Genomic DNA, 141,545 nt, shown 5'->3' on the forward strand with positions numbered 1-141,545 from the left:
GCTCCGCAGGAATGTTTTCTAATGCTATTTTCGTGTCTCTCTCCCCCGGCACCAGGGGATTATTTTGGGCAGCGTGCTGTTCCCGCTCCGCTTGGTTGTTGTTGTCCTGTTATTCCTGCTCATGTGGCCGATAGCACTGCTGCGAACGGCCGGCCTGTCCGAGGAGGAGCTGTCGCGACCCATCCGTGGCTGGCGATGCTGGCTGCTCCACGCGATGATGTTGAGCATCAACCGGGTCATGTTCTTCACCCTGGGCTTCGTGTGGATCGAGGTGAAGGGTCGGCGCGCTGACGTAAAAGAGGCCCCAGCGCTCGTGGTGGCGCCCCACAGCTCTTTCCTGGACATGGTGATCCTGATGCCCACCCAGCTGGCCACCGTGGTGTCCCGCTCAGAGAACGTCAACCTGCCCGTCATCGGAGGTAAGGCGACGGGTCTCGTTTGGGTTTGGGGTGGGCTCTGTCATTTCTTTGGGTCTAGGTTTGGTTTGGGTCTGCTCAGGCTATTGGTCTGGTCTTCTTCTGGTCACGACCTAGTCTGATTCTGGACTGGTCCAAGTCATGGTCTTCGAGACTCAAACAGGGTTGCTTTGCCCCACTCAGGTGGACCACCTTTGATGCTTGAAAACTCAAGCATACAAAAGTTCGAAAAGTTCTGAATGGGGAAGATGGAGCTAGATATTGGGATGGTTAGCTGAGGGGGCGGGTTGCAGCAGCATTGCATCCTTGACCTCATCCCCAGATTAGTTAATCTAGCTGCACCTTTATTGAGTCACCATTTAATGGTGGCGTGTTGATTGGGCAACTTGACAGCAGGCGGAAAGGGTTACACAGGGCAGGTCAGTGGTTCACAGCAGGAACCGAGAACCCAAGAGCAGGAATTTCTTGTTTTGGAGAGGAAATGCTCTGTATAGGAGTTGTAATTGGGACTGTCCCCTGTTCAGTCTCGTCTAGTGACTGGTGGGACTCCCAGTTGGAGAGTGTGGGATTCAATCCCCAAATATCTACCGCTAGGCATCACAGAGCAAGATGACCCCTACCTTAGGGAGAAAAGGATTATTCATGAAGAGTTATGCATGTGTGCAAATATGCATGCCTCAACACAAACACACCAGCATAAACAGACACACACACACACACAATTCCTCTGGGGCAAATCTGTCCACACAGCTGAAGGGAGAAAAACTTAAACATGCAAAGTACGCTGAAGTTAAACATTCTCTCTCACGCTCTGCCTAACTTCTTCACTTCCCCTCTCAGTGCCCCTTTCTATCTCCCCTCTCTCTCCCCCAGTCTCTCTCCCCTCTCTCTCCCCCAGTCTCTCTCCCCTCTCTCTCTCTCTCTCTCTCTCTCTCTCTCCCCCAGTCTCTCTCTCTCTCTCTCGCTCTCGCTCTCTCTCTTCCCCCCCCCCCCCCCCCCCCCCCCCCAGCCTCTCTCCCCCTCTCCCAGTCGTCCCGGGCTGGTCTCTCCCTGTGGTTTACTAAACGTGTTGCGTAACGTGTGTTGTTGTGTTCCCAGCCCTCCTGGGGTTCAACCAGTCTGTGGTGGTCAGCCGTAAGGACCCAGAGTCCAGGAGGAAGGCTGTGACCCAGATCAAGGAGAGGCTCACCTCCAACGGATACTGGCCTCAGGTGAGCACCCGTCTGTCTGTCTCTACTGCCTGTCTGTCTCTACTGCCTGTCTGTCTCTACTGCCTGTCTGTCTCTACTACCCGTCTGTCTGTCTCTACTACCCGTCTGTCTGTCTCTACTACCCGTCTGTCTGTCTCTACTGCCCGTCTGTCTCTACTGCCTGTCTGTCTCTACTGCCTGTCTGTCTCCACTACCCGTCTGTGTCTACTACCCTTCTGTCTCTACTTCCCGTCTGTCTCTACTGCCTGTCTGTCTCTACTACCTGTCTGTCTCTACTGCCCGTCTGTCTCTACTGCCCGTCTGTCTCTACTGCCCGTCTGTCTCTACTGCCCGTCTGTCTCTACTGCCCGTCTGTCTCTACTGCCCGTCTGTCTCCGCTGCATGTCTGTCTCTACTATCTGTCTTCAATGCCTGTCTATCTGTCTCTCTACCACCTGTTTTTCTCTACTCTATTACCTGTCTCCCCCCAGCAACTGTCTGTCTCTACTCTACCTGTCTGCTGTAGTCCTGTCTAGTTGGTTAGTCGTCGTGGATCCATGGGATCTTTTGTGGTCACCTTTAGAGACCTTCATCTTATCTTGGCGATCCGCTTGGTGTTTTTGTTTGTTGTTCCTCATTGACCTCTTTGGCCTGAGTTTTGTTTGTGAAACAAATAGTTCTAAACTGCCAGGGTTTTGTGGTCGATTCGTACCGGGGCCAGGCCAAGAATTATATGCACTCATGCTGTTTAACACTTGGATTAGAGTGTCATTCAACTAGCCTCTTTATTCTTTGGCTTTTAGTTGTTGTGGGTGGGGTTTTCAGGTGTGTCTGCTGTGTTTGTGTGTGTTAATGATGATGTGGGTTGTGTTCTTTAGATGCTGATATTCCCAGAGGGCACCACCACCAACGGGACAGTGCTCATGAAGTTCAAACCCGGTACGTTGGATCGCTTTGGTCTCTGTCCGTCTCTCTACCGGATTCTCCTTGTCTCCCTGTTGCTCTCTCTCCCTCTCACCTTGTCTCTGTCTCTCGCCCCTCTCTTTCCAGCCAATCAGATCTCTCTGACTGATCTTTTCTGTCTTTTTGTCTCTCTGAAATCCCTCCCCGTCCGTCTCACTAACTCATCTGGTTCCAGGTGCTTTTCTTGCGGGAGGTCCAGTCCAGCCGGTGCTGCTGTCCTACCCCAACAAGCTGGTGAGAGTTCACACTCACAAAACACACACACGCCCCCTCACAACGCCTGCACCGTCACCCACCTCACACAAGATATCAGACGGGTATCACTCATACTGCAGCAACTATCACTTGAACGACTGAAAAAACGGTTGGACATTTGAACGGGTGTAAAGAACAAACTCCAATCGTTTGTTGTACCAAAAAACAAATTAAAAATTAAAAATCTTCTTGCCCCTGCTCCCGGTTAAGGACTTTGACATTGGGGAATCGTTATAATGTGTTTGCTTTTTAAGGCGAGGTCTGTTTGTCTGTCCCCTCGTGGTGGTTGCATGTAGGTCATTGATTTATTATGGCCACACACACGCCGGTGGAACTTCCTGTTCGCTGCTTAATCAAGCCATCTCTGTGTTGTTGCTAGGATACCATGCGCTGGACTTACAAGGGGACCACTTGGTGAGTCCCGACTATTTGTTTCTTGTTTTCAACTTCATTTGCACAGCCTTTAAGTTGGTCTCAACGGGTTTCCACTTTAGACTGTAGGGTGTTATGATGGACACTGTTCAAGGGCCCCTATTTTACCACCAGGTATGATTTTGATTAACCAAGTTCACTATGTACCAACTGGTAGGCTGATCAATCCATCAGGCAAAATGGTGGAAACTCCCCACTTGATGTCACAATGGTAGATTTGATTATGGCCTCACCTGGTTGGGAGGAGCTCTTTAAGTTGTCTTAATGAATATAAAGACTACACGCCCTTTTGAGTAACGACTGTAAATTAAGATATTAGACCAGAAATATTAGCATGGGCCTGTGATTGGATGTACTACACTGACCCACCCTAGAACCTAACCAATCGGAACACCTTCTAAGGCTCCTCCCACCAGTGATTGGCCCCATTGCAGTTCGGTGTTGACTGTCTGGTTAACTCGGTGTATTATTGTCTGTCTGCTCATCAGGGTGGAAGCCCTGTGGCACACCATGTCCCAGTTCTACACCCGGGTCACAGTCGAGGTAAGACCACACACCGTTAGATCCCTCATGGCACGAGATCTCATTCAGAACGAGATCTCCTTCAGAACGAGTTCTCGCCAGAGAGGAAAATAAGTCTGCGTTTCCACTGCAGGGTGCGGAACGGATCGCTCCGCGAAGGTGCGGTACGGGTTGCGCTTCCACCGGCAAAAGTGGGCGTGACCCGGACTTGGCTGTACCCGTTTTGGCCTCGTTTTCAGGACTCCTCCGTTGGGGTACTGAAAACGAGACGAGACGCCTGAAAGGGTCCCGGGAAAATTCTAGCTACACACCCCCTCTGTTGATTGGTCGACAGAATCATCACTTCCGGGCGACGTGGGGATAAAAACAAACAAACAGTAGCCTCGAGGTATTATTCTTTACAATTAACATGTCGCGTAAAACGCTTGCTTGGGCGAACAAGGAGGTGGAGACGTTCGTCTGCATTCTTGGGGAGGTAGACGTTGTTTACGATGTTTACGTAGCTGCCGCGGCGATCGACATCCGGCCTACCTTAAAGGGTACTGTCGGCGGTGGAAACTCGACCTCGGAACTGAGCTGGGCTATACCGGCCCCTCCCTACCGCACCTTTGCGAACTGAACCGTTCCGTACCCTGCATTGGAAACGCGGCATAAGAAGTCGTTTTTTTTTGGACGTGGTCTGAGTGTGTGCGTCGTTGTTTTCCAGTACCTTCCGGTGTACAGTCCCTCCCAGGAGGAAAAGGACGACCCGAACCTCTACGCCAACAACGTCCAGAAACTTATGGCCAGGTAAGACATGCCACCTTTTATGACCCGAATGTGAGTCAAGTCATTGTTCATCGACTCGTACTTAATTGACTCCCTGCTGTTGAATCAGCGGAAGCCATGTATTTATATTTGAGACGATGAATATGGATCGTTGTATTTTTCTAATTTCGAAAATATTGTATTTGTCTGGTTTGTTGCCATGTGCGAAAAAGGTGGGTGGCTAAAAGGGATGGAAATTTACTTTTTTCGGATGTTGACAGTAATGGTTGTGGAACTGTGCTGCGCCGTATGACGACTGTATTGAATATGCAAATTTGATCGGACCTGACTGGAAAGTATTACCCGACACAGTGGCGGATGAAGTGACACGATTCACCCGCCACCCTACAAATTCACCCGCAAATGGCGTGTGGCGGGTGTTAATTTCCATCCCTGGTGGCGAATCACCCTCTTCTTGTAGTAGTCTGAACAATGCTAGACAGAGGCGGAGTTACAAAACCCCTAATTGTACCACTCTGCAGTTGTCTGGGGCTCCCGGCTACAGACTACGTGATGGAGGGCCGGGTGCCGGTCAGGAAGCTGGGGGGTCTCTCCCTCCCGGTGGAGCCCCCTGCCAAGGCTGCCCTGTCCCTGCTTCGACGCGATGGGTGAGTGGGTGTGGGGCTAGAGGCAGAGTTCAGTTAAATGGGGGAGGAGTTGTCAGTTCCTGGTGTCCTCACCGGCTGGCCGAGGATTTCAAAGAATGTAAACACTCGAAGGTGTTTCCCTTTTTGGATGCAAGCGGTCAAAATGGCGCATCAGCGTTGATGTCATATCCTGCGTGCACTGGGTGTTCCAAACGCCCTTTAAACCCTTCCCTTCCTCCCGCCCTCAGCGTGTGCGTGGCCGAGGCCCTGGCGGCGCTGCGTGGCGTGCTGGACGCGCGTCTCTCGGGCGCCCTGGGCCTGAAGGCGGGGCCCGAGGAGCTGGCGGCCATGTTGTGTCTGGAGCAGCCGCTGACCGCCGGGCAGATCTGCGCCCTCTACACTAAGGTAAGGGGTGCTCCCGAGGGCCAGCCACGGGCCTCGAGGCCTGCCCGCTGCTTGAAGACGGTACGGGGTCCCCCTCAGGGTCATCGAGTGGCCCCCAGCCCTTGTGGGCCCCCAGCACTGCCCGCTGCCTAATGAAGCGTGTTTGGGGACAGAACTGATCAGTGTGTCATTTTTGGATGAAATTGCTTCGTGTACTTTTATGTTTTATCTCTTGTTTTAAATACGTTTGAAGGTCCTACTGGGCGCCAGTGGGACCCCTGTGTCCTAGAGATGTTTGGTTGCACAGCACTGGACATGTTCAGGAGTTGTTCTTCTTTATAGATTGATGTGTGGGTCTTTAAACGCCTAGGAACGACTGGTTATATGTTGTGCTCTGTTTAATTTCAGGACAACACGGTGGACCTCAGACACCTATACCTCAGCCTCTCCACGGCCTCGGGCTTCACGGCGTTCAAATCCATCCTGCATGTGGCGTTCAACGTATGTCCCTCAACTCCTCTTGGTTGTTGTCCCCTAGATTTCCGAAACCTTTTATGCACACAAACCCAATGAAATGTTTAAATAGTGATATGACTGAAATGTTTGTGTGAAAATCATGTCACCTTTCTCTGGTGCTGTTGAAAGTCAGCTCAAGTTTCAACAAATAGTAGAAAAAAAGATGTTCCCAAACTAAGTCCTTTCACAACCTGCATGTTTGTATATGTTTTAATATACGCTACTATGCCAATAAAAACATGATGATAAAAAAAACTTGGTGCACTTTGCACTAATTTGATTTATCCATGTGACAGACGCGTTGTTGGAGCCTGTTTTTGTTGAACGCATCCCAACTTGTCTTGCAGATGTACGACCCAGAGTGCCGAGGCCACCTGCCTGCAGAGGCGCTGTCTGGCCTCATGGGGGCACTGTTGGGCGCTGCACAGCGCGACACGGCTCAGCTCTATGCCGCTGCATCCAGGGATGACCAGCTTACTGAAGGTGGGTGGACCGGTTATATTCAATGTAATAAAAATAACGGTTGACTTTGAAGTTGATGAATTATCATGTGAAATGACCCAATCCATCTGTTTTCTTTTGAATATTGCATTAATCATATTTCTTTAGTTTAGTTTATGTTTCCCAACACTGGCAGATTTAAATATAAATGTATCCTACATCATATGGGCATAAATAATATAAACAAATAATACATTTTGGGCATTTCCATATATAAACTTGTTAAAAAAATGTCATGGACCGTTTCGGTCATCTCAAATAAAACCGGTGATTAGAGACTAACAGTTGTTGTGTCTTCATATCCCTTTCAGAGGATCTGCTGAGAGTGCTCACAACCCACCCGACCTATCAGGTGGTGGTAAACCAATACCTGAAGCCTGAGGAGGCGGGCTCTCCGCCACCCTGCTCCTCCTCCACCAATGGGAAGGTGGTCAACAACAACAGAAACATGTCCAACGGCAACACGACTCCCTCGTCCAATAAGAAGACAGACTGAGGCGTGTGTGTTCGGGGCATCTTGCGAGTGCCTTTTGTGATCAGTTTTTCGTGGCAGGCAATAGGCCTGTTGCTAGGCGAGTCCTGTGACTTCCTACGGTACATTCTGCTCAAACACAACTCTGGGCTTGGTAGAAATAGTTTATTTTCTCCTAAAGTGCAATAATGTTTCAGCAAAGCTGTGAAGGAGTTATGCAGATTTATTTTAAATCTTTTGTTAATACATAGAACTATTTTTATGTTGGAAGGAATCTGACTTTTTAATGAAAAGCCATAAAGTCTGTTTACTAAATGCTCCGATCATAAGCTGATGTATATTCATTGACTTCCACAGGGCCAAAAAGGGAAACATTGTGTCGCTATGGTGTAAATCATTTTTATATTTTCTTTACCTCCTTGGCGGCTTGCCTGCATGTGTGTGTTGAATCCATTGTTGTTTGAAACTGTTTTATGTACAATAAGTGTTTTTTGTATGCATATTAATATATTTTTACATTCAACCTATTAAACTGTGAATCTTAAATTATATCCACACGTCTAGCGGTCTCATTTTATTGGCGTTACAAAAATGTCTCAAAAGTGCATCTCATATAAAGGCAGGCATACCCACACCATCCTTCGCTCTAAGCACCACCCTTATGATCTACTGCCTTCTTAACCCTCCAATGTCTCCTCCCAACCGATGACCTCGGCTTACCCCAGATGAGAAATCTTCCACCTCGTTGAGTAACTTCGGCTGCACCTTCTCATTTCCCATCTTGGGAATCTGTTACGCTCCCTGGCTGTTCCCTCCCGTCCCGCGGCTACTGTTACACGTTGCTTGCTGCGCTTTTCCCGGTCAGGATTCGGTTTCCTCGAGCCCCCTCGGTCTTCCTCCCCATCGACCCTTCCCCTTCTTGATCTTTTTGTCGGACTCGGGATCTTTTCCTTTTCGTCTTCGTCATACATTCGACACTTCCTTCGTTCCCTCACGGGACTCTGGAGCGGGACGATGTCGCCGTTCTCTTTCACTGCAAGTCCCCTTGACCTTTTCCTCGGACTTGACATCCTTTCCTCATTCTCGTCTTCTTTCCTCTTGTCGTCCGTCGGACCATTCCTTAGTTCACCCGCGGGACTTGGTGGGGGACTGCCGGGGGCGTCCTGATTCGCCGGATCTCTTTTCAACCGCCTCGTTGGCCTCGGTGTGTGCAGACCTGGCGTGTCGGACAACGCAGTTATCTCTCTGGGCCCGGACCCTACTTTCCCCAGAGCGGTGGTCCTCCGTCGGGGCAGCCTCAGGGGGCTCTGCGTTTTGCTACGGTTCCTCAGCCTGGGGCTGGTCCTGGGAGCCTTCTTGGACGTCATTGCCATCTCCCTCTCCTCTGTTTTACTCTTATTCGAATTTTCCATTCTCTGTTTGGGCGTTAAACCTGATTTTTCAGTCAATAGAGTTTTAGCCCTTAAATCTCTGAGTGTGAAATTGTAAATTGCCCTTTCCTTCTCTTTCTCTGTCGGGAGTTTATGTCTCTTCATTCTGGTCAGATGGACTGACCCTGGATTAACACAAGGGATTGCCATGGGACATAATTCGGGGCCTGAGAAAAGCACCTTCCTCGGCCTCCCTCGCAGGGATTTATCTGGGGTTTTGTGGCTGCTTTCCTCTCCTGGAGTTCGTGCGTTTTCTAGTCTTTGCTTGTAGTCTTCCAGAAGAAGACTTGCAGTCCCGTTTTTGCCTGAGGATGATGATGATCTTATTGTCTTGAACTGCAGAGTCCACCTTGGACTACATCTTCTATTAGTACTGCAGGTGTTGGATGTCTGACAATTCTGATGGATTTTAAGGTCACTAGGTCTGGTCACGGTCTCTAACGTTCCTCCCTCGTCTAGTGGCCAAAGCCTTCTGCTTATTTTCCGTAACGATTTACCTCTTTTTATTGGGCTGGAAATCTTGATTTGGTCCTCCTTCTTTCGACTTTCGTTTCCCTCTCTCACGGAACGCGATGGGGACAGGATGGGACTGTCCTCCCAAGCGGCTGCCTCATGTGCTTCACATGCCTGTGGACTTGCATATGTGTCACCTGCGAAAGTTTCTTTCTCTGCTCCCACCTCCTCTCTACCTTCAGAACTGGCTCCTGTCAGGGGTCCAGAAGGGAAGCCGCCTGGGATCATGTCGAGGTCGAGGGGCGTGGCCCGTTCCCCCAGTGAGGGAGGTGAAGCCCCCGGCGCCTGCTGGTTTTCTGGATGCACAATGCCATGTTCAGAAGTCAATGTGCTAACGGCTGGTGGTCGTTGCGTATACATTGTTGCCCTACACCCCTCCGCGGGTCCGGTAGAATCTGTGGACGCAGGTCGACTCTCGAGGTAGCCTGGGCATGACGAGGCGGCTTCATGCACTTCTTCACTGCGAACCACAAGAACGGCTTTGTCTTCAGGTTGCACCAGCTCGCGATCTGCAGACGCATATTCTGCGTTATCAGCAATGTCTAATGGGGGGAGGCCGGTGTCATCAACCTGAAAATCTAATTCAAGAAAGGCTTTGGATGCGTTCACACTCATGTTCTCTAATAGGGCGTAAGTTCCAGCATCCACAAGCAGAGCGGCCATGCCTCTTGCGCCATCTGAATATCGATCCTTGGATGAGGCAGTGCTCTGAGCAAGATCCCATGGTTCCCCGTCTCTCCAGCTGGGCAACTTGTCATGTGTGACGCCCAGCAACCCTTCCTCGGACGGAGCAGGTCGCAACTCGCCGCCGTCCAACGCGCCTCCCTCGTCCTCTTCCTGCGTCTCGTTCTCTGGATCTTCTCTCCTCTTTGGTTCTGCTGAGATGCTGATCAACGGGTCACCGACGTGACCACCTGAAAGGGGAGAAGGTACCCTGGCACTGGGACTGCTGGGGGACACCAGCGGGCTGAGTGAGCGGAGGATGGCGAGGTTGGGGGGAGAAGGGAACGGGTATTTGTACGCTAAGGTGGCCATTGTTGGAAGTACTTCGTCATCACACTTCGAGTCGTCAAGTGACAACTCACCCGTGATGGAGGCGTCAAAGTGCTCCCAACGAAATTCAAAAGCCCCTTCGGTCCCCGGGCTTGGGCTCTCAATCTCGACCGTCCCCAGGGAGAAGACTTCTGAGCAGAACGGCTCGAGGCCCGTGCCTTGGTCGTCGGGGGAATCCTTTGGGTGAGGTGCTTCGACCTCCCCATCGTTCATGGGGATGGGAGGATCACAAAGTAGGGCTGTAAGAGGTTGAGCCATAGACTTTAACCAACTCTCCCAGACATCCTCCGATCCGGGTTGATCACTGCCGTCATGAGACGGTGCCGGTGCGACCGACGGTGACTCTGGAGCCCAGGAAGGAGTCCAGCCGGCGGTCTGTGGTGGAGTATTGGTGTGATGACTGTTAAGGACAACCACAGCCAGGGAACCTGTGCTGTCGGACTCAGAGATGGCACCGTCGTCACCAAAAGACCCCCCATCTTGTGTCTGCTGAATATCTGCTTGAAACGTCTGGAGAACGGAAACAAACGATTCCACATTTGGTGGTGGTTATCTTTTGTCTTATGCTCTGTATGTTCCCCACAGGCATCTTGGCCTATTCCTTAAGGGCTACTGGGAACTGCAAACAGTGGTATTGAAAACCAAGTTCTTACTGGTTGAACTCAATTCAATCTTATTTGTGTAGCCCTTTATCACAGGTACAGTCTCAAAGGTCTTAACAGGCCATATATTTATGACACTAACTCTCTATAGATTACTGGTAATCTATTTAGCGCTGGCAGCCAACCACGGGGCAACGGTGACAATCAAACAAAGTGCAAATGACATCACCTCTCCGTGCTCTGGTCCAATCAGCTCCGTCGGCTCTGGGGTCTCCAGGAACGCCATGTCCAGTATGGAGCCCACCTTCGGCCAACACAAACGGTTCATTTCAGTACCATCAGACCCACCTGACAATGTAAACAACGGGCTTCATCACATCAAATTGTTGTTTGGAATAACGGGGGGCCGGTTAGGGAGGGGGCGTTGGACTTTGTGATCACACTTTAAGAATACGGCAGACTGTTAATGGTCATGTGTTAAAACATAACTGTTTTCATTTTTTCATTGAGTTTACCGCGATTCCCGGTGCTAATACAGGGGGTAAACCTGGGGGATCTAGGGGTTAATGTCGAAAGCTAACAGATGAGCCTGATAAAGTGTTGTCAGGAGAGTGTCAAAGTGACATACAAGGACCCGAATGACCCTGAGGCTCTCAAAAATTAAAAGCAAAGCTGCCTTGTTAATGAAAAAATGCTCATTATTTGAGTTATGGAGTGGTAATGTGATGCAAGTGATCTGCTTTGGTGGAAGTCTACCGTTGAGACAAAGTCCTCATCCTTGACCAACTCGTCAAGGTACTCCATGAACCTGCGAGTCCATGTCTCCTCCTCGGGTTCCTCTTCTTCATCATCATCCTCGCTGAACCAGTCCCCACCCAGGGTCTCTGATCCATGATCTGGGATCTACACAAATGGATTCAAGAAACGTACAATGTGAAACTCCATCCCTTATTACTCTTACTACACTTCAAAAAAGGCCTGTTGTTCCCATGGCAACCAGACCTGATGGACGAAAACAGGGTCCAGTATCTCAATTTGGCCAAGGTCCTGGGGGGAACGCCAGGGGTAGGACCCCCGGTTTCTCCTCCTCGGTGGGTCCAAGCCGGCCCCCTCCAGCAATCCACGGTCATCTCCTGTGGACGTCCTTGCTATTTGGTCGTTCGCTGTGTGTGACGTCAGGCAAGAGAAGAACAAGCCAAAGATGTTTGTAATTAATGAACTGGGATTGTAGGAGCCGGGGTTATTTATCCTATTAGAACCTACTGATGACTATATGAATGAATTACCCCCCCAGGACATCAATAAAGTGCATATATCATTATTAAGGATTATTCTGAAGGGCTAAGAATGTGGGATGCAGGAGATAAGGTGTCAAATATGTATTTAAATAAAGGGTAGTTTGTGTGTGTGTGTGTGTGTGTGTGTGTGTGTGTGTGTGTGTGTGTGTGTGTGTGTGTGTGTGTGTGTGTGTGTGTGTGTGTGTGTGTGTATGCGTGTATGTAAGGTGCAAGGTCAAATACATGCACTTTTAAATGCGACACACCGACCCTGACCATTGGACCCTGATTGAGCTGCGCTCGGTTCCCCCTCCGTTTCTGCAGGGTACTCCTTATGACCTCTGACCTGACCCTGAGAACCTTAGCAGACTCACCTGAGGTCTGGCCGAAGTCTGGCTGAAGGCTCAAATTATAGCTGGTTGCGAAGATTGGTCCAATCAGACTGAGATCAGAATCTGGTTCCTCAGCCAACCAGTGATTAGAACCACCTCTGCAGCTACGGTCATGGGAGGACGGAACAGACCGGGTTCCTTCGTCGGTTCTGGACCAGGAGGTCCAAGGGGAGAGGGCTCGTGAGGCGAAGGGCGGTTGGTTGATGACTGTGGGCGTGAAGGGGCCACTGACATCAGGCTGAGGAGTCAACAGGGCTGGAGTCTGTGGGCATGGTAACAGTCGTAGACAGGCTCTCTGGGAAGCTTCTGCATGACGGACCTGCTCTCGGTGGGGCGGGTTGTATGTTGCTGCTCTAGGGAGTGCCATCTTCATGTTGACCTGGTAGGAGGAGAAGGGTGGTGGTGGGGGTGGTACTAGGGCGAACCGAGATGAGTACTCCATCTGTGCTGCAATCGCCGGAGAATGGGAGGAATATGGCGACAGGAACATGGCAGTCGGTGGTCCGGACTCCAAAGGCCAGGACCAGAGACCAGAACCTTGACTAGGAGGTTCCCCAGACCAGGGATGTCGAAGAGCACCAGGGAAATACATTGGTCGTTGACTCTCCGGTAACTCACCCACAGGAGCCCCGCTGAGGGTCCGATACTCCCCCGGACGTAGAGCTGGAGTCCAGGGCCGTGGGTATTCGGTTGGTTGTGATGATGTTAGGCTAAGGGACCACCAGGGGCGTACACAGGGCATCCTTGGGAACCATTCAGGTGACCAGTCCAATCTCTGTGGTGACCATAACAGAGATGGTTCTGATCCGGTACTTGTATAGCCTGGATCAGTCCATGTGGGGGCTGGACGCAGGTGCCATCCAGGACAATGTGCTTGTGGTTCTCGTAGTGGGTCTGGTTCTCCCATGTCCATCTAGTGAGGTGTGTTGGCTGCTTGGAGACTCATTGTAAATGTCTTCTGTTGCTTTTGTCTCTGTTTGAAGAGAATTTGAGTTGAATAGACTGCATTTGTTTCATCAGTTGTTTAAAATAATGTTGTTCTTTAACACAAAACCAAACATCAAACAAAACAATCAGAAACCTCATATACTGTACATACATCACAAGATAACAAAACTCACAGGACATTACAAAACAATGAACAATACAACAGAGGGGGGGGGGGGGGGGGTGCAAATCCATAATATTCAATAAATTCATTTAAATGCCCAGTTTCTCAAATACAGTCTTATAAAGTCTTATAAAAATCGATGGACCTTCTTCCCCACGGTCAAGATCATTGAGGAACGAGGTTGACGTTCCATTGACAGGAAATCCATAAAGACTTTTAACCAATTGTCAGTATTCAAGCAATTTGGTTTTTGTACTTTCCAATTAATCATAATGATTCGTTTAACCGACAAAAAGGCTTAAGCTATATAGCTTAAGCTTTTAATTGTACATATAGAATGCAAAAAAGTCGACATCTTTTAAATCATATAGTGTTTTTAAGACATTAAAGGGTACCATATAACCATCTATCTCTATCGGACCCACTTGGTTTATACTTCTATGTTGCCATGATTTGTTTGTTAATGTTTTTCCACCCGCTTTTAATACGGGGCTACTCCATATAGGGCATGAAGATATGCTCCATTGAAAGGGAGACGCTTCTGTATAATTTGTATTACCTCACAGGAAAATTTAATAAGAGGATTTACTATTTTCAAATTGGTTATGGGGTAATACCATAAAGCGGTTAGTGAGAAAGATTTGTCTTGGTTGGCTAAAATTGTTTCCTCAACCCATTTCCAACTCCCTAACTAACTCTGGCCTGTATAGGCCCACAACAATGGAAAAGCATTATAAGCAAGATAATAAGAACTGAAATCTGGGACTCCCAATCCACCTCTTTTCCTCGATCTGGATAATCTTTTGTAGCTGATTCTTGGGTTTTCTATTACTCCACAAAAATCTGAGAATAATTTATTAATTTCTTTGAACCAGTAAAGAGGGAATTTAAAAGGAATTACTGATATAAGAAACATATTCATTTTCAGCACTTCTGCTCTGCCCCATAAAATGGGAAGAACTGTCCATCTCTTAATGTCCTCCCTAATTGTTTTAAGGAGTAGAGGGACATTTAAATCAAATATGTCCTCTATGGGAGTCTTAATGTTGATTCCTAGATATCTCAGACCTTGTGGCTTCCATTGAATGGGGGCTGAACCAAGGTGTGAAGAGTAGGGCATAGGATTTAATGGGATGGCTTCACTCTTATTAAAATTCACCTTATACCCTGAAAACTTCCCAAAAAACGAAATGAATGTCACTTGCGGGATTGACTTATGTGGTTGTGATAAAGTTAATAACAAATCCTTAGCAAATAGATTAGCTTTAAAATCATGACCCCCAATCTAGATACCAGTGATTTTCCTCTCTGCTCAGATAGATCTTAGGTGTTGGAAAGGTTCGGATATTGTTCCATTAGTTTTAATTGAAGCACTAGGTTTATTATAGAGGGCCTTCACCCAGCTAATAATAACTTTTCAAATTGAATGCCACTCTCTACCCTGTCCAAGGCTTTCTCAGCGTCCAGACACATGGCTATGGCTGGATGCTGTAGAGTACTGGCTGTCGCCATTACCTGGAAGAGTCTTCTCATATTGTTGGAAGCAAGTCGACCTTTAATAATTCCTGCTTGATCAAGATTTGTCAATGAGGAAATGCGGCTGTCTCCATGCGCATAGCAAGAATTTTAGCAAACAGCTTATAATCGTTATTTAGCATACTTATAGGTCGGAAATTGGTCATTTGAGAATGATCTTTACCGGGCTTAGGTAACGGCGAGATAGTTGCTTGGCACATAGTCGGTGGCATTGAGTGGTCAGTTAATATATTGTTGAATAGTAAAGTGAGAAGTTTTATTTGCATTTCTTGATTACTTTCATTTTATTTCGTTTTTAACCAGTGATTTTTTCGCTTGTAATTTTCTTAATAGTAGGCCTACAAAAACACAACATTAAATATATTCCAATAAACTAAGAGAATGCTGACTTATACCATTAAAATAAATCAAAATCTCTTACCTTTGCGAATGTACATTCAACAATAATCATGAATGAATGTTTTGCATCATTTATCAATGTTTCAAATATAAACTTATTGACTCCTCTGTGTGCGTCATTACTCAACATTCTAACCGGAGGCGAGTATTGTATAAATCACAAAATAAATTGTGGTGATACTCTTTACTTGACAAAATCGCTTAACAAGAACAAGTTATTTTCTATATACATTAGAATTAAAAAATATATTATAATACTTTATATACATTTTCATTCGTTGTTCGTATTCGGCGTCACATCATCCCGGATATCCGGTTGCTGGGTCTGTGCTCCACGTGTTTTGCAAAGACGATCGTCGCCAGTTTATACACCGATAATTCGAGCTGTTGAAGTTGCACTTTGTGTAAACTTTGTTCCTCCCAAGATGTTCCTGCAGTTTTATCTGAATGAAAGCGGCACCAGAGTCTACACTCTGAAGGTAAATGAGTTAATTTATTACCTGCTACTACTAATGAAACGGTTAGACCACAATCTGCTAGTACACATGTACACAACATTAGCCTTGGGGTTCTGTGTGCACACTGCTTGTGATATATTCGGTGTTTCAGGGCATATATCCTCATTCAGCTTGCAGGATTGGTCCCTCAATCCAAAAGTTTGAACGTTATTCATGAAATTTAAAAATGGCAATTGAGAAATCTAAATTGTAAATGCCGTCTAGACCATGTGGATGAAACTGTAAATACAAAGCGTTTCAAAACGTTTTTTTTATGAAAGGGTTATGGATATGATGTATTTTTTGGAAAGTACCGATGCAAGAAAATTTGAGTCAATGGTTTTGAAATGGTTGTTTACGTCTTTCCTAGAAAATGGACCTTTTGGGCAAGCCCACCAGCTCTGCCCACCCGGCCCGCTTCTCGCCGGACGACAAGTTCTCCAGGCACCGTGTGACCGTGAAGAAACGTTTCGGCCTGCTGCTCACCCAGCAGCCGCGACCCATCCTGTAAACCACGGCTGACAACGGAGAGGGGCCCCATTCTTGTTACCCCAAGCTGGCGACCGAGAGGGGCCCTCGGAGGCGACTGGAGGACATCATCATAAAGGACATTGTTGACTTTGACCGCAGAAGATGCATTTACTGGAGGCGTCCCACAAGATCTTTCCTCGATTGTTGACCAATCTTTAGCTAACGTTACTTTGTGATTTTACTGTTTTTTTTATTTCTCAACAAGTTGGACTATTCCAATCCAGTTGACTCCAGTGATTGTTCTATTTTGTGTGCCTTGCCCACAACTCAAATCCAAAGTACAAATTTAAATTTTGTTTGTTCATAGGGATGGTGAATTTTGGAAAGAGTTCAGCCGTTTTATTTTTGGTTGTTTTTTACTTTCATCTGTGTTAGACATTCAAATGTTGGACAGTTTAACTCTGTAACATCCCTCTTGTGTAAATAAAGTATTATGTATGGTCAACGTACACACGTAAACGTCCAGTGTTTAAATATAACCTTAATTACCCTATACCGTCGATTTAGTTTGGACTACTTTACGTCTTTTGTTGTACGGAATTACAACTTTTACCGAACATCGCACCAATACATTTCATATGAAAAAAAAAAATACTGTAATCACTTCTGACTCGCGCCCCCGAGGGACGGCCATGACGCATGCGTAGCGAGGAAACAGGAAGTGTGTTACGCGCCGCTCGCCCCGCTCTGTTATGCTGGACACAAAAAGTGCCGACTATCTGGGTGTCAAGCCAGTCTTTCCCAGATGTGACCCACCAGGCCAACAATGACAGATGTCTGCATAAATACGAACTTCAGGTATGTGTTATCAACATGGGGGTTGCGGGCGGCCATGCGGCGCATGTATATTTAGTGTCTGCTGTCAGTGGAAGCTCAGTGGAGGGGAGCACGCTAGCCTAGCCGCACAATGCACCGCTGCTGGAAGTCTCCGTGGACTGTTGTAATCCAATATCTGCGTATGACATGAATGGGAAAGCGGACTGTGTCCAGTTTGGCTCTGTGATTGTGTTTTAAACCACAGCGGCTGTGAGCGAAGCATGCCGGCGTGGACGGATAATAAGGCGACGTTGACGCGCATGCCGCAGGTCTTTGTGTCAGAAAACAGCATCTTTCCTCTTACCACAACACCACCTCGCTTTATCTTGATATCAGGAGTTTGGTGTGTTGCGTAAACACAGCTTCCTTAATTGGCTTATGATGGATCGCTTGTAAGCCAAGAAGCATTAACGTTAAACATAAATTATGTAATATGTCTGGGACCACTAGTACAATCAAATCGTCAGTATGTATATCTTGTAGAACTATAGTCTGTATTGACGAAAGCGCCATCGCACTTGGCGATCTCCTCCAGATCGATATGGACCGATCGCAGATATTGACCAGCAGTCCAGCTGTCACACGGTTCAGTACATTACTTATGATTATTTGTTAGGAGCGTCGGATTGCTTACTCCTGGCCAACCGGTATACGAACTGCACGTATCCATAGATAAACCAGTTCAAGAGTCGTTGGCGTGAGAAGAAAAGCCCACTGGTGTGTATGAACGGTGCGTTGTTTTTGCGCTTCTGCAAACAGACGCACGCCCCTGCGCCCTCATGAAGGGACACCCTGGGGTGAGGGGATGAAAGGCGACTCCCGTCTAAACCTCCGTGTATTTATCCACTGCCCGCTTCTGACCGAGGAGCAGTTTGTGTGAGAACAGGATTGAGCTGCCTCGCCTCCGCAACTATAGCTGCCCAACCGGTTGGAACCGCTCTAAAATAATAATTAAATTATGAACTCCACCAAAGAAAGACAAAAAATAAATAAATCTCCAGTTCTCGTTCGGGGTCAATATCCCACATGGTTAACGTTCATCGTTATACATGGGCATAAAAATAATGGACACAAGCTGTTATTGTTTTACAGCCATGACGAATTTTGGTAAAAATATGCGGGGAATGCGCTCCGTTGGCTTGTGCTGCTGACGTAGTATTTATCCACGTGTGTGAGAACTGGATGCACCGATGCACCTCCCTTGTCTGGATGAAACGTATTAGACGAATCGGATCATGAAACGTGTCATTGGGAAAGGGTGAAGTGGTGGATCATTAGTGCAATCTTCTACTGCTGAACAATTCAAAACAGATTAGATCATTTAAACAGGATTCTGTCTTGAGAGCTGAGTTAGAATGAGGGCTTGTGAACAGTAACATGCAGCTTATCTCCAGCTTTGAATTTAAAAGACGGACTCTGCTCTGTTTTGTGTCCTTTTGTCCCATTTCTTTTCTGTTTCTTTTCTTTAATTCCCCATCTTTTGTCCTCTTGACTGTATTGTACCATGCTGATCCTCTGTGTCGGGCCTTTGTGCTTCCCGTATCCTTGGTTAGAGAGTGGCTAGCGTTAACCACGTACAGTACAGTCCGTACCCAGGAGGCCTTTGCCCATCCGACACTGAAACCAGTGTATCTAGTGGTCTAGCCAAAGTCCGGTATGTAATAGGCATTGCTTCACTTTCCACCAGATTGATACCTAAACCTTATGTCCAAGTAAATTGTGATCAGTGCACACATAAATCATTGACTTGTAATTCCAATCACACATAGGAAAGCGGTTTAACCTACGTCATCAAAACACACAACATCGCCACAAAGTTAGTACACCAAACACCTGTGACAGTGCAGCGTGTACCTAGTACAGGGATCAGTTACCAAGGTGTAGAACGCATTCCACGTTGGTAACCCGGGTGTATAGCTAGCGATGGCCATCCACACCTGGTGAGAAACGAGACGGCATCTTCGATGAGGATGAGGCCGTTCCAGGGTAGAACCTTCCAGGACACGTCATAACATCATGACGTTTACCCGGGAGATAGACTAACGACCTAGACTATCGTACAATAGGCTAGCCCTCCCAGCGTAGCCTGGCTTCAGCCGTGGGCTAACCGGGCTTAGCTTGGCCTCCCTGAGTGTAGCCTAGCCCTATAGCCCCCCCCCCCCAGTCCCCACCCTTCTGCACTGTCCCTGAACCCCCTCCTCTGCAACAGCCCACCGCCGGCGCCGCCGCCGCCGCGCTCGCCCTCCTACACCCCCGAGCGCGTCGCCATGGCGTCGGTGCGCTTCACGGTGACGCCCACCAAGGCGGAGGACCTGCCGGACGCCTCGCCCGACCTCAGCGCCCGCTCCGCCGGCCACGTGCGCTTCGGCTCCCGGGAGAGCGTGAGCCGCAGCGAGCCCATCAGCGACTGCTCCGGGGGGCCCGCCTCCGGCAACCTGCCCGGGGCGGGGGGCGGGGAGACCCCCGACAGCAGCACCGCCGACCAAGGTGAGTGCGGCACGCAAGGGGGGGGGGGCGTCTGGACCGGGGGGTGATTGGGCTACTGAGACGTCGCCGTTGTCACTGGGGGGCTTCTCGTCGTCGTTGTTGTTGTTGTTGTTGCTGTTGCTGTTGATAATATGTATCGCTCATCCCATTTCTGAGGGACGGTTGTGCACTGAATGTAATCAGTGTAGAAGCACTGAAGGAGAGGATTGGGAGAGACGAGGCTTTGCTCATCCCACCCTCTTGCACGTATGCCTCGGTCAAACTAGTGTGTTTCTCCAGCAGAAGTACTGGAAACGAGTGCCTTATGTCACTCCCCTGGTGTTCACCCACATTCCATCAGCCCAAAACCTCCCAACCGTGACGAGCACAATTCCAATTCGCTCCCTCTCAAAACCATTCAGCCATTGGCCAGGAGAAGGTTGTTTATACTTGTGTCCATTGTCTGAATGCAGTCATGTCCATTGCATTAGACCCGGGCAAGTCTCAGCACCTCAGTTGCCACTGCCTTTGAGTTTTCAGGACTTGGAATGCTTGCTCCAATCTCCGCTAACTGTTGTGTGGCATTGCATTGGCGGGGCTAGCACCAGCGTAGCATAGCTAGCTAACTGATCCACCTTAAGCTGTTGTATTGTAGTGACTGGTAAAGGATGTGTCATGGGTTTGTAAGTAGTAAGCTTCCATTTATAGACATCTGGCTGAGTAATCCTATTGGACACTGCATAATGGGACAGCGATTTAGGGAGGGGGGAGAAGAATAGGGGAGGAGAGAGGGAGAGAGAAAGAGAGGTAGCGGGAGAGAGCGGGAAGAGATGCAGAGATTGCTCGGAAGAGAGAAAGAGGGGGGGAGACATGAAGGGAAGAGGGATGAAGAGAGCGAAATATATTAACTGTGGGATATAGAGAGATACAAAGATACATAGAGACATATAGCTACATATGGGGAGAGAGACAGAGACACATATAGAAAAACAAAGAGAGGGAATATGTCTTTCTGCATCAATCCATCGCCATCTTTCTGTTTTTATGGTCCGTTAATATTGATTTTCTCCAGCAGACAGAATATGATTCTGTGAGAAGATGAATAGTTGTTGTTTGAGTGTGTATGGCAGGGTCAGACCAGGTGTCGTTTGAGCAATAGGTCAAGCACACACACACAGAAGCTTGTTCTTCTTTGTTGGTGTGTGTGTGTGTGTATATATATATATATATATATATATATCAATTTATATTTTGTGTGCTGCGTCGGAGTCAACTAAGCTGTCAGATGTGAAGTCCTGATACTGCAGACAGACAGACAGACAAACAGACCCCACCGCACCCCACCCTTCTTGAGAGGATGCAACGTGAATCCTCTCTGGTGAAACAGCTGAGCTGTTGTTGCAGGGTGGAGCAACAGCGCTGATCGTATTGACCATATGGGATGTCACCACCCCATTAGTGACATCACATGTGGGCGTGTCAACCCAGATCTACCGTGTGAGGGTTGATCACCAGCCCCCCCACTTGTGCAGTGAACTTCTACTGGGTAGGCTTTTATCCATCTGCTGTTTGCCACTTGATGTCACAATGGGGTTTTCTCAAAACGGTTCGTAATGAGTAATCGACATCCCCCCGTGGTGGTCCAATAGGGGTCCTTTTTAAAAACCTGAGCTTCTCTGCAAATTATTGTCCGGATCACCGACACAGGCTGGGAACCATGTTACACATCAACCATAAGATAAGCAGAAGCGGCTACCATGTCGCTGGTAAGAATCCCGTTTGAGGTGGTCAGGATAGTGGGTGTGGAGGTTGGCTGGCAATGACTCTGCACATTGAGCGGGGAAGTTGATTGGGATTCACTCTCATAGATAGCTAGATAGAAAGGAACTTTATTTATCCCTCGGGAAGGTTCCCGCAGGAAATTGCACTTCAAGCAGCAGCAAACCCCATGTTACAAATAGAATAAGAGTCAAAAACAAGTATAAATGTGCAAAAGTAAAAAACGCAAAATGCAAAAAGAATATATACAGGGAATACTATGCAAGCAAATATTTACGTGAGTGCGTAAACAGTGCAAGAAAACAGTTAGTAAAAGGTGCTTCATTTACATATAGCCATTTGGCTGTTGACACCATCAGTTCATAGCGACTTATATATTATAATTGGGGCGGAGAACATTCAAAGCAGTGGGTTGTCATGTTCTGCAGTGCCTAGAGGCCTGTTCATTAGTGCGCCTGTGCTTTTCCGCCTAAAGCCACTACAAGCAATCTCATGTTTCTAATTTGTTTTTGAGAGATTCACTGCTTGAGTGTGTGTGTGTGTGTGTGTGTGTGTGTGCAGTGTTCACAATGCTGTGTGTGTGACTTAGGGTTTCTGCTAGTGTGTTGAAAGAACCTAAGCTCCCGGTACGGTCTCAAACCTGACATTTTGTCTTTAAGAACACGTGTCGTATATCTGGGCCTTCACCATTACATTATCCATTAACCCCCCCCCGCACACAAACTCACGCACACACACTCGCACAGGCATGCATGCACTCACACACACACCCAAACACAGGCAGAGAACAAAGCTTGGTCACAACCCCAAGACAGGAAGTCATGCAGTCCTCAAACCCGTCATCATCAAACACAATGTCCCTTCTCTAACCGGCCAGACAGGCTCTACTTGTGCTCCACATGGGAGACATACCACTACATGTGGCCCTCAGGTATAATTAATAGATGCAACTTTTCTTTACTTTCGCGAATGAATACACCAACGTGACGAAATAAACAGATAGATGGTTTGTGTGTAAACATGTTCTTGTGTGTCCTATTTAAGAGTTTCATTGACTGTCTGGGTGTACTTCATCTGTTTGTGTTTGTTGAAACTTGCCCCAAATATTGAAATAACTCAATTCCGCCCCCCTCCGCCCATCGATCAGGGATCCCCCGGCGTTAGCCCTGCAGATATCGCTGCAGTTGTGTTTTTTTTTATCTGCTGTCGTATTCTCTGGCTCCATGAATGTGACTTTTCTTTGAATATATTTTAATTTTTGAGTGTGTGTGTGTGTGTGTCTGTGTGTGTGTGTGTGAGTCATGCGTCTGAGTCATGCGTGTGAAGGCTCTGTCTTGTGCGGCGGGTTTCGGCAGTGTGTGTCTCAACACCTGTCCAGGTTCCCATCGCCAAGACGATGGGCACCACTGAGTCAGCATGCCGGGCCGAGGGTGTGCGGGTGTGTTCCAGAGTGCACGACGTGCGCACGGTTGTGCGTGCATGTGTGTGCACCGTTTAACAGAAGTGAGACGGCTGACTCGGGGTCTGGAGATGTTCTGCTTACTTGTGCGTGCGTGTGTGTGTGTGTGTGTGTGTGTGTGTCATGTCTGAACTGCAATACTTGGCAAAAAATAGAAGAACTGTGTAGTGGAGAAGGGGAGAGAGAGATCGTTCCCCATGCCAACAAAGCACTCTAGAGTTCTCTCTCTGGGGGGGGGGGGGGAGGGAGAGAGGGAGAGAGGGAGAGAGGGAGAGGGAGACTTGATTAGTCATTGCACAGGGTCTACTGACCCCCTCCCTGGGTACAAACCCCAGACCTTCCTGCTGTGAGGCATGAAGGAGCTAAAATTAGCACATTTATTTATTTATTGTAGATTTAGTTGGCTTGTACACATCAACCAGGCTAATTTAAGTCTTTAGCCTGGGACGGTTCCCTTTCTCAACAAAGGGCCGTTTCACCACAGCCAGGTCATTGCAATTGTAATTAATAACATTATTATTGACCTTGTTTTGATGGCCCTCTTCCATTGAGGCTGGCCAGGGACCTGATGTTGTGGGGTGTCTGTGACATACCACGCAGAACGGAGCCGTAATTCAATGGTTGGAACGTTTTTGCAATATTCGCCATCAAATGCTTTGGCATTCATGAATACACATGTTTGGAAGACCTGGTGGCAAGGTGGCTTTGGGATGGTGGTCAGAGGTTGCCAGATCGAATCCCTTTCACGCCTATCTTCACCAAAGGAACAGAGCTCGAGTCAGTGTCCGTTCTGTTGTGTTGCGTTTGCGTGCAGGCGATGGGAACTCCAAGATGTCCAGCGTCTACATCAACAACTCCCACGCGGTGGACGACGATGACTTCTACGACAGGAACCTGGCGCTGTTCGAGGTATGGGCCCCTGAGAGCCTCTCCTGTACCCCCCCCTCCCCCCCACCCCCATTATGGTCTTTCCCATTATTTTTCTTCCTGTTGTGTGGTTGGACGGCAACCAAATGGGGACAAAAAGGCTAATATAGCGTTCCCAGGCCTAAAGTGGGACCAAGACTCAATCAATAATACTATTATATAAATAACAACAGAGAAGGCCAGCGCTATACCCAGAAGCCCTTTGGGTTTCATTGCTCTGAGATAAAGATGTGTGTGCGTTGAGGCCGTTGTGGTTCTCCCCTAGCGTCTCTTCACTCCGCTCCCTGTGGGCTGTCCCCTGTAGGAGGAGATGGACACCAGGCCAAAGGTCTCCTCCCTGCTCAACCGCCTGGCCAACTACACCAACCTGACCCAGGGAGCCAAGGAGCACGAGGAGGCCGAGAGCAACGGGGAGAAGAGGAAGGCCAGCAAGGTATGGCCGCCGCTCGCCCCGTCACCCCGGGCCCCTAGAGTGGGCTGAGGCTAGAACCAACTGACGCCAGCAAAGGGTGGCTGAAACCGACTGGAGACGGACGGGAGCTGGCGGAATGCTAAGGCTAGACTGCCGGAAACCAGTTGAAACTGTCTGATACTGGTTTAAACTGGTCGAAACTGGCTAATGGAATGAGGCTGTTTGAGACAAACTTCAATTGTCTGGAACAGGTTGTGATGGAATGAGACTGGTTGTAACTTCCTGAAACCAAATGACTGAAATCAACTGAAGGCTTGTGGCTTTGAGTGAGCTCAACTTTGAGTTGGAACCACTGCTTTATGGTGAACTGAAACAACAACAACAACACACACACACACACACACACACACACACACACACACACACACACACACACACACACACACACACACACACACACACACACACACACACACACACACACACACACACACACACACACACACACACACACACACACACACACACCCCTTTAATCTATAAAACTAGGACTTTGGTCAACATGTATAACATTATTTTATTGACCTCACTCAATCTTATAGCCTTCATGACCTACAAATGGGGTCAAAGGTGAGAACCAATGAGTAAATAGTGTGTTCTTGTGTGTGGGTGTGTGTGTGTGTGCTCCAGGCCCCCCAGATGGGGACCTTCATGGGGGTGTACCTCCCGTGCCTCCAGAACATCTTCGGGGTGATCCTGTTCCTGCGGCTCACCTGGGTGGTGGGGGCCGGGGGGGTGCTGCAGGCGCTCTGCATCGTCCTCGTCTGCTGCTGCTGCGTGAGCACACACACACACTCACTCACTCACTCACTCACTCACTCACTCACTCACTCACTCACTCACTCACTCACTCACTCACTCACTCACTCACTCACTCACTCACTCACTCACTCACTCACTCACTCACTCACTCACTCACTCACTCACTCACTCACTCACTCACTCACATTAACTCACTCACATTAACCCACTCACTCACATTAACTCACTCACATTAACTCACTCACATTAACTCACTCACTCACTCACTCACTCACTCACTCACTCACTCACTCACTCACTCACTCACTCACTCACTCACTCACTCACTCACATTAACTCACTCAATCACACTAACTCACTCAATCTCACAAACTAACTATCTCACTCTCTCTCACGCACATCACTCATACACTCACTCACACTCACTCACTCAATCACTCACTCACTCACACGCACAGACACACACTACCTTACTCACTCACTCACACATATGGCACACGCGTATGCACACACACTCGTACACACAAATGATAATCACAAGTCAATCTTTATGTTCATCTCTCTTTCTCTCTCTGTGTCTCTCTGTCTCTGTCTCTCTCTCTGTCTCTATGTCTCTGTCTCTCTCTCTGTCTCTATGTCTCTATGTCTCTGTCTCTCTCTCTGTCTCTATGTCTCTGTCTCTGTCTCTCTCTCTCTCTCTCTCTCTCTCTCTCTCTCTCTCTCTCTGTCTCTATGTCTCTATGTCTGTCTCTCTGTCTCTGTCTCTATGTCTCTGTCTCTCTCTGTCTCTCTCTCTCTCTGTCTCTATGTCTCTATGTCTGTCTGTCTCTCTCTGTCTCTTTGTCTCTGTCTCTCTCTCTCTATGTCTCTGTCTCTCTCTCTCTCTCTCTGTCTCTATGTGTCTGTCTCTCTCTCTGTCTCTATGTCTCTGTCTCTCTGTCTCTGTCTCTCTCTCTGTCTCTCTCTCTATGTCTGTCTCTCTCTATTTCTCTGTCTCTATGTCTCTGTCTCTCTCTGTCTCTATGTCTCTGTCTCTCTCTCTGTCTGTCTCTGTCTCTCTCTCTGTCTCTATGTCTTTGTCTCTCTCTCTGTCTCTCTGCCTCTCTCTCTCTCTCTCTCTCTCTCTCTCTCTCTCTCTCTGTCTCTGTCTCTGTCTCTGTCTCTGTCTCTGTCTCTGTCTCTGTCTCTGTCTCTGTGTCTCTGTCTCTCTCCCTCCAGACCATGTTAACAGCAATATCTATGAGTGCCATCGCTACCAATGGAGTCGTCCCAGGTAACCTCCCAACCCTAGCCAGAGACTGAATGTGTTAACATGACCTCACAGTCTGGTGTTTCCGTGTGTATGTGTGTCTGCACAGTACGCCTATGAGTAGATTTCTGTGTGTGTGTGTGTTTTATTTGACTGTTTGTGTGTATGTATATATCTTTGTATAAGTTTGTTTTATTCATGTCTAATACGTGTTATTTTTGTTTGCCCTGCCCCTCTCTGTTATCCCCCTCTGCTTCTCCGTCTCGCTGAACGTTAAAAACCTTTAGTGGTTTTTTAACTCGGACCGTCACTGGAAACCTCATAGACGTTTTTGTAATCCATAACTTCCACTAACTCATCAAGATAACTTCAACAGTGATTTACTTTAACAGACGTCCTTCCTCAGTTCACTTTTCAGTCATGAAGTCTTCAGGTTCTCTGTGCCGGTCCTGGTTTGGTTTAAACTTCCTCGGTTTCCATTCTAACTCCTTGAAGACCATTGTACAATGCTGGGTTTTCAGAATAAAAGTCCCCTCATTGATCTTATCTTGAGCGCGTACAGAAGTGACAACCATGGAAGATCGCTATAACGGTTTTCCATCGCTCTTATTCCTCACAGAGACTAGCTCTTATTTATGTCAGCCGTCTCCATCGTAATTTTACTAATACATACATCCTTCTCTCCCTCTCTCCATTCATCATCCCATCATCCACTTTCTCTTCTATCCGTTCACGAACTCCCTATCTTTTTTCATTATCGTCGGGACTGTGTATTCCTTTATCTCCTCGCCCTTCTCTCCTTCTGTCGCTCTGTTGATATCGATCTCTTGTTTCTCTTGTCCTCTCTCTATCTCCTTCTTTTCTTTCGGTCGTTCTTCCTTCTCGTGGTCCGTCTCCTTTCTGTCATTCGTTCTGTCTCTCACTCACAAACCGTTTTCGTCTTTATTTTCCATCCTACCATCTATTTATCTCTTTGCTTTTCTTTCACCTTTGTCAAATTTCTCGCCTCTTCTACTGCATGCTCTCTCTCTCTCTCTCTCTCTCTCTCTCTCTCTCTCTCTCTCTCTCTCTCTCTCTCTCTCTCTCTCCTACATATTCTTTCTCTCTTATTTCTTACTACTTTTCCATCTCTCTCCACCTCTCTCTCTTTCTGAACTCTGCCCCTGGGTGTGTCTCGCCATTATGCTTCTCTCTCTCTCTGTCTCTGTCTCTGTCTCTCCTCTCTGCTCCTATGTCTCTCTCTCTCTCTCTCTCTCTCTCTCTCTCTCTCTCTCTCTCTCTCTCTCTCTCTCTCTCTCTCTCTCTCTCTCTCTCTCTCTCTCTCTCTCTCTCTCTCTCTCTCTCTCTCTGCTCCTATGTCTCTCTCTCTCTCTCTCTGCTCCTATGTCTCTCTCTCTCTCTCTCTGCTCCTATGTCTCTCTCTCTCTCTCTCTGCTCCTATGTCTCTCTCCCCAGCGGGGGGGTCTTACTTCATGATCAGCAGGTCTCTGGGCCCAGAGTTCGGGGGGGCTGTGGGGCTCTGCTTCTACCTGGGGACCACCTTCGCCGGGGCCATGTACATCCTTGGGGCCATCGAGATCCTACTGGTATGTTTCAAGGCCCCAGTGGTTCCCAACCACTGGCACGGGGCCCTATTTGGGCTTGCTTGATTTGTATGTTAGGATTGTCGAGGGACATTGCTGACTTGAGAGCTCTTACAACAGATATTCGACAATAATTAATGATTTAATAGGTTTGAAAGGTCCACATATGACAAAACAAAACTTAAGATATGGCTTGTAATGACCCACCTGTCTTTAAAATGGCCGCCCTTTCTGTCCACCTACCTTGGTTGCATCTCCTCCTCCCTCTCCCCCTGCAGATGTACATCGCTCCGCAGGCGGCCATCTTCATCTCCAGCGCGGCGGAGGGCGAGGGCGCGGCCCTGCTCAACAACATGCGGGTGTACGGCTCCATCTGCCTCCTGCTCATGTCCCTGCTGGTGTTTGTGGGCGTGAAGTACGTCAACAAGCTGGCGTCCGTCTTCCTGGCGTGCGTCATCGTCTCCATCCTCTCCATCTACATCGGGGCGCTGGTCTCCGCCTTCATCCCGCCGGACTTCTCGTGAGTTCACTCAAAATGTTTAAAGACCTACCTTCTACTTCAGCTGGACTTCGGGTGTCATTGCTGTTGATTATTTCAAACACGGAGCGAAAAGCTGTTTGATAAGAAGTGTTGTAGGAAGTGACTCGTAGAATTTGAAAAGTGTGTTGTATCCGAATTCCCCCTAATTCGCTTTGGGTAAAACTGTGTGCTTGGTGACTAAATTGTCTGCCTTGACCCCCTGTAGTTCCGGCTGATGCTGGGATTGGTTCTGCTTTGTTGTGTAGTAGCCCTTTACTGTCCTCTAGTGGCCAGAAACAAATGAATGCTTCTTTAATTGGCATAACCAAAGTAACTTACATTGTGTTGAGTTTACATTCGGTTGACCATAAGTAGGACTTGCAACTTAACTGACCAATGGCGTGGATCATCACCCTCCCCACTGACCAATGGGATTCCTCTATCTCGCCCATAGGGTGTGTATGCTGGGGAACCGCACCGTCAATGGGCATGCTCTCCCTGACAACCAATGTGCCAAGACAGTGTTGGGGCAATCCACAGAGTCAATGGACCAAGGGGACGGGAACCTCACCTTCATGGCCGGTGGGTGAACCCACCAGCAACACATACAGTCTTACTTGGAGAAATCTGATAGAGAATGGTGCTTTAGTAAAATGCTTGCAAAAAATGTGTAAGAAAACAGATTGGAACAAATACAAATGGATCAAATACATTTTGGCTGAAATTCAGCTTTGATCAGATAAAATATGAAAGAGATACGCTTAGGAATCCCCAAAAAATTTACTGATTCGTAATGCTACAAAATATTGAATAACCCTTGATTACTTATTTTGATCCAAAAAAATGATTGAATGACGTGAACTTCATCCTGACATAGAGAACTCCACCGCCTTCCCGCCCTCCGCGACCTCCCTGACCCCCAGCGCCGTAACCACGGAGGAGACCACGGCGATATGGAAACATTTCTGCGACAGCTCGGAGCTCAACGCCACCTGCGACGACTTCTTCACCCACAGCAAGTTCACCACCATCCAGGGGATCCCCGGCCTGGCCAGCGGCATCATCACAGGTGTGTGTGTGTGTTTGCATGTGCATTTGTGTGTCTGCGTGTCTGCTTTCACATGTACATGTGCGACAGATTGCCATCCGAGTTCATCAAAGCGTGGGAAAAAATTGCACAAAATATTTGGTGAATTGCATTGGTTGAAACGAAAATTAAGTGTTTCGATGTTAATCCACCGTTTTGTTGACACACCCATATTCTTGTCCTCAACCATAATTATAATTTCTTGGCGTATTTTGTTTGAGTCGTACACGTATTGAATTGCGTTGAGTAAGAAAGGAGTTCTCATGTCTTGACTGATTGGTCGACAGAGAACCTGTGGAGCACGTACCTCACCAGGGGGGACGTCCTGGAGAAGCCGTCCCTCCCCTCCACTCACGTGTCAGCCCCAGCCACCAATCAGAGGCCCTATGTGTTCGCTGACATCACCACCTCCTTCACGCTATTGGTCGGCATCTTCTTCCCATCGGTCACAGGTATGGACCTCCTGTCTTGTGGTCTGCTTTTGGAGGTTCACTCACTGTGTTATTTTTTTTTATCATCTGCGCCTCCTGCTGTTGTTGCTGTTTATATCTGCTTTTATTTTGAAGTGATGAAATGCTTGGTTTGGGGGGCGGTTTTACTAAGTAGCAAGACAGTCCTTCAAAACCTCAAGCGGGATAATCCAGTGTTTGATAAAGTGTGACCTTATCTTATCTTAAATCTGTTGCGGACGCCTGCGGTAATCTGTGCACCTGAGAAAGGCGTGCTGTGCTTGAACAGACACTTGACACTGACCGGCAGGCTGACAGAGTGAGGAGGGGTGTGTTGGAGGGAACAGTGGGCTCATTGTGTGAGGTCCCCTCCCCCCCTCCCCCCCTGCCCCCCAACAGGAATCATGGCCGGTTCTAACCGGTCGGGGGACCTGAAGGACGCCCAGCGATCCATCCCCATAGGAACCATCCTGGCCATCCTCACCACCTCCCTGGTCTGTATCCTTTCAATCAGGGGGCTCTGATGTCATCGCCCCGCCGGCCAATCAGGAGGCTGCCTTCTCTGATGCCCTCACCCCGCCGGCCAATCAGGACGCTCACTTCTCTGATTGCGTCACCCCGTGCAATTGTGTTAGGTGGATGGCTTACAATTTAGTTTAGATGAAGAGCAACGACTCTTCATTAGAAATGACTTGGTTTGAACTGAGAAGCGGTTTAAGCTGGTTGTTGTCCTGAGTGTTCCCCCCCTCCAGACCTGAGCAGCGTGGTTCTGTTCGGCTGCTGCATCGACGGGGTGCTCCTCCGAGACAAGTCAGTACGACCCTCCTCAAAGTCACGCTGATTTAATAATGGCAATGTTTGAGGTAGTAGGATCTGGATTTGTACCTCAACATTCCCTGATCTAAATCAATGTATCTATACATCCCATCGCTGAGTACGATCCATTGGACGCAGATGGATTGACCAGTTTTCTCGACGTCGCCAACAAAGCTTCGCCGTAGATGCGGTTGTCGTGGATACGCAGCGTTTGACCCCCTCGGTGTGACCCGGCAGGTTCGGCGACTCGGTGAAGGGGATCCTGGTGGTGGGCACACTGGCCTGGCCCTCCTCCTGGGTCATCGTGATTGGCTCGTTCTTGTCCACGTGCGGCGCGGGCCTCCAATCGCTGACGGGCGCGCCCCGCCTCCTCCAGGCCATCGCCAAGGACAACATCATCCCGTTCCTCAGGGTAGGGCTCCTGATCCCCTCCCTCCGAGTACGACGGCGTCAGGCGTCAGGTCTTCTGACAGCACAGGGGGGCTGCAGACAGGTGGAGGAAAGGGGCGGAGCCGGGTGGAAAGGGGCGGAGCCGGATGGGAAGGGTACCCCTGACCCGGGTAGGGATGTTAAGGCCGGGCTCCAACAGATGAGGTAGACGGGACCTCCTAGAACAGACCGTTGTGTCTTCATTAGGACATAAGGAGCTAGACAGGAACTCCTAGAACAGACTGTTGTGTAGTCATTAAGACATAAGGAGCTAGACAGGACCTCCTAGAACAGACTGTTATGTAGTCATTAGCACTAGATAACTGCAGAGTAAAAAGGCAACATAGACGAGGCAAACGCGTATCGGAAATGAGAAAACACTGTGTGTGGATTTATTAAATGACTTTCTCTCAATGGAGCTGTGTGTGTGTGTCTGTGTCTGTTTGTGTGTGTCTGTGTGCGTGCGTGTGTGTGGGTGTGTGTGTGTGTCCGTGTGTGTCCGTGTGTGTGTGCGTGTGTGTGTGTGTGTGTGTGCGTGCGTATGTGTGTGTCTGTGTGTGTGCGTGCAGGTGTTTGGCCACGGTAAGGCCAACGGGGAGCCCACCTGGGCCCTGCTGCTGACGGCCTGCATCGCTGAGCTGGGCATCCTCATCGCCTCCCTGGACCTCGTGGCCCCCATCCTCTCCATGTGAGACCTTTGACCTTATAAGAACCCTGACCTTTAACCCTCTAAGACCTGTGACCTTTAACCCTGTAAGATCCGTGACCTTTCACCTTTAACCCTGTAAGAACCCTGACCTTTGCATATAAGGTCCATCCACGGTGTGTAGGCCTGTGTCTTTCCCTCTGTAAGGTTGTTTGACCGAACAGGTGGCAGTCAAGGTGTGAAAGATGCATTTAAGTTAGGGTAGGCAATTCGGAGCAAGCAGCCTGAGGGTGAACTAGATTTAGTACTATCTGAAACTGAAAAATACCAGCCTTACGTGGTGGGTAGCTAGGCCAGCCAATCATTTCTTCGTGGGCTGAATGAAATGATTGAAGGGCTTATTTCATGCCTGTGACATCCACTGATACCAGATTATTAAATTGTTCTTGTCAGGGCTTTCATTTTCTTGATTGCGGTTGGGTGTAAAGAGAATTTTAATACAAATTCTCTCTCTTTCGCTCTTATCTTGACCTCTCTCCTTTCTTTGATTTCTCTCTCTTTCAATCTTTTCTTGGCCTCTCTCCTTTCTTTGATTTCTCTCTCTCTCTCTCTCTCTCTCTCTCTCTCTCTCTCTCTCTCTCTCTCTCTCTCTCTCTCTCTCTCTCTCTCTTTCCCCCCTCCAGGTTCTTCCTGATGTGCTACCTCTTTGTGAACCTGGCCTGTGCTCTGCAAACGCTCCTCAGGACCCCCAACTGGAGACCCCGCTTCTCCTACTACCACTGGTACACACACACATGCTTCCCCCACTAGTTTGTACACACACACGCCACCAGTATCTGATGGCAGTGTGTCTTTGTGTGTGTAGGTCCCTGTCATTCTTGGGGATGACCATCTGCCTGGCACTCATGTTCATCTCCTCCTGGTACTACGCTATCGTTGCCATGGTGATCGCCGGCATGATCTACAAATACATTGAGTATCACGGGTACGTCTCCATGGAAATGCAATGCCCCTAGTGTGTGTGTGTGTGCGTGTGTGGGTTATGTGTAATGTGTGTGTATCAGTGGAGGCTTCTCCAGTGAGGAGAGGGAGGAAGATCCTCCTTTACATTGTTGAGAATAAAAAATGTAGATTGTCCAGACTACTGTAATCAATGAATCCCCTTAAATATGACTACTTCAATGCCTTTGTATCTGTAATGTTCGTTTTCCTCGGTAAAGGGACATTAGCACCCCCTATCGCCTATTGACAATTACTTCATGGAGGACGTTTCTCCCTCAGCCTCCATTGACTCCCATTAATTTCCCCGTTTTGGCGGCCGGTGAATAACATGAGGTTCAATGGGAGAGAGGAGGAAAGTCCTCCTCTGAGTGGGTGCGACTAGCTAAGGGATCTGGAACCCTACATCTCACAAATTCAAGAACAGGCTTGAGCCCTGGCTGCGCTATGAACCAATGAGCAGGAGCCCAGGCTGTGGAGCAGCCCGGAGGGAGAGAACCAACGAACCCGCTCAGTCGTATGCCTCGTTCCCGGTGCTCTACTGTTCGTTGCGGTACAGTGCAGCTATGTTCGCTTATATTGACGAACAGAGCAACGTTTCCGTTGCCCGCGGCCGAGCCGCTAAGCCCGCGAGGAGGATTGACTTGGTCTATAAATGAAGTCCCTCAATCTTACTTTGCTTAACACCATGACCCACATTCTGAAACACCCATTAACATCCACCTTTGCCTAAAACAATGGGAGATGTAGATTGTCCAGACTACTGTGCAAATAGTTGTGAAATAATGTTCTTGTTCTTTGAATTGTTTGTTACTCTGACCGTTCTGTTTGCTATTACAATTACAATTCGGGCATTTAGCGCTCGAATTTTATCCAAAGCGACTTACATCGGTTAATACACACATTGACACACCGATGGCAGAGTCAACCATGCAAGGAGGCAGCCAGCTCGTCAGGAGCATGATGCATTTTAAATGGCATCACTTTTGGTTTTGTGTCTTCATTTTTCTTAAAACAATTGTAGCTGAATATAAACATAGCCAAATTACAACCAATAGCTTCAGTCATTGAGGGCTAAAATAGGTCCAATGAAAGGCCCACATTTTTTTATTTAGTTTTACAAATCAAAAGCAGGCCTGATTTGACTAATTGGCTTTGCATCCTTTCCTTCTGCCCTTGAAGTCCAAGATATGCTGACCAGCTTTCATAGTACAATGCTGCCACTGGTGGATTTGTATCAATTCACATAATTATCCCTCCCTGCTATTTTGTAGTTCACACAAACACCCTGAAACAACTCGAGTCTCGCATAGTTCTGCCACCCTACGCCACTATCAGTGCAAGCAGGCCAATGGCAACCAAGCACGCAGTCCTTCCTCCCTCACTTTAAAACCACCAGCCGCCACTGGTGTGTATGTATGTGTGTGTAACATGTGTGTCCTATTTGTGTGTGTTTCAGAGCAGAGAAAGAGTGGGGTGACGGTATCCGTGGTCTGTCTCTCAGCGCTGCTCGCTACGCCCTCCTGAGGCTTGAGGAGGGACCGCCCCACACCAAGAACTGGAGGTAGAGACCCTCCATAACCCACACATCGTTCGGTTCAACACAGCTTCATTGGCATTGGGGCAGGAATACTTACATGGCCATAGCAGTTACATAGCAGTTCATCTTCTACTTCATATTCTACTACACGGCGTAGAGTAGGGCTGTCTAAATCACAATGAGTCACTTCCTGAAGAGCAACTAACCGCATGAATACATGACAGATAATCGACGCTCTCACTCTGAATAATGCATCCCTTCACCTGCTCATGTTTTATTCACTTATGAATATTTGACGTCTCCATTACTTATGGAACTCTTTAGTGGGGTGTTTTCATCAAGTCAAATGAGACAAAACCCTACACATCCTGAAGACAGACACACACACACACACACACACACACACACACACACACACACACCCACACACACACACACACACACACACACACACACACACACACACACACACACAGAAACACACACCTAAGGGTACTTAGCAAGCAGGAAGTTATGCCTGAAAGGCTATTAATGTGTGTGTGTGTGTGTGCGTGTGTGTGTGTTGGCGCCTGTGTGTGTGTGTGTGTGTGTGTGTGTGTGTGTGTTGTATGTCTGTGGGTTTTCCCTTGTATTTGTGTGTGTGTGTGTGTGTGTGTGTGTTTGCCCTGTGTGTGTGTGTGTGTGTGTGTGTGTTTGCGCCTTTGTGTCTTCGTGTGTGTGTGTATGTGTTTGCCCCCGTGTGTGTGTGTGTGTGTGTGTGTGTGTGTGTGTGTGTGTGTGTGTGTGTGTTTGCGCCTTTGTGTCTTCGTGTGTGTGTGTATGTGTTTGCCCGTGTGTGTGTGTGTGTGTGTGTGTGTGTGCCCGTGTGTGTGTGTGTGTGCGTGTGCGTGTGCGTGTGTGCGTGTGCGTGCGTAGGCCTCAGCTGCTGGTGCTCCTGAAGCTGGATGAGGACGCCCACGTCAAGTCTCCAGGCCTGCTGACCTTCGCCAGCCAGCTGAAGGCCGGGAAGGGGCTGACCATCGTGGGCACCGTGCTGAGCGGCAACTTCCTCCACAGCTACGGAGAGGCCCTGGCCGCGGAGCAGGTGGGCTGCACGCAACTCTGCTGATATGCATGTCTGAGGGCGATTCCCACTGCCTTGTTTGGTTCGAACCAAACCAAAAAAATGACTGCTGCGGACCTTTTGGGCTGGTGTGAATACAAACCATCAAACTCTGGTGCAGACCGCGCTCGGTCCGACCCAGTTCTAAAAGTGATATGCCTTTTTGGAATGTTGCCAACAGGCAACATTTAATACATTCAGTACAAGGATGGGGGAGAAGGCGTTTCAGCGGTCCGCGGATAGCATCACATCATAAAATCGACGTTGTGCCAAACGCCTCTGATGCTCCAAAAGTACTGCAAATGTTTGTAACTGTATGAAACCAATCCGTATAAGCACAACGAGGCCAGCACGCTGAATCTCCATAATCTCCATAGTTTGTTTTCTGTTTACTTTTTTTTTATGCGTTACCCCGCGTTACCTCGCCCCCAAACGTCTTGTCCAATGATTGAGCGATCTATGCAAACACGTGCGTTGTTGACAAATTCTCGGACTGTTTTGCAATGTGAAAAGGACCCGCACCAAACCAAAAAATAAACATTGCGTTTTGGTCCGGACCATAGAGATTGAACTAAGGACTTCCTGGTGTGAACACGCCCTAAGGCTGTCTGGCCTGTGTGTCCGACCGTCTGAATATCAGTCTATATATAGTTTGTTGGTCAGTCTGTGACTCTCTCTGTGAGTCAGCATTTGGATCCGTATGTTGATGTGTCCGCCTGCCGGTTCTTCAGTCTGTTGGTCTGACTGTTTTCCGGCCTGCCTTTTGGTGTTTGTGACCGTCTGTCTGACTCTCTGTTTACGTCTGCCTAATCATAAAGCATTGTCGTTGATGTCGTTAACTCTACGCTTAGTTTCACTTTGTTAATGTTTTGACGTACTTGGTTTTTATGTTCCTATCTCACTTTGATTTGTCTTTGGTTAACTGTTACTGCGTGTTGTTAACAGATGATACCTCCGTCTCCCTCCGTCTCCCTCGTTCCCCACTCCTCTCTCTACCTCCCCCCCCCCCCTTGATACTTAAACACCCCATTATGCTCTGTCACTTTAGCACCCCTGCACTTTATAATACATTCCAGTGCTTTATTCAATTATTAAATTATTTGATTGTTGCTATTGTCGATATATTGTGTATATTTTGCTTTTTTCGTTTTTTGCTTTACTACGCAGTTGTCGCTTGCCTTGAATTTCACTGGGCAGTATAACCCTGTGTTGCACTTTACATTAGAGAAATAAAACATATTGACTCCTGTCTCTCTCCCTTCTCTCCCACCCCTTCTGTCTCTCTCCCTTCTCTCCCCCCCTTCTGTCTCTCCCTTCTCTCTCCCCCCTTCTCTCCCCCTTCTCTCTCTCTCCCTTCTCTCCCTCCCCTTCTGTCTCTCTCCCTTCTCTCTCCCCCCTTCTCTGCCCCCTTCTGTCTCTCCCTTCTCTCTCCCCACTTCTCTCCCCCCCTTCTGTCTCTCCCTTCTCTCTCCCCCCTTCTCTACCCCTTCTCTCTCTCTCCCTTCTCTCCCCCCCCCTTCTCTCTCTCTCCCTCCCCCCCCCCCCCCCACCTCCAGACCCTGAAGCACCTGATGGACAAAGAGCGCGTGAAGGGCTTCTGCCAGTGCATCGTGGCCCACAAGCCGCGCGACGGCATCAGCCACATGATCCAGTCCAGCGGCCTGGGGGGCATGAACCCCAACACGGTGGTGATGGGCTGGCCGCAGGCCTGGAGGCAGAGTGAAGACCCCCAGTCCTGGAAGACCTTCATCAGTGAGTCACCCAGGAGGAGGAGGAGGAGGAAGGAGAGAGGAGAGAGGTGGAGGAGGAGGAGGAGGAGGATGATGATGGAGGAAGGAGAGAGGAGGAGGAGGAGGAGGAGGAGGAAGGAGAGAGGTGGAGGATGATGATGATGATGATGATTATGGAGGAGAGGAGGAAGGAGAGAGGTGGAGGATGATGATGATGATGATGAGGGAGAGAGGAGGAGGAGGTTGGAGGGGGAGAGACAGACAGATGGAGGAGAGACAGGTAGACAGACTACTCGGCAGACAGATGGAGAGGTGGACGGACAGACAGACAAAAAGACAGACTTGCTAACACTCAAACAGACAGTTTGAGCCACCGTTATCTGAGAGATGTAAAAAGGTTGCCCGCCCAGCCGTAGGACGACGGGTGGCTCAGCCTCCCAGTTGGCCCGGTCCTCTTGGGGGCGGGGTCTCCGAGGGTCCGCCGGAGCCGGTCTCAGCCGCCGCCGGCCGCCCTCCCCTGATCTAACGGCGCCCCCCCCCCCCGGTCTCCCCCCCCCCCCCCCCCAGACACGGTGCGCATCACCACGGCGGCCCACCTGGCCCTGCTGGTGCCCAAGAACATCTCCCTGTTCCCCTGCAACAGCGAGCCGTGCTCCGAGGGCTACATCGACGTGTGGTGGATCGTGCACGACGGCGGCATGCTCATGCTGCTGCCCTTCCTGCTGCGCCAGCACAAGGTGAGCGGCCCCCCGGGGGGGCCGGCGTGGTCTGAATGGTGGTACGAGACGGGGTCTTTCCCTCCGTGCTGCTAGCTTCTTAGACCAATGGCTTGTTTTGATCAGCGTTGATTAGCTCGGTAGTTCCTGAGGTATAAACAACGTTGTTCCCTCTTGCTCCTCGCCTCCTCCTTCCCCTCTTTCACCTCACCCCGTCCTCGTCCTCTTCCTCCCATCACTTCTCCACCCCCTCTTCTCTTCCTCCTTATCCTCCACCTCCTTTTCAACTCCATCCCCCAATCCTGTTCCTCCTCCTCCTCGTCCTTCACCTTCCTCCTCCTCCTCCTCCTTCAACCTCCTCCTTCACCTTCCTCCTCCCACTCGTCCCGTTCCTGCTCCACCTCCTCCTCCTCTTCCTCCTACTCCTTCTCCACCACCTCCTCCTGCTCCTCCTCCTCCTTCACCTTCCTCCTCCTCCTTCACCTTCAACCTCCTCCTCCTCCTTCACCTTCCTCGTCCCACTCGTCCTGTTCCTGCTCCACCTCCTCCTCCCGCTCCTCATCTTCCTCCTCCTGCTCCTTTATACCTTCCTCCTCCTCCTCCCCCTCCTCCACCTGCTCCTCATCTTCCTCCTCCTCCTCCTCCTCCTCCTCCTCCTCCTCCTCCTCATCATCATCATCATCATCATCATCATCTTCCTCCTCCTCCTCCTCTTCCTCCCAGGTGTGGCGAAAGTGTGGGATGCGTATCTTCACGGTGGCGCAGATGGAGGACAACTCCATCCAGATGAAGAAGGACCTGGCCACCTTCCTGTACCACCTGCGCATCGAGGCCGAGGTGGAGGTGGTCGAGATGGTAAGCTGGGGGCACACCGGAGGACGATAACCACCACGATGGATACACAGACACGTTGAGCCACAACCTCTCTGTGAAGATTCATCATTTGTCATCATGATGGTCGGCTCTAGCCTGGCTATTGCCAGACCAAGCTCGTTCGAGCTTGGTCTGGCAATAGCCAGGCTAGAGCCGACCATCATGATGACAAATGACGAATTGGTCTGGGGAGGCTGCCGTCCTTTTCTTCAGTGATCATCGGGCGTAGTTCGAATGACTCTGTCTGTACGCAATTGGCTGCTTGCCGTCGCTTCCCTGTCGTCATTGTGTTAAACCAGCCAATAGCGCGCCAGGGGGGAAAAAGCCAGCTCTGTGATTGGCTCCAGTAAAATCGGATCGGAAACAGGAAGAAATGTATTTCTCCTCTCTAGCCGCTTGCTGCAGGGCGAATTCAAATCGCAGGCAGAACGGGCTGGGGGGGTACCCAGTCTAGGTCAGCACACCTCTTGGTGTGTCTTTGGGTTTTTTCCGAGGACCTTATGTGTTTTTTTTTTTCCTCCCAGCACGACAGTGACATCAGCGCCTACACCTACGAGAGGACCCTGATGATGGAGCAGCGGTCTCAGATGCTCCGCCAGATGAGGCTCTCCAAGTCGGACCGCGAGAGGGAGGTGAGCTATCGATGGCCGTGGCCACGCCCCCACCCCCCCCCCCCCCCCCCCCCGCTAACGCCCCAGCTAAGCTAAGCGTAGGCAGTTCTAGAGCCCAGTCCCTCCCGATTCACCGCCGCGCTCCCAATGCTACACATGTCGTCCTCTCTCTGTTTCTTTCCAACCGTTCTCCTGTCTCATTCACGGTCTGGTAGGCAGAGCGGGTTGGCTGGGAGCCGCAAGGTTGCCAGTTCGATCCCCGGCTCCTCCTAGCTGAGTGTAGAGGCGTCCCTGAGCCAGACACCTCATCCTAACTGCTCCTGACGAGCTGGCTGTCGCCGTGCGTGAATGATTACATGACTGGATCAATGTCAGCCAATATTGTAAAGCGCTTTGGATGAAAGAGCGTTATAAATGCAGTCCATTTACCATTCACATCCATACGTTTTTATTTTATTTACATAATATGTACGAATGCAAACGATACTATATTTACTATACTGACAAGTAAGCAATATATTGCTGTTTGAGATACCTTTTGAGGGAGGCGTATTTTCACTTGTGACTCGTGATATAGTTTTGGGGTCACGTAACTTAACCTGTCTTCCTTCCTGGTTTGGCTTAATTTGACCCCTGACCTCTTCCCCTTGACCGCGTAGCGAGGCCGCTGGAGCTTCGATGACGTAAGTCCTCTGCTTTTGCTCAGGAGCTGATAGAGTTCCCCTAGTGTAGGCACCAGGGTGCTTTAGAAGACCCACACAGCTTGGACCCCTGCTGGGAGACGCAGAAAGTGCATTGAAAGAAAATGAAAACAAACCCCAAAAAGATTATTTTTGCGAAAGGTACTCCTGGAATGGCTTGCTGTCTGTATACCTGCCCCATGTGCTGAACCCTTGGCTGTGTGTTAAGAAAATGTTAATCTACAGCTCTCTCTTTAAAGGCCGTAGACTGATTCACTTAGAAAAGTGAATCAGTTGTCTCAAATGCACCATGCTGTCTCAAATGCATAGGTGTTGTAAACCAGGACACAATGTACAATTGTCAAAGCTGTCAAAACAAAAGCCCCTCGACAATTTGCGTTGTGTCAGTAAAGCTTTATCTTTGGAAGGGTTCTAAGCCTCTGGTCCCCCACCCTTTATACATAATTTAGAACTGACATGTGTGTTTCAGTTATACTGTGGCCCAGTTGTCATGGTAGAATGTTGGAGATCATTCTCTTGGGTCAGGTATTGTAGTAGAAGTAGAGAGTGTGGTGGCTGGTGACAGTGGCCCGGTGCTGTGTGTAGCTGTATCCAGAGCCGGCGCTGGCCGTTTCGGCGCCCTAGGCGACTCGACATTAACTTGCGCCCTGGACAGGTCTTCCTGCGCATCTCCGTTTGTTTCGTATATTTTAATTGACTAATTAAGGGCGCCACCAGAGGGCGCCCCCAACGCATTTGCAGCCCTAGGCGATCGTCTAGGTCGCCTATGCCGAGTTCCGGCCCTGGCCGAATCTGTCCCCCAGGTTCCCTCAGACTACATCAGGCTCCTCCTCAAACAACAGCAGCAACCTGCAGACAGGTTCAATCAGACAGGACAGAAATGTCCCAAAGAGAGACGGATAGAAGGGTACACTTGGATCTGTGTCTTGCAGTCTCTACAAATATAATATACCTTCAATACATACTCCTGAAGCATCTGTAACCACCTGCTTGTATTTATTTTCATTCATTCATTCATTCATTCATTCATTCATTCATTCATTCATTCGTTCATTCATACATTTAATTGTAAGACGCACATAGTTGCAAAGTGTTGTTCCCAATCCACACAGAGCCTTCTAACTAGCCAATCAAATGTGCAGTATGTAGCGAGGTTCCGGTTGGCAGGTGTAACAGGGTACAGCTGTGTTGACATGAAGACATTGCTCCAGCCACTTTATCCTTCTGTGGCCATTCAGAGGCCATAGGAGGCTTCAGAGTTCATGCATGAGCCAACACGTACGCACGCATGTGGTACTCTTCTTAGCTGTCCTATTTACTGTTGTGTGTGTGAGTGCGTGTTTGTGTGTGTGCGTTGGTTTTTTGCCTATACATTCATCTGCATGTTAGCTCTTTGATTATTTGTGTGTGTGTGTGTGTGTGTGTGTGTGTGTGTGTGTGTGTGTGTGTGTGTGTGTGTGTGTGTGTGTGTGTGTGTGTGTGTGTGTGTGTGTGTGTTGCTTTTTTGCCTTTACATTCATCTGCCAGCTCTTTGATTATTTGTATGTGTGTGTCTGACCCCTGTCGTGTGTGTGTGTGTGTGTGTGTGTGTGTGTGTGTGTGTGTGTGTGTGTGTGTGTGTGTGTGTGTGTGTGTGTGTGTGTGTGTGTGTGTGTGTGTGTGTGTGTGTGTGTGTGTGCAGGCCCAGGCGGTGAAGGACCGTACCTCCATGCTGCGTCTGACCAGCATCGGCTCGGACGACGAGGACGACACGGACGGCGCGGGAGAGAGGGGCGAGCGAGGGGGCGAGAGGGGCGAGAGAGAGCGGCCCCCCAGCAGCGGCGGCGGGGCGGCGGCCGGGGGGGGGGGAGGAGGAGCGGGGAACGCGGGGAACGCGGGATCCTCAGAGCACCACCGCCGGGTCCAGATGACCTGGACCAAGGAGAGGAGCCTGCAGTACCGGGCCAGCCACTCAGGGTGCTCCACGCCCGAGGGCTTCAGGGACATGCTCAGCATCAGGCCGTAGGAACACGCACGCACAGACACACGCATGGACGCACACCACACCTGCAGCGCACTCTCACTTATTCTTAGTTTCCCCTTTCGCGGCATCTCACTTTCGATTCACTTTTTTTGGCTTCCCTCAGGTCAAATTGTTATTTCATTCAGTTGTATTATAACTACATTTGATCTCTACACTTCCTTCAGTTAACCAGTCGATTCAGCTTTGGTTCTTTTACTTTAACTCTCATTTGACATTTATTGTTTACCGTTTTAATCCAATTGAATTTAACGCTTCGTCTTTGGTAAAGATTGAACTAATCGTGAGACCACTGAAATAACTCAAGAGCTCTCACTTCACTTTGTCTCTCTCTCTCTCTCTCTCTCTCTCTCTCTCTCTCTCTCTCTCTCAGGGACCACTCCAACGTCCGGCGGATGCACACGGCGGTCAAGCTGAATGAGGTGATCGTCAACAAGTCCCATGATGCTCGGCTGGTGCTGCTGAACATGCCTGGACCGCCCCGCAACCCACAGGGAGATGAGAACTGTATCCTTGGAAACGCAACTGTGACCTCACCGACTGTCACTATGACAGTCTCTAGAGCTTTATTGGCACAGGGGAACATTACCAAAAATGTATGCTAGCAGGCCTTTACTGGCCATGGAGCATGTAGGGGCTAGACTGTACAGAGACAGGTCATTAAAGAGCAGGTAGGGGTTAGACAGTACAGAGACGGGTCATTAAGGAGCAGGTAGGGGTTAGACAGTGAATACAGAGACAGGTCATTAAGGAGAAGGTAGGGGTTAGACAGTGAATACAGAGACAGGTCATTAAGGAGCAGGTAGGGGTTAGACAGTACAGAGACAGGTCATTAAGGAGCAGGTAGGGGTTAGACAGTACAGAGACAGGTCATTAAGGAGCAGGTAGGGGTTAGACAGTACAGAGACAGGTCATTAAGGAGCAGGTAGGGGTTAGACAGTACAGAGACAGGTCATTAAGGAGCAGGTAGAGGTTAGACAGTACAGACAGGTCATTAAGGAGGAGGTAGGGGTTAGACAGTACAGAGACAGGTTATTAAGGAGCAGCTAGGGGAAAGTAGGACATCTTGCTCAGGGAAGCTTACTAAAAGTGGAGTCCGGGGGTTAACTGCCAAACTATCCTGTTAGAAAATTGGTGAACTAACTTTTTGGGTTTGAGAGAAAGGTTCTTGACTGGTGACCAGATATGGAGTTCCTGGAGGTCCTGACGGAGGGCCTAGAGCGCGTCCTATTGGTCAGAGGTGGAGGGAGCGAGGTCATCACCATATACTCCTGATTGGACAGCGGGAGGAGGCTCTGGGGAGAATGAACAGGGCCACCAATGGGAACAGCCCCTCAGCCCTGGGGGTGGTGTGGCCTGTCCGTTCACCCAGTAAAAGACAGACTGCCACTGTTGCTGCGTTGATCGACCCCCCCCCCCCCCCCTTTTGTATTAGCCACTGTCATAATAAGGATCTTTTCCACTAATGTCATGCCACAAGAATGCCAACACAATCCTTCAATAACAAACAGGTGAAAGTATTTGTGTGGGTGTGTACGCTGTACAAACGTGTGTGTGAGTGAGTGTGCGTCGATGTTTGTTCATGCACGTGCACACTTGGCACGTGTGGCACTGGGACAGTAGTGTCGTGGGGTTTGAATAAGGGGCCAGTCTGGTGCAGTGATTGGGTCAACGGGTGCCCGAGTGGCAGGGCGGTGGACCAATGACAAGCCAGAAGACACTGCCAGTGTTCTAGAGCTCTTGTCAGTGTTCTAGCGGCCGGTGTTCCACAGATGTGACTCAGGGTTCTGTTGTGCAGAGAATGTATATTGGAGGCAGCCATGTGTTCCGTGAGTGTGTTCCGTGGATGGGATCCAGTTTCTTTGCTAAAGACGCGCACAAGCCATCCTAAGAAAAAAAAATAAATGAGAAGGACACGGTAGTCGTAGTATCCGGTTTTGAAACAGGTTTCTGTATGCTTACTTGAAAGTGTTATTCAGTTGTCCTCTGAGGGACGGGGAAGGAAGAATTTACTGACAAAAGTTCACCAGAGTGTAGCTTTCACCTCATCCCTCAACTCCACCTCTCAAACCTTTCTCCTCTTCCCACCCACCACTGTACATTACTGCTTTTGAACGTTTTAAATGGTTTGACCCAACATGGAAGATTCCCATACAATTACACTACTTTTAATAAGTTGCCAAATCATCATCTCTCCACGGACAATATTATGGAAAGTGTTGTAAAAGAGCTAGTACACCATAGCTCCCTTAAGTGTATTTTGGCCACGTGTGGGGTCCAATTTTGTTTGTCAAATGGATGTTGATTTGGATGTGACTCCAGATTCACCTGGAAACAGGGGAATTACAGTATTGTGTGTGTGTGTGTGTGTGTGTGTGTGTGTGTGTGCGTGCGTGCCTGGATGTTATTAATGTGTAATTAGTGTGTGGGTCTATTTGGCGCCATGGCCTGCTGCCATTTCCTCAAGCTAATAGTTTGTCCCGACACAGTGGTCTGTGGGCAGCTCTCCCACCACAACGCGTTTTCCTGCTCTCCACTAACCAATTAAAAGGCCCCTGTTTAACCACCAGGTGGCGCATTGACGAGCCAAATATCGACCCCTTTTGTGATAGGATTGGTGGACTGTCTACTGGCCAGGTTGGAGTCGATCTGCCCAGCCTGCATGCCACTTGTGATGTCACAAAGGGATGGGTTTTGGCATGGTGTGCGCACGCTCAAGAACGTGATTTTACATCTCCAACTCTTAGTTATGTGTAGGGATGTTTGTTTTATTTTATTTTGTATGATTTGTTTCTTGTTCGCTTGGCATTGATTTTTGTTTTGTTGTTTAGCTGACAGCTTGTACATAAAGACAAATCTGAACTTTTATCATTTTTAATGACATTAATATAAAATAGGAATATGACGGTGCTTGAAATATACGGAAGCAAATAAACCAATTTTGAAATAAATCACCGCTTCAGAAGTATTATTTCATTAATCAAATCGTCTACTTCCTTGTTTTCTTTATTTGGAACGTAAACGTGTCCCCGACGTGATGATGTCATTTCCACTCACGCACGTCGCGAAGTCCCGACGCAGGTGCCATGTTGTGAAGTGATGTTTTGAGGAAATCCAATCCGGGCGAAATCCACTAAGTGGGATCAAAAAACACAATCGGGGTGACAATGGAGGTAAGACGGAGAGTAGATAGCTTATCACCCGATCTGCGTATTTGATCACCTACCGACCAGCATAACCTTTGATTGTCACCAACACAATGATGGGTCGACACCGACCATCTGATTCTTTCATGATCTCCTCCACACGTATACAATGATTTACTTTTCCAGCTGTTTATCAAACCCCCTTCTATCAATTACATAATCAATCAATCATGAATAACTCCCCCTCCCCCCCGATTCATGGCCCATGTATTCATTGAACAGTTTGTGGTACTAGAGAGGAACTTTGTTGGTTCATTAGATATAGAAGCTACATAGCTAAACTCACACATCTTTATTTAAGTAAATCAAGGATGTCAGTTTCTTTGGCCAACCTTTAAAATCAACCCACCCTCTTTCTACGCTTTATAATCCAAATCCTGAACCTTGATGCGATCGATAGCTCTGGATCCACTGAGTAGCCTGGGCCACTGAGCAGGCAGCTCAGTGGATCCAGAGCCAAGGATCACGGTTCAGGCACCAGGAACGGAGAGAAAATCGGGGACGTGTTTATTTTCTGGAGTCATATAGCAGTCTTCCAAGCCCGGAATCCCCCGCTCACCTCCGCGGTAGTTGGTCTCCTCTCCGGCTCAGCAGTGTGGGGGTGTCGTGGTGGTTGTCCCTGCGGGCGGTAGCAGACCCCGACCCGGACGGATCCAGGCGGGGTTGTAAACTAGTACCGCAGCCTTGCGTCAAACACACGCCGACTAAACCCCCTAGTAGGACAGTCAGCACTTACGATAGCCACGTTAGCTCCACAGCAAGCCGACTCGGTGGTTATTTTTGGGTGTTGTCGGCGGTATGTGTTCATGTGCCTAGTGGCACGCAAGCCACAGCATCCGTGCCGTAAACCTTGTCCACTGTTCAGGGTGGGCTTTGCAGAGAGGAGGGTTCTTGCTGTCAGGGCATTGTTTTGGTGGTGTGTCACAAGTGGAGACTATTAACACATTGCGCCCCGTGGCTTCGAAGATATTTCACATGAAGGCCGACTCACTATGGACCTCAATTTTTATTCGGATTTGACGGACGAGACGGGACAGCATGTCGATACGGAGTTTCTGGACCCGCAGGCTTTCAATGGATTTGACTCTGTCGGCAAGGTGACCCGCCGTGCATAGGAAGGAAGATTCAAAGTTGACCATTTTGGCAGACCTTATCTTCACTCATCTTCACTTATCATTTGTGCTCCGTGATGTGTACAAATTAAGGTTTTCCTTCATGGCTGCATTTAGCTCCATAACTTACAGTATTTACATGTTATGTTGCATAGCCTACTGACAGTTATGAAAACGCAATTTTTTTTTATTGTTGATGCACTTTACTATGCTGAGCCTGTGAATAAACTGGTTCCGACATGTGTACTTGGCTTGTTTGAATACTGCAAGCTGCTGGTTCTGAATTTGATTCATCAAATATGTGCGGACGTTTCTTTGCGTGTTGTCGCATGTAGTCATGCCTTTTAAACCCCTCAAAAATCTATTACTCTATTTGCCGATAACTTTAAAATGTAAAAACATACCACACAAACAGCTGCAGTATTTATGGTCCTCAAATCTTAAGCTGCCTCTTCTGAAGACTCAAGAACAGTCATCAGAGCCCAGTGTTTATCTTTTTAAGTTATTAAAGCTAAAATGCCACTTGCTTAAACGCATGCTAATTCTGTGTTGTTGAAATGGTTGTCTTGATGTTTCAGTTCCCTGGAGCCAGCAACAGCTACCTCACCATGTCGGGCTCCAGCCACCCCTTCCTCTCCTCCTCAGAGGTGCGTCTCTCTGTCCTCTGCGTGAATAACAATAAAGTTTCTCATATCCCTCGATGAACAGATAAAGTGCACAGGCCCAACAGATAATACATTTCCTAACACTTAAAGTATACATTGAAGTGCACAACAAATTCAATTTTAGAGTCTACTATGTTTGAAGTAGCAGCATGAGTTGTGGTAGTGCAAAAAAGGCAGTCAGTAATGGCAGCAAAAGTCCAGTCAGTAAAATAGCCGTGGTTGTGGGTTTGAGTCCCACCCGGTAAAGCCATGAATACGCTCAAAGTATATACTACTTCCACTTCTCAATTCTCTCTCTCTGCCTCTCTCTCTCTCTCTCTCTCTCTCTCTCTCTCTCTCTCTGCCTCTCTCTCTCTCTCTCTCTCTCTCTCTCTGCCTCTCTCTCTCTCTGCCTCTCTCTCTCTCTCTCTCTCTCTCTCTGCCTCTCTCTCTCTCTCTCTCTCTCTCTGCCTCTCTCTCTCTCTCTCTCTCTCTCTCTCTGCCTCTCTCTCTCTCTCTCTCTCTCTCTCTCTCTCTGCCTCTCTCTCTCTCTCTGCCTCTCTCTCTCTCTCTGCCTCTCTGCCTCTCTCTCTCTCTCTCTCTGCCTCTCTCTCTCTCTCTCTCTCTCTCTCTCTCTCTCTCCACCCAGACGTTCCACACCCCCAGTCTGGGCGATGAGGAGTTTGAGATCCCCTCCATCCCCCTCGAGCCCGACTCCGCCCTCTCCTCCTCCCACCACGGGGTCTCCCACTTCGGGGACCCCTCTCCCGACGACGGGGTGATCGTCCCCGGCAACGCGGTGGTGGGTGGCGACGACCCCTCCTTCGCCTCCACCTACGTCAACACCCCCTCCCAGGGTCTGGAGCACCTGAGTTTGGGGGGGATCAGCCAGCCAGGGGGGGGCGCCCTGCTGGGGTCTTCTCTGGGCATGGTGAGGATCCGTCCGTCAATCAAACTTTATTGATAATAGCGATTGTATACGATACAGTAAAGTGATCGATAATAAATATCGATAATATAAAATTGAAATTACAAACATAAATAAATATATGTGAATACTATTAATATCAGTGAATACAAAGATACATTTGCGACAAAAAGAAAAGTGAACACAGTTGTGAAAAGGAAAGGATCCTGAGAAATAACACTCAGTGGGATGGCAGACTGATTACTAGCAGTTACATTTAGTGTGTCAACATGAAGAGAAACTGAAAGCCAGTTCCATAACCCAACTCAATTCTCTTTTTGAAGGACCTGGGCCATCCCATTGGCTCCCAGTTCAGCAGCGCCTCTCCAATGACCATCGACGTTCCCCTCGGCGACATGGGCCAAGCCCTGCTGGCCACCAATCAGCTCACCACCATTGACCAATCAGAGCTCAGCGCTCAGCTGGGGCTGGGCCTGGTGGGCGGGGCCATGTTGGAGGAGTCTCAGTCCCCCGACAACCGCCTGTCTCCGGCGGCGTCGCCCACCAGCTCGCTACAGGACGACGACATGGACGATTTCAGCCGGGTTAGTCAGCCATTTTGGAAGATGTCCATTGCCATGATAATATGGACCTGTTACGTAAACCTCGTAATGTGTCGGTTGAATATTAAAGTTCTTGCCCACATAAAAGATGTAAATATATTATTAAGGTATAAGGTTAGACTAAAACACCATGTTCCGTTCTTCTTGTCGCGTGCAGAGTGTCCTGGTGGACTCCCCGGTCTCCCTCTCCCCCTCCGGCTCCCAGGGGGTCATCTCCCTGGACCCCTCCGTGCCTGACTCCCCCTTCCCCTCCTCGTCCTTCTCCAGCGCCACCTCCTCCAGCGCCTCGGCCCCGGCCCGGGGCCGCAGGGCAGCAGGAGGAGGAGTGGGTAAGAAGGGGAGGAAGAAGAAGGACCCCAACGAGCCGGTGAAGCCGGTGTCGGCCTACGCGCTGTTCTTCAGGGACACGCAGGCGGCCATCAAGGGCCAGAACCCCAACGCCGCCTTCGGAGAGGTGTCCCGGATCGTGGCGTCCATGTGGGACAGCCTGGGGGAGGAGCAGAAGCAGGTGGGCGGAGCTAGGGCTCAAGATGGCCGACGCGTCGCTAGCACGTTTCTGTCAAGTTTGTTTTATTGGTGTATTTGTTGTAGACGATTGGAGGTAATAACAAATAAAGGTTTTCTCCTGTGTGGTATTCATATTCACGTTGGATTCACGGTATTAAATCCATTTTTGATGCTAAAATAATCCAAACATTCAATTGTCAGAACATTGTCATTTACAATACTTTTTCTTGTTAAGTTAACAAAACAACTTCACCAACAACTTGAACTTAAGCTAGGAACTCTATAGAAAGTTGAGCTCTAGATTTCACAACCTGAGCTGCACCAGAATATTAGGAAACCTCTTTAGGACAGGTGTGTTCTGACTAATCCTCCCCCTTATCTCACCTGTCCAGGTGTACAAGAGGAAGAACGATGCAGCCAAGCGAGAGTACCTGAGAGCCCTTGGAGCTTACCGGGCCGGACATGTCTCCCAGGTAACACACACGCATGCACACGCACACGCACACACACCCAGCCAGAAGGTTCATCTCTCTTAATGATCTGGAGTCACTATGAGTCCTTTTCTGCTGAAATGACTCAATTTAACTCCCTGTTCTCCTCCCCCAGGCTCCAATCGAGGTACTGGACGACTCCTCCCCCTCTCCTCCCCCCATCACCCCCTCCTCCTCCTTCTCCTCCTCGTCCCGCCCCAGCAGGGTGCAGCCGTACAACCCCGAGGAGAACACCATCACCAACATCTGCACCTCCAACATCATCCTGGACCTCCCCCAGATGTCCACGCGCTCCCGCACCGGCGTCATCAAGCCTCCGGCCCCCAGCCCCCCCCCTGCTATCACCAAGATCATCATCAGGCGCTCGCCCTCGCCCTCCGGGGGTGTCACGGTGACGGCCATGGCCGCGCCCCCCCGGCAACCGCCTCCGCTGCAGCCCATGCACGGCATAGCCCCGCCCCCGCCCCGCCTCCAGCAGATGGTCCACAGCCAGGCCCCGCCCCCTCTGCAGGCTAAGCCTCAGGGTGCGCCCGCCACCGGGGGGAGCATGGCTCCGCCCCCTCCCCTGCAGATCAAGATCGTCCCGGCGAAGCTGCAGGTCGGGGGCGTCGTCACGACGACGACGACGTTGTCGGGGGCGACCGACTTACTGGGAGATGTGGGGGAGATGGAGCAGTCTGCCGCCGCTGCCATGGTGATGGGCGGGGAGGAGGCGGAGGGAGAGGTAGGACCGGAGGTCCTTCTGTACCGCAGACCTGGAGAGGATATTTACATAATAGATCATCATTTTATCATAGTATACTCATTCACGTTCTCATATCAAAGTATAATGTTCTCGTATCTAAGTATACTATTATCCACTCAAAGTATACTTGGTCTCATATCATAGTAAACTATACTCCAATCAAAGTATACTTATTTTCATATTAAAGTATATAATACTTCAAAGTATACTTGTTCTCATATTAAAGTATACTATACTCCAATCACAGTATACTTTTTTATCATGTCAAAGTATACTATACACCAAAGAATACTTGTTCCCATATCAAAGTATACTATACTCCAATCAAAGTATATAATACTCCAATCAGAGTATACTTGTTCTCATATCAGAGTATTCTATACTCCAATCTACTGTTCTCACATAAAGGTTATTCGTTCTCATCTCAAAGTACAAAGTTTCAACTCAAAGTTCTATTATCATAACAATCACACTGTCAGTTCCTCGTTCATTCCCTTATTTGAGTAGCATTCTAACATTGCTTTAGATAACTTCTCATTTCCTCCTTTGGTTAAACGTGTCCCTTAAGACCTTTTGACTTTGTAGCTAAGGAAAGTTGTCACTGATAGTTCCTCATGTCTGTCTGTAGCACTCGTTCCTGATTAGCGGAGTGCCTTATGTTGTCACTGATAGTTCATCATGTACATCTGTAACACTCCTTCCTGACTGACGGACTGCCTTATGTTTTCCCGCCAGATGGAGGTGGAGGTGAGTGTGACCCCAGGGTCAAGGGTCGCGCCGGCCGCCAGCACCAGTGTGTGCGTGCGCGCAGGGTGTGTTAACCCAGCGGTGGAGAGCCAGGACTGGGACAAAGAGTACTGCAGCAATGAGTGTGTAGCAACGCACTGCAGGTACGCACAAACATGCACACACACACATCTCTCCCGCATTCAAAAAGGAGCTGAAAACTATAATACACTACTACAATACAAACGACACTGTTGATATTGTTGTTTTATTGTAGTCGGAAGTTATTACATCTTTTTCGTCTTTACATTTGTTGAACATGGCAGTTGAAAACCACAAACTTTCTTTGGCTGCTGAATGCTCAATGCTTCCTGGGTAATGTAGTCCAAAAGTTCAGTGCCTTCACAAAGATCTTAAGTATGAACACATTGTGTGTGTGCGTGTATGTGTGTGTTCCTCCCTCTACAGAGATGTTTTCATGGCATGGTGTGCCATCCGAGGGCAGAACTCCACGACGGTGACATAGTAGGAAGATTAAACACTTATTTACAACCAAAGGAGCAATGATGGACACTTTATGAATGACCGGTCTACAAACCAGGTTGCATTGTTTTTTATAATATGCTCACTGACCACTACAGGTTTTTTTTTAATACTGACATGGGGACCGTTTCAGCAATAGGGAGGCTTTCCTCTTTTCACCAAGGGGCCGATCTGGTTCTTCTTCAACATTATTATGATTAGAATAACAACAACTGGTTGCTTGATTATTCTAAAATGTTTGGTCAAGAAGGCTCAAGATAGTGGGCTTGAACTTCTTTTATGAAACTTCAGATCACATGATTGAAACCTTCTTCTCACATACATTTTTTATTTTCTTTATTTTTAAGAATGGCCTGATAATGATTTGTGTATACAACGTGACCTTGGTCGATTGGTAGCTCATAGAATAAACGAATGGGTGAGTGAGTTAATTGATTTCTAAAGGTGGAAAAAATATATTGATAAGTAAAAGATGAGAACAACACAATAAATGGAGTGGACACGATCGGTCTTCAGTCCAGTCGCCTGACCAAGAAAATCAAAGAAGAAAGATGTTGGATACGTTGCATTTTAAATCATGAACAGTCTAAATAATATTTTATATTGATATGTTATTTTTAATGAGTGGTTGATGGGGGACTTTCATGATTTTTTTGGCTTTAATGGATGCTAGTTACAATTTGGAAGTATTGATCTGGTGTAATTCTGAAGGTGATTTATGTTAAATCATTGATTGATAATTCAAAAGTTTTGGTACCCATAGCGATGTATGAGTTTGTCTTAATAATTCGGAATTTAATGCTTCAATTTTAAGTCAGTTTGGATATAAGTGTCTGCTAAATGACTAGACCTACATGTAAAGCAGCTGGGGCAAACACATTTTAAAATAAATAAAATAAAAAAATTTAATGAATAATAACATGGACTTTAGCAATATTATTCACACTGTGATAAAAATGCTGTGTTTTAATTCATACCTATAGATGTCCCTTGAAGTTGCAATGGCATTTTTAAAATGTACTTTGATTTGTAGATTTTCTTTCTTGGATACCTACCAAATCCAACCGTTTTCTGCCCCTTTTTATCTTAATAAGGATCTGTGTGTCTATGGTTTGAGGAGAATATCTTGGGGATAAATGATTTATGACTATGAGGTCTAAATAAGACGTAAAGATAAACATTTGTTAACGGCTATGTTTTAATGGTGAAATAAAAGATTTATGTTTTAATATACATCTAGTAAGAGTCATTCATTGAATACTTTTTATAGTGCTGTTGAAACTGTGGCCTGTTGTCGGTTAGAGGGCGCGTCATCTACTTCATTCGTCGCAAGTTTGACGCGTAGACCCACCGTGTTTCGAACCGATGACGATGGCGGGAAAGTCTACAGTGGCGGGAAAATGCAGCATGGTCAACAAGATAGGCGGCGCTGTTGTGCGCCCTTATGCAACAAAAACATAAAATCATCACATGGGCATAGCAAGAAGAAAGCGCAATACAGTGCAAATGCATTTTCACATCTCCATAAACCACAATGTTCCGAATCAATCAATGCAAAGCATGTAAGGCGTTCAAACATAAATTATCCTACAGCTAAAAAATATATGCATGCACCGTTTCATAAGAAAAAGCATTGCCACGGATTGATGCAGATACGCGGGCTGATATGTAGAGCGAAGACGGGAAGGGGGAGGGATAGAGAGAATGAGGGGCACACAGACGAATTGATTATACCCGATTGCTGTGTGTGTACAACGGCGTGGAGGTGGAGACAAGTGTACTATCAATGCACTTGGAATAAAAATACCATCTTTCATCCAGAGCCGGTTTTAGTAAGAGCCATAACTAACTGGTTATTCATATACTAAAGGAGTTGATATCGGCGACCGTTTGGTTATTTGTTGCATAGTAGCGGGGGTGCGGGTCTTTATAAGAGGGGTAAGGGCATCTAGCAGTAGTTGTAGTAGAAGTGAGGCTGGTAGGTCTCGTTGGCGAGGCGTGGACACTGAGACAGAGTTGACACTCGTCCGGCCTCCCACTGCGAAGCCGGGAGCTGGAGTTTGAAGGAGCAGAAGAGCAGACTCGCCATGGCGGTAAACTTGGACAAGGACGCATACTACCGCCGGATCAAGCGGCTGTACGGCAACTGGAAGGTATTGTCGGGGAGAGATGGATCATGGTGTGTTGTGGGGCTTTTAATCACAACGTTTGATGGTAGTTTGGAGTTCCCGGAGAGAGTGATCTGGAGGTAGCCGTCTGCTAGCACTTTGTGTAGAGCCTGAGTAGGGTTCCCTGCTTGTATCTCCTCCAGTATCACACTTGGAGGCCTGCAGGTAGCTCAACTGCATGGTTTTCACAACACAATGACACGGGTTTGAGCTGGGTCTCAGACGTCGCCGTTAACCATTTTCATAGCGATATGGCCAAACAGCATGCTAGACACCAAGGCTAACATGCTAACATGAGCTAGCTGCCTTCAGCATCTCGCTTTCTCATCCAACTAGCCTGCTAGCGTCCGCTAGCCTTTCAGCCTGTTTATTATATGCTAATAGGCTAGCTAGCGTCGTTGAAACCCCCAACCCCATTTAGTACATGGTAATACACAGATATATATACATGTATACGTTGACGCTAGTCGCACAGCCATGTTACATTTTCTGTAAGTATGATTGTTTTGATGTGCTAAGTAGTATAACAGTCCCGCAGTGTTAGCACGATTGCTAATTAGCAATTATACACCATGCTGGCGCCAGCTTTCAATGAATTTCTCGCTGTTTTAATCCGGATTCTGAATAAAACTGTGTGACTGTTGGTGTGGTGGTGATGGTAAAAAGATGCGTTAGTGAAACTTCAGGAATAAACCCCAACATCACCTGCTGACAGGTCTACCGGTTCTCTAAACTTTATCACTACTGTTCCTGTCTCGGCAGGCCACATCTCGCTATATCTGCTACTATAGCCCCATGGGACATGGATACTACACTGCTTTCTTCAGTTTAATGTAACATCAGCTTTTAAGGAAAGAAGTCGTCGTTTATTTGAAAAAAATCTTTTGTCATCACAGAAAGGTGAAGATGAATTTGGAAAAGTGGATGCTGTGGTGGTCTCCGTCGGGGTCGACGAGGAGGTCGTGTACGCTAAGTCCACGGCTTTACAGGTAATGTTATAGTATGTGAATCTATTGTATCACACGGTGATCTGTTCATTCATTCCCCCCACTATTTACAATTGTTTAAAGAGTGCTGGATTGGATCTTTGCAAGTTTAATCTGTTCTTGAACATCTGTGGACTCCAATGCCTCTCAAATCATCCTTTGTGTGCAACTTTTAGATTCCGAAATTTGTTCATTTTGCATAAATTCATTTGACCATGTCACGATATTGTTTTTCCCTTATTTATTTCAAGGTTTCCCTTGTTATTAGTTTATATTGCAGTTTGGCACCAAAGCTATAAATACACTTATCAACCATTGCATATAAATAAAATGTAATATAACTTGTTTCCCTTTTTAAGCACTTGTTCTAAGCACAGTTTTGTGTATAATATACGTGCAGATGACAAAAATACCTAAATATTATTTAGAATTAACCATTTTAAAATGAATTAACCATTTCATTGTGCTTTAACTAGCAAAAAAGGAAAAACGCCATTGTATAGTATTGTTCCTGAGCTAAACTTGCAGCATAAAAGTAGTGATCTTATTTTTTCTGGAAATAATCGAAATTGAATCGAGAACAAATAAATTGCAGCGCATTGATGAATCGATATTTTTACCCAGCTCTACTAGCCATGAATAATGTGGTATTTTCTATCACTGCAGACGTGGCTTTTCGGCTACGAGCTGACGGACACCATCATGGTATTCTGCGACACCAAGATCCTCTTCCTTGCCAGTAAGAAGAAGGTGGAGTTCCTCAAGCAGGTGGCCGTAACCAAGGGAAACGAGAACGCCAACGGCGTCCCGCCCATCACGTTGCTCACCCGGGAGAAGGTAAGGGTGTTGAAGCGCTTCGAGGGCACTGGTGTTATCAAACTTTGTTGAAGGTGGTTTTGTCGTAGAAAGTTTCAATTTTACGTTTTACAAAAAAAAATATATTTCTTTAAGAAAGATATCTGATGCACAGATAAACCTACCCAGTGGACACTCCCAGTGTAACCGTTTGACCCAAAATCATGACACAGAGTAACCTCAAACCTTTTTAATATTACAAATGGGTCCGAAATGAATATACCCAGCCAAGGATAATGTTGCTGTACTTGAATGGACCAATGGCTATCTTTTAAAAACAAAGAACGATAAGCATGATCAGATTATAAACAAACTCAACTGTCACCTTGAACAACAGCAGGCGTGCCTTTTCTGTTATCCTGAATGTTTGCCTTCTCCGTGTTTCAGAACGAGAGCAACAAGGCCAACTTTGACAAGATGATGGAGGCCATCAAGGGAAGCAAGGAGGGCAAGACGGTTGGGGTGTTCAGCAAGGACAAGTTCCCCGGGGAGTACATGAAGAGCTGGAATGACACCATCACTGCCGAGGGCCTGGGGATGGTAGGAGACTCCCTCTACCCTTCACTGGGCTTTGAAAAGTCTAAGGCCCAATCCCATTTCTACCCCTTACCCCTTCACCTTACCCCTTCACCTTACCCCTTCACCTTACCCCTTCACCTTACCCCTTCAATTTACCCCTTCAAACAAGGGGGAAGGGGTAAGGGGTAGAAATGGGATTGGGCCTAAATCATGCAGGTCCCTCAGAAAATAGGGACCACCCCCCGTCAACCGGTTGGGCGTCAGACGGCCTTGGAAAGTCTTGATTGGTCTTGAAATCAAATCTGGCAATTCAAGGCTCTTTGTTACCAGATATAAAAAAAATATAATTGTTGCAATAGTTGGGCCTTTGCCGATCTGCTATTTAAATGACATTCTTAGGCTGATGACCCCCCCGCCCGCCCCCAATTATTTATTTGGGGCGGCTAAATCTGTCAGTTGATGATTGGATGGATTCAAAATCAAGGAGACAATGGTTGCGTTTCAGCCACACAATTGTATAACTCATTCAGATTTGATGAGCTTGCCCCCCATATGCGTACCTGGTGACCCCCTTGTGGGGGGGGGGGTCCCGGTCCGCCTGTTGAGAGACGGCCCTGTGACCCCCCCCCTCCAGGTGGACGTCAGTGCGGTGGTGGCGTACACCATGGCGGTCAAGGAGGACGGAGAGCTGGCGCTGATGAAGAAGGCGGCGACCATCACGAGTGAGGTGTACTCCAAGTTCTTCAAGGAGCGCGTCATGGAGATTGTGGATGCTGACGAGGTGAGGGGGAGGAGCTTGATGGGGAGGGAGGAATCTGCTTGGTTGAAGGGTCAATGGGTGGGTTGAGCGGTGGCTAGGTACTAGTTTGCAATAGATTTATTTCCTTTTGTTTTGATGCTAGCTTCGTTGCTTAGGATGTTGGAAAACATTGACAGTATTTTTTATTTATTCTTAATGAGCTTATGTTCAAAAAACTTTCCCGGGTTACATGATTGGAAGATATGCTGAGAGAATGCAGTTATCTCGGTTTCTGAGTTAATGACACGAGTCTTGGTAAAGCTGACTGTAGTCTACCGCTCCGGCCACTAGAGGCAGCCAATGGGAGAACCCACATAGTGCAGGTTTAATACAACCCGTTGGGTCGCTTTGGTTACAGAAAGTGCGGCACAGCAAGCTGGCGGAGTCGGTGGAAAAGGCCATCGAGGAGAAGAAGTTCCTGGGCGGAGCGGACCCCTCAACGGTGGAGATGTGTTACCCCCCCATCATCCAGAGCGGGGGAAACTACAGCCTCAAGTTCAGCGTCGTCAGGTAAGACGCGAGAGGAGATGTGCTTCGTTCGTCTCGGGTTGGGAAATTTGTGTGTCGCAGCAGAACGATGCATTAGACGCATGCTGTTTTTTTTCAATCGCTTGTGAAACAAGCCGTACATTTTTCAGAAGCACTCGCTTCGACCAAATCGTGCATTTGAAGTGTATCTGAATCTGCTTGTAGATTCATGTACTTTTGTGGTTGGTCAACACACTATAACGTTTTGGTATAGCCTAGATAATCTATTGGTTAGTCCGACTCCATAGTTGCGGTAGTGTTTTTAGCTGTTTGCTTCTGTGTGGTCATGTGGTCTCTAACCCCGCCCTCTCCGTCGCCCCTCCAGTGACAAGAACCACATGCACTTTGGGGCCATCACGTGCGCCATGGGCATCCGCTACAAGTCGTACTGCTCCAACTTGGTCCGTACGCTCATGGTGGACCCCCCGCAGGAAATGCAGGACAACTACAACTTCCTGCTGCAGGTGGAGGAGGAGCTGCTCAAAGAGCTTAAGCATGGTGAGCCCTCTGCGACGCTTGTCACTCACTCACTCACACTTGTATATATTTGGACTCGATATGCTGTGTCACACTTTATAAGGAGACAGGTTAATCTAGCTACTGTGTGTGTGATCCGTCACCTACCAAGATCTTCACCCAGAACGCACTGCACACACGCTTCACAGCTGAATTGCTTGACCCAATAAACGAAAGGTTGGACTAGCAAGCGATGACACTAATCAGACTGTCTCTACGGTGTGTGTCCAGGGTGCAAGATCAGCGACGCATACAACGCGGTCCTGGAGTACGTCAAGAAGGAGAAGCCAGACCTAGTCTCAAAGCTCACTAAGAACTTCGGGTAACGCGTCAGCGCACTGTCACACACACCCGACACTTATTAATAGGGGTGGGAAACATAGTCTATTCTTCGATGCATCGTGATTCTGTGTAGAACGATTCCGTTTCAGTTCAGATAAGTTAATAATCGGAATAAAAATAAATAAATAAATATATATTTTTTTAAATTACTTTTTTCATTTTGTTCGCCTCCTGCCACATTCTGTTCGACAGAGGGATAATTTGAGTAGTTTAAAATTATTACATCTATCTTCAATGTGTATTGGCCAATCTGATTGGTCTGGGCGCGATTCAGCCTACGCCTAGCATGCACGCAAACTCACAGCCAGACACGAGACGGACGAACAAATTCGTATTCTTATAAATGACAATTGATAATCGTTTTAGAATCGATTCGTCGACCTCAGAATCGAATCGTGAGGTGCCAAAAGATTCCCACCCCTACTTATTAACGCCTTCACCAGTGTATAAGGTTTACATAACGTGTCCGATATATTTCATATTTCTCTCCCAGGTTTGCCATGGGCATCGAGTTCCGAGAGGGCTCCCTGGTGCTAAACGCCAAGAACCAGTACAAGCTGAAGAAAGGTGTGTGTGTGTGTGTGTGTGTGTGTGTGTGTGTGTGTGTGTGTGTGTGTGTGTGTGTGTGTGTGTGTGTGTGTGTGTGTGTGTGTGTGTGTGTGTGTGTGTGTGTGTGTGTGTGTGTGTGTGTGTGTGTGTGTGTGTGTGTGGTCCTAACGCGGCCTTTACTCGTGATTTGCAACTGTGAGGGGATTGATTTCACCCAAGTGTGCAGGTTTGTTTTCAGCAGGACACCGTGTCCTTTTGCTTTATGTTTAGGCATGGTGCTGAGCATCAGTCTGGGCCTGGCCGACCTCGTCAACAAGGAGGGCAAGAAGGAGGAGCAGAAGAAGTACGCCCTCTTCGTCGGAGACAGCGTTCAGATCAACGAGGCAAGTTACAAACACTCGCCACTAGAGGGAGTAAGACCCACTGGGAAGTCTGGCTGGAGTGCTTATCTTGCCATCCGCTGTGACATTGATTAACCATTTCAAGCTAATTACCGTAGCTGCTCATTAGTATCATCACAAGTGGGTGTGCGCCCCCAACAATGTGTGATTTATGGCTCCGCTGACCAGTTGGTTCAGTCCACTGGGTAAGCTGGTGGGCTTCTCGTCATACTACGTCCTACATCCACGTGGTTGCTCTCACTTTGCTTGCTATTGAAATGGCTTATAATGACATGACGGCCACACACCTGTTCTCAAACACGGGGGCGGGCTTTTTCGAACCCAAGCGTTGTGTCTGATGTTTGCTGGGAGTGCGCTGTGCTAAGATGTTCTGCCGACCCTGACAGGAGGAGGCGGCCACGGTGCTCACGCCGGTCAAGAAGAAGATCAAGAACGTGGGGATCTTCCTCAAGGTGAGTCTGTGGTTCAGTTCAGCTGGACGTACGAGCTTTAAAGGGCCTTGTGCTGAAGGGGCAACGTGTCACTTCACTTGTCCTCGATACTCTGTGACTGAGCTGTGTTTGAGCTGCAAGATGATCCCTGTGTTATGTTTGTTGTGCCTAGAACGACGATGAGGAGGATGACGAGGAAGACGCTGACGATGCGGAGGAGCTGCTGGGCAAGGGGGCTCGCAGCGCCGCCCTGCTGGCAGACAGAACCAGGGTACTCCTTTAATTATCAATTTTACAAAGATTGACTAGCATAACTATTTCTTGAGCTTCTTCACAGAAGATCAGTTAGACTACTCCAACCAAGACCACTGAGTATTTTTTAGAATTTATTTTTCATATATGTATGTATGTATGTATGTATGTATGTATGTATGTATGTATGTACCGTATTTTCCGGACTATAAGTCGCGGTTTTTTTGTAGTTTGGCTTGCCCTGCGACTTATATTTCGAAGCGACTTATATGCCAAAATTGTGCGTACATAATCTTCGGCCGCAAGATGGCACCGTCATTCATTAGGCCTACAACTGAACGCTGCAAGCCTACTGCACCACCGAATAAATTATATTCTCGTCGTCATCGTCCTCAATGTCCTCCGGTTCAACCAAAGCTACCCCAGCCTTAGCTGCAATGTTGTGCAACATAGCTGTCACACATATCACAGCGCATGACTTGGCCGGCGAAAACTGGAGCCCACCTCCCGATCGTGCGCTCAGGTTTAGGACCGCGGCGCATACGCGTCCGGTGGAATCCCGGTGTCACTGAATTCGGTATACTCTCAGAACTACGAGTGGGACCGACACACCTATATTGCTATTGCAATTTTATTCAGTCTCTCCAGACTAAACGTTCTTGTTTAAATGTTTAAAAATAAATGCGACTTATACACCGACGCGACGTATATATGTTTTTTTCCTCTTCGTGGAGCATTTTTTGACTGATGCGACTAATACTCGGGAGCGACGTATAGTCCGGAAAATACGGTGTGTGTGTGTGTGTGTGTGTGTGTGTGTGTGTGTGTGTGTGTGTGTGTGTGTGTGTGTGTGTGTGTGTGTGTGTGTGTGTGTGTGTGTGTGTGTGTGTGTGTGTGTGTGTGTGTGTGTGTGTGTGTGTGTGTGTAATTGCTTTTTGATTGGTGTGTTCAAAGCTGCTTAAGGTAGAAAACCTTTGATGGTGTCAAGTGTGTGTGTGTGGTCCAAAGCTGCCTATTCATTGGCGGTGTGGTGATGACTCTCTTCCTATTGGTTTAGAATGAGATGACGGCAGAAGAAAAAAGGCGGGCTCATCAAAAGGAACTGGCCAATCAGGTGAACGAGGTGGCCAAGCGTCGTCTGACGGAACAGAAGGGAGAGCAGCAGATTCAGAAGTGAGTTGCATGCTAGGAACCGGAGTCCGGCCCAGGACTTTGCATATCTTTAGAAAGTAAAAATATGCCTGGTTTAGCCTTCATTTTCTATTCAAATCAGCAGTGTACCATGTTGGCCCACTAGTGCCATTGGCATGTTGTAACAAACCCCATGAAGTGAACAAATTGACCTCCATTCAAATGTCATTTTTGTCGTGCATGACTGAAGCGATTTGTAACACAAGACCAGTGTAGAGGAAGAAAAACTTGTCACTCTTGTAAAAGAAGTTATGAGGGAGTAGTGGTCAAGTAGCTATCCTCCCTTATTGCGCCAATCAGAAACTGTCGTTGCTCTGAGGGATTTAGTTTCACTTCATGCTGCCGCACAACGCTCATTATCGGACCATTAATTACACGTCTCTGGGAACGAGGGAGCAATTACTGTCTGGTAATTAAGATTGCATTAATTGACTCTAGTCATCTAACACGCACTGATTTTTAAATAAATTGCAACTCTTTTATTTTATTACATGTCACCACATCACCTGTAATTGCCTAATAAGATTGTAATCACCTGTAACGACAATATGTAATGTTGACCTCTTCCCGTGCCCCCCCTCCCCCTGTCCTGCCTGACCTCGCCCAGGGCCCGCAAATCCAACATATCGTACAAGAACGGCTCCCAGATGCCTCGAGAAAAGGACATCCGAGACATGAAGATCTTTATCGACAAGAAGTACGAGACGGTGGTCATGCCCGTCTTCGGCATCGCCACGCCCTTCCATATCGCCACCATCAAGGTACGGCCTGCCTGGGTTGAGTCTGCATCACATGCACCATACAAGCTCACAAGAACAAATATGATATTATCGGTCAAATATTTACTCCATTACAGCAACGACTTGCGTTATGTGGATTATTTAAGCACTGAAGTGCACATAAATGGTAGTCATTATATTAAAGTGGATTCACTTTTTAAATGGTTTGTACCCGGCTGCTCTGTGTAATGCCACGGTGCCCTGGCCTGGCCTCGAGCCTCAACGTTGTGCAGCCTCTACCCCTACCGGGTCCCTCGGCAGGCTCCACAGTGGGGTACCGAACCCGTGTCCCTACTGTCTCCTCAGAACATCAGTATGTCGGTGGAGGGGGACTACACCTACCTGAGGATCAACTTCTACGTCCCCGGCAGCTCCCTGGGGCGCCACGAGGGCAACATCTTCCCCAACCCCGACGCCACCTTCGTCAAAGAAATGTACGTCCTGACAGGAAGTGGCCCCTGTCGCCACACCGTGTGTCCGTCAAGGATGATCGATGGCTTTCGGCTTCCAAATTTCAATTGCAACACAAAATGCGTGACGACAATGTTCTAAACATAGTTTCCAAAGTCAAAATTGATTGAAGGTTATTATGATTGAGAGTCCAAATCTAAAAAATCAGAACCAAAAAATTTGAAATCATGGAATAACTAAAAAATCCGAACTAGACATCCAAAGGTCCCCATGATCCTCCAGCGTGTTCTGACCTCCTCCCCCGTCCTCCAGCACGTACCGGGCGTCCAACCTGAAGGCGCCGGGCGACCCCTCGGTGCCCTCCACCAACCTGCAGAACGCCTTCCGCATCATCAAGGAGGTGCAGAAGCGCTACAAGATGCGGGAGGCGGAGGAGAAGGAGAAGGAGGGCATCGTGAAGCAGGACATCCTGTCCGTCAACCTGAACCGCAGCAACCCCAAGCTCAAGGACCTCTACATCCGGCCCAACATCGCCCAGAAGAGGATGCAGGGCTCCCTGGAGGCCCACACCAACGGTGAGGGGGGGGGGGGGGGGGGGGAGATGGGTGGAAGGAGGCAAAGCATTGGATCTGTAATGGAGGAAGAGGGCAGTGGATGGACGAGATGGGGCGGGGCATGGCGGGGGGCGGGGGGGTTCAGCAAACTGTAGGACTGGGGGAAAGCAGCGTTAACAAGAGGAGAGTTATTTTAAGAACTGTCGGACTGAATTGAAGAACGGAGGCAAATTCGGGTCCGTTTTGTGTCTGGCGATGGTTTTGTTTTCGGTGGATCTTGCTAAAGTGTCATGTCTCCCGTGTGTCTAGGCTTCCGCTTCACGTCTGTTCGAGGCGACAAGGTGGACATCCTCTACAACAACATCAAGCACTCCATCTTCCAGCCCTGCGACGGGGAGATGATAATAGTGCTGCACTTCCACCTCAAGGTGTGTGTCGAACCAACCATGATGATGTCTAGGGTTAGATTTTTATTTAGGAAAATATTGACGATGGACAAACGATCATAGGACCTGTCCTAACTACCGTCAACCCAAAGATTCTGAGTCCGACTCCTCGCCTCAAAATATGCACTCAGGCTTTCAGTCACAGCACTCACCGTTCCAAATCAGGAGGGGAGATGAGCGCTTGTGAAGTACATTTGTCTTGTTGAGGATCTACCACGGCTGGCTGAATACCTCATCTAAAGCTCTGGCTCATCGCTAGGTTTTCCAAATCAGTGAAAAGTCAAATGATGGTACATATCTTTGCTGGTGGAGACCACTACTGCAGAAATGCGTATTTAAAAGTGCTGTCAAGCGATTACAATATTTAATGTCATAGCTAACTCGCGATTAATCGCAAATGTTTTTTCTATGCTAAATATCCCTTTATTTCTTTGTCCCATTAATTGTTCTCATTTTAATGTTCTTATCAACATGGAGGAGTGCATCGGCCTGCCTTGTGCAAATGTTTTTTTATTGAAAACAACATTGGCATATACTGATCAAAACAGGACGATACAAAAAAAAGCCTATAGTGCAATTAAACGTTGAACATACAAACATACTGCCTTGAACATAGCAGTCAGGCTACTGCTTCTTTCTTTTGAGCCAAAAAAAAAAGAATTGCGTTAAATCGCGCGATAAAAAAATTAACGCTGTTAAAATTGGTTTGCGCTATCCCCGCTAATAACACGTTTAACTGACAGCACTAGTATTTAATAAAGCGTATGGTTTGAGGCGATTTCACAGCGGTTCATTTAACAATCGCCCCGCAATCTAAACTGAGTGCCCGACTGAACCCTCCTAATGGCGCCTCCAGAACCTCCCCTCGTCCCTCTCTCTTACTGGTCTCTGCTTCTGTCCTCTCCCCGACCAGAATGCCATCATGTTCGGTAAGAAGCGGCACACGGACGTGCAGTTCTACACAGAGGTGGGCGAGATCACCACCGACCTGGGCAAGCACCAGCACATGCACGACCGCGACGACCTCTACGCCGAGCAGATGGAGCGCGAGATGCGCCACAAGCTCAAGTCGGCCTTCAAGAACTTCATTGAGAAGGTGGAGACGCTCACCAAGGAGGAGCTGGAGTTCGAGGTCCCCTTCAGAGACTTGGGGTGAGTCTTTTGGCCTTTGGCCCCCCAGGCTTGCACTCCTCTGTCCCGCCGAATGAAGCTGATGGCAGTTGGAACTGAAACCTAATGGTTTTATTCTTGTAAAATAGGTCACAAATTTGATCTTTGGCTGCTTGTGCATTCAATCTTTTGAAATACAAGTCCCAATCGTTGCAGTGTTTGTGTACTATTATATTTTTATTTTATGGGCAAATACCTAGTATTCTACAATTACATTTCATCAATTTATCAACTTTTCAGGCCACTGAAAATGTTCTGCCTCAGCTTTAAGCAGTTGGCAAAACATTTTATTTTGTAATTGGCATTAAAAAAAACCTTGTTCTGTTTTCAGCTTCCAGGGCGCCCCCTACAGGAGCACCTGCTTACTACAGCCCACCTCCAGCTCCCTGGTCAACACCACTGAATGGGTAGGTGACCGCCCCGGGTTCCTCATTCACATCCCAATTACATTGAAGGGTCAGTCAGGAGGTTTGGTGGCGTGGGTTTTGGTTTCCAAGCCTAAAGCTTCTGGGTTTGGATCCCAGATGTCTGTTGTCATTCTAGAGCGAGATTATCCTACATAATGATGAGGAGGCATAGATATCCATTCATCGATTTAAAATCGACTAAAAGCATTTAATCCAGACTATTAGTTGACGAGTCATAAAAAAAATCATATTAAAGAAATGTCCAGGTAAATCTTAGCCGTTGACCTTTTAATTGCCACACTTTAGTAATTTTATATTATGGATGCAAAAAACCGCCCCAAATACATGTTCCTATGTACTTATTTTTTGGGGCAGAAAAATCTATTTTTTTATTCTAACCTGCACATCACCGTTGGTTGGATACACGTCTAAACATCCCTTTGGATGTTGCATGCGTTGGGGTTATTCCGAGACGTTTCTGGTCTGTGGGTGTAGTGTATCATATTTGGAGTGTATCCTGCTCAATACCCCCCCCCCCCTCCTCTCCGGCAGCCCCCCTTCGTGGTGACCCTGGACGAGGTGGAGCTGGTCCACTTTGAGCGGGTGCAGTTCCACCTGAAGAACTTTGACGTGGTCATCGTCTACAAGGACTACAACAAGAAGGTGACCATGATCAACGCCGTGCCCGTCAACTCCCTCGACCCCATCAAGGAGTGGCTCAAGTAAGACGCCAGCGCACGCGTGCACGCACCCTGCTGCTCGGCATGTTCAGCGCTGTCATTTGCATGAAAAGCACTCTCTCTCACTAAATCCATGTTTTTCCACCTTTTAGTACCCAAGGGTAGTGCAGGGGGTACATTCGACTTTATCCTTAAAATAGACGATATTGATTTTATATATTTTATGTAAATGTAGAATTACGGCCCAAGTGTCAATATTTGTACTTTCCGTAAATACATTTTTCCTTGGTGTTTTGCGTTAATTAGTGTATGCTAATTAAACACACTGGGAGCAGAAGCAGCGTCGCTGACTTGCCACTGTTTCCCACACACTTATCGCAGTACTTATCATGTATCAATTGGACCCTGGAGCTCTTTGCTCCGCCACGGCATGTTTATCCATCGGTTTGTTCACCGTTGGCGTACGAGGTGGTCCATGAAAGGCCTACATGACCGATGAGGGGTGCACCTCAGGCCAAACGTTGGGGAACCGCTGAACTAGGGGATTTACACGGCAATGCAATGGTCTGATCAAATGAGGCGAGGCATCAATGTTTTATCCCCTCGCCAGCTCGTGTGACATCAAGTACACCGAGGGCGTGCAGTCCCTGAACTGGACCAAGATCATGAAGACCATCGTGGACGACCCCGAGGGCTTCTTTGAGCAGGGAGGCTGGTCCTTCCTGGACCCTGAAAGTGAGGTACACGCTGAACCAGCTAATGAAGCTACCGCCATTGAAGCTACCGCCATTGACGCCATCGCTATCGAAGCTACCGCTATTGCCAGACTTTGTTACTGAAGTCTACACTTTGACTGCTCTTCGGTTTTTTTTATGACAGGAGAGAAGCATCCATATCATTTTAAGTGGGGGGTCTTCAAAGTTTTGTGTGGATGGGTGGAAGTCTGAATCTTTTTATTATCCCCCCCCCACAGGGTAGCGGCGGGGAGGAGGACTCTGAGTCAGAGATGGAGGACGAGACGTTCAACCCCTCGGCCGACGAAGAGGAGGAGGAAGGGGAGGACAGCGACGAAGACTACGACTCTGAGACGGAGGACTCTGGTACGCATGCACACGTCTTCCCCCCCACAGTGGATTTCCTCTGGTTCAGAGTTTCAGTAAAAAATACATGGACGACAATCATGTTTGGATCCCATTTTCAACGTGTGCCTCCAATTCACCCCTGAATGGGGTCTTGGTCTCGGTCTCTCCCCCAGAATACAGCGGTGCCTCGATGGGCAGTGAAGAAGAGAGTGGGAAGGACTGGGACGAGCTGGAAGAAGAGGCCAGGAAAGGTACGCATCTCCCACCCCCACCCCCCCTCCTCCCAGCATACTGAGGCTTTGAATCTGCTGAATTGAATCTAATCCCCTCTCCTTATGTCACCCTTCATCTGTCTCTTCCTGTCCGTCTGGCTCCTGTCTTTTTCTTCCTTTTTTCGATTTCTCCCTATGTTGCTGTTTCTCCCACCCCATGAACTTCTCCCTCTCCCCCCTCTGGCTCTCTCTCCCCCCTCTGTCTGTCTCTCTCTCTCTCCCCCCTCTGTCTGTCTCTCTCTCTCCCCCCTGTGTCTTTCTCCCCTCTGTGTCTTTCTCCCCCTCGGTGTGTCTTTCTCTCCCCTCTCTGTGTGTCTCTCTCCCCCCTCTGTGTGTCTCTCTCCCCCCTCTGTGTGTCTCTCTCTCCCCCCTCTGTGTGTCTCTCTCTCCCCCCTCTGTGTGTCTCTCTCTCCCCCCTCTGTGTGTCTCTCTCTCCCCCCTCTGTGTGTCTCTCTCTCCCCCCTCTGTGTGTCTCTCTCTCCCCTCTGTGTGTCTCTCTCTCCCCTCTGTGTGTCTCTCTCCCTCCCCTCTGTCTCTCTCTCCTGTGTGTCTCTCCCCCCTGTGTTTGTGTGTCTCTCTCCCCCCTGTGTGTCTCTCCCCCCTGTGTTTGTGTGTCTCTCAGCTGACAGAGAGAGTCACTATGAGGAGGCGGAGGACACGACCAAGGGGAAGAGGAAGATCCGCCCCCCGCCCCCCCCACCCAGCAAGAAGAAGCGGCGGCACTGAACACACACACAAAACAATGCTCATCACACACCCAAAACAATGGTCATGCCCAGAAACCGCCCCACCCCGTTCAGCCGTTCGAACCGTGCTACACACACATGCATACAGACACACGGGGGATGTGTACATAGAGGTAGATACAGGTCGTGTTGTGTTGCTCCAATGGTATCGTGTTAAAGTACCAGCAGACAATGACACACAAACGTTCGTTTTTTTTTTTTGTCATTTTTCTCCCTCTCCAGTTCCGTGCGTCAGGGTCGTGTGTGTCTGAATGCGTGCGTGTGTCGTCGTGCGGTTGTGTTCACGGTCCTTCTCGCCTCGTGGAAGAAACGCTGAGAAGTCCTCTGCCAACTTTTTTTATATGAGTGACAGCCCAAACCCTTAACACCCCACCTACTCCGCCTTTTCTCCCATCTCCACCCTCAAATCTGTTGTCAAGGTTGACATTTTTTTGTTTTTTTTACCCGTCTGGGGGGAAAATAAATAATAAAAATATTGCTTTTCTTCTATAGGGACAGAAGCAAATCGTTTTTTCTGCAATGTCAGGTTCTTTTTTTTTTTTTCTATAAATATATATATATTGTTTGTACATTCTTTCATACAAACATACACACACACAATGCACCCATCTTCCTCTCCTTTTTTTCCATTTTGACTAGGTAGGTTGTTTTACTTGTTAATTCTTAAAATCCTGTTTTTGTTTTTGTAATAAAATTAAAAGGAAATGTAGCCTATGCCTTGTCCCGCGGCTCTGTTAAACCAGTGGTGTGCTTCATTTGTACCTTATTCAAACCGATGATGAGCTTGTCACACGTTCAGACTTATTGTTGTTTTTTATATTTTATTGATTGAGTCTTGAATCTGCTTCTACTGGCCGTTCCGGATAATCAAAGTCATTTGGATCTTAGTTTGGGATCCACAGCTGTTGAGTCAGTTTCCTGCGGCTTGTTGCGTAGTAACATTTACGGTTGACAGTTATGATTGTGTCGGGTCCACTTCTGCGTTAGTGGTCGACCACATAAGGTACCGTTAAAATATGACTTTCTCAAATAGGCTATGCTGCTCCTACATTTCATAAACCCTGTCAGACTATTCGGAGAATAGCCGAGCATGACAACAGGTTTGCCAGCGGAGCCTACTGCCATCCCAACATATTACTCGTACACGTCAGTTTAAGAACATGTATTTTACACTCGTTCTTAAGGGTCCCATGACGTGCCATCAGGTGTGGGTTGATTAGCCCAGTTGACTGTAACAAACATTGTTCATCTATCCGTCACACATCTAGGTGGACGCGTCCACCTGTGATGTCATAAGGGACAGATTGCCAAAACGGCTTGTAACGGCTAATCAGCATACACCTGGTGGCACGTCATGGGACCTTTAAAGAAATGCAGCTTTAACGCGTTGACAAAGTTCTAATGTAAGATTTCAAGAGACTCCGCTAAGATGTCTTGATGTGGGGGACCGTCCGTCCGGTTCCTCACAGGTGAGTCCCAGGTTAACACAATGATGGGGGAGGGGGACGGACGGACGTCCTCTTTCACTGACTAGAGCTTAGTTAGTCCATCGTATGCGTGTTAACATTAAGAACATGTATTGATGCGTATGCGACTGCGTCAGCTGTACGTTGCCAAACACTAATTGTAATGTTTGGCAGATGACGTTGCACATAGATTGTGACATCGCCTGCCAGCACTGACCAATAAAACAATCAAATATAATTATGTTACGGTAGGCTATGCTTTGATGTCAGGCTTTAGTTAAAGGTATATTTAACGAGGACACCAAGCATTTAGAATGAGTACTTCTGATACTCCAAATTCACAATATTCAACGTGGTCCTTGCTGCAGAGACAAATGGGTTGAGCTTGAAGTTCTGCTCCACCTCTCTGGACCTGGTCCTCCTTATTGGGTTTTACGTTAGCCAATCAGCCCATTATTATGGGTTACGGTAATGGTTAGGTTAAGGTGTTAAAGTGTCAATGTTTGTGTCAGAATTCAAACACAGACTAAAAAGTGTTTTGTGCCAAAGTTCTAGAAAGGAGGGGGGTGTTATCACTCACGGCAACTTTGTGGTAGACCAACTTTCTTAGTACGATATAATTACAAATGATCATTTAAAAACATTGTGCAAAGTTTAATTTGAATGAGAGAGTGAAAGAAAATAAACAAACACACTTTTCTAAATTGGTCTCAATGTTGCCTTCGAGACAAGGACGGCATTTTTGCATAAGAGGAACAGAAGATGCTCAAGGAAAATCTGTTATTTCCATATAGATGTAACCTTGGGATCTCAGGCTCCAGTCTGATGTGTTTAGAGTCACTACAGCTAATCTCCTCACCGGTGTTACCCTTTATCCATTACATATTCAGTTTTTTTGAAGATGCCTTTAACCAAAGAAACGAATAAAGTCGCTACCATCTAGTGCTGTAGAACAGAATAAAAAAGACACGGAAGAGTGCAGAATATAAGAATTAGAAAAACAAGATTAACCAAGTTCCACCTCAACTACCTCAGGGGCGGACTAGCCAGAACGGGGGCAGGGGTATCACTGGCCACCTTTGGAACCTGATTGGACACCTTAGGTGCAACCCTAGTTGATTGACAGTTCACTGCATGTGTCGTTGAAAGCAGCGAGATTTATACAAATGAGGTAGGCTCTCGAGGGCTCTCGTAAACGTCTTGCACTTCCATGGTTGAGGAGAGGACCTGTTTCAGTGAAACCATAATTCCAAAGTAAGTTTTAAAGTGATATCTGGAAACGTGAGGGACTTAAGATGTATTACGGGTGCTTTGTCATTCACGTCCATAACATTAATTATTACATTTGTGTAGGACGATAGTCCCAAACAAACAATTATTCAAAAGTCGATAGCCCCAATTACTAGTACGTTGCCCCTTTTTGCGGTCAATACTAAATCTATTTTTCACGTCGTCTGGAACATGTCTGCAGTCGTTGACCCAGAATTAGAATGTTAATCGTGGATCCATCACTTGCTGATAACTGCTATTGTGATCACGATAGTGTTCGTGTGTGTGTGTGTGTGTGCGTGTGCGTGTGCTTGTGTGTGTGTGAGAGAGAGAGAAAGATGCATCTGGGTTATGAAAATGGTCAAGTAGTCATGTTCCTTCTAAGGTAGGTTAGGTATTTTCCTTTATTAGGCCTAGTATATGGACACCTTTATAAAGCCTTGTACACTCTCTGGCCAACCCTTGTATAAAGGTCTAGCTCCGCCACTGAACCTCCTGAAAGCCCTCTGTAATGGACCTTGTTCAGATAGCCAGTTCCAAGTAGACCTTTGACCACTGAAGGTCATTGGGCTCACCTTACCCAGATAGTAAGGCACGAGAGGGCATTCTGGTGGCCACAAAGAGGAAAGGCGCCCCTTCATTCCTTTCCTGTGTAGCTAGCTGGCGCCAGGTTCCATTAATGGGGAACAGGGGTTGCATAGGGTGTTTTGATCAGTGCAGGTAGGAGGAATCCACAACATTTGGGAACCTGAAGCCCGATTCCAGAACAGAAGTTATTTGGCAAACCAAATCAGGTTTTGTTACAACATCTGTGCAAGTGATAATAAAGTGTTTGTCTTTTAAACTTTGTCTTTCTCTACCTCTTGTATTTGGTTAAAGTGAAATGTGACTGTGACCTGAGCAGCCCTACACTGACTGCGCCACCATCGACGAGGCCCAGGTTATGAACCAGGGGTCAAATCAGGTGAACTACCCAAACAGGGGAGTCTGGATCGGCCTGCGCCCGGGTCTGCCCCCCTGGCCCGGGGGTTCTGTGGGATGGGGCTCGCTACAGCGCCCAGACCTTCAGAAACGGGGAGGGTGGCGAGCCCCTCGTTGAACACGGGAAGAGCCTCTGTGCCGCCATGACAACGACGGATGAATGGACAGCGTCTGGTAAGAGGGTGAGACATGTTTGCTTGCTTCTTGAAAGCCCGTGAAAGCCCTTGCTTCTTGTGAGACCGGCCCCAGGAAAGGAACGGTTTCCAGCATGACATCAAAATACAAACTGCTTATGTACGTGCGTACATCTACATTTACGTGTACGTATGCATAACAAACATTCAAAGCAATTGTACGACTCCTGCCACCAAAACAATTTGCATCCACACACAGCCCCCCCCCCCCCCCCCCCCAACAAACACACAAACACACACACTGAGATTTGCTTAAAAGTGACAGGTGCAGGCATACGATTACATCATCATTTTTACACAGAGAGCATTTATCTGTCAACAGTTGGATGGCTGAAAGCGTTTTTTTCAAAGCATGCTCTGTGCAAACACACGAGGCATAAGCACTCAACTGTGCCTCAAACGACGGTTGGAGGTTGGAGTAGTTTAATTTAGATGTTTTTTATAATGTTTTATGAAAAGCTATCAATTGCAATTTTATTGTTAATTGGTGCTGTGTGTTTATGTGAGTTTTCAATACTCGTTAACCTATTATATATATATACCGGTATATATATATATATAGAAAACATTACGATAAATCAGGGAGCAAAATCTGCATTTTCCCAGAATTTCCATTACATTAAAGATATGACACCCTACTGGCTCCTATTCACAGGGGTCATCAGTCTGGTTCTCAAGGTCTCTCCCGAGCCAGGTAAGACACCATGTTTGCATAAGAGATACAGAAGATGCTCAAGGAAAATCAGTTATTTCCATATAGATATAACCTTGAGATCTAGAGCTGCACCCTGAGGATGTCTTTAGAGGCACTACAGCCAATCTCCCCACCAGTGTTTCCCTTTCTTCATGGTTACATATTTAGCCATTCTGCAGATGCCTTTAAAGGGACGATCAATGGGCTACAAAAAAAGTGATTGTGCTGCTTGATAAGCCTCACCTGCATATCAGAACGTCTTGTGCAGGTCTAGTCTTGTTGGGTTTAAAAAATAAATAAATGAGGAGCACAACCTCGATGAGACAATAAAAGTCCCCAATCTGTTGGTCAAGGCAGGGGTCCCAGTAGATGGCTATTCCTTTGATGATACATGTTTGATCGATAACAATTTGTATAAGTCCTGAAAGGTTTCTGAATATATATATTTTTTATCTTCTCTGGCCAAACCGCTACTCATCCCATTGTGGAATGATGCGCTTATAGAAGTAATGAATGACTTTTTTAGTGCAGCCTTCAATAAACAGTTGAGGAAAAAAAACGTTTATTTTTATGTAGCCAAAGCATTTATAGTTGGATACAGAAAGAAATGCTGAATGCAAAAGGCATTATAAAACGATGCATTTAATGCACGTTAAATCAGTCAATAAGGTTGAAACTTTTTTTACGACAACATTAAAAGGAAACAATCTCTTGCCTCAAACCGAAGGGGGGGGGGGGGGGGGGGGGGGGATAAATCAGGTTGTTGCAATCGCGGATTTTGACCATGCTCAGATTAAACATGCAAATGATGACCTCGCCTGACACTGAAGTAAGCCCATCAGAACAGAGGCAACTGATTCTAGAACGGCATTTGAGCTGTCCCTGGGGTTTGACGTTTAATCGATATAGGCTACATGGTTTCAAAGAGCAGGCTAACTAATTTACTACAGATATTCTTCATTTTAATAGTAGGCCTGGTTAAAATCATTTCTGATAAGAACGAAACGTGAAAAAAAAACTTACGGAGCAAGTTTGTCGATTGATCAGACTCTTTGTGGCACATGAACTCCGTAAATTATGAATATGATTCCAGACCCCTGGTGGCGGGTGGATTTACCGCTGATAGGAAGTCGTCAAGGTGGCGATCAAACGTGCAAATTGCTGCATGCAAGATCTAATGGGGGCTGAGATCCTCGTAGGAGACTCCGATATCGGCCACGCTAATCCCAGGTGAGAGACCATGAAATCGGGGCAACTATGAAACCATGGATACCTTGGGAACTAAAGGGCTACCAATCAATAACAGGGCTACCATTTTGTAGAAACCATGATAACCTTTGCTGTGTCATCGTGAGAATGGTTTGAGAGGGCATCACCTGAAGTATAGAGAGGTTAGAGACGGAGAGGGCTTTACGCATGGGCGTAGCAACATGGGGGGCCGAGTATAAAAAAATACAATACAAATTCTGAACGGAAACGGTCTAAAATGAAATATATACACTATTAGTTTGAACCAACTTTGACTTATTGTTCTTATTCAAAGTGTAATATTTTGAAGTTCTGAATAAATATTTCACTTAAAATACCAGTCTCTGTTTATCAGTCCAAAACTCATTTTACCCACTCTGCCAGAAGAGGACCCCAACTGGATGTTTGACCTCAAAGAACAGAGAGTCAATTGAACTAGCCGGCACAATTAGTCTGGAAGATCTCAGTTCATTTTTTATTTACAAGGGAGGTTTTCAACAGGTTCAGACCAAAATGCCTCTAAGAGCTGACATCAGTGGGAGCCATCTTTATTGTTTATGAAAATGTGCAATATGAAGGGCTACTCTGCTTTTATACTTCCATCATAATAAACAAAACCTTTTTCTCTAAATAACTTTGAAGACAACAATTTCCTCAGAACAAAATTGGACTTCTACTAATAGTAACTGATATCTCGGTGATGAAGTGATGTACACCATAAAAATCACCCTGCGTCTAATCGCAGCTCCCCTGCAAATGTATTTTTTCTTTACCCTGCGTTCACACCAAAAAATGCATTTGCTGCCCGAACGCGTTGCCGCCGAAGTTTTGCGGCGCAGCAAAAGTTTTGCAGCGCGGCAAAAGTTTTGCTGCGCCGCAGTTTTGTTGCACGGCAAGTTTTGCCCGCGGTGCTTCTGAATTCATTCACAACCATGGCCGACATTACGAGCATTACATGTCTTTACCTGTTGTGGAAGAGGGAGAGATGTCGGAATGCCCGTCGTTTATGGGTTCATGAGACCATTCGGAGCCGTACAGAGCTCGGTGAATTTCACCGTCTTCTGCAGGAGCTCCGTCTGGATGACGAATGCTTCCAGCGCTATTTGAGGTTGACTCCGGCCCAGTTTGATGACCTGCTAGCTAGGATCGGTGCTAGGATCTCTCGGTTGGACATTTATACTTATATATATATATGTATTGGACACTTATAACTGGCCACGGTGGTGTTGAAGATCACCGGGTATGCGGAGACTGCAATTATTATCTTCTCCTCCATTTTAGCGCTTTGATCTGGATCAGGTAATGAACTCAAGCTCACTCCAAGGGAGTAACACTGATTGGCTGTTACGGCATGTCACTCAGTGGCAACACCTCAGTGGCAACGCTGTTGAACGCTGATTGGCTGTCATCACGCGTTTGCTGCCGAAAAGTTAAAATATTTCAACTCGAGCAGCATTTGACGCGCCGCAAAATACGTGAACGCGCCCGCTGCCCGTGCCCGGCAGCGGGCACGGTCATGCTGCGCTGCAAATCAGATTTTGATGCGCCGCAAATCAAATTTTGCTGCCCGTTTTCTCGGCAGCAAAGCGTCTCTACATTCACTTTGAATGGGATCATGCCGCGCGTCAACTTTTTGCATCTTTTGGTGTGAACGCAGGGTTAGTGTGTCTAAATCCGAAGCCTGTAGGTATTTCGTTCTGAAATACAAACAAAGCTACCACAGCTATAGGAGGGCCAGGGCCTCCTTTCAGCTTGGTTTGATCGTGTGCCTCTTACATGTTTTTGTTGGTGACTAGAAGTTCAAGTTTCAAGTATTTATTTGTCACATGCTTAATTTGAGAAAGAAAAAGCATTGAAATGGGGAAAAAAGCAGTGAAATGGGGAAAAAGGCAGTGAAATGGGGAGTTATGAATAACGTTGATTTCAATGCTCCGAATAAATTATTATATGACAATGGATAAACTGATTTAATTTTTACGGATACATTATGCATGTCATTTGAACAGAAAATATTTTTTCAGCCTAACAATTTTACTGAGTTATTATGTTGTTTTACCATTTGTTTATTTCACTTATATTTAATCTGGACCTGTAAGAACTTTTGTTATTTTTGATAGCCTATGTGCCTCCATGTCTTTTTCCTATTTGTGTGTGTAACGATTCTATGCTGCAAACAAAATCTACCTTTAGGTACATTAAAATAATTTAACTTGAACTAGCTTGAACTTGAACTTGATATGTCAATGCTTCCAACCAAATATTCATCATCTTCTGGGGAGCGAAAGTGACACCTGATGTCCAGTTTTGCATTTTGCATTTTTGCATTTTTATAGGAGTACAACGCTGTATGTCTGTGACTTTAAGTATGATTGGTAAGGCTGGGGGGATTCAGAAGAGGGAACATCTGTGAACAGGTATGACGTTTTTTTGATCGCTTAGACTCCCAGAGGAGCTGAGGGCGTTAATAGGGCTGTCAATATCTTTCAATTCAATCTTAAAACGTTTCTTTTCAATTACGCTTTCTTCTAACCACGTTTTCTTTTATCTTCTTTGTTTTATTTAACCTTGAATATAGCTCTGTGATATGTTATTCTCAGCATCTTTATTTGAAACTGATCTATTGTTGTGATGTGGTTTTCCCTGTTAGGCTTCATTAACAGACCATCAGACCATGTTTCGCGTGCGAGTCTCCGCCTTCCGTCTCATTGGTGAGCATTTCATCATAAAACAGCATCAAACCCTCCGATTATTACAGAAAAATGCCATTGTTAACTGTTACGCAACAGCATACAACTCATAATTTATCAATTATTTGGTAATTTAATGTAAAAGATTAATATATCATAAAATATAGGCTATAGTATCCATACTCATTTCATAAAGGATAACGTTAGTAATTATCATTGAAAGTTCAGCAAATTCATTGCAGTCAATTATGTTAATATAATCAAATTATCCAATATGAAAGCAATAAAATCAATATTAATCATAAGCATTTTTTTATTCAAAGGGATTTTCATGCTTTTAAGTATGACAGAATCAAGTAAGTGTGGTTACAAACATACACGCACATTCACCAGCACAACGTCCACGAAATCCCTTCATGATCTTCAATTTGAATAAAAAAAACTGACAGGAGGTCTGATGCTCTCCTCTCCCCCAGCCTCCCCAGAGTACCACTACTACAACCAAATCCTGAGCTGGAGCGACGCGCGGAGCTTCTGTCGGAGTAAGCACAGCGACCTGGCCACCGTGACCTCCATGGAGGAGGCCCAGCTCCTGGCCCAGACCACCGCCGGCCGGGGCGACGCCTGGATCGGCCTCCGTAACGACGGACCCGCCAAGTGGCTGTGGTCGGACGGAAGCGGAGAGCCGCTTCCTTTGTTGTGGATTGCAGGGCAGCCCGACTTTTCGGGTGGCTGTGTAGACACGATCGCATCGGGCTGGAACGATTACAATTGTACTACGACGAGACGTAATCTTGTGTGCGAAGATGGTGAGTCGAAACCTTCTAGTGTGATTTAAAATTCATAGTTTCACTTAAAAATTGTAAATAGCCTACAGTTATACAAACAAATATATGATTATGCGTTGCGCCCGCATGTGAGGGATAAACCGAGAAGGGTCTGTCTGCGTCCTGCAAGAGGAGGCGGAAGTTGTAGTAGGCGTAACTTGTAGTAGGATGAGGCGTGTCTTGTGCTTTTCTAAATCGCTGTCCACGCGAGATCTTCCTCATTTTGCGGTAAAAAACAGTTGTAAATTTCTAAATTATTTTCTTAAATGCATATGATTCAGGGATGTCAGTTTCAGTATCTATGCCAGTAAGGCTATGATTAAGCTAATCAAGAGCATATTTTTAAATGAGCGTGTCGGGTGCATTATTTTTATGTGAGGCCTAATATTTGAGGTCCGTTGCGGTCATTTATGTACCCGCGCACCACTGCTACATAGTACTGATCACTTCCGCGATTTAGAAAAGTACTAGACACGCCTCCTACTTCCGCAAAGAAAAGTACAAGACACGCCTCCTACTACAAGTTACGCCTACTACAAGTCACGCCTCCGTCTTTCAGGACGCAGACGGATAGAAACCGGGAACGGTCTCAAATCCAAACGATCTCTTAAAGAGTCGCACTCAACCAGAACACAACTATTCACTCATAGATCATTTAAATCATTAACATCTCACAGAAGGAGCTTTAATGTCGAAGCTATAATCTGAAATTAGATTTGTTAAATCGTAATACCGCTATTTTAACAGGGAATGGGGTTTATTTATGCAGCACAGGTGCCGTACTATCACCCTCAGCCCGATTTGTGGGAATGGACCGCTGCCCGGGATCATTGCAGAAGCCTAGGTATGAAACTACCCAAAATCAAAGGCATGCCAGATATAGCGCCAATCCTCACTCCGTCGCTCCATGTCTCCGTCTGGATCGGCCTCTTCTGGGACCGGTGGGCGTGGTCCGACGAGAGCACCTCCTCCCTCAGGTACTGGACGTTGGGCGAGCCGGCCAGCCTCCAGGGCTGTGCGATTGTCAACGTTACGGACCAGGGCCGGTGGTACGAGAAGCAGTGCGAGACCGAGATGCCTTTCGTCTGCCAGGGCGGTGAGTTCTGGATCTCCACAGCGGCGTGGCAAGACCGGCCCCATGGTTCAGAAAGAACCGTTCTTTATAAAGAGTGAGCTGTTGAATGTGGTGCAGATGTTAGTGATCAGAAGGTTCTTGTTGCAGTTGGGAACTTGCGGAGGGTGCTGATCAAGTTAAAGATGGAGTCGGATGGTGACCTCGATCGCTCAGCCGCCGGTGCTCAACTCCTGAAGCAGGTGAGAGAGCCGTACCTACTTGTACTGGGAACTACCCTCTGCTATTCGCAGGCTGTCCCCCATCCAGTGGCGTAGTACCAAATTCTGGCCCCTGTATACAAAACGGACTGATGTTGTGCCCCGCTCCCCCCCCCGAATTCCCCGTCGCAGAATTGTTGACGGGCAAGGGGGCGAGACATGACCTATCGGCATATGGCCACTGAGCGCAATGTGGGGCTCCTGCCACTAGGTGGTAGCAGAATCAAAGAAAATATCATTTTTTATTTTTTATTTTTTACATTACCATGGGCCCCCCTCTGCCTTGCGCGCCCCCAAGCCTGTCCACCTTACACCCCCAGTCCGGCGGCCCTGCCCCCATCCAAGTAATGACCAGGCCCGATCATGCTTTCCTTCTGACATCAGACGAGATTGATCGTATGGGGATTATACGACTGTAACAGGACAGCTTTTTCACAGATTACACAGCCTTCGTATGTTTCGTCATACTTCCACATAGGGCAAAAGGTGCAGTGCTTCTGCACTGTGCTGGCGAATGTCGATTGCCATTTGAACATGATTCAGCCTGGGTACATACTTCAACGTATAGCTATTTAGTAAGTGACATCGTACACATATCAGTGTCAGATAAGCAGCACGACCGGGCAATGCGAGAACTATTGTTTGTGTTTGTGTGTTCAGCTCGAGGCGCAGTTCAGAAGTCAGGGGATATCAGATTTCCAACTCAGCTGGAAGGGCGACATCCGTCGTCAGGATGAGATCAACGAGAATCCTGCAGCCGAGAGCCACGGTACAGGTCCCTGCGATAAACGGAAATGGGTATGTTCTGATGATGACCAAAAATTATACTATGTATTGCAATTATTGCAAATGAAAGCAGTAAAAAAAGACAGTCTATTACTGACGTAGATAACATTCAAATACTTTCAGGAGTTTATACTCTAATAATATGACGTTTTGTTTAACATTCATGCTGATTGATAAAATATTAAATAATTCAATAAACCAAAGATTTCCTCTCTCGAAGGGTCTTTGGCCTATCGGGAATGAAAAGTTGCATAGAGCTGCAAGTTTGAAAGACCAGCCTACCTTTAACTCTTGTCCTATTTTCCTTGCAGAATGACTGAAGCAACACACCTCCTACGTACACACATACACACGCACACGCAGAGTCACATGCTTGCGAACACATATAGATAGACAGGCACAGTATTTGCATGTGTATGGAGATGAGGAGCTTATTATTATTATTAGGCAAAACTCCAGAGTTCACACGTTATATCTGAGTTCCGGTAGTTGTGTGCATCCCGTGTGACTTTTTTTTTTAACTTACTTATGAAGTAATTGTATATTATGACACAATTATGAGAGTTCGACTATAGAGTAGACCTACCAGTTTATTATGAAAAAACATGTTGAGGTCCTGTCGGTAGAATTTGAGAATTGTTGAGGGAGAGAGCATGATTCAGAAAATAAACAACCCCACGAAAATGCCCCTCCCTCTCTGACCCTCCCTACCTATCTCCACCCTCGAGGAGTGGGTGGAGAAATAGGGCAACTAGTGCAAATTTGTTCCCTGAACAATCAGGGGAGGATAGTCTTGATTGGTCAGAAATTAGCCAAAAAATAATGGTCTCACAGATATTCAAAAATAATGATACCCTCATGAAAGGTCTTAGATCTTACGGCACATTAAACAATGTTAAAATAAATATGAATAAAATATAAATGTAAATAATACAAATAATTCCAAATCAAACAAATTGGAATCTAATAAAATACTGATATAGGAGGGATCCTTTAGTGGGTTGAGGATCAGGGGGTAGAGTACTGTCGTATAAAGTAGACTGCGGAGCCCTTTGAGACCGGAGCTGTGATTCAAGATATGCAAATCAAATGGACCTGACTTGGTGTTTGTTCGCAGGATGAGGAAGATGTTTCACAATGCACAAACTAAGACACGAGTGCAGGCCCTGCGTGATAGACATGGTTCAGTGCTCGTCAAAGTTCCTGTTTGAAAACGTCCTGCCCGGTGGAGTAGACGACGAGACCTATACTTTGATAACCTTCATCTAATAAAAGCTTTAGACATAAATCAAGTCTGCGTGGCTCGCACTTATTCTTATTTTAGCCTCCAAAGGATGTATTCACGTGATTAAATGATAGTTGTAGTTAGCGTGATTTATACATCGTGTTAAATTATGTGTTCTCATAATGTGATCCATATAGGCTACCCCTATATTATGTGGATTACAACCTATTTGCATCCAACTTCATTGTACACCAATGTGGTTCGTTGTTTTATTTTGTTTCTGTATAGAAGTGCATTCTGGGTCATAAAGCGTTAGTGGAGACTGTGCACATGACATGGCTGCTGATGAAGTAGGCTAACGGAGCTGTGTAGAAATTAATAAACAGATAAAGGAAATAGATGTAAGAAGTGATTCTTTATCAACATGAAATATGAAAATGAAAACGCAACGCATCCCTTTTGAAATTATAATAATGAAATAGTGTAGGCCTAATGATAGTTTATGATTCATGGAATTAGGCCTGTATATTATTGAATTAGGCTATAGGCTATATATTACGCTCCAGATTTATTATGAACAACAATGGATGAACCTACTTAAAAAAAATAATAGATAATTATAGTCATATCAGTTTTTCTCTGATAGGCCTTGTGAAAAAGTGTTTCCTCGACGCACAATGTTGGTAAAAATATATTTTTACTTAAAAACAATACCACAACAGTCGAGTCACTTGCACAACTCAAGCCTCCCTCCAGTCCAGAACTCTGGCCCTCTTAAGGAGCACCAGATAGGGTGTGGCTCAATTCACCTATGAGCCACAGCTGCAGACTATTACAGGGCTAACATCTTCACAGGCCTAATTTGAGCCAAGGCCTATGTGACGGTTTCGTGATTTCTTTGCTGTATGACTGTTGTTGGCACCTTAATGTTCTTGAGAGCTTAATGGATCTCTAAGTAGGCCAAGTTGAAGAATGTTCTTAATAAAAGGGATTACAGAATACACAGAAACAATATAGCACGGCTGCAGGTGTCCATGTCTCAATTGTCTGTCGGCGTGAATGCCGTCAGTATAGCCCAGAGAAGACAACCGCTTGATCAGTCTGAATACTTACCTGTCAGTCAGTCCGTCTATGTGTCTGTCCGTCTATTTTACTTTGGCGATACGTGGGTCAGTTCCATTTCCTTAAGTAATCCTAAGAGATGGACAACGCCACCTTGGGAATTTCACACAAGGAAATAGTTATAACTGACAGTAGGCTATCACAAGGCACTGACGTCCGTTTTACTGAGAGGCATGAGACTATGTTCCAGTTCAACAATTAGTTATTTTTATTACAAAAGTTTAAATCCCATCAAAATACTATACACACCATTCACTCAGGCAGGGACATCAGGGACAGACGTTCTGTTACGGTAGGGTCAGTACTGACATCACACAGAGGGGGCGGTGTTGAACAGCTGGCTCTGTAGGACGGTCCGCAGTTGAGAGCCGTGTTCCAATACCCGTACTTCCATGAGTATACTTAAAGGAAGTACACTATCTGCACTATCCGTACTCACTTGAGTACGGTAATTTTTCAGATGTGAGTGCTGTTCCAAATCGAGTACTCCGTGGTGCACTTACCGGAAATTACGATCACGACTGCCGCCGCGGCTCCTCCCCCGCAATAAACATTCCACTTTGAACGGTGAACTCTTTACGCCTAGCAGCTATAAAAAGCTATAGAAACTTTAAAAACTACAAAATGACTCTATTAATGCAGGCTATGTGGAAAATGCGCCGACTTTGGCTCAGCCTGGCTCCGCCTCTTCCACTACGTAGCTAAGATGGCTGCCGTTGAGTACGGAGAGTGTCCTTCGATCCACACTTCACGATGAGCCCATTTTGAGTACGGCATCCTGGTCCTTGAAGTATACTTATTTTGGCCGGATCTGAATTGGAACGTACTGCGTACTCAAATTTTGAGTACGCAGTACGGACAGTACGGGTATTGGAACACGGCGGTATGATTGGACATAACGATAGTTATATTATAACTCTAGTATGATTGTAGGCCTAACAGAATAATGCTGTGGGGAATAAACGTCCATACAACACTGATGAATCTGCAAGGTAGGCTATTGAAGATACAAGTGTGTGGATTCGTTAAACATTTGAACGAAGGTTAAAGGTCCCATGACATGCCACCAGGTGTGGCATGTGGCAAGTTTGTATTTGAATTGGCGGAAGTGCCAATCGTTTTTTAAAGGTGACACATTATATCACTGATCAGTGTGATTAGGCTTGAGGTTGACTGGGGTATTGCCATCAAAGTTGTACATAATGGCAAAGCTTTTATTTAAAACGTTTATACTCCATATGAATGTTACAAAAATGATGATGAATATATTAACAGGCTTGGTTTTATAAGTTTGTATATTAAAGAAAATGCATATACATGTATATTTATTGTAGGCGACATGAATGCTGATATCTCCGACAAGGAATCTGTTTGGCCAACACTTGTTGGCCAAACAGTGCAGTTTTGTGAAGACAGCAAGCTGGTTCTCTCCAGCAAAGTACTTTTGCCTGAAGATAGCTACACATATGTGAAGCATGGCATACAACATCCTGGCTGGATCACTGTGTATGTACAGATGATGCTCATGACTGTCTAGAGAAAATTGAGATAATGTATGGGATGGCTACAACTGATCACATACCTGTCTCATTGATGTTAATGTTGAAAGTTTACATGAATTGTCCAGCTATGATAACCATGTACAAATAGGGAAACTAAATTGGGCAAGGATGACTTTACAAATCATTGACTGATAAGGGTTTTAGTAATATGGATATCCCATCTGATGCTTATGTGATAACATTAACTGTAAGAACCAGAATCATAGTAAAGATCTGTGTATAATATATGAGAAGATTGTGAACTGTCTTATCCGTAGTGGTAAGCTTTTTTGCAATAATAGCTCTAAACAACATAATGTCAGACCAGGATGGAATGAATGCGTCTGAACTCCATGCAGAGGCCTAAGTAGCTTTTACAACCTGGGTGTTATCAGGGAAAGCTAGACATGGGCCTGAATGTGAGCGTAAGAAACAGGCAAATGCAAGATTCAAGTATGCTGTACGCTTTATTAAAAGAAACAAGCAGGCTATGAGGGCTAACTCCATGGCCAAAAAGCTTCAGCAGAATAATGCCAATGATTTCTGGAAAGAAGTTAAGGTTATTAATAACAGTAAGGTGCCCTTGCCATCTAGTATTGCTGGGATCACTGGATCTGGAAATATTAAAGAACTTTGGAGAAAACATTATAGTGACATTTTTAATTGTGTTAAGAGGAATTTAATGCTGGAAAAGTTCTTATTAATGATAGGGTGATTATTAGACCTGATGAGGTGTGCTATACCGTTGAGAAACTGACTATGCACAAAGAATGTGGTCTTGACCAGATAACAGCAGAACATCTAAAACATGCTTGTGGTAGAATACCTGTCTTGCTTGCTATGTGTTTTACTGGTTTGTTAATGCATGGCATACTTCCTGACTCTATGTTGTCTGTATTGTTATTGCCAGTGATCAAAGTCAAAACTGGGAAAATCTCCAGCATAGAAAACTACAGGCCAATTGCTCTGGCTAGCATACTGTCTAAAGTTTTAGAAATAATTATGTTAGATAGGCTTAGTGTGTATGTGGAAACCACTGACAACCAGTTTGGTTTTAAAAGTAAACTTGGAACAGATCATTGTATATATGAACTTAAAGAAGTCGTTAGTAAATGCAGCCGACATAACTCTGATAGGATTAACCATGGTAAATTGTTTGTCAAACTCCAAGAGCGAGGTGTTCCACCTTACCTGATAAGGATTTTGCAGTTCTGGTACACACAGCAAACCATGCAAACTAGATGGGGCAGTAGTTTATCTGCACCCTTTCAAGTCACTAATGGGGTGAGACAGGGTGGCATTTTGTCACCTGTCTTCTCCAATGTCTATATGGATGATCTTTCTAAGAAGCTTAAAGAGTATAAGACTGGATGTATTTTGGGAGAGTGTCTTCTCAACCACCTCATATACACTGATGATTTGGTCATCATGTCCCCATATAGTGCTGGGCTACAGCAACTGCTTAAAGTGTGCTCTAGCTACGGTGTGCAATATGACATTAAGTTCAATCCTAAGAAGAGCGTTATTATGATTGCTAAAACTAAGGAGGATCAGAATCAAAAGTTTCCCTCATTCTTACTGTCTGATCGTACTCTAGAGGTGGTTAAGAAGGTAAGGTATTTAGGTCACATCATCACTGATTATCTGTGTGATGATGATGTCCAGCGCCAGTGCTATAAGCTTTGTGCACAGGCCAATATGTTGGCACGCAAATTCCATATGTGCACGAAGATGTTAAAGTAAGTCTTTTCAGAGCCTACTGTACTCCATTTTACACAGCTCAGCTCTGGTGTAAATATAGAACAGCAAAACTGAAGAAGCTACAGGTAGCGTATAATGATGCGTTTAGGATCCTCCTTAAGCTTCCAAGATGGACAAGTGCTAGCTCTTTGATTTTGACTAGTAATCTCCCCACCTTTCATGCTGTGTTGAGGAATTTTATGTACAAATGTATGTGTCGACTTCTAGAGCAAAAAACTAACTAATAATTGCACTGACACTAAACAGAGTGATACAAGGTACTCTCTGGGTTGTGGAAACATTGGAATCGATGCTTATATGTATTTTAATCTGTGTGACCTTGTATTTGTATTGTCATGTAATTTGTATTTGTAGTCTTGTAAATGGAACTTCGAGTCCGGAATAAAGTATTCAAACCACCCGGTGTGAGTGTGATTAGCTACAAGCCGTTTTGGAAATCGGCCCCTTATGACATCACAGGTGGGCGTGTCCACCTACTGCTGCGTGTCCACCTAACACGCCCATTTTCCTCGGATGGCGAACTCGCCATCTCGGTTGAACTCATTGGTTACCGAGCAAAATTACGAGAAAGAATTCAAGATGGCTGCGCCCTGTGTGACTTGAAGCATGAACTGTTTTCATTGTGCTTGGGCCGCTTTGGTGGTTTAAATGGCAATTTCAATCACTCGTATTACTGCAATACCTTACTGCGTCCGTATCTCTGCCTATGGCCTATAGCCTACCTATTTTGGAGCGCCTGGTATTCTGCCAATGCTACCGCGACAACAGCTTTCCAGGTGGCGTCCATGTTTTCCTCCAACGAACGAGCTAAATAATGAAAGTGTGGGCGTGGCGTCAGATCCAAGATCCGAGTCGGTTCGCAGAGAATACTCAAACAGTCTGCCCATCTATCCTTCTCAGGTAGGTGGACACGCCCACCTGTGATGTCACGCCAATATTTGAATCTATTCATATTATTTTATTTTTAACTAAGAAATGGGGTACTTTAAATTATCATTTAAAAAAGTTTTGCAAAGTTTCATTTAAATATCACAAAAAACTGAGAATGGAAATAAAAAACGCATGCACTATTCTAATTCTCAATGGCCTCAATGCTGTCTTCACATTTTTGCATAGGAGGAACAGCAGATGCTAAAGGAAAATAAGTTATTTCCATATGGATGTAACCTTGGGATCTCAGGCTTCAATCTGAGGATGGCTTTAGAGTCACTACAGCTACAATCTCCTCACTGGTGTTTCCCTTTCTTCATAGTTACATCTTTAGTCATTTTGCAGATGCCTTTATCCAAAGAAACGTAGAAGTCGCTAACATCTTTTTAAAAAGTGCTGTAGAAAATAATGAAAAAAAACAACAGGGAACAGGGAAGAGTGCAGAGTATCTATAAAAATTTGAAAAACAAGCTTAACCAAGTTTCACCTACACCTCAACCTCCTGAAAGCCCTCTGAGACGGACCTTGTTCAGATATAGCCGGTACCAAGTTGACCTTTGACCACTAAAGTTGTGACCTCTTAGGGCCAACAAAAGAGTTAGTTTAAATAACCTTTCAAGACAACAATTCTTCTCTCTGAACAAATGTAGACTTCTACTAATAATTGTTATCTAAGTGATGAAGTGATATACACCATCAAAATCTGATGCTGATGAAGTTTAAGATGGAATCGGATGATGACCGATCGCTCAGCCGCCAGTGCTCAGCTCCTGCAGCAGGTGAGAGAGCCATACCTCCTTGTGTTCTCTCAATTGTCCGATGAGCAGCACGACCAAGAAATGCAAGAACTATTGTTAGTGTTTGTTTCAGTGTGTTCAGCTCAAGGCGCAGTTGAGATGTCGGGGGATATCAGATTTCAAACTCAGCTGGAAGAGCGACATCCATCGCCAAGCTGAGATCAACGAAAGTCACATTCCTGTTTTAAAATATCAGTGTGTAAGCTATAAAATAGGGTATATAGGAACATTTTAAAAGTATAACAAAGATGGAGGCCTATTCAATATATTTGCATACTATTATTTTAAAATGAAAGGGTTTGGTTTTATATAATTTGTTTATTGTATAAGTCGCTGATGGAGGAAACCCATGGCAACGGAAATCGTGTGTGTGTGTGTGTGTGTGTGTGTGTGTGTGTGTGTGTGTGTGTGTGTGTGTGTGTGTGTGTGTGTGTGTGTGTGTGTGTGTGTGTGTGTGTGTGTGTGTGTGTGTATTCTATTCTATACAGTGTTACCCTTTACGTTTCATTTGATAAAAACGACAGTGTTACCCCTTATGTTTTTTTTCATGACGACCAAAGAAAAACAACAGTGTTACCCCCTATGTTTTATTTGATGAATATCGACAGTGTTACCCCTTATGTTTATTTCATGACGGCCGATAAAAAACGACAGTTACCCCTCATGTTTTTTCCATGTTGACCAATAAAAAACGACAGTCGTACCCCTGTCAACGTTTTTGCAGGGATCCGAACCTGAGCTGTTCAGAGTATTAACCTCCGAACTTATCAATGCACCATCAAGACACCGAATAATGTCAACGCAATGGTTATACTTGACTTTATAATTCGCATGAAACAGATAAGAGTCTTCCAACAGAGTCTCCAGGGGTTTAGCTCACAGCTCTCTCCACTTCCCACTGAGATTTATAAATTAAATATGTCTCTGGTTATATAAGACATGATAGCTTTACGTTTCAAATTAACGATATTGTGTTTTCCACAGAAATTGAGCCGCGGTCGCCAGTGGGTTAGGCAGAGTACACTCCCCTGCACCACTGAGGCGCTGACAATACACAATGATCAATCATCAATAAAGAGGATATGCATGAAATTAAAATGGATGTGTGTTTTTCTATTATTTCCCTTATGTTTTTTTTCATGACGACCAATAAAAAACGACAGTGTTACCCCTTATGTTTCATTTGATAAAAACAACAGTGTTACCCCTCATGTTTCATTTCATTAAAACGACATTGTTACCCCTTATATTTCATTTGACAATGACAACAGTGTTACCCCTTATGTTTTTCTTCATGACGACTGCTAAAAAACGAAAGTGTTACCCCTTATATTTCATTTGACAATGACAACAGTGTTACCCCTTATGTTTTTCTTCATGACGACCAATAAAAAACAACAGTGTTACCCCCTATGTTTTATTCGATACATTTCGACAGTGTTACCCCTTATGGGTTTTTCATGACGACAGATAAAAAACAACAGTGTTACCCTTTATGTTTTTTCTCATGACGACCAATAAAAAATGACAGTGTTACCCCTTATGTTTTTTTCATGACGAACAATAAAAAACGACAGTGTTACCCCTTATGTTTTTTTCATGACGAACAATAAAAAATGACAGTGTTAACCCTTATGTTTTTTTCATGACGAAGAATAAAAAACGACAGCGTTACCCCTTGTTTTTTTCCCCATGATGTCGGATGAAAAACAACAGTGTTACCCCTTATGTTTTTTTTTATGACGACCAATAAAAAACGACAGTGTTATCCCTTATGTTTTTTTCATGACGACCAATAAAAAACAACAGTGTTACCCCGTGTGTTTTTTTCATGACGGTCAATAAAAAACAACAGTGTTACCCCTTATGTTTTTTTCATGACGAACAATAAAAAACGACAGTGATACCCCTCATGTTTTTTTTCATTACGACCAATTAAAAAAAAAAGTGTTACCCCTTATGGTTTTTTTCATGACGACCAAAGAAAAACGACAGTGTCACCCATCATATTTCATTTAATAAAAACAACAGTGTTATCCCCTATGTTTTATTCGACACATTTCGACAGTGTTACCCCTTATGGGTTTTTCATGACGACAGATAAAAAGCTACAGTGTTACCCTTTACGTTTTATTTGACAAAGACAACAGTGTTACCCCATATGTTTTTTTTCATGACGACCAATAAAATACGACAGTGTTACCCCTTATGTTTTTTTCATGACGGACAATAAAAAACGACAGTGTTACCCCTTATGTTTTTTTCATTACGAACAATAAAAAACAACAGTGTTACCCCTTATGTATTTTTTCATGACGACCAATAAAAAACGACATTGTTACCCCTTATGTTTTTTCTCATGACGACCAATAAAAAACGACAGTGTTACCCCTTATGTTTTTTTCATGACGAACAATAAAAAACGACAGTGTTACCCCTTATGTTTTTTTCATGATGAACAATAAAAAACGACAGTGTTACCCCATATGTTTTTTTCATTACGAACAATAAAAAACAACAGTGTTACCCCTTATGTATTTTTTCATGACGACCAATAAAAAACGACATTGTTACCCCTTATGTTTTTTCTCATGACGACTAATAAAAAACGACAGTGTTACCCCTTATGTTTTTTTTCATTACGAACAATAAAAAACAACATAGTTACCCCTTGTGTTTTTTTTCATGACGACCAATAGAAAACGACAGTGTTACCCCTTATGTTTTTTTTCATTACGAATAATAACAAAAAGGACAGTTTTACCCCTTATGTTTTTTTTCATGACGACCAATAAAAAACGACAGTGTTACCCCTTATGTTTTTTTCATGACGAACAATAAAAAACGACAGTGTTACCCCCCATGTTTTTTTCATTACGAACAATAAAAAACAACAGTGTTACCCCTTATGTTTTTTTTCATTACGACCAATAAAAAACAACAGTGTTACCCCTTATGTTTTTTTTCATTACGAACAATAAAAAACAACAGTGTTACCCGCATGTTTTTTTTCATGACGACCAATAAAATACGACAGTGTTACCCTTTATGTTTTTTTCATGACGACCAATAAAAAACAACATTGTTACCCCTTGTGTTTTTTTTCATGACGACCAATAGAAAACGACAGTGTTACCCTTATGTTTCTTTTCATTACGAATAATAAAAAACGACATTTTTACCCCTTATGTTTTTTTTCATGACGACCAATAAAAAACGACAGTGTTACCCCTTATGTTTTTTTCATGACGAACAATAAAAAACGACAGTGTTACCCCCTATGTTTTTTTCATTACGAACAATAAAAAACAACAGTGTTACCCCTTATGTTTTTTTCATTACGAACAATAAAAAACAACAGTGTTACCCCTTATGTTTTTTCTCATGACGACCAATAAAAAACGACAGTGTTACCCCTTATGTTTTTTTCTTGACGAACAATAAAAAACGACAGTGTTACCCCTTATGTTTTTTTCATGACGAACAATAAAAAACGATAGCGTTACCCCTTATGTTTTTTTCCCATGATGACGGATGAAAAACAACAGGGTTACCCATTATATTTTATTTGACAAGGACAACATTTTTTCTTTTCAAATATGTTTTTTATTCATGACGACCAATACAAAACTACAGTGGCAACGTTTTTGCGGCGAATCGAACCTGAGCGGGTTAGGGTGTTAACCTCCGAACTTATCAATGCACCATCAAGACACGGAATAAAGTCATAACAATGGTTATACTTGACTTTATAATTCGCATGAAATAGAAATATGAGTCTTCCCACAGAGGACATCAACCGGTCTTGAACCCCGGTCTCCAGGGGGTTAGCTCACAGCTCTCTCCACTTCCCAATGAGATTTATAAATTGAATATGTCTGAGGTTATATATGACGTGTGTATTTCTATTATTGTGTATTTCTATTATTTCCATCATGTTTTTTTTCATGACGACCAATAAAAAACAACAGTGTTACCCCTTATGTTTTTTTTCATGACGACCAAAGAAAAACGACAGTGTTACCCCTTATGTTTTTTTTCATGACGACCAATAAAAAACGACAGTGTTACCCCTTATGTTTTTTTCATTACGAACAATAAAAAACAACAGTGTTACCCCTTATGTATTTTTTCATGACGACCAATAAAAAACGACATTGTTACCCCTTATGTTTTTTCTCATGACGACCAATAAAAAAAGACAGTGTTACCCCTTATGTTTTTTTCATGACGAACAATAAAAAACGACAGTGTTACCCCTTATGTTTTTTTCATGATGAACAATAAAAAACTACAGTGTTACCCCTTATGTTTTTTTCATTACGAACAATAAAAAACAACAGTGTTACCCCTTATGTATTTTTTCATGACGACCAATAAAAAACGACATTGTTACCCCTTATGTTTTTTCTCATGACGACTAATAAAAAACAACAGTGTTACCCCTTATGTTTTTTTTCATTACGAACAATAAAAAACAACATAGTTACCCCTTGTGTTTTTTTTCATGACGACCAATAGAAAACGACAGTGTTACCCCTTATGTTTTTTTTCATTACGAATAATAACAAAAAGGACAGTTTTACCCCTTATGTTTTTTTTCATGACGACCAATAAAAAACGACAGTGTTACCCCTTATGTTTTTTTCATGACGAACAATAAAAAACGACAGTGTTACCCCCTATGTTTTTTTCATTACGAACAATAAAAAACAACAGTGTTACCCCTTGTGTTTTTTTTCATGACGACCAATAGAAAACGACAGTGTTACCCCTTATGTTTTTTTTCATTACGAACAATAAAAAACAACATAGTTACCCCTTGTGTTTTTTTTCATGACGACCAATAGAAAACGACAGTGTTACCCCTTATGTTTTTTTTCATTACGAATAATAACAAAAAGGACAGTTTTACCCCTTATGTTTTTTTTCATGACGACCAATAAAAAACGACAGTGTTACCCCTTATGTTTTTTTCATGACGAACAATAAAAAACGACAGTGTTACCCCCTATGTTTTTTTCATTACGAACAATAAAAAACAACAGTGTTACCCCTTATGTTTTTTTTCATTACGACCAATAAAAAACAACAGTGTTACCCCTTATGTTTTTTTTCATTACGAACAATAAAAAACAACAGTGTTACCCGCATGTTTTTTTTCATGACGACCAATAAAATACGACAGTGTTACCCTTTATGTTTTTTTCATGACGACCAATAAAAAACAACATTGTTACCCCTTGTGTTTTTTTTCATGACGACCAATAGAAAACGACAGTGTTACCCTTATGTTTCTTTTCATTACGAATAATAAAAAACGACATTTTTACCCCTTATGTTTTTTTTCATGACGACCAATAAAAAACGACAGTGTTACCCTTATGTTTCTTTTCATTACGAATAATAAAAAACGACATTTTTACCCCTTATGTTTTTTTCATGACGAACAATAAAAAACGACAGTGTTACCCCCTATGTTTTTTTCATTACGAACAATAAAAAACAACAGTGTTACCCCTTATGTTTTTTTTCATTACGACCAATAAAAAACAACAGTGTTACCCCTTATGTTTTTTTTCATTACAAACAATAAAAAACAACAGTGTTACCCCTTATTTTTTTTCTCATGACGACCAATAAAAAACGACAGTGTTACCCCTTATGTTTTTTTCTTGACGAACAATAAAAAACGACAGTGTTACCCCTTATGTTTTTTTCATGACGAACAATAAAAAACGATAGCGTTACCCCTTATGTTTTTTTCCCATGATGACGGATGAAAAACAACAGGGTTACCCCTTATATTTTATTTGACAAGGACAACATTTTTTCTTTTCAAATATGTTTTTTATTCATGACGACCAATACAAAACTACAGTGGCAACGTTTTTGCGGCGAATCGAACCTGAGCGGGTTAGGGTGTTAACCTCCGAACTTATCAATGCACCATCAAGACACGGAATAAAGTCATAACAATGGTTATACTTGACTTTATAATTCGCATGAAATAGAAATATGAGTCTTCCCACAGAGGACATCAACCGGTCTTGAACCCCGGTCTCCAGGGGGTTAGCTCACAGCTCTCTCCACTTCCCAATGAGATTTATAAATTGAATATGTCTGAGGTTATATATGACGTGTGTATTTCTATTATTGTGTATTTCTATTATTTCCATCATGTTTTTTTTCATGACGACCAATAAAAAACAACAGTGTTACCCCTTATGTTTTTTTTCATGACGACCAAAGAAAAACGACAGTGTTACCCCTTATGTTTTTTTTCATGACGACCAATAAAAAACGACAGTGTTACCCCTTATGTTTTTTTCATGACGAACAATAAAAAACGACAGTGTTACCCCCTATGTTTTTTTCATTACGAACAATAAAAAACAACAGTGTTACCCCTTATGTTTTTTTTCATTACGACCAATAAAAAACAACAGTGTTACCCCTTATGTTTTTTTTCATTACGAACAATAAAAAACAACAGTGTTACCCGCACGTTTTTTTTCATGACGACCAATAAAATACGACAGTGTTACCCTTTATGTTTTTTTCATGACGACCAATAAAAAACAACATTGTTACCCCTTGTGTTTTTTTTCATGACGACCAATAGAAAACGACAGTGTTACCCTTATGTTTCTTTTCATTACGAATAATAAAAAACGACATTTTTACCCCTTATGTTTTTTTTCATGACGACCAATAAAAAACGACAGTGTTACCCCTTATGTTTTTTTCATGACGAACAATAAAAAACGACAGTGTTACCCCCTATGTTTTTTTCATTACGAACAATAAAAAACAACAGTGTTACCCCTTATGTTTTTTTTCATTACGACCAATAAAAAACAACAGTGTTACCCCTTATGTTTTTTTTCATTACAAACAATAAAAAACAACAGTGTTACCCCTTATTTTTTTTCTCATGACGACCAATAAAAAACGACAGTGTTACCCCTTATGTTTTTTTCTTGACGAACAATAAAAAACGACAGTGTTACCCCTTATGTTTTTTTCATGACGAACAATAAAAAACGATAGCGTTACCCCTTATGTTTTTTTCCCATGATGACGGATGAAAAACAACAGGGTTACCCCTTATATTTTATTTGACAAGGACAACATTTTTTCTTTTCAAATATGTTTTTTATTCATGACGACCAATACAAAACTACAGTGGCAACGTTTTTGCGGCGAATCGAACCTGAGCGGGTTAGGGTTTTAACCTCCGAACTTATCAATGCACCATCAAGACACCGAATAAAGTCATAACAATGGTTATACTTGACTTTATAATTCGCATGAAATAGAAATATGAGTCTTCCCACAGAGGACATCAACCGGTCTTGAACCCCGGTCTCCAGGGGGTTAGCTCACAGCTCTCTCCACTTCCCAATGAGATTTATAAATTGAATATGTCTGAGGTTATATATGACGTGTGTATTTCTATTATTGTGTATTTCTATTATTTCCATCATGTTTTTTTTCATGACGACCAATAAAAAACAACAGTGTTACCCCTTATGTTTTTTTTCATGACGACCAAAGAAAAACGACAGTGTTACCCCTTATGTTTTTTTTCATGACGACCAATAAAAAACGACAGTGTTACCCCTTATGTTTTTTTCATGACGAACAATAAAAAACGACAGTGTTACCCCCTATGTTTTTTTCATTGCGACCAATAAAAAACAACAGTGTTACCCCTTATGTTTTTTTTCATTACGAACAATAAAAAACAACATTGTTACCCCTTATGTTTTTTTTCATTACGAACAATAAAAAACAACAGCGTTACCCCTGATGTTTTTTTTCATGAGGACCAATAAAAAACGACAGTGTTACCCCTTGTTATTTTCATGACGAACAATAAAAAACAACAGTTTTACCCCTTATGTTTCTTTCATGACGACCAATAAAAAACAAAATTTTTACCCCTTGTGTTTTTTTTCATGACGACCAATAGAAAACAACAGTGTTACCCCTTATGTTTTTTTTCATTACGAATAATAAAAAACAACAGTTTTACCCCTTATGTTTTTTTCATGACGACCAATAAAAAATGACAGTGTTACCCCTTATGTTTTTTTCATGACGAACAATAAAAAACGACAGTGTTACCCCCTATGTTTTTTTCATTACGAACAATACAAAACAACAGTGTTACCCCTTATGTTTTTTTTCATTACGACCAATAAAAAACAACAGTGTTACCCCTTATGTTTTTTTTCATTACGAACAATAAAAAACAACAGTGTTACCCCTAAGCCGCTCGAACCTGAGCGGCTTAGGGTGTTAACCTCCGAACTTATCAATGCACCATCAAGACACCGAATAATGTCATAACAATGGTTATACTTGACTTTATAATTCGCATGAAATAGAAATATGAGTCTTCCCACAGAGGACTTCAACCAGACTTGAACCCCGGTCTCCAGGGGGTTAGCTCAGAGCTCTCTCCACTTCCCTATAAGATCAATAAATTAAATATGTCTGAGGTTATATATGACGTGTGTATTTCTATTATTGTGTATTTCTATTATTTCCGTTATGTTTTTTTTTCATGACGACCAATAAAAAACAACAGTGTTACCCCTGATGTTTTTTTTCATGACGACCAATAAAAAACAACAGTGTTACCCCTTATGGTTTTTTTCATGACGACCAAAGAAAAACGACAGTGTTTCCCTTTATGTTTTTTTCATGACGAACAATAAAAAACGACAGTGTTACCCCTTATGTTTTTTTCATGACGAACAATAAAAAACGACAGTGTTACCCCTTATGTTTTTTTTCATTACGACCAATAAAAAACAACAGTGTTACCCCTTATGTTTTTTTTCATTACGAACAATAAAAAACAACAGTGTTACCCCTTATGTTTTTTTTCATTATGAACAATAAAAAACAACAGTGTTTCCCTTATGTTTTTTTTCATGACGACCAATAAAAAACAACAGTGTTACCCCTTATGTTTTTTTTCATTACGAACAATAAAAACAACAGTGTTACCCCTTATGTTTTTTTCATGACGAACAATAAAAAACAACAGTGTTACCCCTTATGTTTTTTTCATTTTATTTGACAAGGACAACATTTATTTTTTTTCAAATATGTTTTTTATTCATGACGACCAATACAAAACTACAGTGGCAATGTTTTTGCGGCGAATCAAACCTGAGCGGCTTAGGGTGTTAACCTCCGAACTTATCAATGCACCAGCAAGACACCTGATAAAGTCATAACAATGGTTATACTTGACTTTATAATTCGCATGAAATAGAAATATGAGTCTTCCCACAGAGGACATCAACCGGACTTGAACCCCGGTCTCCAGGGGGTTAGCTCACAGCTCTCTCCACTTCCCAATGAGATTCATAAATTAAATATGTCTGAGGTTATATATGACGTGTGTATTTCTATTATTGTGTATTTCTATTATTTCCGTTATGTTTTTTTTTCATGACGACCAATAAAAAACAACAGTGTTACCCCTGATGTTTTTTTTCATGACGACCAATAAAAAACAACAGTGTTACTCCTTATGGTTTTTTTCATGACGACCAAAGAAAAACGACAGTGTTTCCCTTTATGTTTTTTTCATGACGAACAATAAAAAAGACGGTGTTACCCCTTATGTTTTTTTCATGACGAACAATAAAAAACGACAGTGTTACCCCTTATGTTTTTTTTCATTACGACCAATAAAAAACAACAGTGTTACCCCTTATGTTTTTTTTCATTATGAACAATAAAAAACAACAGTGTTTCCCTTATGTTTTTTTTCATGACGACCAATAAAAAACAACAGAGTTACCCCTTATGTTTTTTCATGACGACCAATAAAAAACAACAGTGTTACCCCTTATGGTTTTTTTCATGACGACCAAAGAAAAACGACAGTGTTTCCCTTTATGTTTTTTTCATGACGAACAATAAAAAACGACAGTGTTACCCCTTATGTTTTTTTCATGACGAACAATAAAAAACGACAGTGTTACCCCTTATGTTTTTTTTTCATTACGACCAATAAAAAACAACAGTTACCCCTTATGTTTTTTTTCATTACGAACAATAAAAAACAACAGTGTTACCCCTTATGTTTTTTTTCATTATGAACAATAAAAAACAACAGTGTTTCCCTTATGTTTTTTTTTCATGACGACCAATAAAAAACAACAGTGTTACCCCTTATGTTTTTTTTCATTACGAACAATAAAAACAACAGTGTTACCCCTTATGTTTTTTTTCATGACGACCAATAAAAACGACAGTGTTACCCCTTATGTTTTTTTCATGACGAACAATAAAAAACAACAGTGTTACCCCTTATGTTTTTTTCATTTTATTTGACAAGGACAACATTTATTTTTTTTCAAATATGTTTTTTATTCATGACGACCAATACAAAACTACAGTGGCAACGTTTTTGCGGCGAATCAAACCTGAGCGGCTTAGGGTGTTAACCTCCAAACTTATCAATGCACCATCAAGACACCGAATAAAGTCATAACAATGGTTATACTTGACTTTATAATTCGCATGAAATAGAAATATGAGTCTTCCCACAGAGCACATCAACCGGACTTGAACCCCGGTCTCCAGGGGGTTAGCTCACAGCTCTCTCCACTTCCCTATGAGATTAATAAACGAAATATGTCTGAGGTTATATATGACGTGTGTATTTCTATTATTGTGTATTTCTATTATTTCCGTTATGTTTTTTTTTCATGACGACCAATGAAAAAACAACAGTGTTACCCCTGATGTTTTGTTTCATGATGACCAATAAAAAACAACAGTGTTACCCCTTATGGTTTTTTTCATGACGACCAAAGAAAAACGACAGTGTTTCCCTTTATGTTTTTTTCATGACGAACAATAAAAAACGACAGTGTTACCCCTTATGTTTTTTTCATGACGAACAATAAAAAACGACAGTGTTACCCCTTATGTTTTTTTTCATTACGACCAATAAAAAACAACAGTGTTACCCCTTATGTTTTTTTTCATTATGAACAATAAAAAAGAACAGTGTTTCCCTTATGTTTTTTTTCATGACGACCAATAAAAAACAACAGAGTTACCCCTTATGTTTTTCATGACGAACAATAAAAAACGACAGTGTTACCCCTTATGTTTTTTTCATGACGAACAATAAAAAACGACAGCGTTACCCCTTATGTTTTTTTCCCATGATGACGGATGAAAAACAACAGGGTTACCCCTTATATTTTGATTGACAAGGACAACTGGGCCCCGTTTCCCGATAACGATGGATCTTCGCTCGTACGATCATTCTCCCGATGGATCTTGCGATCCATCGATAATTTCTTTGGAGCGTTTCCCGAAACTCCTCTTAACGTGAACGCGCATTCGCTGCACTCACGACGTCGTAGGATTGTAACTGTCTACTGACACGGTGCTGAAATGGGCTCCGTAGGAGGGGGAGACGCAGGAATGTCGCAGGAAAATTGTTTTAAAAAGGGTTAAAAAATATATCCCCATCAAGGACAACAGCAGAGTAGCCTACGAAAAAAATAGACTGCAATTATATGAATGCTAAAGACATTAAAACACAATTGATTAGGCTTAAACCAGGCAGTGACGTACAGCCTCCTCCGACTGGTTCCGCAGCACGTCCATTTCCCCACCAGGGACGAGATGCGGGCGACTCAAGAAGATTTCTTTCGGTCGTTCCGCATCCCTCAAGTGGCCGGAGCCGTGGACGGAACCTTAGTTCCCATTCTGACGCCCCACACTGGAAAAAGGGTTTTAAGCCGTACTTCATCTGATTATTATTTTGTAATTCAATTCAAATAAACATTTTTTGTTTTATTTTTTAAATAACTTTTTTTTATTTCAAAATACTGTGAAATATAGATATTTTTAATTAGGAGCTCAATTAAGAAATATCCATTTTGACAAATTTTAAGGTTGTGTATTCAACTGATTAATAATTTTGTCATTCAATCCAAGTATTTTTTTTTTTGTTTTCTTCCTAAAACAATGTTATATTTGATTAGGAGCTAAATTTAGAAATATTTGTTCAGACAAATGTACAATTTCAAGGTCACGTACAAGCCTGCGCATGCGCATTAAATACAAAGACGCTTACGACTACTGGACCAAACCGCAGTGTTGCCAACTTAGCGATTTTGTCGCTATATTTAGCTACTTTTCAGACCCCTTTGGCGACTTTTTTTCAAAACAGCGACCAGCGACAAATCTAGCTTCTTTTTCAGCTGCTATTGGTGACTTTTGGCGACTTTTTGAGGTGAAAGCACTAGCCTTGACCAGAGTGACGATGACTCACTGGTTCTGTGAGCTAGGACAGTCTGTCTGTGTCTGGAGGGAGGTCTGGAGTAGGTCTAACTCTGCCATTTAGATTGTTAATATATATTGTATATTGTGTGGCGGCAGTAGCTCAGGTGGTAGAGCGGGTTGGCTGGTAACCTGAAGGTTGTTGGTTCGATCCCCGGTTTCACCAAGCAGAGTATCGAGGAGTCATTGACAAAGAACCTAACCCAGACTGATGTCGCGATGTGATGTCGAATCCAGACAGAAGCGCCCCAAGGCCATGGGGAAAAATGATGATGATGATGTATACAAAAATGTTATGAAAAATGTTCATGTTTAAATGAGAAACAATTGTTTGATTTAATTGTAATCTTTTTGATTGGATAAAACAAATTATTTCTGATAGATATTTCTTAAATGAGAAACAATTGTTGGAGTGAATCAATATTTTTTTGTTTAGGATTTAAAGGTTGCGTAGGTGATTCGCTTTTTGGCCATTTTTGCAAAATTACTTGAAATCCTTATCATAACCCGCTTACAGCCACTGAGTTAGAAGTACTGACATGAAAATTAAACTTGTCAATCATCTGTGGAACGGGCAGGGCTCGAAAAACTCCAGCCAATCATTTCCATTGCCGCCGAGTTTCATTGGACAGTAAGTACGTCAATCGAACGGTCGTACTGCACTCCCCCTCTCCCCTCCCCCGCGCCCCGCGCGCGACCCCTTCGTGCAGTACTCGTGACCCAGAGCTCGTGACCCAGAGCAAGCTCCTGTTTGTTGTTATCGTGCGGTATCTACTGGAACTAGTTAATCCACATTTGGAACTAGCAGTAGAAGACAATTTCCATGGCAGACAAGACGCCATCATCCCCACCACCACCACCACCACCACCAGCAAAGAGAAGGAAAACTCTTTTTCAGAGAGTAATTGATAATAAAAACGCTGAAAGAGAAATACTGAAATCAAGAATAATCCTAGGCGCTGCTTTTGAACGTTGGCGGCAACTGAAGGACGAGAAGGGTCTAAAAACCGATGCTTGTGTGGCGGTTGACCTAGTTTCAAAGTTTATACCGTTTATACTCGGTAATACCGGTGTTGAGACGAGTGTATTACTCGGTGTGAAAATGTCCACACCGCGGCAACCCTAGTGAAAACCAGGACTTCCAATACAATTATATGAAACAAACATACATTTTCTAAAAATAGTAATGATTTATGTGACCGTTTGATGTTTATAACATCTGGTGCAACCATAGCCGCGAGAACGTATTCTCAGCAGGGGGGGCTGGGAAAAAAAACCCGGCCTGCACTAGACTCGCAACTCGTCACATTGATAAAAAAAGATATATAGCAGCGCAGCTCAATTACACCAGTGCATGCGCGCACAGTTGAAAATCGATCGTTGTGTTCACTTCCTTCACACCATGGTTCACATCCAGCTGCTCACAGAACAAGTTTAGCGCACCACCGCTACCCTCACACTTTTTCATATAACCTTTTTTCAGCACTAGGACATATGAGCATTAAATAAATGCTGCGTCTCAACATGCCTTGGACAGCAGCGAGGATGACTCGCTTTGCCACGGGCCGAAACAGTTCGGAGCGACCACAGCCAGAGCGAACACAGCGGGGCAGAGGAGTGTCAGGAAGTCTTTGGTGTACACATCAGTACGGCCTATTTGCACTACTGTTTAGTGGCAATGCAGTGTTTTATTCTATGCCTTTTTATTTTCGTATATTATTTCAATTAATACAATTTATTTATTCATGAAATCAAGATCTGGTCTTCAAATCTTTTTTCCAAATATAGGTCGTATTACAATGGGGTTTGTGTTTATATTCGGACCAATACGGTACAGCGGACGCTCACATGACGTTAAGCATTTCCTGGTGCATAATGTGACGCTTCAGAACCTAAAATCCCGTTTCTCCCCGTTGATACGACAACACATAACCGGCGTTTTCAGAAATCTCCACTTTGGCCGGAGTTTTTAGAAATGATCGTTTTCTGTGATAAGACAGGGCCTCGGACAGGGGGTGTTGCAGCACCCCCAAAACCCCTACTTCCCGCGGTACTGGGTGCAATTTACAGCTGAATGTACTGCCATGTTGTTAAACGAAAACCTACGCTAGCCTGGCTCGCTCTCGCGCATCTCTGTTCGCGCTCGTGCATGATTGCGCGTCCAGGTACTTGGAATGGGTGGAGTCAGTCAGCGTTGAAGGAGAGGGGGTAGGACCATTTGAGTTGTGTATTTTCAAAATCTGCTGGCGTTTCGCAAATCGCGTACCCAACCTTTAACATACGATTTAAATGTATTAACTTCATTCAAAGAATAGAATTATACTTGGTGCCAAGTTGTATTATTTTGTTTTTATGAAAATAGGAAATATTGTTTGAGGCAAGCTATATATTTGTCATTGGCTCAAGTTATGTAATATAGATGTGAACCATTACCCTTGTTTTTTTTAATTGGTTCAACAGAAGCCTTTTTCGAGTGCATGTGGATGCCCATGTGTTCATATGCCGGAAGGGATATGCCGCTGTGAATTGTCAGGTGGTGTGCGACCATCAGGGCATCATCCTTGATGTTGTGGCGAGATGGCCTGGGAGCACACACGACTCCGTCTTCCGCGAGTCCTCCATCAGCCGGCTGGCTGCAGCCTCCAGGGGAGAGTGGCGGCTCCTCGGAGACAGTGGATATCCTCTTCGCCCTCACCTCTTCACACCTGTGAATAACCCGGGAGACGTCCATGATGAGGAATACAACGAAGCCCACCGTCTGGCCCGGTGCATTGTTGAGCGCACCATCGGGAGGTGGAAGTTGCGCTTTAGATGCCTTCACAAGTCAGGCGGAGGGCTCCAGTTTTCTCCAGCCAAGTCATGCGCCGTGATTTGTGTGACGGCTATGTTGCACAACATTGCAGCTAAGGCTGGGGTGGCATTGCTTGAACCGGAGGACGTTGAGGACGATGAGGAAGATCGGTGTGAGGACGGCCTCCCTCATAACTACGCGGCTGGTTTTCTTGCGCGTCGAAGAGTGATTGAGACTTTTTTTTAACCCCCTCCACCCTCCCTCATGTCACTAAACATTCATCCCAGCCTTTTGCCTGCTCCTTTGCTGGTTTTCTATGATTTTTTTTATTTCTTTATTTTTTTTGTTAATTTTTTTTATTTCTTTATTTTTTATTTTTTTTAATTGTTTTAATTTATTTTTATTTTTACATTATTTTATGCTACGTTTTATGAGTAGCCTATGTCAGTCTGCACAAATCCCCCCACTTTCTCTCACACATTTTGAGTGCCCTGCCTGCGCAAACATTTTCTGGACTGTCCCGTTTTATTTTGGCCATTTTAACATCTTTATTAATAAATTAATTAATAATCTTTATTAATTACCAAACTAAGAACATAAAGGCGCAATGCGTTTTAATAAAACGCATCCAATAGACGGAATGTCCGATGGTGTCGCCACTGAGGCTATAGCTGACGATGCTCTTAGCGTCCTACGAGTACCTACGAGCACCCCTGGAGTACTCGTTAGCTACGAGCGTTTTCAAGACGTTCGTTCCCCACGATGCTTTCGGGAAACGCGGTGAAAACTCAACGATGCCCTTTCGACGCACTTCACGATCCACTTAGGCTAACGACGCTTTCGGGAAACGGGGCCCAGATATTTTTTTTTAAATATGTTTTTTATTCATGACGACCAATACAAATCTACAGCGGCAACGTTTTTGCGGCGATTCGAACCTGAGCGGCTTAGGGTGTTAACCTCCGAACTTATCAATGCACCATCAAGACACCAAATAAAGAGATAACAATGGTTATACTTGACTTTATAATTCGCATGAAATAGAAATATGAGTCTTCCCACAGAGGACATCAATCAGACTTGAACCCCGGTCTCCAGGGGGTTAGCTCACAGCTCTCTCCACTTCCCAATGAGATTTATAATTTAAATATGTCTGAGGTTATATATGACGTGTGTATTTCTATTATTGTGTATTTCTATTATTTCCCTTATGTTTTTTTCATGACGACCAATAAAAAACAACATTGTTACCCCTTGTGTTTTTTTTCATTACGAACAATAAAAAACAGTGTTACCCCTTATGTTTTTTTTCATGACGACCAATAAAAAACGACAGTGTTACCCCTTATGTTTTTTTCGTGACGAATGATAAAAAACGACAGTGTTACCCCTTATGTTTTTTTCATGACGAACAATAAAAAACGACAGCGTTACCCCTTATGTTTTTTTCCCATGATGACGAATGAAAAACAACAGGGTTACCCCTTATATTTTGTTTGACAAGGACAACAGATTTTTTTTTTAAAATATGTTTTTTATTCATGACGACCAATGCAAAACTACAGTGGCAACGTATTTGCGGCGATTCGAACCTGAGCGGCTTAGGGTGTTAACCTCCGAACTTATCAATGCACCATCAAGACACCAAATAAAGTCATAACAATGGTTATACTTGAAATTATAATTCGCATGAAATAGAAATATGAGTCTTCCCACAGAGGACATCAACCGGACTTCAACCCCGGTCTCCAGGGGGTTAGCTCACAGCTCTCTCCACTTCCCAATGAGATTTAAAATTTAAATATGTCTGAGGTTATATATGACGTGTGTATTTCTATTATTGTGTATTTCTATTATTTCCCTTATGTTTTTTTCATGACGACCAATATAAAACAACATTGTTACCCCTTGTGTTTTTTTTCATGACGACCAACAAAAAACGAGTGCTACCCCTTATGTTTTTTTCATGACGGACAATAAAAAACGAGTGTTACCCCTTATGTTTTTTTCATTACGAACAATAAAAAACAACAGTGTTACCCCTTATGTATTTTTTCATGACGACCAATAAAAAACAACAGTGTTACCCCTTTTGTTTTTTTTCATGACGACCAATAAAAAACAACAGTGTTACCCCTTTTGTTTTTTTTCATGACGACCAAAGAAAAACAACAGTGTTACCCCCTATGTTTTATGTGATGAATATCGACAGTGTTACCCCTTATGTTTATTTCATGACGGCCGATAAAAAATGACAGAGTTACCCCTTATGTTTTTTTTCATGACAACCAATAAAAAACAACAGTGTAACCACTTTTGTGTTTTTCATGACGACCAAAGAAAAACAAGAGTGTTACCCCCTGTATATGTTATTTACAACACTATTTACATAGTTTCGGAGTAGTACACTTTGACATTTTAATACAGTTCAGCGAGAAAGGCGACGAAGAATAAGAAGGGGGCGTTCCAGTCTGCGTAAACGGGAACCCCCACCACACGAGAACGCCCATTTGTGTCTGCAGTGGGAGGATATTGAATTTTCTTGCACAAATGAAAAGCTGTCTCTGCTTAATAGACAGCAAAAAAAGTTAGCGAGCGTACATCTGGTAAAACCCGGAAGTGTTCTTGATGCGTGCTCGATCTCGCCGTTTCACCGAGCATGCATCGGTGGCTTGTTGGTACTTGCAACCAGTGGTGGGTAGAGTACTGAAAATCTATACTCAAGTAAAAGTAAAATTACCTCCTTCAAAATCTACTTTAGTAAAAGTAAATATTCCAATTTGAAAACCTACTAGAGCAAGAGTAAAAAAGTACTTTGTTTTAAAGTTACTCAAGTTACCATACATTTTTGTATTGGCGTGCTTGGATCAGTGAAAAAGACATAACGTGTTAGAATCAGCGTGCGGTGCCCCTTCATTTCGGTGTGGGAGAAACTACTGGCGTATGACCACATCCACAATTTATATATATTTTTTACATATATATTTTGAGCTACATTAAAACATGTTAACTAAACTAATTGTGAGTAAGAAATAAACTAATAGCCTAATGTTACTGCACGCTTTTGAAGTGCCATCCGCAACACTCGTCATATGATGTCCCTTATAGGGAAGTTATTTCTTCCATATTTTATTTTAACAACAGGCTTAGCGAGTGCATTGCAAATACATGAAAAGTAGAAACACAAGTCATCAATCAAGCAGACCTTCGATTTGGAACTGGGCCCGACCATGTGTGCAAATCTCTTAATAACAACACTTTTGAAATCAGATATGTCTCAATAACAGCTGTTTAAATCAGGTATGAAATCAGGTATGCAATTTGAATACCTGCTGAAATAAATAAATAAATAGTCTTCAATGCCGAAAGATACAAGTGGAGTAATTGGATTTTAAACAACAACAGTCCTAGAATATGACCATGGGGCAGACTACTTTACGACCATATGGGCGTCGTATAGCGCTGATTGCAATTCTTATTGCAGCCTGCAGGGTTATGCGAGAAACATACGGAGGGACGCGGTCGTTGAGCTCCGCCTCCGCCGACCCACATTGCATGAATCGTTAAACTCAACTAGAATCGCCACCATCAATTTGATATCAACAGACCAAAAATAGTCGGAAAGCCTACAGAAACTATAGATAGTTAATGTGACAATCACATTATTAAAAATAAACTTGGAGTAATGATTTACTGAGGAACAATTTTTTTTGGGAGCATGCTTTTGCAGGGAGTTCGCCGCCCCACCTGCCCATATGGACGGCACGCGGCTGGTTAGAATGCGTGAGTGAGTGAGGGCGAGAAAGAGATGCACTCCTAAAACATTTCTTCACAAGTTGTACAACAAAAGCAATATGTAAAACAAAAAATGTAATTTAATTTCAAACAAATTTGCATTTAGCTCTGTGCATGTGACAAAAGGCAAGAGCTTTGTAGGAACACAACAAATTAAACACAAACGAGACTGACCCGGTTGGCTGATTGGGCAATCCGATTTATCCAGCCTACGCACTCACAGAGCCAGACACGACAATGACGAACAAGTTTGTGAGTGGACTGCAGAATACAGTGTAACATAGTTTCTTTAGAATTATATAAACTATAGCCTACGTGGACAGTAACTCCGCACCCCCTGGCGAAAATATCTTCCTGCGCATCCATGCGTTTCTAGTCCTCAGTCCCAACGTTACGGTCGACTCACATTGCAACCTAGGGAAAGCGCGTCGCTAACGTGTACGCTTGTATTACAGTCAACGAAGATAGGCCTAATGTTTTTATCAAAATACTAATTTTAATGAAAGCACAATGGAAAATGTAATTGAGTAAAGAGTAGAATTCTAAATCAAATATTTACTTGAGTAAGAGTAAAATTACAGACTTAAAAAAGGAACGTGAAAAGTACTCGTCACCCGAAAAATGTACTTTTTTACTCATTTGCGTTACTTGTAATGCGTTACTACCCACCACTGCTTGCAACCGCTATAAATCCCAGGATGCATTTCTCACTCGCAGCAGTAGGCCTACGATGGCGGACAATATGGAGAAAACGCACAACTCTAAGCTATTATCTATTAGCTATTAATTGTAAGCTATTATATTTGATTGTTTCACGAATATCGGTTTTTATTATTTTTAATGTTTTTATTAGGCTATCATTGAATTCTCCAACCTGTCAAATCCTACTTGTTTTTCTCGGACGTTTTATATATTTATATAATATAATAATAATAATAATAATATAAGATAAGATATAAATATATATAGATAAAGTCGTGTGTGTATAGCTTATAGTAAGTAAGTAAGTAAGTAAGTACGTTTTATTTATAGAGCACATTTACACACAGCATACACTGACCAAAGTGCTGTACAATAAGATAAAAATAATAAAAATAATAATGATAATTAAAAATAACAATAATAAATAAAGATAAAAAGTGAATAAAATACAACAACACAACAATACATAGAGGTCATAATAATACAAAGGGGGAACATTCATTTCCAGGGCATACCACACAGACATGAACAGGAGGTAGGCTAAAAGGTCAAGGGGCAAGGAAGGCCAGGGAGTAGAGGTGGGTTTTTAGATTTGAAGATTTGATTTCTTATGCACATGACAGGACACGCATATCTTTTAAATTTTTATTCATTCAGAATATTTACATACTATTTGAAAATGAAAATGAAATGAAAGAGGCTGGGATTTTGTTTTATATCATTTGTTTATATTGTTCAGTAGTATATGCCTAAATGAGGCCGTAGCACAGTTAACGGACGAGCAGAGGTGGTGACTTCATCGAGTCCGCTGCTGTTCCAATTGCAGGTACGTACTCGCGTGCCTGCAAGTCTGTGCTTGAAGTACGGACTTGCCAAGTACGTGCTTGCAAGTCATCGAGTCCGTAGTAGGCCTACGCGTGCTAGGAATTGAGAAACGTATTGTAATGTATTAAAATGTCAAAGTGTACTACTCCGAAACTATGTAAATACTGTTTACATAGTTAAATTAAATTAAAAAAATTAAATAAAAGCGCCAAATTTATTATTTTATAGTACTTTCTTGGGAGATTATTTTATATATATATATATATATATATATATATATATATATATATATATATATATATGAAAAAATATATATAGATAAAAAATATTATTGATATATATATATCCAGGAAACTCCAAACGGCTCTTCTCTGCGGTCAACCATCTTCTCAAACCACAATCCCCCCCACCTACTGGCACCACAGAAGAACAGTGCAATCACCCAACCTCCCTGGTAAAAACCCATGTCACAGTCTTAAGTCCCCTGATCGCCTCTGTTATAAATCACTCTCTCCAAACTGGTCACGTTCCCCCCGTCTTAAAGAAAGCCATAATCAGACCACTGCTCAAAAAACACACCCTTGACCCAAAAGTCCTATCACACTACAGGCCCATCTCCAATCTCCCCTTCATATCCAAAGTACTTGAGAAAGCAGTTGCCACCCACCTTCAAAACCACCTCAAACTAAACAACCTCTATGAAAAATTCCAGTCCGGTTTCCGCTCCGCCCACAGCACAGAAACAGCACTCGTAAGAGTTACAAACGACCTCCTGAGGTCATCCGACGCTGGCTCCCCCTCCCTCCTCATCCTTCTGGATCTCTCTGCTGCTTTTGACACAGTCGACCATGACATTCTTCTAAACCGCCTCCACCTCACCACTGGACTCACTGGCACTCCCCTCAGTTGGTTTCAGTCATACCTCAAAAACCGGATTGAATCCATCTCCCTGGGTCCCTCCAAATCGAACCCACACACAGTCACTTGCGGTGTCCCCCAGGGTTCAGTCCTTGGCCCCATCCTCTTTATCCTCTACCTCATCCCCCTTGGTCAGGTCATCAGCTGCCACGGTTTTTCATTTCATTGCTATGCCGACGACACACAGCTCTATGTCAATGCCACATCTGCCAGCCCACCATCAACATCACCGTCATCCCCATCAAAACTCAGCACGTGCCTGGAGGAGATAAAGGTATGGATGGAGCACAATTTCCTCCAACTCAACAGCTCCAAAACCGAAGCCATCCTGATCGGCACCTCTCACCAGACCAAATCATCATCCATAACCAGCATCAGCTTTTCTGGCTCAAATATCCCTCTCTCATCAACAGTAGTCTATTGGACTTTAAAATTGACACGGGGGCAGACATTACTGTAATTACTGAGAAAACATACAGCAAACTGCCAAACAAGCCCCAGTTAGCTAGAACCACAGTCAATGCCACAAGCCCAGGAGGGGAAGTGGAATGCATAGGCAAATTCCTGGCCACATGCCTGCACAAGGGCCAAAAGTATGCCTTCTGGATTACAGTGATTAAAGGACGATTCGCACAGAATCTACTGGGGGGAGGTGTAGCCAAATCCATGGGCCTCGTGAAACGGCTGAATGCAGTCAGCACAGAGAAGGACGACCTAGCCGCGCCGGGTGCTGTTTCCCCTCCTAACCAAAGTCGAGAAGGAGCCGGGGCACATGTTAGAGTTGGGCATAATCGAGCATGTCACGGGCCCAACTGACTGGTGCGCGCCCATGGTGCCTGCGGAGAAAAAGAATAAAGACCAGGTCAGAGTGTGTGTGGATCTCAAAAGGCTGAACAAGGCTGTCAAGCGAGAACTGTACGTGTTGGAGGACATTGCTCCCAAGCTAGCCGGGGCAAAGGTGTTATCCGCACTAGATGCTTCTAGTGGCTTCTGGCAAATTCCCCTGGACCCGGATAGCCAAAAACTGACCACCTTCATCACACCCATGGGCAGGTTTTGCTTCAGGAGGCTCCCATTCGGGATCTCATCAGCCCCTGAAATTTTCCAAAGACTCATGACCGAGCTGCTCAGTGGCCACGAGGGAGTCGTGGTCGTGATGGACGACATACTCGTCTACGGTGCGGACGAGGAGGAACAAAACAGGCGGCTGAATGCAGTCCTCCAGACCATAAGGCGGTCTGGACTGAAACTGAACAAAGCCAAGTGCCAGTTCAACAAGTCAGAGATCGGCTACTTCGGACACATAATCAGCGCAGAGGGCATGAAACCAGACAAAAGCAAGGTGAGCGCAATCACTGACATGCCCAGCCCAAACAACGTGGGAGAGCTGCGCCGGGTCCTAGGCAAGATCAATTACCTGGGGAGGTTCTTGCCAGGCCTCTCAACTGTGCTACACCCAGTCACTGACCTGCTCAAGAAGGACAGTGCGTGGGCATGGGGTGACCTCCAGGAGAGAGCGATGCAGAAAGCCAAAGACATGCTCTCATCAGCCCCAACACTGGCCTACTACGACTCCAACCGCCGCACCGTCGTCAGCGCTGACGCCAGCAGCTACGGCCTGGGCGCCACACTACTTCAGGAGTACAGCGGTGAGTTGAGACCTGTTGCATTCTGCTCACGCACACTCACAGAATCAGAGAAACGTTCCTCCCAAATAGAAAAGGAGTGCTTGGCAGCGGTGTGGTCGTGTGAACGATTTGTACGCTATGTACAGGGGCTAGACAGTTTTTGCCTCCAGACAGACCACAAGCCGCTTGTCCCATTGATTAATGCATGCGACCTGGACAAAGCGCCGGTGTGGTGCCAGAGACTGTTAATGTGCATGATGCAGTTCAATGTTACAGCTGTGCATGTTCCAGGAAAACAGCTGATCGTGGCAGATGCGCTGTCCAGGAGCCCTCTGACTCAGGCCGGGTCAGAGACGGAGCGCCACATCAAGGCGTGTGTCGATGCGGTGGTGACAAACAAGCCCATGTCATCAGAGAAGTTGGAGGAGATAAGAGGAGTAACGCAGACTGATCCAGACCTTCAGGCGGTCATCTCCAGCGTGCAGAACGGCTGGCGTAAGACTCACAACTTTCCCTCTTTCTCTGCATTCTACTCTGCCAGGCATCACCTCTCTGAAGCGAGGGGACTAGTTCTGTATGACGACAGAATTGTGATTCCTAAAATACTGAGAGCAGACATTCTGAAAAAAATTCATGCTGGTCACCAAGGACTGACAAAGTGCCGCGAGAGAGCCAAGCTCTGGTGGCCCGGCATTGGTGGCGACATCAAGGCAACAGTGTCGCAGTGCAAGTTCTGCATAGAACACAAGCCCAAGCAGAGGCATGAGCCTCTCATCACAACAGCCCTACCAGGGGGGCCTTGGCAGAGGATCGCTGCTGACCTATGCGAGCTGGAAGGGAAGCAGTATCTAGTGGTTGTGGACTACTATTCCAGGTATGTCGAAATGGCACACTTACCTTCTACATCAAGCTTGCAGGTCATCACGCGCCTCAAAGCCATCTTCAGCAGATGGGGCGTACCTCTCGAACTAGTCAGAGACAACGGTCTGCAGTTCACTTCAGCAGAATTCACTGACTTTTGCAAAGAGTACGGGTTCACACACGCAACCTCAAGCCCACACTACCCCCAGGCAAACGGGGCAGCCGAGAGAGCAGTACAGACTGCTAAAAGACTGCTGAAACAGCCAGACCCGTACCTTGCTCTGATGAGCTGCCTGGCCACGCCCATTGCTGCAACAGGAGCTAGTCCAGCTCAACTCATGCCGGGACAACAAATTCGCACCACAGTCCCCACATTGGAGCAAAACTTGCAAAAGACTCCAATAAGCCCTGAACAAGTAAAAGTAAATGACTCTAATGCCAAAAGATCCTACGAGTACTTCTACAACCGCCGACATTCCACCCTCCGTCTCCCAGAGCTGCCGACAGGTCAGGCAGTCCGTGTCAAGCTGGACACAGACAAGGGGTGGAAGACCCCTGCGCAGGTGGTGGCGAGAGCGGAACAACCCAGATCCTACATGGTCAAGATGGACAACGGCACAGTGTTGCGGCGCAACAGGAGACACCTCCAGGCTGTTCCTGAGACCACCGGGCCTGCTGAGACCACCGGGCCTACAGAACCACAGCTACAGCCCGGGACCAGCCGAGCACGTCCCGTCAGCAGTCCACTTCCTGGTATGGTCACCAGGGGCCAAAGAGCATCACCAGGGCCCTCTGCACCAGAGGCTACACAGACACCGGCACGGCCTACTCTGTCTGGTGACACAGCCAGACTGACCTCCAGGGGCCGGGAAATCCGACCACCTCTCCGGTTCAGACTCAATGAGTGATTTTTGACTGTTTTTATTGCTAATGACTAACCTTTTTTTTTCTTTCTAGGTTTCATTACTGTCTTAACAGTGGGCTGATTTAGTTGAAGGAAAAAAAATATCCTGACGAGTGGAAAAAAAAAAAAAAAAAAAAAAAAAGAGAGGAAAGGAGAAGAATAAGGGAAAAACTGTTTCTGCGTTAATGTTGGTAATGCACTTACTGTGTTATGTTATGTGAATGTGTTACACATACTACAGTACAGTAGTATGGAGGTTGTGAGGATTATGGGGGAAAAGAAGAGGAAATGCTTTTGGTAAAAATAGATTTAATTTTGAATAAGAAAAAGTTTGCTTACCTGAATCTGCAATTAGAGTAGGTATTGTTTATCCGAATGTATGTTTAGGATTCTCTGGATGGACTCAATACAGGTAAAGGTTACTTTTAGTTTATTGTCTTAAAAGGGGGAGATGTAATGTGATTATGTATGGACGTATCAGTATATTACGGAGTGACGTAGTTCCGGTCACTAGTTGATGAGTTGAACCAGTTATGAAGACACGCTCGAATGAGCTCTGTATTAAGATCTGTTAACCTTCTAATAAATACCACGACAAGTGACACAACGTGTGCGTATCGTGACAAGAAGTGTTTTCCACAGGTTCAGACCAAAATGCCTGATCGCTAACATCAGTGGCATCCATCTCAATTGTTTATGAAAATGTTGCAATATGAAGGGCTTCTCTGCGTTTATACTTCCATCATAATAAACAATGTCATAACATGAACGTATCTTTTAAACAACTTTTGAATGCAACAATTTCCTCTGAATTTATGAAGAGAAAATTAGTAGTGGAGCTAACAAAATGAGACTTATAGTAATTGATATCTTAGTGATGAGGTGACCCTACAAATCACCCTACGTCTGATCTCAGCTCCCCTGAAAATGTAAAGCATATTTTTTTAAATCTTAATCCAAAGGGTTAGGAAGTCTTATAGTATTTCATTCTTATTTTGATTGGCATCACACACACTTCTCAAACGACATAATGTATCCGTAACAATCAAATCAGTTCAACCATTGTCACATGAAAATGTATTCGGAGCAAGGAAATCAGCATGATTCATAACTCCTAGTCTCCACCAGAAACATGTAGCCTAAGAGGCACTCGATCAAACCAGGCTGACAGCTATAGGCAAGGCCCATACGTCAATGCAAGGCTGTTAACCAAATATATACGTCATCTTCTATAGAGCAAAAGTGACAGCTGTTGTCCAGTTTTGCATTTGGCAGTTTCGCATTTTAAAGGAGTACAACGCTTTACGACTGACTATAAGTATCACTGATAAGGCTGGTGGATTCAGAAGAAGGGACATCTGCGAACAGGTACGGATGTTGTTTTGATCGCTTATAGGATCTCCTTTTAGTGTCTGTGGTTTTCCTTGCCTCTGGAAGTCTGCCAGAGGAGCTTAGGGCGTATAGCTGTCTTTAAATTCAATCTTAAAACATATTTTTTCAATTAAGCGTTATTCTAACCACGCTTTCTGTCATCTTCTTTGTTTAATTCTACCTCGAGCTCTGTAATTCTCATTATCGTTATTTGAAACTGATATATTGTTGTGATGTGCATGGTTTTCCCTGTTAAGCTTCATTAACAGACCATCAGACCATGTTTTGGGTGCGAGTCTCCGCGGTCCGTCTCATTGGTGAGCGCTTCATCATAAAACAGCATCACAGCATCCGATTATTACAGTTAAAAGGCCATTGTTAACTGTTTCGCATAGAACTTAGAATATATAAATTATGTGGCAATTTGATGGATATAAATATGATCATATGAAATGCATAGGATCCTGGAAAGGAATGCGTTAGGAATTGTCATTGAAAGTTCAGTAAATGCAATGCAGTAAATCATGTCAGACCAATTATCCAATAATATAAATTGCATTACTATAAACCAATATTAATCATAAGCATTTGTTATTCAAAGGGATGGTCATGCTTTTAAGTAGGCCTATGACTACAGAATCAAGTAAGTGGGGCTTCAAACATTCACCAGCACAATTTCTAAGAAATCCCTTCCTAATATTCAATTTAAATTTAAAAAAAGAGGACAGTGGTCGCTCCGGTCCTGTAGACAGGAGGTCTGAAGCTCTCTGCTCCCCCAGCCTCCCCAGAGTACCACTACTACAACCAGACCCTGAGCTGGAGCGACGCGCGGAGCTTCTGTCGGGTCAAGCACGGCGACCTGGCCACCGTGACCTCCATGGAGGAGGCCCAGATCCTGGCCCAGACCGCCGCCGGCCGGGGCGACGCCTGGATCGGCCTCCGTTTCATTGGAACCGCCAGGTGGCTGTGGTCGGATGGAAGCGGAGCGCTGTCCAGTTCGTATTGGGATATATCGGAGCCCAACTTTGTTGATGGCCCGAATCCCTGCGCAGAGACGAAGGAAGGGGGCTGGAACGATCTACAGTGTTCCACGGGACGTCCTATTGTGTGCCAAGGTGGTGAGTCGAAACCATTCTTGTGGGATTTAAGATTCAAAAAGTTTCGCTTGCAAATTGTAAATAGGCTACTACAGTAGCCTATTTACAATTTGTAAGTGAAACTTTTTGAATACGAACATTCCTCAATAGAAATTAACACAAACATGTGATGTAGCGAGCGAGTGCGCACGCATGTGAGTGATTTCCACAACCGTGTGTCAGACACAAGCCAGGAACGGTCTAAAACCAAAACGGTCTCTTAAAGAGGGAGGGGCACCCAACAGGAGACACGCTGTCATTTTAAATTAGATTTGTTAAATCGTACCTGCTATTTTAACGGGTAATGGTGTTCTTCCTCCAGCAACGTCGCCGTACTATTTCCCTCAGTCCTATATGTGGGAATGGACATTTGCCCGGGATTATTGCAGAAGCCTAGGTATGGACCTGCCCACTATCCGAAGCAGGTCCCAGATTACGACAATCTTCAATACGGTAAAAACCGATGTCTGGATCGGCCTCTTCCTCGACCGGTGGGCGTGGTCCGACGAGAGCCCCACCTCCCTCAGGTACTGGATGGTGGGCAGGCCCGCCAACCTCCAGGGCTGTGCCGTTGTCAGCGTCACGGACCAGGGCCGGTGGTACGAGGAGCAGTGCGAGGCCGAGATGCCTTTCGTCTGCCAGGGCGGTGAGTTCTGCTGGTCTCCATCACAAGGTGGCAAGACAGTCACCGTTCAGAAACAACTGTCAGAAGGGTTATGTTATTTTTTTCTTAGTGGTATGTGACGTCCGATCAACATCCCCACCTGGTGGCGAAATAGGACCCCTTTATAAAGAGTGAGCTGTTGAATGTGGTGTAGATGTTGGTGAACAGAAGGCTCCCGTTACAGGTTTTAAATCGCAGAGGGTGCTGATGAAGTTAAAGATGGAATCGCATGGTGACCTCGATCGCTCAGCCGCCAGTGCTCAGCTCCTGCAGCAGGTCAGAGAGCCATACCTCCTTGTTTACTCTCAAATGTCAGATAAGCAGCACGACCGGGCAATGCGAGAACTATTGTTTGTTTGTGTTCAGCTCGAGGCGCAGTTGAGAAGTCAGGGGATATCAGATTTCCAACTCAGCTGGAAGAGCGACATCCGTCGTCAGGATGAGATAAACGAGAATCCTGCAGCTGAGAGCCACGGTCCAGGTCCCTGAGAAGATAAGAACTAAAGTTGGTTTGTTCTGATGATTACTTAAAATTGAAATATATATTGCAAATAAAAGTGGTGCAAAAGGACACTGTCTATTTCTGACCTAGATCAACTTTAAACCACTCTCCGGCTTTCTTTATTATGACGTTGTGATTAACAATCATGCTGATTTGATACTTTTTTATTTATTCCAAATATTTCTCTCTCGTAGGTTCTTTGGCATATTCAGATTGAAAGTTGCATAGAGCTGCACATTTGAAGCAGCATACCTTTAACTCCTCTTTCCTTGCAGAATTTTGACTGACTGAAGCAACATACCACCGACGTACATGCATACACACACACACACACGCACATGCGAACACATGGATACATACACATGCACAGTATTTGCATGTGTATGGAGATGAGGAGCTTAATATTATTATGCCCCATTCCCGAGCTTTGTGTGTTTGTCTGGTGTTCTTTTCGGTGTTTCTTGTTTTCACGTCAGTGGCGATTTCTCTAAGACTGCAAGGGAAGCTCAGCTTCCCCTAAAATTTCGAACATTAAATTGTCAAATATGTATTGTTGTGTTAACATTTCATTGACTACAAATTCGTTAAAATACGTTCATGTCGAAGACAAGTTCGATATGAATCTTATCCAAGACTGACTCGATTTTGTTAACTTCTCATACATTCCCGTAATGTCAATGCATTAGACCGTAGAAGCCGAGCGTCCATTCACTTCAATGAGACTGCATGGAACAGTTTTTTTCATTGCCTCGAAACTCGACGGTCATTGGATAAATGCCCAGATTTGTCCCGCCCCCGGACGCTCAGCGTCTCTGGGGGTGGATGGAGCAGTGGGCTGGCCTGGGCTAGCCTGGACGCTGGGCTTCCGCGTTATGATTGGAGGATCAGTCGAAAGTCTGAATCACTTTTTGATTGACAGCTATTTTGAGATATACACAGTCACTTCACTATCTGAGTTCAGTGACAGTCCCATCGCGGATTTTGCAAGTGAAGTCTCATGACAAACTGCAACACATTTCTTGGTATTTGCTTGGCGAAATTGCTTCCATTATTAATTTAACAGGGTCACAGACCATTTTCTTGAAAAGGAACGGAGGGCCGAATTGAGGTATAAATAAATTGACAACTATTTTGATGTAGGCCAAAAATGAGCTTCCCCTCTTTAAAAGACCAGCAGCCGCCACTGTTTCACGTTATATTAGAGCTACCGAGTGCATCCCTTGTAAAGTTATTTGTTACTTATTAAGTAATAATTGTATTTTATTACACAATGTACAGTTTCACTGTAGAGTACTACTGTGCTATTTCAGACAGATGTATGCAGTCGCGTTGGTGGAACTCATTGTATGTTTGCATACATGTGAATGCAGGCAAGCCACTGTGAGGAATACCTTCGTTCGTGATTCAAATCGTGATTACGATTTGAATCTTGATCACGAACACCTGCACCAGTCGTTAAAATTGCACAAAAAAAAAGAAAAAATTATAATGAAAACACAATACACAATAGTTCCCAAAAACCAAAATTAAACCAAGATTATGAAAATGAAACAGAAATAAGCCACACCGAACGGGGCAGGCGCAAGATACAGCCAAACCAAAGGAGCCTCAATGAACCCAAAACTTGCTAAAATCACAAAAGTAGCCTAATACAATGGATGCAAAGTAGTTACAAATAAATAAACGAATCAAAATACAGGAATAAACCAAGTACATAATTTAACTTATGATGAAACAAATCAACAGTGAGGGCAATGTAAGGGATTTATCTGTCCATACATCCCAGTTCGGGACTGCACGCTATTGTGTGTTGAAAGCCAAAGCGCTGAGCAGAAAATGCACGCGTGCAGCAGCCAATCATGCAGATCGCAGCAAGCGGATAGAATGGAAAAGCAGCAACGTTGGAGATAAACTCCAAGAGTGCAGTGTGTCAGCAAACAATCAGGAAAAAAGGCCTCCCGACAAAACAGTCCCACGTTCCCAGAAAAAAACAGTGTTTCTGTGCTTTTAGGGCAGACAAGACCTTGCCTGGTTCCGATCAGGCAGCGTCACCCATCACAGCTGAGGGAGAGGAGTGCTCACGTTGGTGCATCAGCAGCAAACCGCGGCAATCGCGAACCGCTCCCAACAAAGAGCATCAGAGACATCCCTACTAGAGTTTACAAACAAATTAAAAATGCTGAGATAAAGGCCAATTGGAGTGTTTATTGTACATGCAAACAATTGCAGCTACTACTACATGCTGCGCCGGTGGAAATTGACGAGAGGACGGGCAACAGGTAAATTGGCGGGGCCTGAGTGCCAAAGAGTCAAGTGGGAGCAAGATGGACAATACCTTATAGGGTGGCCTCAGGTTGTACGGCACGGAGACACTATCCAAGAATGAATTATTTCCCCTTCAAGGTGACTTAGTTTAAAAGGCACCCAGTGCAACTTTATGTAAACATTCAATGAAAAATAAACATTCAATTTCTAGTCTTTTTTACACGTAGTAAGTTTCAATAACTCCATACCATTACATATCGACATTCAAGGAGCAAAGATGAGACGTCGTTGTGTGGTGAGAACTGATAGCAAATCGTAAACAACAACAATCGCCGGTGGGGAGAAGCCATTTTTCCATTGACTGGAAGCCTGCTTTATTTATTGTAGGTTACAAAAAATAAAGAAAATGGCGGCATTGTTGTTGTTATCGATTTTCTATCAGTTCTCACCACACAACGACGTCTCATCTTTGCTGCTTGAATGTCGGTATGTAATGGTATGGAGTTATTGAAACTTACTACGTGTAAAAAAGACTAGAAATTGAATGTTTATTTTTAAGCCTCGAAAGTTGCACTGGGTGCCTTTAAGGAAGGTGTAGCATTCCTCCGAAAGATGGTTTCACACTTGACTGATGTTTTTTACGGTGGCGCTGAGCATTCACCAAATAAAAAAAAGTTTCACAGATAATGTAACTGTTAGCACACTCAGGAAAAGATCTCGTAATTACGAGATAAGGATCTCGTAATTATGCGATAAGGATCTCGTAATAACGAGATAAGGATCTCATAATTACGAGATAAGATATCTTATTTACGACATAAGGTTCTCGTTTACGAGAAAAGGATCACGCCTCTCATTCATCAATAACGTTGCTGGCTAGCTGCAGGCCGGCAAAGATGACGTTATCCAACGCTATCGTATTTTATTTCCTGCTCGGGTTGAGGCACTGGGAAATATTGATTTTCCTTAAAAGTGAGGAGGGCATTAATATAAGTATGTCAACATTGCGCAGACATCTGAAGTCATTGGGACTGTTCAGGAGAAAAGCCCAGTCGGACCTGCTACAAGTGGCTTTCTTCCTGCAGGAGCAGTTGAACCAGTACAGGATTCTTCACGGATACAAATTTATTAGTGGTGGGGGAAAAAATCGATTCACTTCAGTATCGCGATATTTTGCGTTCGCAATTATATCGATACAGTAGCGCAAAGTATTGCGATATTTAATTATGTGTTTTACTTTCGGGTTTTCTCTGACTTTACTCTGATAATATTACATTTCCATATTACAACCACAAGGTGGCGCTTGTTGCGGTGCTTTGATGACGTGCATTAAACAACAAATTAGGTCACGTGGTGCTTTGTTACCTTGCATTCAACAAATTTAAATGAAAATGGCTTCACCATCTCAACCGATTGTACACGAACCTCTGTCTTCTTTTAAGTCGAAAGTGTGGCTACATTTCGGTTTTTATCGAAAATGTAATACTAGTAAAGACCTTGACATGCAGTTTGCCATCTGCAAAGAGTGCCGGATGAAAATTAAGTATTGTGGGAATACGACGAATTTGAGAGTGCATCTCACAAGGTACCATTGCCGTAGAGCATCCTGGAATAAGGTTTAACTGCTGTGGTTTATACTTAAAAGACAAGGTTCATTTCACCAATAGGGGAAATGACATTTTTTTAAAAAGCATTTCACAGTCTCTTGAAGCGATAATCCAGAGTGGGTGAAACTGACACTTTTAGGACCAATGCCTTCAGCCTTCTCCACTCTGAATTGTAATTTCAACAGTTTTCAATACTGTAAGATATAATCCAGGTCCTTAATCTTTATTCGATGATGCTCTTCTCTGCGTATTTGATAAATCAGTAATTATAACCTTTTTGGTAATCATTTGCGTTTATCACACTGTTAATTCATTTCACAGTTCTTCCTCTCATTCCTTTCCTTACTTCTTCTTTAGGCTACCTGCCTTTGTTTCCCCTTCCACTCTTCTGCCCCAGCCAAACAGCCAAAAAAAGTGTTTTGTTAAAATTTGGGGTGGGGGGTCTTGTAATAAAAGCTTTTTTTATTGTAACACTTGGTTCAAATCCTATTTCTTACACATGCAGCCATTTGGACACCATTCTATGATAGCTGATAACCAAGGTACACACTGTAATACTATAATCAAGAGGACATACAGGCAGTTCAAATAAAAAGAGATAGAACTTTATTGATCTGGAAACTTCATAAATATGTAAGATTGCTCCATATAATACCATAGTAACATAGTAAACGTATGTAGGCCTAAAAATTTCAGTTCAATGTTATTGCTTAAGAAACAGATTCCTTCCAACTAACTATTTACGAAAAATGCAATCAATAATTTATATAAAAGTAAATGTTTACATATCGACCAGCAACGAAGTTGGAGTAGCCTACCCAAATAATGAATTGTAATACACCAACATTATATGTGTGTTATATATCTGTGTTCAACGCCATTCATTATAAGTAAAAGGACAAATCTCAGACTTTGGAAGTTAATGGAGTTAATGGAAGTTAATTCGGAATTTAATTTAATTCGGAAGTTAATGGAGCCGTGCACTTCAAAATAGGTCCATAGCAAGGAGCCGTTTGTTTCAGTACGACTCCTTGCAGCTGCCCACCCAACATAAACTGCTAATCAAACGCTTGAGGAGGCGTTTTGAAAAGAAAAAAACTTACATTTTTTTTAGAACAGGGTAGAAATATAATTATGAGCCTTTGATTGATATCCAGACATTTTTTGCGGAGACACAATCCTGTTCCCCACTTGTATTGGAGTGGACGGCGATATCTACTTCTGGGCCACATGAAATGACGGACCCCCGTCCACAGCCAGCTTAAACAGCTGCAATACCAGGCTTGGCCTCTGAGCACTGGTGGATTGCGGAAGTATGCGCCTATCCTGGGGGCCTGCTATTCACACACTATGGCAACAATTCGTCACAAAGCAACAAAACTGCTGGTTTTACAAATGCCTCATTAGTCAAGCATGTTATACAACAAATGCTGATAGTTTACACATCATATGAACCGTAGTTTTCATTTATAACTGACTATGTCAGAGCGAACAGAATAGCAACTTACCCACAGCGTAACAGCCTTTTACTTCTGAGCGCGAAACAAAATGCCCAGCATTAAGTGTGAAACAAACTTCCGCTGTGGACTTTCAAAATAAAATACACAAAAAAACCTTTTGTTGCAGTCCCAAATTTGACAGGAATTTAACATTAAAGCCAAGTTATTATTTACACTGTTACACTTGGATGCACTTTTCAGATGCATAACATTTTATCCGTGAAGCATCCCGTACTGGTTAAACTGCTCCTACAGGAAGAGAGCCACTTCTAACAGGTCCGACTGGGCTTTTCTCCTGAACAGTCCCAATGACTTCAGATGTCTGCGCAATGTTGGCACTTATATTAATGCCCTCCTCACTTTTAAGGAACTACAATATTTCCCAATGCCTCAACCCAAGCAGGAAATAAAATACGATAGCGTCGGATAGCGTCATCTTTGCCGGCCTGCAGCTAGCCAGCAACATTATTGATGAATGAGAGGCGTGATCCTTTTCTCGTAAACGAGATCCTTATGTCGTAAACACGATATTCGGTTTTCACAGTCTTTTCATCACATTAAGATAGCATCAATTCAACTTAACTGGTGCCAATAAAGTTATCACAAACGAAATTAAACGTAAGCCACATTTTTATATCACAGTATTACAGTATTACTAACCTTGTGCCTCTTCGGAGGGTGCTAAATATCTTTAACCGTCGGCATATCTGCAGTTATATTGCCGCTTTCACAGAATCTCCGTTCAACTTATTATTGCAGTCAAAACCCCGCAGGATAACAGGAAATACAAAAACGAACGCTTCGAAATAAAAGCACAAATACGTTATGAAGCAACAAAAAGACACAGTTTAACAGGGCTTTCTCTTGTTTAAAGCAAAAACACGATTTGGGTTAATTACAGAAGGGTTTTGTGTGTTTGAGGCTAACTTACGGCGGACCTTTCGACATATTTCACTCTGAATCATGTAGGCCTACATGATTTATTGAAATGTATATAAGAATGTGACTTGTCAGCTGTGCTCTTGATTGTCGTGCTTCCTAGGAAAGTTTTTGCAAACGAATGTATTGCTTTTCATCACTTTTGTACGAATTAATTGATTGAGGCACTACACTCAGGGCTATAGGCCTATAGCATTTAAGGCCTCTGTAATTGTTCAGATTTTTGTGGTCACTCCTTTTTACCTCCTCTTCTGTACTGAATTTTATATAATAGATGCCATTGGTCAATCAAACCCAGCACAATTAGTCTGAAAGATCCCAGTTCACTTTTAATTTACAAGGGAACAGGTTCCAACCAAAATGCCTGATCGCTAACCTCAGTGGCAGCCATCTTAATTGTTTATGAAAATGTGCAATATGAAGGGCTTCTCTGCGTTTATACTTCCATATGTCACAACATGAACATTTCGTTTGAATAACTTTTGAAAACAAAAATTTCCCCCGAAATTATGAAGAGAAAATTAGTAGAGGAACAAACAAAATTAGACTTCTAATATAGTAATTTATATCTTAGTAATTGCCCTGCGTCTAAACTTAGCTCCCCTGATAATGTACAGCATATTTTATCTTAATGTGTTAATGTGTTAATGTGTTAAGAAGCCTATAGTATTTCATTCTTATTTTGATAGCCTCGCACACTTCTCTGCTCAAATGACACAATGTATCCGTAACATTCAAATTCTTTCATCCACTGTCACGTAATCATTTATTCGGAGCAAACAAATCAACACGACTATAACTCCCAGACAGTCACCACCAGAGACGTGTAAGAGGCCCTCGATCTGACAGAGGGCAAGGCCCATGCAAGGCAGGTAACCAAATATAGGCCTACACGTCGTCTTCCGAAGAGCAAAAGTGACATCTGTTGTCCAGTTTTGCATTTTTTTAATTATAGTCACAGACACAACGCTGTATGTCTGTGACTATAAGTATGATGAGGCTGGGTGGATTCAGAAGTGGGGACATCTGCGAACAGGTAGGATGTTTGTTTTTTTATCTCTTAGGATCTCGTTTTAGTGTCTGTGGTTCTCCTTGCCTCTGGAAGTCTGCCAGAGGAGCTGAGGGCGTTAATATAGCTGTCAATATCTTTCAATTAAATCTTATAAAACGTAACTTTTAAATAAAGCGTTCTTCTAACCACGTTTTCTTTTCTTTTCTTTGCTTAATACCTCAAATACTAATAGGCCTATACTAGTAGGCTATGTGATTCTCATTATCGTTGCTTGAAACGGATCAATTGTTGTTGTGATGTGTTTTTCCTTTTTAAGCTTCATTAATAGACCAACAGTCAGACCATGTTTCGGGTGCGAGCCTCCGCGGTCCGTCTTCTTGGTGAGCATTTCATCATAAAACAGCCATCCGACACACCATCCGATTATCACATTAAAGGCCATCGTTTACTGTTGCGCAAAAGCATACAACTCAGAATTTGTCAATTATTTTGCAATTTGATATATAGCTTATATACCCATTAGGCATACGTAAAGGAATACGTTAGAAACTGTCATTGAAAGTTCAGTAGGCCTACATGCAATGCAGTAAATGATATTAACATAGCAGCAATTATCAAATATTCTAAATTGCATTATTAAAAACCAATATTAATCATAAGCATTTTTTATTCAAAGGGATTGTCATGCTTTCAAGTATGTCTACAGAATCAAGTAAGTGTGGCTACAAAGCCACCCACGCACACACTTGCCAGCACAATGTCAATCCCTTATGTCATGATATTCAATTTGAAATAAAAAAAGAGCATCGATGAGCAACGACAAAGAGCAATGCGTCCGCTCCCCCAGCCTCCCCAGAGTACCACTACTACAACCAGACCCTGAGCTGGAGCGACGCGCAGAGCTTCTGTCGGGACAAGCACAGCGACCTGGCCACCGTGACCTCCATGGAGGAGGCCCAGCTCCTGTCTCAGACCGCCGCCGGCCGGGGCGACGCCTGGATCGGCCTCCGTAACGACGGACCCGCCAGGTGGCTGTGGTCGAACGGAAACGGAGCGCTTTCTAGTTCGTATTGGTTGGCAGGGGAGCCCAGCTATTCGGAGTGCAGCACGGATTGCTGCGCAGAGGTGACTGCATCGGGCTGGAACGATCTCAAGTGTACCCGTGTAGGTCATCTTGTGTGCCGAGGCAGTGAGTCGAAACCATTCTTGTGTGATTTACGATTCACAAAGTTTCACTTGCAAATTGTAAATACTGTAATTCAAATAAAACTTCTCAATAGAGATGAGCGTTTTTATGTAGCAAGTGCGCATGCACGCGAGGGATTTCCCTGACCGTGGGTCAGAAGCCTGGAACGGTCTAAAACGCAAACGGTCCCTTAAAGAGGCAGGCGCACTCAACCAGAAACAATAATCTGTAATTAGATTAGTAAAATTGTACCAATATTTTAACGGGGAATGACTTTTCTTTCTCCAGAAACGTCGCCGTACTATTTCCTTCAGCCCCATACGTGGGGATGGAGGGATGCCCTGGATCATTGCAGAAGCCTAGATATGGACCTGCCCGCTGTCGGAAGCAACCCGACAGTCATCAATGCGGAAGGGATAACCTCCTTCTGGAGCGGCCTCTTCCAGGACCGTTGGGCGTGGTCAGACGAGAGCCCCACCTCCCTCAGGTACTGGATGGTGGGCAGGCCCGCCAACCTCCAGGGCTGTGCCGTTGTCAGCGTCACGGACCAGGGCCGGTGGTACGAGGAGCAGTGCGAGGCCGAGATGCCTTTCGTCTGCCAGGGCGGTGAGTTCTGCTGGTCTCCACCACAAGGTGGCAAGACAGTCACCGTTCAGAAACAACTGTCTTTGACGTTTTGAAATGTGACGGCCGATCAACATCCCCACCTGGTGGCAAATAAGAAGACCCCTTTAAAAAGAGTGAGCTGTTGAATGTGGTGTAGATGTTGGTGAACAGAAGGTTCTCGTTGCAGGTCTGAAATCGCGGAGGGTGCTGATCAAGTTAAAGATAGAATCGCATGGTGACCTCGATCGCTCAGCCACCAGTGCTCAGCTCCTGCAGCAGGTGAGAGAGCCATACCTGACTACTTGTGTACTCTCAAGTGATAAAAGCACGACCGGGCAATACGAGAACAGTCGTTTGTGTTTGTGTCGGTGTGTTCAGCTCGAGGCGCAGTTGAGAAGTCAGGGGATATCAGATTTCAAACTCAGCTGGAAGAGCGACATCCGTCGTCAGGATGAGATAAACGAGAATCCTGCAGCTGAGAGCCACGGTCCAGGTTCTGAAGAACTCAAATTGGTTTGTTCTGATGATAGCCCAACTGAACTTATGTTCTGATGATTTCCGCAAATTATACCATGTATTGCAATTATTGCAAATAAAAGCAGTAAAAATAAGACACTGTAGCCTATATTATTGACGTAGATAAACGTAGATAAATCAATGAATAAAAATTCATTGAATTGACTTCATTGAATATTTTCGCCTGAAGTAACTTTATCTTCTCTATTCCTTTCAGGATGTTGACTGACTGAAGCAACAGACCATACGTACACACATACGCGCACTTGCATACATAGCCGACCACATATAGATAAATAAACACAAATGCAAAATATTTGCATGTGTGTTTAGATGAGGAGCTTATTATTATTATGGACCTTATTATCAGAGTGACTGTTAGTTTTTGTGCATTCCGCGTGAATTTATTTGTAGCAACTTATCAAGTAATTGTATATCATGACACAATGTGCAGTTTGTCTCTAGAGCACTGTTTTGAGGGGCTGCTGTAAAATGTCAGAGTAGTCAAGGGAGAGAGCAAGATTCGGAAAATTAACAACCCAATAAAATGCCCCTCCCTCTCTGATCCCTCCCTTTAATGTTTAAGTAGCGGGTTGAGGTCAGGGGGTAGAGTACTGTCGTATAAAGTAGCCTGCGGAGCCCTTTGAGACCGGAGCTGTGATTCAAGATATACAAATCAAATGGACCTGACTTGGTGTTTGTTCGCAGGATGAGGAAGATGTTTCACAATGCACAAAGACACGAGTGCAGGCCCTGCGTGACAGACATTGTTCAGTGCTCGTCAAAGATCTATGCCTGTTTGAAAATGTCCTGCCCGGCGTGGAAGGAGATGAGACCTATAACCTTCAACTAATTAAAGCTTTAGACATTAATCAAGTCTGCGTGGCTCCCATTTATTCTTATTTTACAAAGGATGTATTCACGTGGTTGAATGATAGTTGTAGCTAGGTAGGTGTGCTTCATACATCTTGTTAAATTATGTGTTCTCATAATGTTATCCTATTTGTTAAAATAATATACCCCTATGTTACGTGGATTACAACCTATTTTTGTATCCAACGTATTTTTGAAATACTGTAAATGGTCAGTCTGTAAATGGTAATGTACCCTGGCTGCTTTTTATTGTATTTTGAATTTCACTCGTTCTGGTCCGATCATTTTCATGTATTAATTCCCACCTGCAAACTCCAGTCCATTCCATCCATCCACAAATCAACATTCCATCAGCAGGTTTATATTATTACGCCTAACCTTCTCATTTTAGGCAAAGTATAAGACAATACTATCTTAACAGTATAATTGTAACCATGATATAAATGGAGTCATTCAAGTAGGCTAACAATATTTAAATACTTACAATGTTGGGTAAGACAGAATTTGGTTTTATTCTGAATCCAGTGAAACAGATTGGTGGTTTTAGCTGATATAAAAACTTTCAGGTGTTTATATATGTTTATGTTTAAGTATTTGGCAGACGCTTTATTCCAAAGCGACATACATAAAAAAATACTTAGCCTAAAAAACAATCACTGTAAAAATTATAATATTTTTAAGGAAAGAATGTTGTTAATACAATTAAATACAAAATATCAAAACAAAGTGTCAAGACAGAATAAACTGCTGCTGCAACAACAGTCAGAGATACCGTCTATAAGGTCCCTAAGATATATAGTGTATTCATACATCGTTTATGTCGGATATATATGTAAATATAACCTAATCATATATTGTTTCTTAAACTTAAAAATAGCTGACCATTTTTTCCCCCTTCTCTCGGACGTCTGGTCACTTATAGCATGTAAGAATATTCTATTAAAAAATGAGAAAACGCATGAAAATCAGTGGTATTCAGTGAGGTATGATAAATTAAATGCGCTGACAGTTCATTGCTCCTGTCAAACGGATTACACTGAGTGCAGCGGATCATCATTCCAAGATGGTGGCCTTTCATCTCGTCAGCGCCAGTAGGCCGCAGCGTTCGATGGGCCTTCTATGATATAGGATTTCAATGGTGTCAACTATTTCATCCTAGACAAACCAGTAAGGGATTTTTACAATCTACCGTAGTAGACTCTAGCTCTATTTATTTCAATATGAATACCTAAAGTTACAGTATTTCTATTATAAGTCTTTTAGCCATACCACATCCCCTCCTGCTGTATAATGAGCTGCTGTTATTTTGGTGTGGACTAAACGTCCACACAACACTGAAGAATCTGAAAGGTATATGATATTAAAGACACAAGGGTGTTGATTTGTTAAACATTTGAACGAAGATTAACGGTTAAAAATTGACCAAGTTACGAAGTCAGAAGTAGTTGAAGTGTCAGAGAATGGGCGAACAGACTTCCATTGTAACCCCTAAAGTGGAATATTTTGAGTATTAAATATTTTATAAATCTGAAAAGAAGTGCGCGATTTCAAGCTAATCTGAACAATTTAAAATTGAAGAAAAAAAAAGTCTTGAATAAGAAAGAAAGGAAGAAAGAATAAAAATTTAAGAAGAACTAGATGAGGGCTGCATGAAGCACTCACCTAATCTATCCCAGGGTAATGCTGGGATGAATCGTAACAGCTCCGAGAGACAAGCCATTATCCAAGCCGTGGAAGAGGTCGCCGACTCAAGCACACGGGTCTAAAGTGTAAAAATGGATAAAAAGCACCCGGGGAGGACCATGACGCAGCCGCTCAAATGCCCTCCTCCGAACCGCCCTGGAGTAGAGCCGTCCCAGCGCCCCCCCCCCCCCCCCCCCCCCTTTGTAGAGCAGAGTGTAGCGGCTCTTGGCAGCGTCGCTAGAACACAAAAACAACTGTTGTGTGGCGTAGAACCAAAAGCCAAAGGAGCACCGTCTTAAAAGATAGAGCATACGAAGTGGCTTGAGACAGAGGTTCGAAAGGGTCCCTGGATGGTGGGACAGCCCAAACGGCTGCCGTAAGGGCTTATGGTGCTAGCCATTTGTATGATACGCCGATACGTCCGACCTGCTCTAGCGAGAAGGTGACGTAATTTGTCTGGGAAAGCTGGGAGATTCACACCTTACAACTACAACGTACCGGCGTACCAAACAAATGGATAGCACCATTAGATAGCGGAGAAAGCCAAGCGTATCTCCAGTAAGCACTGTAGGAAACCAAGCTCGCCGCCCAACTCACAAAGAGATGGGTCAACGTGGTTGTTGTCACACCACGGAGAGGAAGCGCTCCACTTCACCGCGCAGAGGACGGAAGAGAATGGCGCTTAGGCACTCTGGATAGTGTTGATAACCACTGCTGGCAGATTCTGCCCTGCAGGATCAACCAATCCGAAGCCAACACCGACACATAGGGCCGGTGATGCACTGTCCCGTCCCGTGCGCTTGTATATGCACAATCGGTCTGACTGAGACCAGCCATGACGCCGCTAGTTATGGAAACGACAGAGCTAGACGGCTCTCCAGGGACACCAGAACCAGGAACAGATCCTCCTGTTTGACCAAAAGAGGATGGAGCAGTTGAAGTGGCGAGAATGCAAACATGAGAGCCCGCGGTTAAGGAGGGCGTGCCATTGGGTCTAACCCCAAACGGGGAAGATCCTGATGTCTGAGAAAGAACCAGAACCGGCAATGAGCTTTCTCTCTGGACGTGAAAGTTCCACCTGAGCCGTTCTGAGCCGGACTACAGCCAGACATGAGATGCGCCCTGAAGTTCTGGGCGCCCACGATATGCAGGGCTCTAGGCTGGGCTGAGCAGATACGACACCCTGTCTGTTCTGATCAGAACATAGCGGCACCAGGTGAGGAAAAGGAAAATAACCAATTTTTCAACCATGGCGAGCCCTAGCACATTTATTTGTGCAGTGGGGAGCGTCAGCCACTCGCTTCCGACCACGTGGGGAGGTACGTCCCACCCCAATGCGTCGACGAGTTGTCCGTAAAGACCACAACGTAAGACGTCACTCGAAGAGAGTGACGAGAAGTGCGAAGGGGGCTTCCCCAATTGCGAAGGGGGCTTCCCCAATATTCCTGGTCTGGCAACACAGAGCCACCGATGTGGTCTACACCACAAGAGGCAGACGCAGGGGGAGCACAGGGTGGACAGCTGCCATCAGCCCCAACAGGTGCATGATAGACAGTGCGGTCACGCTCCTGTGAAAGCGGGAGAAGCTAGAGCCTCGCTGTCATCGTGGCCGAGTAGGGACACTCCCATCGACTAGCCGACGGCTGGGGAGCGGTGAGCTCTTTCCAGTTGAAGGCTGAACCCAAGGAAGAGCGATGGTTTATCACCGTCATGTTGTCACTTCTCGCAACTTCCTCTGAGTGGCTAAGGACAAGCAGGTCGTCAAGATACAAATAATATTTGTATCCCTTGATGCCTGCAGCACCAGCACAACCTCCACACACTATGAGGATGTGCGCATCCGTTACCAGTAGCAATACCATCACCCCTATCCGCACCATCATTGCCACCACTAACGGAATCCACCGCCCAAATGCAGATCCTAGGTAAGCAGGGGGCAGTACAAGGATCTTTTGGGGCTTGTAGTCCCAAATGGGACTACAAGAAAGGATTAACAAAGAGTTTTCCTAAAATGAATGAATAGCAGTGCTCTGCCATCGTGCTCCCTTTCCAGTGCCATCATTTAACATTTCAAAATAAGGTTTCATGACGTGGACATTGTGGCTGACGTCAATATTTGTATCTATACATTTTATTTTATTTTTAATTAAGAAATACTTAAATTACTTTAAATGATCATTTAAAAAAAGTTTTGCAAAGTTCAGTTAAATATCACAAAGAACAGAGAATGGAAATAAATAAACGCATGCACTTTTCTTATTCTCAATGTTCTCAATGCTGTCTTCAAGGGCAACATATTTGCATAAGAGGAACAGAAGATGCTCAAGGAAAATCAGATATTTCCATATTGATGTAACCTTGGGATCTCAGGCTCAAACCTGAGAATGTGGTTAGAGTCACTACAGCAACAATCTCCTCACTGGTGTTTCCCTTTTTTCATAGTGTTACTTATTTTAAGAATCTAAGCTACCCACACATAGACCCTATGAAGCATGACCAAACATATAAGCCGTAAATACTATACATAGCCACAAGGGGAGCAAGACCTTATTGAAGGCTGCTCCACCACAGAAGGCATCACGTTTAGTTAGGTGAAGAAGCCGAAGCCATTACGTCACCCCGGCCACGCCCACTACATAGGACACGCCCACTTGACGCGCTTTAGCAGGGAATTCGAAGGAAACAGCCCCAGAGATTTTCACCCACCCCCGCAGTCATGGGCCTTTGCCCGTGGCTCGAAGTAGCTAAAGTTATATCTCTCACACGTGTTCAACACGCTTCCTCTCCTTATGCTCCATAGTTATAGTTACCATACCGAAACATGCCGACTTTATAACGAATAAAGTCTGTTAAAAGCTATCCCGGATTTGAACCCTTTCCTTGAAGAACAACTCAGCAATAGTTACATCTTTAGTCATTTTGCAGATGCCTTTTATCCAAAGAAACGTAAATGTCGCTACCATCTTTTTTTAATAGTGCTGTAGAAAAGAATAAAAAACAACATCAGGGAACAGGGAAGAGTGCAGAGTATCTATAAGATTTAGAAAAACAAGCGTAACCAAGTTTCACCTACACCTCAACCTCCTGAAAGCCCTCTGAGACGGACCTTGTTCAGATAGCCGGTTCCAAGTTGACCTTTGACCACTAAAGTTGTGACCTCTTAGTGCCAACTACACAGTTCAAATAACAATGTTCTCTGAACAAAATGAGACTTCTACTAATGCCGCTTTTCCACTGCATGGTACCAGCTCGACACGACTCGACTCGACTCGACTCAGCTCGCCTTTTTTGCGTTTCCACCGCGATCTAGTACCTCAAGTGGCTGCTTTTTCTAGTACCGCCTCGCTCTAGGTTCCAAGCGGCTGAGCCGATGCTAAAAGGTGACGTCGGCAGACGGCCGGCCACTGATTGGCCAGAGAGTGTGACGAAGTCACGAGAGCGACATGGCAACCATGCTGGTAACGATAGAACAGCCATAGTAGCGCCGCAGCCAACATATTCCACTTCTTCAACATGCCAGCTAATAATACGAACACGAATACCATCGCATCGATGTTCTCCATTGTTGTTATGTGGGTTCTGTCCATGTGTGGGTTACGTAGGTGTTGTTTGCGTCGCGTACAAAAATACGTCACGGCCCTTTCGCGCAGACGACCCCGCCCACGTCCCGGAGGTACTATTTGCGGTGGAAAAGCACCCGCGCTGCTACCGTGTCGAGTCGTGTCGAGTCGTGTCGTGTCGAGTCGAGCTACATGTGCGGTGGAAAAGCGGCATAACACTACTAATAATTGATATCCAAGTGATAAAGTGATCTTTAAATCTAACTGCAAAGTGTCTAAATCCGAAGCCTGATTCTGAAATGAATGATTTCATTTCAAAATACCCTGCACACACTGTAACCATCTGAGGTCAAGGTGGTGCTTCGATTTGGCTGCAAACATGCAATTTTGTATAGTGATGTCAATATCTTTATCGATAAGTTTTGCAAAATTTAATTTAAATAACAGGAAGAACAGAATTGAAATAGATAAACCCCTGCACTATTCTAATTCTTAATGGTCTCAATGCTGTCTTCAAGGACAACATATTTGCATACCTACTTGTTTACTCTCAAATGTCAGATAAGCAGCACGACCGGGCAATGCGAGAACTATTGTTTGTTTGTGTTCAGCTCGAGGCGCAGTTGAGAAGTCAGGGGATATCAGATTTCCAACTCAGCTGGAAGAGCGACATCCGTCGTCAGGATGAGATAAATGAGAATCCTGCAGCTGAGAGCCACAGTCTAGGTCCCTGAGAAGATAAGAACTGAAATTGGTTTGTTCTGATGATAACTTGAAATACATATTGCAAATAAAAGTGGTATAAAACGACACTGTCTATTTCTGACCTAGATCAACTTTAAACTACTCTCTGGCTTTCTTTATTATTATGACGTTGTGATTAACAATCAATGCTGATTTGATACTTTATTTATTTCCAAAGCCCAAATATTTCTCTCTCATAGGTTCTTTGGCATATTCAGATTGAAAGTCGCATTGAGCTGCACATTTGAAGCAGCATACCTTTAACTTCTCTTTCCTTGCAGAATTTTGACTGACTGAAGCAACATACCACCTACGTACATGCATACACACATGCGAACACATGGATACATACACATGCACAGTATTTGCATGTGTATGGAGATGAGGAGCTTAATATTACTATGCCCCATTCCCGAGCTTTGCATGTTTGTCTGGTGTTCTTTTCTGTGTTTTTTGTTTTCACGTTATATTAGATCTACCGAGTGCATCCCTTGTAAAGTTATTTGTTACTTAGCCTACTTTTTAAGTAATAATTGTATTTAATTACTCAATGTTAGCGGTTAGCGGTTGGCAGGGAGGCAGGTAGGACCCAATCGCAGACAGTTCAGGTAAAACATGCATGTCCAAAGTCCGGCCCGCGGGCCAATCTTGGCACGGGGCTATATTTTATATGGCCCGCGGCTCCATTAAGAAAATGTATTATTTATTGCCCGCCAGCCCGCCACCGTTGCAATTTCTCTTTTCACCACATGGGGGCAGCACCATTCTGGCACTAGCCACATCCGCGACCCCCATGAACCTGACCCCTCCCCCCCACGGGTAGGCTAGTAAGGGTTAGCAATGGACGTATTCCTACAATCAACTCATACATTTAAGTTATCTTGATTGGGCTTTATTTTCATTAGTGAATAAATGTAAGTACAACTCACTAGTATATCAGTTAAATCAAACTATACATTTAAGTAATCTTGATTGGGCTTTATATTCAATCAGTTCATAAATGTAAGTATAACTCACTAGTTTTTTAGTTGCATCAACAAAAATAATTATGTTACTTATAATGCTATTTAAGTTTAATCAACTATTGAATTTATGTAGTATTGAATCGAGGTTAAGTTATGTCACCTAACGGTTTCAAGTAATATTGACTGAAGATGGAGTTGAGTCAAATAGCAAAATCTATTTAAGTTAACTTATTGTCTTAGTTGTCTTGACATACAATTTCAAGGCAGCATGGACACTCACATTTTTAAGTTGAAACAACAAGTTCGGGTTTACAGTGTATTTCTCACTTCTCGCTTGTGTGGTGTGATCTGGAAATTGTTAGACCTATTTTTTTTCACATGCATTTTTTATGGTCAAATTGTTGTTAGTTTACTATTGTTCTGAGTTAATGAAATTGAAGAAAAGACAATATTTTGATTTGACTGCAATTGTTGTAATACAGTTTATGTGAATTTGGTATGGTCAAAAAGTAGTCATGAAATCATACATGTCTTCTCAAATTAACTTCGACAGCTATTCCTCAATGCTTGTTCCTTGTGTGGTGTGATACCAGTTGTGAAAGAGCCTTTTTTTCTTCTAGCATTTGTTATTGTCAAATTGAAGTCTATTGCAATGAAGAAATGCGGGAGGGGGGGCTTGGCCCTTTTCAGGGGGTGCTGTCTGCAAGTCTGAGTCCCAGAGTACATTTGTAAATTGCACTCGTTCAAGGAAGGCCCTCCATCAGAGCTTTGCTAGCTGTGCCCAGAGACGATCCCAGGGTAAGCTATGAAGACCCTCTAGAAGCCGGTCACAAGGTGTTCCAAACAGGAAAGGGGAATTGAACCAATCTGTGCTGACCGGCCTCATACACGCGGCGGCCACCTTAGTTCTAAACGCTAAACCGCCCAATAGCCGTTCAAACTGTAAGGTAACGCAACCACGTAAAAGCAGTGCGATGAGCGGAGAACGCAAACACCACAGACGACTCGAGGGAACCATTGTTTCGGGAGTCAGTACAATTTATTCAACAATCACAACTAGTCACCATCAATACATAACCACAGGGGCGCACAACAACAACATGGGGAGCAGGAGGGAAGAGGAACGAGGGGAATACTGGGAGTTCATTTTGCTGAGGCGGGGTGTGTCGTGTTACGGGTGTTGCCGGGGCGACGGAGGATGTTCCTCAGGACGGTCAGTCCCGCTGGTTCACCTGCGCCATGAGACCCTCCAGCTGGGGTCGCGCCTTGAAGCGCTCCAGGAAGTCTCTCTCCACGTGCTGAAGGGGGGGGGGGGGGGGGGGGGAGGTCAGTACAGCCACGTTAACACTCCATTAGAGGGCTCATGTCATGCCACCAGGTGTGGGTGTGATTAGCTGGTACAAGGCGTTTGAAAATCATTCCTTCCCTGTGCCATAATGACATCACAAGTGGGCGTGTCCACCTAGATGTACGCTGGATAGATCAGTCTACCAGCCTACCCAGTGGACCGTAGCAAACGTTGCTCATCTATCCCTCATACTGTATATCTGGGTGGATACGCCCACTAGTGATGCCACAACGGCACAGGGAAGGAATGATTTTCAAATGGCTCGTGCCAGCCTTATAAGGAAGGAGGTCATCCTCAACGTCCAATCATAAACGAGGACGCTCACAGAGGGCGGGAGGGACAGCGGTGGGGTTAGGGGTGTTCCCACTCCCAGGCGATTAAAGGGTACTGGGTTGGACGTGTACACACTCACCTCCTTGACTGAAAGCTGAACGCCTTCCGGTTGGTTCTGGAGAACCACGTCCATGAAGGTGGGGCATAAGGTGGCGTTCATGCTGCTGATCTACAACAGGGAGATATAATATAATATATATATATTATAATAATAATATAATCGAGTTGAAACCATTTATTTTATTTTTATTTAAGTATATATTTTTTTATTATATACTTATTCTTATTACATACTTATTCATTCAATGTTTTTATAGAATTTGCAATAATGAACAGCTGGATACGTTTTTTGTACATTCTATTTAATTTTAACTTTTTCTATAGGGACATTTTTTCTATAGGTGAAATAACAGACATTTTGTCTCTTTTTCTTGATTTCAATATTGACCAAAATAATCGTGATTATGATTTTTTCCATAATGTAGCAGCCCTAGCATAATGTGCTTTTGAAATAAGGCCTCTTCCTTTCCTGCTTTGCGATGCCTGTAAAGTGTCTGCTGAGGAGTCGGACCCACCTGGACGATCCTCTCGTGCGTCTTGAGGAGGGCGTCGATGTACATCTTGGTACCTTGCTCCTGCATCAGCATGACCTCTGTGCTCTTTGTTGGTAAAGCGTAGCTGCACGTGGAACATAAACTGAACGTTCACACTTTCGGGTCGACAAGGGTTACACTTTAAAAGGGTGAGGATTAGCCGTTACAAGACGTTTGGAAAATCTGCCTCTTCTGACATCACAAGTGGGCGTGTCCACCTAGATGTATGAGGGACACATCTAGGTGGACACGCCTACTTGTGATGTCAGAAGAGGCAGATTTTCAAAACAGCTTGTAATGGCTAATCACACTCGTACCATGTGGTATAATATGTCAGCTATAACAACGACAGAGCTATTGGATTTGGAAAGAATGTTGTGGTTTGATTGGCCACAACTATCCATTCCAAAATCTACCTTATGGTGATATCGTTTTTTTAATGGCTTGTAATGGATTAACAACATCACACCTGACGGTATGATAGTTGCCCTCCAAATGATAATTCTTGCTGGCCAACAACAAACTGGTGAAACTTCTAAATTGACAGTAGCAGTAACAGGTAGCAACATATACACATGACCAATATAAGGATTCACAGATAACAGTATTAGAGTACAACAACCAAACACCAAAAATAAAAAACACAGGGACAGCCCCACCTCTGGGTGAAAACAGATAATTGCAATGGCCGTTTCTGATAAGAGATGTCCCCTAGCCAAGCCAGGTACTCGACCAGTGACGTACAGACATCAAATTCGGCCAAGAAGAGGAACTAATATCACAATGTCCGATCGTTGGACACTCGTCCATAGAGGCCTGCCGGGTGCCAGCGGGATCCTTCAACCTGTTGTGGCCTGTTACGGTGAGTACGACTGGATGCCTGCATATCCCAGTGACTGAATGGCGGGACCCTCCTTACGGTTAACCGGCCCGCACCCCATTTTAAATGTTTTGCCTGTATGTATGGATGTACCTATGCATGCATGCATGTATGTATTCACCTATGCATGCATGCACGTACATACATGCATAGGTACATACGTACGTCACCCTTCCTCTACTGGCCTAGTTTACAAGAGCAGCAGACAGTTGTCTGGTTGTTGTAGCCACTGGCTGTCCAGTCAGAAGACGGACCTCCTCTTCTTTGTGGAGACTCTTCAAGCCTTCTCCCCACGTGAACTCTATTTCCTTATTTTTCTCTCTCTCTCCCTTCCTCTCACACTCTCTCACCCTCTCCGTCATCCAGATCAATTTGATTCAGCCAACAGACAGAAGGCTTTTTGTGTTCCCCTGTTGTCTCTCTCTAGCTTTCTACATTCATACGTACGCCGGACGTACGTACGTACGTACGTACGTACGTACGTACGTACGTACGTACGTACGTACGTACGTACGTACGTAGGTATGAATGTATGTATGTATGCACGTATGTACGCCAATTATGGCACCCTTTGCACTCCTGATCATCCCTTGAAGGAGGGATCCTCCGCTCTGCGTTCCTCCTCTAGATCTCTTCCTTGCTGATGAAGGGAGTTTCTTCTTGCCCTCTGGGGGGGCTGGGGTCTGGGGGGTTTCATACATACAGTATATGGCCTGTTAAGCCCTTTGAGTCTGTGCGTGTGATTAAGGGCTAAACAAATAGAATTGAATTGAATTCCAAACCTTTCCGACACCCTGACGCCGAGCCGGTTGCAGAGGTTGTGGATGTACTGGGAGTAGTGCTCCACCACCGTCATGTCGTAGCCCGACACCTTGACGCTCAGAGAGCCGTACTCCGTGGCGGTGGATCCCCGGATGGGCTTCATCTGAAGCTTGTCCCGCTTCTTCCTGGGCTGAAAACAAAACGGGTCAGACTTTCAGCACTTTTCATGCAACGCTGCAACACAAACAAGTGTGTAACAAGAGGAAACACAGGTGAAATAACAGGTGAGTCCAAGTCACGTAACATTTTGAAGTTTTGACTCTCTGTATCTTTTTTCAAAGCATTTCATGTTATGCTTTGAAAGTTATTCAGAGGCACTTGAAACATCACTTTTTTTCAAGTAGATTCATATTTTTAGGGTGTGTATTGTTTCAAACACAAAGATCCACACTCAAAAGTGTCCTCACGCATCGCAAAACAACAATACCACTGCAACATAGGAGAGCACAGCAGAATCATTGAAACACAACACATTCCCAGGCATCACTTCAGATGGGGAAGCTCTGTAACCCTATACAAAATAACTCACCACTTCTTTGGGCAACAGATATTTCCACCTGCCGATGCCATGTGTTGGCATCGTTCTGTAGTGCCTCTCATTCGTAGGAGCAAGTCCTGCAGAGAAGACAATATACACATAAATACCATGCATAGCCAAATAGTTAACGTTTCTTCCTTTGTATACTTACTGCAAAGAGGGGCAGGCAAAGATGATGTGACCCTTAAAAAAAGAATAGAAAACAAAATAAAGAATAGTTTTTCAGAAATCAAACAAAATTTCAAACATATTTAATCATATCATGTAAATTAAGTGGGAGAGAAAACACCTCACCTTTGTAATAAAGCTGATGCTTGATTGGTCAAAATTGATTGTTGTGTGAGGGACACCTGCAACTGGAAGAAACCAAAAACACACTCAATGTGTTAAAGCTAGTATACGTCAGTCCTATGTCGGCGTCTTCACATAGTGACTTTAATTGTCGGTGACTTCACATAGCCTAGTTTGGCTTTTAATCAAATTTACCTGTGCCAGGAGGCGATTTGTATGATCTTCCCTACTCTGATTTTCTTAGCCTGACGATTATGTTAATCACGTACTCCGATGAAAGAACAGTTAGATTTGACTCTTTTGCAGTCTTCTGCAAATTATACATTCGAACTTTGGCCTCGGGTTTTCTGTCTAAAAGCCCTTTTGGACAGAAAGCCTTTAGGAGGTCAAGTGTCGTATTATAAAGTATAGTATAAAGTGAAAAACCATAAGCAGGGAGGCAACACCAGTACTTGGTTAGGGTTAGACAACACAACTACTAGGTTAGGAGAAGGGCAGATCATGCATAAGCCATCCGAGGAAACAAAGTATCGCTGCCGGGATAGTTCAGCAAAGTTCAAACTTTTCAAATTCATCTTTCGTCGCCCACAGAATTGTAATGAGTAGAACCGACGGTATGATACAATATATAACGTTACTGGGCTATTCGACCACAGAACCATGAAGGGGAGACGTCTACATATGCTGATAGTATTAACGGTAAGCTAAGCATGAATTTCTTGAAGTCTGTTCAAAACCAGCCCTCACAAGCGTAACAGTATTAGGCACTGGTCTGCCAGCTCTATTTTGACCTCTAACAAGGAACAAGAAACGGTGACCACGGTACCTGTCGGATGAGCAGGCTCATGGCTTCAGACACGGGCTTCCCTGTTGTCCCCACAACTATGAGCTCACTCAAGGTCAATGTTCTGTTATCAAAGTTGCATTATCCAGGTACTGAGCTGTCCACGAACCATGCACAGGCATCGCCGAAAAGCAACAAGCTGAAGCGCGTACGTCTGCAATTCCGTCCGTGTGCGCGCATTGGTTGAAACATTGGCTGCAGCCTTTGGTTCCTTCTTGTGGTATAATAACCTTGTGTATAAAACCAAAATAAAATATATGAAAGCTCCCAAGTTGTTCTTGAAGGACAGTTGTGATCATTCAAACGCTTTATTTGAGAATGGTTTCAATACAGTACCTTACAGTATTATTAGTATTCAAACAAATAAGCTCCTGTATTAAAGTGCAAAACCCTACCCTCACCTTTTTTTTAACATAGTAACTGCATAGAACCGATTCACTTTGAAAGAGAATGCCAGCCATCTATATATAGATTTCTGAAAATACAGTGCATAAAAATTGAGGCCAAGCAAATTATACATTTCCAAATACCTGGCATGCACACAAGCACATATGATGAATATGTAATTGAGATGTATGTGTTAGTGCTTAGGTGGCATTGTTATCTCAGTAAGAATAATTTGAATTATTGTTTGCTACATCTATATAGGATTAAAAAAAATTTGAGTAATTTACTAGGAAATTGAAATGAATATTTATTTCACACATTTTTTTGTTGCTTATCCTGTTAATAGAGCAAAGATGTAGAATAGGTAAATACAAACTTTTAAAATGTTTTGTTCTGTAGTATATAATATAAAAAAGTGAATAAATACTTAATTTACTAGTATATACTGTATATATATTATCTTATTTGCATGTCATAAGCATAAATATAAACAAAATAATAATTTCAAACTTTTGAGCTTGTGTGGTATTTCCTTAAAATACCCATCGGCAGCATTATACTCAAATACATTCCCATTTAAACATGCACGTGTGTGTGTGTGTGTGTGTGTGTGTGTGTGTGTGTGTGTGTGTGTGTGTGTGTGTGTGTGTGTGTGTGTGTGTGTGTGTGTGTGTGTGTGTGTGTGTGTGTTTTGAGCCTTAAGTTGGCAGAGGCAATGATTTTTGCAAAATAAGACTGGTAACAAATATTACAATAAAAAATAAATAAATAAACACAAACCCAAAACACATTCAAACGCCCCATCACACGCCAATATTTATATCAATCTTCCAATAAAGGACTGAAGATTCCGTTGCAGCATTCCGAGAGTTATCCAAAGCACACAGCTGCGTGTGTGGTCATGGCGATGCATGCTGATTTGTTAACAGGCCCTTTGCTGTAGTGACCGAGGGCTGACAACAGACTACATAAGTGAACCATAGGCCCCACCTCTCCTTAAACCTCCTCCTCCTCCTCCTCCTCCTCTTCGCCCTCCTCTTCTTCGTAGTCCTCCTCTGGGCTGTAAAGGTCGTCGGCCGAGTCGCTCTGGTCCTCCTCCTCTTCCTCCTCCTCTGCCTCCTCCTCGCCCTCGCTTCGGTTCTCATCGCTGCTCTCGTCCTCTTCGTCGTCGTCTTCCTCCTCCGTCACCTCCTCCTCCTCCTCCTCCTCCTCCATCCCCTCCTGCTCTCCTTCCTCGCCTGCTTCCGGAAGATGCCCTGAAGAAGAAAACGGTCAAAGGTCAAAGGTCGTAGCCCACAACTCCTCCAAGTCCCCCGGCACCACTCGTCTAACTGGCCCCGCCCGGCTGTGCTTACGGAGGTGCTCGACGGCGGTGATGATGAGCGACTGGAGGGTCACTTCCAGGAACTGAATCATCTCCCGGTTCATGGCGTCGCCGAGGGCATCCGTCTCCATGTCCACGTACTCAGGGTAAAACATGTTCCTCCTCAGCTGACGACGGCACCTGGACACACAGAGCGTTTTAAGGAAGATCCCAGGAACAAACACACGCCGTGCACGTCAACGCCAACCTATAGTAGTGTGGCAGATTAGGTTCATCCCAAATCCTGCTTGAGCAAAAATTACGAACACAGAGGCATGCAAATGCTCATCGTATGACCCTGAATCATGCAAACCCCGGATCAAACCAACGCTGAATCTCGCTAACCATAAATCAACCTTACCCTGAATAAGGCGAACCCTGAATCCGACTCACCTTGAAATAAAACGAATACTGAATCATGCTAACCCGCAGTCCTGCTCATCCTGGGTCAATCTAAACCAGCCAGAAAATTAAGGTAAGTTAAATACTTACTGCTTCCTTGTCGTTTTGTATGCCTAAAGAAAATAAAGAGCATTGTAAAGTTTAATGTCTGATAGTAATATGCCATGTTATAGAATTTAAACAAGGGTGAAACAAGTGCAAAGCTAAATACAGGCAACCGATTTGTTAAATAGTAATAGATATCCCAATAGAAGAGACAACCCTACTTTGATTGTTGACTTGGGGTGAAAGCAGAACAAGACGGTGCCTTATAAGGTGTATATATTGGACGGGTTAAGTTAAAACGACGGATGTACTTTATGTTGTTAAGGACCCACTTGAAAACGAGATGGGTTCATCTCAAGGGGTTAGTCCTAATAAATACTAATTGGATGGCTGTGTGGGCGGCCGGGTGCGTCCGTCTTGCCTGGATGAAGCGGAAGGGGTCGTTCTCCAGCAGCAGGGTCTCCATGCCGCAGCGGACCCCCTGCAGCCGGGCCTGGTCCTGGCCCACGCGCTGCAGGTTCTTCTGGATGACCCGGCGGTTGGCGTCGCTGTGGCCCTGGGCGCAGCCCCGCAGCTGGCCCATGAAGCCGTCCACCTTGGCCTTCAGCTCCGCCCCCAGCACGGCGAGACACTGCTCCGAGTCCTCCGAGAACTTCTGCATGGAGGGATGGGTGGCGGATGGGTGGGTGAGGGTGGGTGGGTGGGGGTGGGTGAGGGGTGGGTGAGGGATTGATGGTTAGTTGGGGCGGGGTTGAAGGTGGGATGGACAGACACATAAATGGATGGAGAGATTCAGAGGGATCAAGTCGGATCATAAACACATTCTATACTTTAAAATGCCCATTTGGGCTACCAGGGGTGCGGTTCTAAACTCGATCTGCGTGTGACGTCACAACCGGGAGTGTCTCCCCATGTGGACATCACAGGTGGGAGTGTCCACCCTTGTGTGACATCACAGGTGGGAGTGTCTCCCCATGTGTGACATCACAGGTGGGAGTGTCCACCCATGTGTGACATCACAGGTGGGAGTGTCCACCCTTGTGTGACATCACAGGTGGGAGTGTCCACCCTTGTGTGACATCACAGGTGGGAGTGTCCACCCTTGTGTGACATCACAGTTGGGGGAGTCCCCCCCGTGTGTGTTCACATGGGGGGTGCAGGGAGGATTCCAGATGGCTGGCTCTTACCCGGTTCTGTCGCTCCTTCTCCCTCTGCTCATGGACCT

General features: G+C 44.8%; 9 protein-coding genes across 16 annotated transcripts in view; 7 read left to right on the forward strand and 2 right to left on the reverse strand.

Annotated features, from left to right (window-relative positions):
- lpcat4 (lysophosphatidylcholine acyltransferase 4) overlaps positions 1-7,608 on the forward strand; it is an 8,446-nt gene extending 838 nt beyond the window's left edge. For both annotated transcript variants that reach the window (XM_056575667.1, XM_056575668.1), the window contains exons 3-14: positions 56-419; positions 1,515-1,627; positions 2,485-2,545; positions 2,745-2,803; positions 3,204-3,238; positions 3,745-3,799; positions 4,485-4,567; positions 5,068-5,193; positions 5,421-5,577; positions 5,965-6,057; positions 6,420-6,555; positions 6,885-7,608. In XM_056575667.1, coding sequence (XP_056431642.1) covers positions 56-419; positions 1,515-1,627; positions 2,485-2,545; positions 2,745-2,803; positions 3,204-3,238; positions 3,745-3,799; positions 4,485-4,567; positions 5,068-5,193; positions 5,421-5,577; positions 5,965-6,057; positions 6,420-6,555; positions 6,885-7,069 — 1,467 coding nt within the window. In that variant the 3' untranslated portion in view covers positions 7,070-7,608. The remainder of the gene's footprint in view (positions 1-55; positions 420-1,514; positions 1,628-2,484; positions 2,546-2,744; positions 2,804-3,203; positions 3,239-3,744; positions 3,800-4,484; positions 4,568-5,067; positions 5,194-5,420; positions 5,578-5,964; positions 6,058-6,419; positions 6,556-6,884) is intronic.
- Positions 7,609-15,644: 8,036 nt separating this feature from the next.
- Positions 15,645-16,745, forward strand: nop10 (NOP10 ribonucleoprotein homolog (yeast)). Its single transcript, XM_056576121.1, has 2 exons — positions 15,645-15,837; positions 16,226-16,745. The coding sequence occupies exons 1-2, from the start codon at positions 15,784-15,786 to the stop codon at positions 16,364-16,366; spliced, it is 195 nt and encodes a 64-aa protein (XP_056432096.1). The 5' UTR covers positions 15,645-15,783; the 3' UTR covers positions 16,367-16,745.
- A 183-nt stretch (positions 16,746-16,928) lies between these two features.
- LOC130370358 (solute carrier family 12 member 6-like) lies at positions 16,929-45,082 on the forward strand. Of its 2 annotated transcripts, XM_056576110.1 has the most exons (27): positions 16,929-17,184; positions 18,756-18,856; positions 19,412-19,689; positions 23,721-23,815; positions 24,138-24,266; positions 24,936-25,082; positions 26,286-26,340; positions 27,772-27,902; positions 28,178-28,419; positions 28,874-29,001; positions 29,297-29,488; positions 29,794-29,958; positions 30,355-30,453; positions 30,708-30,765; positions 31,009-31,183; positions 31,770-31,888; positions 32,530-32,628; positions 32,712-32,831; positions 34,305-34,409; positions 35,301-35,469; positions 37,044-37,239; positions 37,785-37,954; positions 38,657-38,788; positions 39,331-39,438; positions 41,800-42,119; positions 42,512-42,645; positions 43,322-45,082. In XM_056576110.1, the coding sequence occupies exons 1-27, from the start codon at positions 17,026-17,028 to the stop codon at positions 43,411-43,413; spliced, it is 3,918 nt and encodes a 1,305-aa protein (XP_056432085.1). In that variant the 5' UTR covers positions 16,929-17,025; the 3' UTR covers positions 43,414-45,082. The 2 variants fall into 2 exon arrangements, with proteins under 2 accessions (XP_056432085.1, XP_056432086.1); XM_056576111.1 differs by lacking the exon at positions 18,756-18,856 and having other exon boundaries at positions 17,069-17,184.
- A 121-nt stretch (positions 45,083-45,203) lies between these two features.
- On the forward strand, positions 45,204-52,950 carry tox4b (TOX high mobility group box family member 4 b). 2 transcript variants are annotated; one of them, XM_056576115.1, is made up of 9 exons: positions 45,204-45,311; positions 47,035-47,103; positions 47,750-48,031; positions 48,352-48,612; positions 48,788-49,138; positions 49,530-49,610; positions 49,744-50,352; positions 51,109-51,263; positions 51,568-52,950. In XM_056576115.1, the coding sequence occupies exons 1-9, from the start codon at positions 45,306-45,308 to the stop codon at positions 51,623-51,625; spliced, it is 1,872 nt and encodes a 623-aa protein (XP_056432090.1). In that variant the 5' UTR covers positions 45,204-45,305; the 3' UTR covers positions 51,626-52,950. The 2 variants fall into 2 exon arrangements, with proteins under 2 accessions (XP_056432090.1, XP_056432089.1); XM_056576114.1 differs by lacking the exon at positions 45,204-45,311 and adding an exon at positions 45,334-46,441.
- A 147-nt stretch (positions 52,951-53,097) lies between these two features.
- On the forward strand, positions 53,098-68,487 carry supt16h (SPT16 homolog, facilitates chromatin remodeling subunit). Its single transcript, XM_056576112.1, has 24 exons — positions 53,098-53,795; positions 54,707-54,799; positions 55,463-55,633; positions 56,039-56,191; positions 56,805-56,951; positions 57,328-57,479; positions 57,823-57,995; positions 58,245-58,335; positions 58,849-58,922; positions 59,175-59,287; positions 59,692-59,757; positions 59,909-60,007; positions 61,046-61,161; positions 61,787-61,940; positions 62,265-62,392; positions 62,682-62,944; positions 63,233-63,351; positions 64,283-64,521; positions 64,871-64,946; positions 65,499-65,668; positions 66,237-66,366; positions 66,600-66,726; positions 66,882-66,959; positions 67,603-68,487. Exons 1-24 carry the CDS (start codon positions 53,730-53,732, stop codon positions 67,704-67,706), a joined length of 3,102 nt encoding a protein of 1,033 aa, XP_056432087.1. The 5' UTR covers positions 53,098-53,729; the 3' UTR covers positions 67,707-68,487.
- A 1,871-nt stretch (positions 68,488-70,358) lies between these two features.
- LOC130370361 (C-type mannose receptor 2-like) lies at positions 70,359-80,988 on the forward strand. Of its 5 annotated transcripts, none has more exons than XM_056576118.1 (9): positions 70,359-70,446; positions 71,341-71,624; positions 76,226-76,286; positions 76,589-76,621; positions 76,742-77,074; positions 77,862-78,188; positions 78,315-78,406; positions 79,085-79,222; positions 79,522-80,988. In XM_056576118.1, exons 2-9 carry the CDS (start codon positions 71,586-71,588, stop codon positions 79,528-79,530), a joined length of 1,032 nt encoding a protein of 343 aa, XP_056432093.1. In that variant the 5' UTR covers positions 70,359-70,446; positions 71,341-71,585; the 3' UTR covers positions 79,531-80,988. The 5 variants fall into 5 exon arrangements, with proteins under 5 accessions (XP_056432093.1, XP_056432091.1, XP_056432092.1 ...); XM_056576116.1 differs by having other exon boundaries at positions 80,328-80,988; XM_056576117.1 differs by having other exon boundaries at positions 71,341-71,616; positions 80,328-80,988.
- A 39,895-nt stretch (positions 80,989-120,883) lies between these two features.
- Positions 120,884-125,580, forward strand: LOC130369930 (macrophage mannose receptor 1-like). The gene is made up of 8 exons (XM_056575546.1): positions 120,884-121,008; positions 122,658-122,721; positions 123,018-123,053; positions 123,189-123,530; positions 123,816-124,133; positions 124,321-124,412; positions 124,512-124,646; positions 124,867-125,580. Exons 2-8 carry the CDS (start codon positions 122,685-122,687, stop codon positions 124,876-124,878), a joined length of 972 nt encoding a protein of 323 aa, XP_056431521.1. The 5' UTR covers positions 120,884-121,008; positions 122,658-122,684; the 3' UTR covers positions 124,879-125,580.
- Positions 125,581-131,005: 5,425 nt separating this feature from the next.
- Positions 131,006-138,317, reverse strand: mrpl48 (mitochondrial ribosomal protein L48). Its single transcript, XM_056575545.1, has 8 exons — positions 138,106-138,317; positions 137,283-137,344; positions 137,140-137,171; positions 136,980-137,065; positions 136,411-136,580; positions 134,731-134,833; positions 134,235-134,324; positions 131,006-133,772 (listed from the first exon to the last, which is right to left on the reverse strand). The coding sequence occupies exons 1-8, from the start codon at positions 138,124-138,126 to the stop codon at positions 133,689-133,691; spliced, it is 648 nt and encodes a 215-aa protein (XP_056431520.1). The 5' UTR covers positions 138,127-138,317; the 3' UTR covers positions 131,006-133,688.
- An 82-nt stretch (positions 138,318-138,399) lies between these two features.
- Positions 138,400-141,545, reverse strand: part of zgc:92594 (uncharacterized protein LOC436996 homolog) — a 6,337-nt gene continuing 3,191 nt past the window's right edge. The window contains exons 4-8 of the mRNA XM_056575544.1: positions 141,508-141,545; positions 140,742-140,975; positions 140,366-140,388; positions 139,866-140,014; positions 138,400-139,766 (exon numbers count right to left, since the gene is read on the reverse strand). The exon at positions 141,508-141,545 is cut by the window's right edge and continues 58 nt beyond it. Coding sequence (XP_056431519.1) covers positions 139,507-139,766; positions 139,866-140,014; positions 140,366-140,388; positions 140,742-140,975; positions 141,508-141,545 — 704 coding nt within the window. The 3' untranslated portion in view covers positions 138,400-139,506. The remainder of the gene's footprint in view (positions 139,767-139,865; positions 140,015-140,365; positions 140,389-140,741; positions 140,976-141,507) is intronic.

The sequence above is a fragment of the Gadus chalcogrammus genome, chromosome 17 (assembly GCF_026213295.1).
Source record: "Gadus chalcogrammus isolate NIFS_2021 chromosome 17, NIFS_Gcha_1.0, whole genome shotgun sequence".
NCBI lineage: Eukaryota > Metazoa > Chordata > Actinopteri > Gadiformes > Gadidae > Gadus > Gadus chalcogrammus.

What these genes read in the sequence shown, in the direction of transcription:
- mrpl48 (XM_056575545.1), bottom strand. Translation starts at nt 138,126, where the DNA reads ATGAGCCTGCTCATCCGACAG. An exon ending in TTTGCCTGCCCCTCTTTGCA is followed by an intron (nt 137,066 to 137,139) that starts GTAAGTATACAA and finishes TCTTCTCTGCAG; the next exon opens with GACTTGCTCCTACGAATGAG. An exon ending in TTCAGCTTTCAGTCAAGGAG is followed by an intron (nt 133,773 to 134,234) that starts GTGAGTGTGTAC and finishes CCCCCCCTTCAG; the next exon opens with CACGTGGAGAGAGACTTCCT.
- supt16h (XM_056576112.1), top strand. Translation starts at nt 53,730, where the DNA reads ATGGCGGTAAACTTGGACAAGGACGCATACTACCGCCGGATCAAGCGG. An exon ending in AAGCTCACTAAGAACTTCGG is followed by an intron (nt 58,336 to 58,848) that starts GTAACGCGTCAG and finishes TTTCTCTCCCAG; the next exon opens with GTTTGCCATGGGCATCGAGT. An exon ending in ACAGCGTTCAGATCAACGAG is followed by an intron (nt 59,288 to 59,691) that starts GCAAGTTACAAA and finishes CGACCCTGACAG; the next exon opens with GAGGAGGCGGCCACGGTGCT.
- tox4b (XM_056576114.1), top strand. Translation starts at nt 46,337, where the DNA reads ATGGACCTCAATTTTTATTCGGATTTGACGGACGAGACGGGACAGCAT. An exon ending in GGGCCGGACATGTCTCCCAG is followed by an intron (nt 49,611 to 49,743) that starts GTAACACACACG and finishes CTCCTCCCCCAG; the next exon opens with GCTCCAATCGAGGTACTGGA. An exon ending in GGGAGGAGGCGGAGGGAGAG is followed by an intron (nt 50,353 to 51,108) that starts GTAGGACCGGAG and finishes TTTTCCCGCCAG; the next exon opens with ATGGAGGTGGAGGTGAGTGT.
- LOC130370361 (XM_056576116.1), top strand. Translation starts at nt 71,586, where the DNA reads ATGACAACGACGGATGAATGGACAGCGTCTGGTAAGAGG. An exon ending in GGACAGCGTCTGGTAAGAGG is followed by an intron (nt 71,625 to 76,225) that starts GTGAGACATGTT and finishes TTTCCCTGTTAG; the next exon opens with GCTTCATTAACAGACCATCA. An exon ending in TAATCTTGTGTGCGAAGATG is followed by an intron (nt 77,075 to 77,861) that starts GTGAGTCGAAAC and finishes TTATTTATGCAG; the next exon opens with CACAGGTGCCGTACTATCAC.
- nop10 (XM_056576121.1), top strand. Translation starts at nt 15,784, where the DNA reads ATGTTCCTGCAGTTTTATCTGAATGAAAGCGGCACCAGAGTCTACACT. An exon ending in CCAGAGTCTACACTCTGAAG is followed by an intron (nt 15,838 to 16,225) that starts GTAAATGAGTTA and finishes CGTCTTTCCTAG; the next exon opens with AAAATGGACCTTTTGGGCAA.
- LOC130369930 (XM_056575546.1), top strand. Translation starts at nt 122,685, where the DNA reads ATGTTTCGGGTGCGAGCCTCCGCGGTCCGTCTTCTTG. An exon ending in CTCCGCGGTCCGTCTTCTTG is followed by an intron (nt 122,722 to 123,017) that starts GTGAGCATTTCA and finishes TTTTATTCAAAG; the next exon opens with GGATTGTCATGCTTTCAAGT. An exon ending in TCATCTTGTGTGCCGAGGCA is followed by an intron (nt 123,531 to 123,815) that starts GTGAGTCGAAAC and finishes TTCTTTCTCCAG; the next exon opens with AAACGTCGCCGTACTATTTC.
- LOC130370358 (XM_056576110.1), top strand. Translation starts at nt 17,026, where the DNA reads ATGCGTAGCGAGGAAACAGGAAGTGTGTTACGCGCCGCTCGCCCCGCT. An exon ending in GGGGTGCTCCTCCGAGACAA is followed by an intron (nt 30,766 to 31,008) that starts GTCAGTACGACC and finishes GTGACCCGGCAG; the next exon opens with GTTCGGCGACTCGGTGAAGG. An exon ending in AGTCGGACCGCGAGAGGGAG is followed by an intron (nt 39,439 to 41,799) that starts GTGAGCTATCGA and finishes GTGTGTGTGCAG; the next exon opens with GCCCAGGCGGTGAAGGACCG.